A 123,725-nucleotide genomic window follows, 5' to 3' on the forward strand; every position below is an offset into this window, starting at 1 on the left:
CTAGGACAGGGCGCCCGCCCTCCAGTCCCCCCCGCAGAGCCGCCACCCCCAGGCCCCCAACTCCCCTAGGACAGGGCGCCAGCCCTCCAGTCCCCCCGCAGAGCCGCCACCCCCAGGCCCCCAACTCCCCTAGGACAGGGCGCCAGCCCTCCAGTCCCCCCGCAGAGCCGCCACCCCAGGCCCCCAACTCCCCTAGGACAGGGCACCAGCCCTCGGGTCCCCCTGCAGAGCCGCCACCCCCAGGCTCCCAACTCCCCTAGGGCAGGGCACCACCCCTCCTCTCCTCCTGCAGAGCCGCCACCCCAGGCCCCCAACTCCCCTAGGGCAGGGCGCCAGCCCTCCGGTCCCCCCGCAGAGCCGCCACCCCCAGGCTCCCAACTCCCCTAGGACAGGGCGCCAGCCCTCCAGTCCCCCCGCAGAGCCGCCACCCCCAGGCTCCCAACTCCCCTAGGGCGGCCCCGGCGCATCCGCCGCTCACCGGGGCCGGGCGGGCCCAGCTCCACCACCTCGATGATCTCCTCGTCGCCGTGGAAGAGCACCGCGCCCGCGGCGCCGCCCTCCCCCGTGCCGGGCTCCATGCCGGGCTGGCTGCGGGCTGCGCTCGGCCTCGGGGCGCCCCGTCCGTCCGCGCCGCCTCCACGCCTGGCCCACGGGACAGGGGCGGTGCCCGGCTCCGCCAATCGCCGAGCAGGCCTGGGGCGCCCGAGCCAATCACCGCTCTCAGCGCTATAAGCCCCGCCCTTCGGCGGGGGTAGCGGGAACCCGCCGGGCATTCTGGGAGTTGTAGTCAGCCCGGCTCGGGGCTGGGGGCCGCTGGGAGTCCCGGCTCCGCCTCGCGCTGAGCATTCTGGGAGTCGTCGTCGTCGCGCCCCAGGGAATTCTGGGGGCTGTAGTTCCTGTCCTCACCTTCCCCTCCCGCCTCCGGCACTGCCGTTCCCAGCGTGCACCGCGGCAGGGCGCGCTGCCTGCCGGGAGCCGAGCGTCACTTCTCGAGATGGCGGCGGCGGTCAGCGGGTCGTTCGGTAACTGAGCGGCCGGAGCCAGGCCCGGCCCCTCCCCCCAGCCAGGGCCCCTCCCCCCCCAGAGCCAGGCCCCGGCCCCTCTCCCCCTCCACCTCCCCCTGCCCGGCCCCACCCCCGGCCCTTCCCCTTCCCCTCCCCCCCCCCGCCTCCCCCCCAGCCGGGGCCCGGCCCCTCCCTTCCTCCACCTCCCCCTGCCCAGCCCCACCCCCGGCCCTTCCCCTGCACAGAGCCACGGCCCAGTCCCTCCTCCCTCCCCCCGAGCCAGGCCCCTCCCTTCCTCCACTTCCCCCTGCCCGGCCCCCCCCCCCCCGGCCCTTCCCCTCCCCAGGAGCCAGGATCCGGCCCCCTCCCCCCAGCCAGGGCCCCTCCCCCGCCTCCCCCCAGAGCCAGGCCCCGGCCCCTCCACCTCCCCCTGCCCGGCCCCACCCCTCCCCCGCCTCCCCCCCAGCCGGGGCCCGGCCCCTCCCTTCCTCCCCCTGCCCAGCCCCACCCCCGGCCCTTCCCCTCCCCAGGAGCCAGGGCCCGGCCCCTCCCCCTGCACAGAGCCACGGCCCAGTCCCTCCTCCCCTCCCCCCAGAGCCAGGCCCCTCCCTTCCTCCACTTCCCCCGGCCCGGCCCCTCCCCTCTCCCGCCTCCCCCCCCCAGCCAGGGCCCCTCCCCCTCCCCCCAGAGCCAGGGCCTGGCCCCTCCCTTCCTCCACCTCCCCCTGCCCGGCCCCACCCCCGGCCCTTCCCTTCCCCTCCCCAGGAGCCAGGGTCCGGCTCCTTCCCCCCCAGCCAGGGTCCGGCCCCTCCCTTCCTCCGCCTCCCCCTGCCCGGGCCTGGCCCCTCCCCTCCCCCGGAGCCGGGGCCCATTGCCTGGCATCCCCAGAACCCGCCCGCCGTGCAGTGCAGCACCCAGGGCTGGCAAAGCCCCCGCTGCAGTAACTGCGGGGCCCCTGGGACAGGGCGTCAGGTGGGCTGCCCCTGTCTAAAGCCCTATTGTAGGGGCAGCGTGGGCTCACGCGCCCCTGGTTCTCGTCTTACAGCACAAGGCGAGGGGAAATTAGCGGCAGAGGTGTTGGGATATGAAATACCAGCCGGGCCCCTTCGTATGTGCGTGCCACACCTGGCACAATGGGCCCCGATCCTGAGCTGGGGTCTCTGAGTGCAGGTGTGAGACCAATGCAAAATCAGGCTAAAACATGCGTCTGATCTGACTGCCACAGAGATTCCCCCGCCCACTCAGGAACCCAGCCTCCCACCCTCTCCGGGCAGGGATCTTTGTGGCTGATCTGAGGTCTTTAGGTGCTCTGGTAATCTGGCTTTGTCTTTGGCAGGATTTTTCTCTGCTGCTGTGAGCCGGGCAGTATGTTTAGCTGGGACCCATAGACTCCTTGCCCGGCTCAATGTCAGACTCATCCATGGCAGCTGCCGAACCCCATTGGACTTAAGAGCCAAGCCAGAACCTGGCAGGCAAGTCCATGAAATCCCAGAGTATATCCCTACACGGAAAGCCAAAAACCCCATGAAGATGGTTGGTGTGGCCTGGTGAGTCTTGTAAATTGCCGATCATCCTAGTCTCATTCCAGGGTTGGGAGCGTCATCAGCATCAGTGTCCCCTGCTTAGAAATACCCTCAGACCCGTTCTGTTGGGTGAGCGCTCTAATCTAAGATTGAATTCCTAGTCCAGGGCGCGTGTTGTCTGCCTGCGACCCTCTGGAGGCAGCTTGTTCAGGCCCTGGCATACCATGGGAGTGTGTGGCATCCTCTGTGTTAGGAGCAGCCTGGGTACATAGAACTGGAAGGGACGTCGAGAGGTCGTCTAGTCCAGTCCCCTGCTCTCAAGGCAGGACTAGGTATTATCTAGACCATCCATGACAGGTGTGTGTGTCTAACCTGCTCTTAAAAATCCCCGGTGATGGAGATTCCACAACCTCCCTAGGCATCTCAAAGGGGATCTCATAGAATCATAGAATCATAGAATATCAGGGTTGGAAGGGACCCCAGAAGGTCATCTAGTCCAACCCCCTGCTCAAAGCAGGACCAAGTCCCAGTTAAATCATCCCAGCCAGGGCTTTGTCAAGCCTGACCTTAAAAACCTCTAAGGAAGGAGATTCTACCACCTCCCTAGGTAACGCATTCCAGTGTTTCACCACCCTCTTAGTGAAAAAGTTTTTCCTAATATCCAATCTAAACCTCCCCCATTGCAACTTGAGACCATTACTCCTCGTTCTGTCATCTGCTACCATTGAGAACAGTCTAGAGCCATCCTCTTTGAAACCCCCTTTCAGGTAGTTGAAAGCAGCTATCAAATCCCCCCTCATTCTTCTCTTCTGCAGACTAAACAATCCCAGCTCCCTCAGCCTCTCCTCATAACTCATGTGCTCTAGACCCCTAATCATTTTCGTTGCCCTTCGTTGTACTCTTTCCAATTTATCCACATCCTTCCTGTAGTGTGGGGCCCAAAACTGGACACAGTACTCCAGATGAGGCCTCACCAGTGTCGAATAGAGGGGAACGATCACGTCCCTCGATCTGCTCGCTATTGCCCCTACTTATACATCCCAAAATGCCATTGGCCTTCTTGGCAACAAGGGCACACTGCTGACTCATATCCAGCTTCTCGTCCACTGTCACCCCTAGGTCCTTTTCCGCAGAACTGCTGCCGAGCCATTCGGTCCCTAGTCTGTAGCGGTGCATTGGATTCTTCCATCCTAAGTGCAGGACCCTGCATTTATCCTTATTGAACCTCATTAGATTTCTTTTGGCCCAATCTTCCAATTTGTCTAGGTCCTTCTGTATCCTATCCCTCCCCTCCAGCGTATCTACCACTCCTCCCAGTTTAGTATCATCCGCAAATTTGCTGAGAGTGCAATCCACACCATCCTCCAGATCATTTATGAAGATATTGAACAAAACGGGCCCCAGGACCGACCCCTGGGGCACTCCACTTGACACCGGCTGCCAACTAGACATGGAGCCATTGATCACTACCCGTTGAGCCCGACAATCTAGCCAGCTTTCTACCCACCTTATAGTGCATTCATCCAGCCCATACTTCCTTAACTTGCTGACAAGAATGCTGTGGGAGACCGTGTCAAAAGCTTTGCTAAAGTCAAGAAACAATACATCCACTGCTTTCCCTTCATCCACAGAACCAGTAATCTCATCATAAAAGGCGATTAGATTAGTCAGACATGACCTTCCCTTGGTGAATCCATGCTGACTGTTCCTGATCACTTTCCTCTCCTCTAAGTGCTTCAGGATTGATTCTTTGAGGACCTGCTCCATGATTTTTCCAGGGACTGAGGTGAGGCTGACCGGCCTGTAGTTCCCAGGATCCTCCTTCTTCCCTTTTTTAAAGATGGGCACTACATTAGCCTTTTTCCAGTCATCCGGGACTTCCCCCGTTCGCCACGAGATTTCAAAGATAATGGCCAAGGGCTCTGCAATCACAGCCGCCAATTCCTTCAGCACTCTCGGATGCAATTCGTCCGGCCCCATGGACTTGTGCACGTCCAGCTTTTCTAAATAGTCCCTAACCACCTCTATCTCTACAGAGGGCTGGCCATCTCTTCCCCATTTTGTGATGCCCAGCACAGCAGTCTGGGAGCTGACCTTGTTAGTGAAAACAGAGGCAAAAAAAGCATTGAGTACATTAGCTTTTTCCACATCCTCTGTCACTAGCTTGCCTCCCTCATTCAGTAAGGGGCCCACACCTTCCTTGGCTTTCTTCTTGTTGCCAACATACCTGAAGAAACCCTTCTTGTTACTCTTAACATCTCTTGCTAGCTGCAGCTCCAGGTGCGATTTGGCCCTCCTGATATCTTTCCTACATGCCCGAGCAATATTTTTATACTCTTCCCTGGTCATATGTCCAAGCTTCCACTTCTTGTAAGCTTCTTTTTTATGTTTAAGATCCGCTAGGATTTCACCATTAAGCCAAGCTGGTCGCCTGCCATATTTACTATTCTTTCGACTCATCGGGATGGTTTGTCCCTGTAACCTCAACAGGGATTCCTTGAAATACAGCCAGCACTCCTGGACTCCCTTCCCTTTCATGTTAGTCCCCCAGGGGATCCTGGCCATCTGTTCCCTGAGGGAGTCAAATGACTCTGATCTGCCCCAGCCTGGAGCATGGTGGTGGCAAGGGGAGTCCTCCGAGGCATTGGCAGAGCTGTGTGACAGGAGCCCAGGACTAGAATAACAAGGGGGGCTGCAGGTTGGGATTGAAGCGCATCCGCAGAACTGGGAGAAGCCTGGACAGTTTCTGCCCTGAGGCCGTGCAAGCCTTTCACTTTGACTCGCCCTCCTGCCTGATGGATGCTGAACGTCCTGCAGTTTAACCATAGTTCTGGTTTCCCGCAGGGCCATCGGCTTCCCCTCTGGCATCATCCTCTTCCTCCTGACCAAGCGCGAAGTGGACAAAAACCGCCTGAAGCAGCTAAAGGCTCGCCAGAAGATGAAGGCGTCCAACGTGGGAGAGTACGAGACACAGCGGTACAGGAGGACCTCACTGGGACCAGAGGGTGTGGCCGACACCAAGGCCTAGTCTTGAAACACAGAGCCAAGGCAACAGAGACTTCCTTCCCGCTCAGAGCTCGGGGACTTGGAGGAAAATCTGCTTGATGCTGCCAAATGAGGAACACTATCCCAGTGATTAGTCTCAGGTGCCAACAGCCCTTCTGTTTGAGAGTCAGGCCCCTGGGAGGTCATGCTGTTTCTGCCCAAATCACTCTACCCTACTCTAATTTCTCACATTGCCTCTGTACCTTGCACACAGCTGTGGGACAGAAGTAAGATCCTAAATAAACCCTTCACCTCAGAGAAATCTGTCCCTGTGCAGCTGTAACCCCAAGGGGCACCACAGGAAGGGGACGTTACACCAAGTGTCCTTAGCCATCAGCAGCACTGCATGGAGATCTGGGGCCCAGAGCTTTTCCTCACCAAGTCCGGGGAAGAGCCAGTTACCACTTCTGAAAGGCTGGTGGTGGGGGATGGTTAGTGCTGGCTCAAGGCCCTGAAGTATCCCCACAGGGGTGTGGGTAATGCTGCTGCACTGAGAATCTGGCTTGGATGGGGCGGGGAATTCAGGAGCTGCTTTAAACAGGGTCCAGCTCCATGGTACCTGAATATTACTGCTGGGGCTGTGTGAAGTGAGACGGTGAGGCTCAGTCCTGGTCCAGTTTGGGAGGTAGCTACGTTCCCTCTCCCCCAGTCCTTGATGACAGCCTCGGCTGAGAGGCGGGGACTGCGTGTGCCACAGGGACTGAGCTCCCATCTCATTTCCAGAGATGGTCTCTGCAGGGTAGGGGATGTGGCAGTAGTTTTGGGGGGTGGGGTATGCTTACTCTACCTCCAGCATCCCTGGCCTGGGAGATTCAGGTCCCAGGGGTCACCTCTTTCCCCTGCACCACTGTCACTTTCACAAGTGTGAATAAAAATCAAAAGATGCTGGATGCTTGAAAAAGTGCACAGTATTTTGCTTTATTGAGTGCAAGTTGTTTGTGTTCTTTGGTGCTAGGAGCCAACTGCGCTGCTCCCACTAGCTGCAGCATTAGAATACAATACAGCTTATGCTATACGGCCATCCCCTCATGGCCCCTGGGAAGGGGTCTCTCGGGTCTGTCCTGCACAGAGGGCCGTTGAGCCAATCCACTAACCTCTGCAGCGCACCCAGCAGCCCTTTGCATAGCAAAGCTAACCCCAGCTGGCCAATGCCCCCGCCCTCAGCCAGGACAGAGCTGGGCTCTGCTCACCAGCAGCTCTCTCTCCAAGCTGGCAGCCAGAATGGGCAGATCTCCCTTCCTAGACAGGCATAGCACAGATCTGAGGAGGGCTGCCCGTGAAAGGGGCAACTCCCAGCCATGTGCTGTGCTGAACTCAAATCATCTGCCAGGGACATCGGGATTTAAGGCACTGAGTGAACAAGGCTGGCCCAAGCTGCTAGTGTTGTGGGAGGAACACAAAGGGTTAACGCTGGCTGCACCCACAGTTCCCCTGTCCACACCCTGCCCTTTTGGCCATTCACCTGGGGATTCTGATCCAGCCGCCCTGCTCTGAGCCTGCTCTTCCCAGGAGGCGCTGGGAGCCGGCTCTGGGTTCAGCTGCTGCCCCCCCTTCACCAGCACTGCCCTGGGGGAGCCAGAGTGCTCCAACGCAGCGTTCTGCCCCATCCCACCCCCACTTACAGCACCTCTACCAGCCTCTAGAATTAGGGGTGGTGACTTACAATGCTGCCTGAGGCCCCTTCCTGCAGCCCCAGTTCTGTTTCCTCCTGCAATAAGCGACTCTCTTACTAGAGAGCATGAGCAACATACACAGCACGCTTCTGTGCCATTCGCCTCCCCCCATCAAACAATGTTATCTCAAGGCCCTTTGGCTTTCCAGCCGTGTCAAATATACAATGTGGCAGCTTGATACAAAAACCTTTGCTTACCAAGGATAAAATACATTGAATTAGAAACAACAAAAATCTGGGGGCTAGCATGGGTCATGCCTCTGTACGTTTCTCCTCCCCAGCCTGGGGCTAAGTAGATTTTTTTTTTTTTATACTTAACATAAGGCCAGCCTAAGACATGTAACTGCCCCCAAAGCACTAGTGTTAGCCCTGAAGTCTGGGCTGATCTGTATTCTGTGAAACAGACACAGAGAGGGTGAAAACCCTGCTGGAATTGAAAAGCACTGATTTATAGACGACAAGTCCCCCCTTCCCTTTAAAATCATCTCAGTGCATTGATTACATCCCCCGCTGCTCCTCCCCACCGGAGGGTGCTCTGCAGGGCGGAGGGGGAACGTACACACCTTGGTTCAGAGCAGAGCGAGGATTATGCCCCTGTCTTTCTGCTCTCCTTTGAGTGGATTTGGATTTGATGACGTGAAAGAACGTTCCTCCCCGTAGGCACGCGGCAAGAGAAGGGGAGGGAGCTGAAATGGAGGAAGCCCATTGGCAAAGAACACGATCATGGGCCCGGGGGATCCGCACAGCCAGGCAGGGGCTGCCCTTGGATTTCAGACTTCCCAGGGAGCTATGCCTAGAGGATCTGGGATCGGAACACACCTCTGCAAGAGAGGATACTACGGGGATGAACTTGGTGCATTGACACATCCCTGGGGGCAGCATGGGGAGAAAAGAAAGACAGGAGGTCACATGGGAGCACAGAGGGCAGCGGAACAATTAACAGGGCAGGCAGAAATCGGCTGACACTGGCTTCATTTCTGGGCAAAGCCTTGTTATTCTGCAGGACAGATGGGCCAGTCTTGCCTGCCACCCCTCTATGAGCAGCCATGCTGGGCTCCCCAGGTGAGAAGGGAAACCAGAGGCCATTGGCCTGGGAGAGACACGCTGGGGCAGGGAGTGGGAAAGGACAAGGGAAAGGAAGGCGGCAAGGTGTTCTTGGACTGCTCCTGGGCCCGGGGCAATTCCCGCCGGGAGCTCCGTGGAGGCTCTAGCTCCGGCCCACGATCTGCAGTAGGAAGATGAAGATCTGGACGATGTTCATGTAGATCTCCAGGGCTCCGTAGACGTACTCCTCGGGGCTGATCGAGTTCTTCCTGTTCCCCAGCACGAGCTGGGTGTTGTAAGCTAGGAACTGGGGAGACCAGAGACAGAGCGTTGGGTCAGCCATGCTGCTAGAGATTGTCAGCCCCATGTGTTGGAGCCAGGAGCTGCCTCCATCCTCCCCCTGCCACCTGCCCCAGGAACACGGGAGGCTCCCAGCTCAGCAGGGACAGAGAGTGAACGAGGTTACTCACCAGGGTAAAGACGATCGCGCCAATGGCCGCGTACAGCATGTGGAGCCACACAATCTGCAAAGACAGGGGCAACCCGGGGCGGTCAGAGGACAGAGGGCTGCAGCGGCTGCCCCGGGGCACAGACCAGTAATGCAACCCACCAGCCCAGGGCTGGAGAAAAACGATTCGGATCCCACCGTGTATGTGTCAGGGATTGCTTTACCTGACTCTAGGATGCAGCCACCTCTGGGGAGGAGCACGACGCCTGTTGGCTAACACCCTCCCTTTGGAAGGATGTCGGTACTCTTGGATTTGCTTTTCTTCTTTCTTCCTGCAGTACAGCTCATCCCCAACTCACGGGGAGGGGAGCATGCCCCCAACTGCGTCACCCACACCTCACCCAGCTGTATCTGGGCTTCCCTTAGAGGTCTCCCATCCAAGCAACCAGGCCTGATCCTGCTCAGTCAATGCAGTTTGGCACGTTGCTAGGTATATTCACACTCAAGTCGGTATGGCTGCAGGATGGAGTGAAGGGAGATGGTCTGGTTTCAGCCACCCCCCAACATACCATAGCTGCCTTTTAAAGTGAACGTAGGAGACCAAATCTCCCAGGCAACTCCCTTCTGTCAACAAAACATGCTCGGACGTCCCTGGCCAAGTGCGAGCTGTTGCCAAGTGCAGCTGGCTCAGGAACAGAGGTTTGCTTTCGTGCAAGATACTGAAGTGGAGTCAGTTTGGAGGACGAAGTTATGGTAACTCCATTCACCTCCTGCCCACCGTCTCAGAGCAGCTGGATGCATCCGCTGAAGTGATCAGGGATGAAAGCACCCTGCTGCTGACATTCCGATTTGCCATAATTAGGTTTCAGAGTCAACATCTCTGCTGTGTAAATGGGGCAGTTCACCCACCCCTGGGGGCTGTTGCTTCAGGCTCTCGGCAAACTCTGGCAGGTCACGCTTGCCGTGCTGGCAACTGCAGATACGGATGGGGCCAGCCTAGGGCAGCGCTGGTGTCATGCCCCAGCCTGTCCTCGAACGGGCCACCCCCAGCCACTACTCACATATTTGAAGGAGAGGACGATGGCGGTGATTATTCCCGTCACCATGACGACAATCCCCAGCACACAGAACAGCCCGGTACACGAGGTGAAATCCACCTGCCAGCGGGATGGTGACAAGTTAGAGAGGGACCCACAGACCATAGTGGGAACGCAGCCATCCCGCAGCACTGGGCTTCCCCCAGCAATGGCCACCCGGCCGGAAGGGCCACCCTGAAGCACTGGCCCTGGAGGGTCACTGACCCAGCTCTCTCTGGGCTGCCGCACGAGATCCAGGTTCGATTCCTGCTCTGTCACTCCCAGAGCTGGGTGCAGGCAGCATGGATCCCCCAGGGGAAGGGGCTCTCTGCTCCAGCACCCCACTCTGCATGATGCAGTGTCTGCCTCGTACCCTATCCCAACCTATGCCACGGGGGCCCTCAGGAGGGGAAATCCCCTGACTCCTGCCCTCCCCGCTGCCCCGGACAGCAGGGAGCCCATCGAGCCTTACCTTGGTCTGGAAGCAGAAGACAGTGACAATTATGGCCACTATAGCAGTGATTACCATGGTAATCAGGACAGCCCGGGTGCTATATATGCTGCACACAAAAGATTAAAAGGGGAAGGGCGGGGGGTAGGTTTAAAAGCCATTCAATTATTTCCCACTTCACCCTCCGCATGCAAATGGGAGCTAAGAACTGGGGCTCGCTCCCCAGCAGTGCGATCCCGTGGGCTCGGCGGGTGATCCGACCCGGCATCCATGGCCCTATAGAAAAGCCATCACAGGCAGCCGGCAGTTCTGCGACTCGCCCCCAGGAGGCGCCTGTTTGAGTCCAGGCTCCAGGGCGACTCCTTCAACCTGAGCTAAGCCAGGAGGATCCCTTAAGTTAGAACCATGGCGGGGGCTGGCTTTCCTCTCTGTCCGAGCCCACTTCCCCCGCAGCTAGCGGCTAGCGACCCCGACATGGAGGCACGTGGCCCAGTGGACACATTCTTTACCACCTCCCCCCTGCTGGCGACAGGCAAACTCGGGGAAGGTGAAGGAGGGAAGGGGCTCAGAGGGGGTTTCCCCTGCTCCGCAGTACCTGGCGATGGTTCCTGTCATGAAGCCCATGGCCAGCGTCTGCAGCAAACGAAAGGAAAGAGGGCGATTAGCTGTGGAGCAAGCCCCAGCGCAGGATCAAAGCATCGTGTCGGCTTCCCGGGTCCCCGCCGAGACGTGGGGATTCACAGCAGGAGGCACTGAGGGGCACATGGCCTGAGGGGTGTGTTTCAGGCACAGGTGTGACCCTGAGGTGGGAGGGGGCCCATGACATCACCCCCCCCAGCTATTTCTATTCCCATGCACTTGACCCCAGGCCCAATCCTAACCAGTGTTCAGCCATCAAAGCCTTCCCTTCGTTCCATCCCACTCCTCCCCCCAGGACCCGCTCCTACCCTGGGGCTGGCCCCCCCCCACCACTATACAACCCCCACAGCCCCACTTACAAAGATGGCCAGCAGGATGAGATTCCAGGGGAAGCGTCTCCTGGGGGAAGTCAGAGAACACACAGGTCAGGGTGCAGGTAGGCAGAGCCCAGGGCGCTGCAGGCTGGAGGGGGACGCGGGGGGTCGGGGTTTCTGGGGTGAGCGCAGTGTGATGTCACCTAGGGCGAGGGCACCACTTTGGCCCAATGAGACTGCAGGGCACAGGGGAGTCCCCGTGAAAACCTACCCCTGCGTCAGGGCAGGCTGCGGCCCGGATGGATGGGAATCGACCCTGGGGGGCAGCCTCGTCTCATCGCCCCTTGGGGATGGAGCCAGAGCCCATTTTGGCCTTTGCCCCCTGCCTCAGTCACTCCCCTGCAACCCGCTTCCTAGTGCCCAGGGGACTTGGAGCCGGGGCGCAGGCTCGGAGGGAGGGGCCACCCTCTCTAATCCCCAGTGATTCAGATACTCACCGGGGGCCCGGGCAGCAGGCCAGCACCAGGTAGCTGACCAGGAACACAGCGCTGGGGAGGGAGAGAGACAGAGCTTGGAACCCTTCCCAGCCCTGCTGCCCACCCGGAGCCGGGGCCGGTCGGAGCCACATGCAGGGCAGCAGAAGGGCCGAGATTCATTCATTATGTTTCACATCATGCCTTGGCAGTAGGGAAGTATTACCCCCATTGCACAGAGGGGAAACTGAGACACAGAGCCGGGAAACAGCTCCTCTGAGGTCAGATGATGTGGTAGAGCCAGTATGAGCAGACAGCTCCAACAGGCTCATGCTCCAACCATTAGACAATGCTCCCTCTGTAAACCCTAACCTTTGTGCTTTAACTGATACAGTGACATGACCAGTCATTATTGCTCGAAGAGCCAGAGTTCCCACCCGAGACCAGATCTCAGCTGGAACGTGGCTGTCACAGAGTTTTATGCACGTGGTTTCCTTGTATTTTGTCTTAAAGAAAGCGAGCTGTGATTAACTGCCCCTCTCCCTCCCAGTGCCACCAGGGGCTGGAGGCGGTGCCCACACAGGACCTTCTGCCTCTGGCATGGGGCACCAGTGCCTCGTGGCACTCAGCAGAGAGCGCACTGACCGAGCGGTGGGGACTCTGCCAGGTCTCACACGGCAGTACAGGAACCCAGCCAAAGGGCAGGTGGGCCCGGGATGAGCAGGGAGGGGAGTTGGCAAGAGCAGAATGATACTTACTAAGAGGAGTAATACACAGCAATGTTCCTCTGCACAAAGGCATGGACGGGGGAGCTGCGAAGAGGGAGAAGAGCGTGAGATCGGTTCCTGGCTCCACTCGGCACCACGTGGCCCCTACTCTGCTCCCCCGTGGTCTCCACCCCCCCGGTGTTCACAGCGCGGGCCCTAGCGAGCAGCAGACTGACCTAAGAGAAAGCTTGGAAGTGAGATGCTCCCTGCTCATCATCACCCCCAAGCCATTGCCTGCCCCCCACATAGCGCAGACCCACTGTGGGGTCCCCAGCCCAGGAGCAAGGACAGGGCTTTAACCTTGCCCCTCTCTGTGCTCAGCTCCCCAGACAGACCTGCCGGGATCTATCCGGACTCCTGCTAGGGCAGGGCAGGGTCACCCCACACAGCCCATCCCGCAGGGCTGCACCCAGCCTGGCTTTAAACAGCTCCAGGGTGGGGCTCCCCATCCCTTGTGAGACAGTGCCCATCTCCTCCATCCCCGAGGTGAGGCTCTGGCTCCTCCCTTCAGAGGGGGAATGGGGCATTGGGGGCAGACGTCTTCATTCCTCTGGAGAGTCCTTCATCCAGCTCCTGGGGCCCTGTGGAGCAGGGACCAGCTCCTGGGACAGCAGCAGCTGGCGGCTGGCGGTAAGGGCTGGGCTCAGGACAAGGTGAGACTCACACGAAGGTGAACACGGCAATGATGCCCACGGTCACCAGCAGCTGGACTGAGATGATGGTGTAGACCTGAAAGAGGGAAGCACAGAGGGGTCACCCACGGGCACCGGCCCTGCTCCCCTGCAGGGCACAGACAGGCAGAGAGGGGTCACCCGCAGGCACCGGCCCGGCTCCCTGTACAGACACGCCAAACCGGCCCCGAGGTGTCACTGCCCCCAGCTGCCCAGCACCCCAGGTGGGATGGCTCTCAGTCCCGCTCCTGATGGACTTGGAGACAGGCAGGGCACCAGGGACCGGGCGGGCCGTGGAGATCGAGCCCCACATAGCCCTAGAACTGGTCCCCCCGGGGCAGGCAGCGGGGGGGAAGCTGGCCCGGCCACTGACCCTGCTGGGGGCTCCCACAGAGGCACAGGCTCCGGGTTTCCTGTTAGCCCAGAGAGCGTGGGGGGGAGGGGCTCTGTAGCCGAGGCCACTCCAATCCCAGCCCCCTCCTCAGCCCAGGGCTGTGCCCCCAGCCCCTGCCAGCACTGGGGGGACCCTGCAGCCATGGAAGCATGACGCTGCCTCTAGCCGCTGGCCTCGCCACGCAGACGCACCAGCCACAGGCCCCCGGCCCCGCAGTGGTAGCCAGGCGCCGCAGCCTGTTCCTGGGGGCCAGAGTCTGGAGGGGGGACACCCACTCCCCACCCATCCCCCCGGCTCCCCCACCCTGCACCTCCAGGGGCTGGGCAGCCCAGCTTCTTCCGGAGTTACCTTGCGGATGAAGGCATGTCGCACTCTCTTGTCATCCATGGTCCCTGCTCTCAGCCCATCCTCCTCCCCCGAGCCACCACTGCCATAGCTGTCTCCTGGGGAGGGCACAAAAGGGGGAGAGTCAGTGCCCAAACGCTGGCACAGCTGGGGGGGCATGAGCTCTCCACGTGCCCCTGCTGACCTGGCACGTGTCCAGGGTCTGCCCTGCCCGAGTGTCAGATCCCTTCTTGGCTGCCTCTCCCCACAAGCCAGAAGGGGGCTGCCCCGTGGGATGTCCCAGCCCAGTGGCCCCTCGGCACCAGCTGGGGTCTCGCCGACAGCATGGCCGAGAGGGCCGGGCCCAGACAGGAGATGCCGGCCTGGTACCCGGCAGGGTGAGGCCGGGGATGCATCTGGCATGAGGCACAGGGAAGTAATCGTCCCCCCTCTATAGCGGCGCCGTCTTGTCCCCCCCCTCCCCCGGGCTCAGCCCGTTGGTCAAGTGTTTCAGGGTGTCCTCCCCACTCCCATCAGATCCCACCTCCTTCTGGGTGGGACCACCGGGCCATGGCTGCCCCTGTCACAACAGGGCACTGCCCGATGGGACTGACTATCGGGTGCCGGGAACAGAACAGACCAGCCAACCTCAGCCCAGCTTTGACATGATGAGACTGGGGACTGGAATATTTTGCCTCTTACCGGGACGTCTCCTCTTTATCAGATCTGGGTGAGCGACAAATCGGAGCCGATCCGTCCCAGGGGTTCTAGGAACCCCCTCCCCCGCCCCGAGGTTCATACCAGGTCTTGCAGAGCCCAAGTCACCCGTATCCATTACTCTGCCCTTCCAGAGACCCCTTCCCCGCATCCCACCATCTCCTCTGCCTTGCACTCCTCACTCCTCTGGTCCCACATGGGCACTGTCACCCTGACGGCCCATCTGGCCCTGTCCCCTGAAAGCAGAATCCAGCCCGTTGTTACTCTCTTTGACCCAGTCCTTGGAGTGACCTGCTTCTGTGCAGAACAGGACCAAGAACAACTGGAACCAGGGGTGGACCCTTCTCTTTTTCAGCACCTTGATGGCCCAGTGGGTTTACTCTGATCTCAGAAGCAGTAAGCTGGTCTCTGGGGATGGGGTCAGATGGCCCATCAGTGGATTTCTGCACCGTGCCCCCTATTGTGAATGCTCAGCTTACCTAGGTTCATCGGGAGTGTTGACATGGGGGGTAACGGGACTCCTGGTTGGGTATATCCTCCTGGCTGAGGGTAGCCCCCAGGATACCCTCCGGGCTGTGGGTAGCTCCCAGGATAGGGTGCAGGTTGTGGGTAGCCCCCGGGATAGGCTCCGGGCTGCGGGTGGCCCCCAGGCTGCGGGGGGTAGAGAGGATTCTTGTCATCGTAGGGCGGGGGAGCACTGGGGTACGACATGGGGACTTCCAAATGCTCAGACTAGCTCTCAAGCACCTGGAGACAGATGGAAAGAAAAATCTGCCATTATTGTCTGCGCAATTCATGGACCCTTAGCCAAAACTCACGACTTTGGGCCATGGCGGCTCTGTACACCGGAGTCCAGCTCAGCGCAGACCCACCGGCCAGAGCCCTCCTCTCAAGATGGCCCGGGTGATATTTCTGCATGGTTAATAAAGACTATTACTGACCTCAAAAAAGACCCGGCGCAAGGCAGATCCTGGTAACCAAAGACACAGTTCAGTGGATGGGTCTTAAATGCCAACAATCATCTAAGTAATTTTTGCCCCGGGGCCCCAGACAGCAAATTGCTCTCCCCAAGTCCTTCCGGGGTTCAGATCAAGTGATCTCTGCATGCAGCGCCAGGGCAGCAATTCTGTAACATCCCAGCCAGCGAGCCAGGGTTGGGAGAGACAGGGCCATGGAGACAGCTAACAGGAACCCTGCTACGAATAGCCCCAAATCCCTCCCACTGGCTTCGTGTCACAAGAGGCCAGGAGCCCTTTAAACCCTCCTCACTGCAGCCGGACACAGACAGGAGCCTGACAACAGAGACGGCATTTTGGACAGGGGCCCAATCCTGCTGCCATTAAAATCCAGGGGAGTCGGGCCAGAGATCAAACAGGAGCCAGATTGGGCTAAGCCCTAAGCTGGAATCCCAGCTGGTACATTTCAGCACCGTCAGACAACGGCGGTGTCATGTTACTGCATTCAAGGGGAATTTCACCTGCCCAGAGATCACGCTACGGTTCTTCGTATATTTCATCGCACTTTGTTCCAAAGGGGGTCACACCATGACAAGAGTCAGGTCAGGCCAGAAAGAGGCAACAGCCCCTGATCAGTCACTGAATAGCCAAATGGTGGCCAGTGACAGAGCCACAGGTTTTTGGGTAACAGATTCTGGCCACGTTTGATAGGAAGGTTCTATGTATACAGGGCTGGTAAACGATCGGTCACATGTTATAGACTCCAGAGGGTCAATAGGTTGCTTATCCCCCATCTGCAGCACCTTCTACTGCTGTGCTTTAAACTTCTGCAGCCGATGCCACTCACCATGGTAGCATCTGTTCCTTATATACTAACCCTTTATATGGAAAGCAGGACCCAGATTCCACCTCATGACAGTCCTGGCTTCGGACACCCCCCAATCATCCAGTGCACAGATGCTCTAAGGACGGTCGGACAATCCGGGTGTTGGATCGTCCAGGGAGTTTGCAGCGTGAAGCCTGGACGCTAGCAGACATGGCCCCATGTGGGACCTCATGGGGTCTGGGATAATCCAGCCAGTGGCTCTACAGTCATTAATTGCCCAACAAGGATCCTTGATCTGACACAAGGGCACCGATCTGTGGCCGTTATGCAGGCAGCACCCCCACTTTGACCTCCCAACTGCAGGGTGTGTCCACAGGACGGGGACAGTCACTCTCCTCATTACTCCTGATCCAGCCACTCGCGATCTGGGGGAATGTTACTTCTCCCCTGTGCCCTTGTGCAAACTGCAGCCAAAGCAGCACCAGCTAGCGGGAGGTGAGTGAGAGGAGTCATGGTGCCTCCAAGGAGCTGGCCTCTCTCCAGAAGCTGGGAGTTCACTGAGTGGAGCAATGCAGTGCAGGGATCCCAGACTCATTCGAGGCCAGGAGTGAAAGTCTAGCCTCGACGTCAATTGCAAAACTCCCACTGACTTCAGTAGAGCCAGGATGGCTCCCGGCGCACTTAGCACCATAGAAGCACGTGGCATGGTCCCTGCCCTTGAGAGCTCAGAGTCCAGGACAGGAGCTCAGTGAAGGAAGGAAGGAAGACCAAGCTAGGGAGGACACAGGGTTTAAAGGGGAAAGAGGCACATAGTGAATAGACAGGAACCAGCCATCCCAAGGGCACGGCATGAGAGAAGGCATGGAGCAGGAGAAAGACGCAAGGAAGCAGAAAGGGAGAGAGGCCTGTGTGTGTAACGCAATAGCTGTGTCGTGTGTGATCATGTGGTGCAATAGGGGCAGCGCCTGCAGAGAGGACAATGGATCTACTCCTTATGCCACCTAAGTGAGCTTGCCTTTACCCCAAGTGGCAGAGAGAAAGTTTTCCAAGCAAAGGAGCAGGGTTCTAGTCCCAGCTCTGGGCGCATGAGACTTATCTAGTCGCTGTGCCCAGACTGGTTACAAGCAGGAGGCAAGGAGAGCCCAGAGGCACAAGGGCAGGAGCAGGAATCTAATGCAGTAACAGGCTTGCGAAGCATGTCCCAGTCTCGCTCTCACAAATGTAACAGGTTAATTATCCCCCTATTACCATACTTTCAGTTACACTAAGGGGAAAGAGACCTGGTGCAGGGCATCGGGGCTACACCATGCTTCGTGCACAGCTTGTCATTAGAGACGGCCACCTTAGCTTCTTCCTTTGCATTCGGGGCCACGCGACACACCCAGAGCCCTCTCCCAGCAGTTGTCACACACGAGAAGCATAGAATCATAGAACTGGAAGAGATCTCGAGAGGCCATCTAGTCCAGTCCCCTGCACTCATGGCAAGACTAAGTATTATCTAAACCATCCCTGACAGGTGTTTGTCCAACCTGCTCTTAAAAATTCCCAATGACGGAGATCCCACAACCTCCCTGGGCAATTTATTGCAGTGCTTCACCACCCTGACGGTTAGGACGTTTTTCTTAATGTCCAACCTAAACCTCCCTGGCTGCAGTTTAAGCCCTTTGCTGCTTGTCCTGTCCTCAGAGGTTCAGAAGAACAATTTTTCTCCCTCCTCCTTATAACAACCTTTTATGTGCTTGAAAACTGTTGTCATGTCCCCTGTCAGTCTTCTCTTCTCCAGACTAAACAAACCCAATTTTTTCAATCTTCCCTCATAGCTCGTGTTTTCTAGACCTTTCATCATTTTTGTTGCTCTTCTCTGGACTTTCTCCAATTTGTCCATGTCTTTCCTGAAATGTGGTGCCCAGAACTGGACACAATACTCCACTTGAGGCCTAATCAGCATGGAGCAGAGCAGAAGAATTACTGCCCATGTCTTGCTTACAACACTCCTGCTAATACAGCCCAGAATGATGTTCACCTTTTTTGCAACAGTGTTACACTGTTGCCTCATATTTAGCTTCTGATCCACTCTGATCCTCAGATCCCTTTCCACAGAGCTCCTTCTTAGGCAGTCATTGCCCATAGTGTGTGTGCGCAACGGATTGTTCCTTCCTAAGTAGAGTACCTTGCATTTGTCCTTATTGAATTTCATCTTATTTACTTCAGACCATTTCTCCAGTTTGGCCAGATCATTATGAATTTTAATCCTATCCTCCAAAGCATTTGCAACCCCTCCCAGCTTGGTATTGTCTGCAAACTTTATAAGTGTACTCTCCATGCCATTATCTAAATCATTGATGAAGATATTGAATAGAACCGGTCCCCGCAGGACCCCACTCGTTATGCCCTTCCAGCATGACTGTGAACCACTGATAACTACTCTCTGGGTACCTAAAAACAGGCCCGTCCCTCAGCATGGAGAGCAGGTTGTCTAGTGGCCCCGAGGAGTTGGAAGCCCAGGGCCTGATCCAGAGCTTCCTTTTCCCCCTTTTTACGCTGGCACAACCCCACCAGCTTCGCTGCCCTCTCTCCTGACTCAGCTGGTGTGAGAGGAGACACAGGCCCCAGGTCACGGATGAACCTGATCCAGCCTGCAGTTTAATTTTCAGGTCTGTCACATCAGATAGTAGGGCTGTGGGGAAGGCACCCAGAGTATTTAACATCTGCAAACATCTTAGGCCTCAAGGGGTCCCCTTGAAGTCCCAGAGCTGCACCGGGATGGCTTGATTTTTTCCTATGTCTTACAAATCCTCCTTTGGATCCTCCACCTAATCCCATGTGCACAGAGCCTAGGACACTCACTAGCCAACTCACTGGCCTGCTGGAGGATCTTGGGCCAGTCAATCCCCCTCTCTGTGCCTCAGTTCCCCCACCTGTGCAGTGGGAAGGATGATCCTTTGTAAAGCACTCTGAGGTCTACCAAGGAAAAGCGCTGTACCAGAGCTAGAGATCATCGTCACCATCTCCAGAGGGTCCTTGGCACAAAGGGGAAGGTTTTTTGCGGGGACGGTTTCCTTGTAACACATTCCACATAAGTCTCACCTTTTTAGTTTTAAAGAGGTTAACAGTGTCCCTCCCGAAGGGCCGAGGGCCTCTCCCATCCCTCCCGCAATCCCATGTCTTGAATGTTCCTATCTGATGAGCTAAAAATTAGAATGCTGATAGGAAATGGGGTGACAATTTAGTGGTTGAAGGACTGGGACTCCATCCTGGACCGGGAGTTTCCTGTGTGGCTCCTGGAGGGAGATCAGTCTAGTGGTTAGAGCAGGAGACTGGGTGTGAACACCCCCAGATTCTATTTTTAACTCACCAACAGACTCGCTGCCTGATCTTGCACAAGTCACTTCCGCTTCAGTTTCCCCATCTAGAAAGCGGGGATAATAATACCTCCCTGCCATGTGGCTGGGGTTAAGTAATGTTTGAGACCTGCTCCCAACCCTCAGGTGTGCGGCACATGAGGTGAGGAAAATACCATAGCCAATTCTGGACCATCTAAGAGCGTCCACTCAAATTCCCAGCAGCAGCAGTGGGGCCAGAACTAGGCCCTTCCAGGCAGAGAAACAGAAGTCACTCCAACAGGAGCACAGGAGAATCCCGCTTTGCCACGAGCAGTACAAGGTCTATGACACAGTTTGGCAATTCTGATTCCAGCCAGCAGAGGGTAAGGCTGACTGATACCCACCGCTGGGGTGTCATTAAGCCCATGTAAATTATCTCAGTAACTCAGTTCTACTCACACGCTTCCGGGAGGAAAGAGCTGCTCAGATTAGCTGCCTCTGACACGGAGGCAAGGGGGAGCCGGCTGCCCCAGCAGGGTGTAAGCAAACAGCAGTCTAATCTGCTCCTATCAGTGACCACATCAAATCACCACCGGTCAGAGTGAATCTGAGCCAAAACCTTCCGCTCCTAAGGCAGAGGCTGGGGTGAAGCTGCAGGGTAGAACAATGTGGGGTGGCGAGCTGATCATACAGGAAAGGAAGGCAGCAATCCTTCTCAGGGAGATCATGCCAGATGTCTTGGCTTTGTTTTAGGGTCCCTGAAAGGGGCACATGCAGCAGCTAGAGAGACCCACAAACCTCTAGGCCAAGCTTTCCAGCACTAGTGCTGATGGGTTGTAGGACTGCTTGAAAGCCGCTGGGGTGATGGTGAAAGGATCAGAAGCTCATTCCAAGGGGCACAATCACCCTCCTTAGCAGGTATCAGCTGAGGCTCCCTATTGGGGATCAGGCCCCATTAGTCACTAACCCCTCCCCGTGCCTAGGGAGCAGAGAGGCTCCACAGGGTAGAATTCCCTGCAGAGTCCCAACTCAATTCATCTGACTTGCCCCAAGCAAACTCACCCACCTAGATCCAGTAAAAGCAAAACGCAAGATATCCTGGGGAGCGCTCAACTGCAAGCATCGGGGTTATAACAGGGTAGGCCCCACCCAGCTGCTGCCGCTCTGCTCCCTGCGACACACGAGGTTCAGCCTGTGGTTCTCTCATTAGCTAGCCCATGATTTCTTCATATAGAGAAGCACCCACAATCCACAGAGAAAACTGCTGGGGATTCAATAGGTGCCCAGATGTCGCAGCAATTGGGCCATATAAGTACCTAACTAGATCCTATGCAGGAAGCTCTTCAGACCTATTCTAGGCACTCGCATTGCTTGTTTGAGCTTTTGTTCAGGTGGTGATCCTGCAAACACTGACATGGACACTTATTTCATCCCGCTGGACTCAGCGACAGGGCAGATAAGCAGAAACACTGCAGGGTTTGGACAGTGAAAACGGTCTGGTCAGTTTCACTGGGCCCACTCCCTCCCCAGCCAAACCCTGTAGGGGTTGGGCTGCAAACTGGGCAGGGCAGAGAGGAGCTCTTTCCTCAGATGATCTGGCCGGGAATTGAAAAACACTCTGGAAAGGTATCAGCGGGCCTTGGCTTTTAGAAACCTAAATGCAGGGCACAGAGGTAAAGTGTCTCTTTCAAGCTGAATCAGGCCTGCTCTCTAAAGTGGGGTGGAGTGTGTGTATGGTGGGGGTGTTTGCTATGTAGGCCTGTCCTCTGTATTGTTTTGTTAATTTTATGACTGTGCCGCCAAAAATAAACTGCCCCGCTGGTAACCGGAAACTCTGCCATCTCGAGTCCCCAGAAGGCAGGGATGACCTACCACCAGTTGCCACCCTCCTGCCTAGGACAAAATAATTGCCCTGATGCTGCCATCAGCACATGGTGCCCTCTCTTTACAGCATGGCATTGGGATAGCCGGGGGGGGCTCCGCACCCAGGATGCAGGGCTGACCCAGGAACTTGGAGCTGGCTTGGGTGAGTTGCTGCGGAAAGGAAACAAACAGCATCCCAGCAGACAAAGGAGAGGACAGATGGGTATGTGGGCAGCTCAGGGCCTGACTCCTGGCTTTGCTCTCCAGGAAGGAGCATCGGTCACAGGGCAGAAGCTGGGATTGCTCTTTGTCCCAGGTCACCGTGACAGAGCCTGAGCACAGGTGAGGGGGTCGGGTGACAACCCAGAATGGGCAGGTTGGTCCAGCCCTTCAGGAATTAAAACACAACAGAACCTGCCATGGTGCACGAACACAGCCAGATAATCTCATGGCCATTTGCCTATGTCTCCAGTTCCCCCTCCGCCTGGCCGGATGGCAGGCCAGCCAAAGGCCACAAGTTCCTTGGGGCAGTCCCCACCGCTTGCCTTTTGTCTCCCCTCTGTTCAATTGGGTAAAAAGGGGAATTTCACTCTGTAACCAGAGGCTGCGCACCATGGAGCCAGAGCGATGGCCCTCAGGAGGTGTGGCTTGGCTGAGCTGTGACAGGGCAGATGTGATCGCAGTGCGTCACTGTCTGAAGGGAGCCAGTGTGCGGCAAAGGGACTAGCGTGAGCAGAACGAAATCAGGATGGAAAATCAGGCTCGGGAAGAGCCAGATCCCAGGGGAAGGGCTGGGAGCCCCAGGGCCTGGGGCTTTTACAATACGTCTAAAGAAAACCCTAGGAAATGTACAATCAGGAACAATCCTGCGCTGGGTGGGACCAGTCTGCGTGAGAGAGCCTGTAGCAGAGGCAGGAACAGACCCCAGATCTGATGCCGGCTCCAGGGTTTAGCCACTAAGCTGGGCTGCTTCCTCCCTAAGGACTTAATAGGCCTGTTTTGCTCTTTATCTTCTCGAGACCCAGGTGAAAAGGGAAAGAAACCCAGCGGTGGCCTTGGCAGACTGAACAACTCCAAAGCTGAAAGGGAAAGCAGAAGATACACAGCCTTTGCTGGGCCCCACTGCATGGGGGGTTGTTGATCAGATTGTGAGAAACATCCACGGTTCCTGGGCCATGAGACAGTTTGTGACAGAGACCCTGGGGAGGGGAGGGCTGGGTTAACACGCCATGCTCTGGCCTGGGAGACCTGGCAGTGGGGAGTGAAAATGAGGGAGCTGCTGACCCACAGGCTGCAAAGAGTTGAGTCACTGGTGACCTGGGTTTGCCTCTATCCCCCGCAAACCTGCAGCTCCCCCCATCTTCCCAATCTCAAACACTCTGTCATGACCCAGGGTGCTCTGGGTGAGGATCACAAAGGAACGGAGGCGTCTACATCTGAGTTTAGGTGCTTAAGTCCCAGTTTTAGGCTCTGCTGCCATCCACAAAACTCCTGTCTAAAGCCACATGGTGCCTAAGTTTTTAGGGTAAAAGTTCCCTAGGCGCTTGAGTTTCTGCCTCCGGGCACGTGCCCTGCTGCCCCCCTCTAGGCATCCAGCCACTAGTGTCTGGCCTACACCCAGGAGCAAACCACAGGCCGGAGGAAGAGAGGTGTTTGCCCTCCTCTCTTGCATGCCGGCACAAGAGAGTGCTTGGCCCCATGTGTTCCCAATGATGCTCCCTTCTCTGGGGTTGCTCAGAAAGCTGGGTGAGGGGAGCCGGAGAATAACCTAGGCAGGGCCCGATGCTGTGTCTGGGAGGATCCGCGTGCCACGTTACCAAGCACAGGTGCAACTAAACCAGCTTGACTGACCTGGTGCTAGGAACGCCCTCTCCCCACTGCCAGCGGGCCGCACGCCTCACATCTGTGGCGCAATTGCCTGGCACTCCCAGGGAAACCCAAGCCCTGGCCCAGCTCTCTGTGCTCCACGGTTGGATGACTCCAGCCACGCCTCCCTCCTGGCAACTGGCCAGCCTGGGGCGCAGGTGCGGCCCCCTTTCTTGCCCGGCTAGTTCTATTCCTGGCTCCTCTTCCCTGTCGGAGGCTTCCAGGAATGTAGCTCCCAATGCACCTCCTGGTCCTTCCCCGCCCCCTCTCCGCAACACGCACTCAGCATGGCCAGATGCCCCGTGCAGCTGCTCCCCGCCCATCACGCCCAGCCAGCGCCCTTCCCAGGGGGCAGCCCGGCCCACGAGTCCCCCAGTGGCTCTAGGGACCATGCGTGAGCAGGCGCTGATAGAGAGGAGAGGGCTGCAGGGTAAATGTGGCAAGGCACCAAGGGGTTGGCATTCAGTGGGGCGGCTGGCAGAGACAGATTCCCCCCGCCCCCTCTTCCAGCTCAGTCTTTAACTGATTGTCTCACCAGGCTTTCCCCCGTCTCTAGCCATCCCCAGCCGAGCCTCAGTGCAGGCTCCCTCCTCCCTCCCGGGCCAGTGGCCCTGCAGCTCATCCCCGGCACCTGCCTTAGGACAGTCTTAGCCACCATGGCCGGGTGGCCCTCGTTCCTGGCCTTTATCGATGTGCTCCTTATCCCTCTCAAGCCACCCATACACTCCCCTGCCTGCCCCCTGAGTGCCCCAGACTTGCTCTGGTCCCCTCATGGATCCTCCAGGCACCTCTGCCCCTCTGTCTCCACATGCCCTGGCAGACTTTGCTCTTCTACCCGGGGTCTCTGGTTTCCCCAGCCTCTTCCTGCCTTTCTCCCTCCTCCGCTCTCCCCTGCTCATCAGACTGCCCCATTCCTTTCTGACAAGAGACGGTCCCATCCCCATCAGCTTCTTGTGACCTCTTCCATCACTCCATGACCAATACAGGGGTAGCACATGGAACAGCCCCCCGATCATGCCAATCTAACCAGTGCTTTCTCCTACGCCAGCTCCATGAACGTCCAGAATTATCCCAGCCCCACCCTAACCCTCCAGCGGGTACCTCCCTCTAACCCTGCCTAGGAACCTCCTATGCCTGGTGGAATAGCTTCGCCACAATCTGACCGGGCACAGGTGCCAGCCCTGACTGCTCAGCAGGGCCCGCCTGGCACAGGAGCTGGGGGATTTGATCTCGCAACCCGCTGGCCCGGAGGAAGCTGTACCCAGGGGCAGCAACAGCCAGAGACACAAGCCCTGAGAGCTCAGACGACCTCTTTGCCCACAGCTGGAACACATCTGCCCACCGGCGGCTCGTCCGGGGAGGACATGGATTCAGTACCTGAGCTCTTGGGTCTCTGGGCAACAGTCAGACGTGACTCTCAGCCAGCCAGTAAAACAGAAGGTTTACTAGCCGACAGGAACATGGTCTAACACAGAGCTTGTAGGTGCAGAGAACAGGACCCCTCAGCTGGGTCCATTTTGGGGGGCAGTGAGCCAGACAACCACGTCTGCCCTTCACTCCATGTCCCCAGCCAGCCCCAAACTGAAACTTTCTCCAGCCCCCCCTCCTCTGGGCTTTGTCCCTTTCCTGGGCCAGGAGGGCACCGGATTCCTTTGTTCTCCAACCCTTTAGCTCTCACCTTGCAGGGGGGAAGGATCCAGGCCATCAGGGGCCAGGAAACAGGGTGTCGGCCATTCTCTGTGTCCAGACCCCTGCACACACCTGCCCTCTAGGGCTCTGCAATGATCATACACCCCCATCCCCCCACCTAGAGACTTAAGAACTGCATAGGAGAAACTGAGGCATCCCCACACTATTCAGAGGAAACATTAAGAACAGTCCCGCTTCGTAACACTCCCTCATCGCCTCGCAGAGTCTCGCTCCTTGGGAGCTAGTTGCTCAGTGCGGGTTCTGCTAGGCAAGAATTGCGCTCACAGGCACGCAGCCTCTACTGCTCTTTACACAGCCAAAAACCCCAGGGAGCACCCAGACACAGCTGCTCCAAACCAGCAGCTCTGCACAAACCCACCAGAGCCAGCTGCACCCGCTGCAGCTTCTGTGACACAGAACACGGTGAGCGCCACTAGCGGGCTCACCAAGCATTTAAAGGGGCGCTGCCCTCCGCCCCACACAGCCCTGTCACAGCCCTCTGTGCCGCCCAGCTTGCCCTGCCCGCTGCTCTTGTTGCATACACAAGATTTCCCTCCTCGGCTTGCCCTCTGGCTCTGACGCAAGCTGGTGGGATGGCCATCACTGGGCCGCACTGATAACACAAGGCAGGAGTAGACAAGGAACTGGAGAGCCCCCAGCCTGAGACTGGACCTTGGGGCCACCTTCCCCCAAGCAGCCGCTGAGCGCGGGGAGCTGAAGTTAACCCCCGGCCCACCAAGGCGCAGGCAGATCTCTGCTCCCTGTCATAGCTGGGTCTATCAGCCAGTGAAGCACCAGCCCGGGTGCCTGCCCCGGTTAATTTCCCTGGCCACGTTGCTGGGTTTCTTTGGAGCTGATTTGCACACACTGTCATGCAGTGGGCCATCAGGAAGATGCCAGCACCCTATGGGTTAATAGTTACGTCCCATCCCATGGCGACCTGGAGTAATGACTTTTCTCCCTGACCAAGGGGGCTCCGCGGGGCCCATCTCCCACTGAGGCCATCAGCCTGCTGGGGAACGCCCTCACGCTCAGGAGCTGGGACACTGCCAGGGCCAGGCCTGGGAGCCGCTGGGCAGGGTCAGGATCTGCCTGTGGAGGGACAGCGTTTGGGTCACAGCTCTAGGCTTCGTCTTCACGCTGGCTCTTAGCCGGCAGCTCCTGCCCCCAGCTGCCCTTGGCCTCTACGCTGATGCCCACTTGCTTGGTCTGATCTAGCCGGTGAAGGGCCGATCCCTGGACAACCCACCCTACTGCTTCCCCACCTCCGCCCTTTGGGTGCTGGGCATCCCGTCCGCTGAGATCGGGGGAGTCAGGTACCGAGATGCCTTCGAGGCTCTGGTTTTGTGAGCAGTTGTGGGTCCCCCTGCCATCCCCTGGAGCGTCCCTGGGTGATCTCAGGCAGAGCTGGGTGTCCCTGCATGACATGAGTTTGGTGGGTCTCAGCCCAGTGCTCAGCAGATGGGCATCCCCACCACAAAACCCCCTGGGCCAATTGGCCCCTGCCCGACTGCCGCAGGCCAAGGGGTGAGCAGGTCATGGAGATAGAGCTAGTGTCCCAAGGGGGGGGCAGAGAGGGTCATTCCAAATTTCTGGCGCCCCCTACGCAATCTCTCAGGGTCACCTGCCTGGAAGAACAGATCCATTCAAATAGCCCCATCCTGGCTGGCTCCGATTGCTGCCCAGATGCCGACGGTCCCAGAAAGCAGAACCCCTCCCCCTTGGCCCCCAGGGACTCAGCCCCATCACCGCCGGGTCACACGCGTGAAGCAACAGCCTGCAATTCCGGCAGAACTGGCCCGGGGACGGGTCACGGCCCCGCTCAGCCACACGCAGCCAATACAGGGATCCCGAGAGAACTCAAGGCAGTCCCTAGACCCAGCCCGGCCTTGGGTGCCCCCCACCCTCTGCTCTTTGCTGCCCAGGACGGCCCACGCAGCATTCACAGACGGTTTATCCAATGGCTGTTGGGTTTGGCTATCGACAGGGGCTGTGATGTGTGGGGCAGCTTGGCCTGGTCTCCAGTGTAGACGCCCCGACTTTGCTCTCCCTGTAATATCCTTGTGGCCTGGAGAGACTCAGTGGGGGGCAGGATCAGGAGGGACCCCGGTGTTCAGGAGCTGGGGGTGGGGGTCTCAGAGAGAGGAGCTAGTTTAGGGGAAAAATGGAATATGTGCGTGTGGGAGGTAGATGAGTGAAGGGGAACCCCAGGGATCAGTGCGTAGCCCGACCCGTTTGACATCGCCCTTGATGGCCAGGAAGAGGGAGAGAGCCGGACGTGAATGACACTCGCAGGCGTGACCACGCAGGGGGAGCAGCACTCAGCGAGGAGGAGCAGAGAGCCAGTGACGCTTGCCCGGGGACCCTGAGCCAGAGCGGAAACCCTCCGCTGGGCGAGTTCGCGGGGAAAAGGGAGCTGATCTCTCCAGGTGGGGGTGGGGGGCAGGCCGAAGCACAGACAACAGGAAGCAGCAATGCTGGGAGCGACCCGGGGCTGAGCGCGGAGAGGAAATCTGACAGGGGAGACAGAGCTGGGAAAGTCGACGTCTACATGGCAGTAAAAGACCCACGGCTGGCCCGGGCCAGCTGACCCGGGCTTGCACGGCTAAAAACTGCCGTGTAGACCCAAACCATGGGAGCGGGGTGGATTTCAAAGCCTGGGCTCCAGCCCCAGCTTGAATGTCTACACTGCCATTTCTATTCCCAGAGCCCAAGCCTGAGCCAACTGACCGGGCTCTGAGACTTGGGGTTTTCGCTGCAGTGTAGACGGACCCGCAGAGACCTCCCATCCCATCCCTCTCGACGGACAACCCTCAGCAGCAGTCACACGGTGGGGAGCTGCGTGGGTATCACGGTGATGGGCCAGCTGGCAGAAGGCGATGGAGACTGACACCCCGCTCGGTTGCTCAGAGACCGGCACAGGAGCTGATCGGGGGCTGCTGGGGCTACATGAAGAGTTTGCTAGAGGCGGCTGTAGCAAACTCAGCTATGCACGGTGTAAGCGGGGGTCTGCACAGCAAACCCAGTGGGGGAGAGGAGATCAGCCTGTTACCTGCAGGATTCAGGGAGGAGGGGACCTCTCAGCTTAAGGGCCATGGGGCTAGGAGGCTGTTTCCTAGGAGAAGCAGGGACAGCAGGGGCCCCAGAGAGGGCTGGGAGAAGGGGATCATGTGCTTTGCTGGATTGGGGCCAGCCCCCAATGCCGTGTCTCACTGCGGTGGGAATCCAGCTGCAGTTCCGTCCTCCCTCTCTCAGTCCGGCCGAGGTCTCCCGTGGGAATCCCCTCGCAAGCAGTGGTGGGGCTTGTGAATCATGGCCTCACGCTGCTCTGCCGTGGGCGGGCGTAGCTGGCAGGCTGGGCCGGAGCTGACCTTTCCATGCGGGGTAAGGCAGGGGAAAGGAGCGCCGGGCTCTGCCTCCCAGGACATCCGGCCGGAGCCCTATGCAGGTGGGCGAGGCCAGGTAGCCCAGGCCAAGGGAGTGACAGAACAGGCAGTCAGGGAGAGGCGGGACACAGATGCCAAAGGGCCCTCTTGGGACACTAATGCAACAGCTGATGCCAGGACATTCACAAGAGTCCTGCCATGAGATTACCCCAGCATCCCGCCCTGGGGCTCAACAAGGGCTGTAGCTGCCGGCTTTCCCGGGCTCTGATCCAAACCCCACTGCAGCCCAGGGTCTGCCCACAATGGGCATTCGGCCACTGACCAGCCACTGACCGGCGCGTGGGACGAGAGCAGGTCTCCGGGGCCTGGAAGGAAACCGGTCCACGGACCTGCTTCCTTTGCAATGTGCCCTGCTGGGGAGGGGGCCTGGCGGCTGACGGCAAACAGGACCGTAGCCTCGGGACATCTTGGGCCACTTCCACTCCACGGGACACCAAAAGAGCCATGAGGTGGCAACCCGGGCCCACTTCCACTTATTGCTCTTCCTGTCTGGGGGCAGGCGGGGAGGGGAAGGGGAGTGAAAACAGCAGCAAGCCCCAGGGAGGAAGGATCCCAGCGTTCCCGCCAGCCAGGAGGAGCAAGAGCAGGTGGGCATAGGTGGCAGGAGAAGCCACCAAAGGCCCCGGCTGGGGGCAGCACACAGCGCTGCTGCTGCGGGTCCTGGTGCCGTGGGCTGTGCTCCCCGCTGTACGTTAATTCGTTGTGTGGGTGGGCAGCCAGAGCATGTAACAGCCTGGGGATCCTTCTGCCTGGGCAGAGGGGGAACAAAAACCAGCCACGGCAGCCCCTTCTGGCCTCCAGAAAGGGGAGTGGCGGCTCCCAAGCACAAGACCAACCAAGCCCTGCTACAACCTCGATCGCCGAGAGTCACCAGCATGGTCACACCCCCAGTGCCAGGACATCCCTGCCCCCACCCACTCTCTCTCTGAACGCTAATCCTCCCCATGCGGCCGACGGAAGATACCCCTTTGACAAGCCCCCTCTGTGCCTCAGTTTCCCTGTCACGGCAGGGAGATAATGATCCTGCTCCCACTCGAAGGATTAATTAATTAATTAGAGGGCCCTCATCAGGTTAATGACGGAGGGGCTTGATTCTGGCAGCAGCGGCGTCATCGCTGATTCAAACCAGAGTCAAGAGATCAGAGTAGAAACAAGTGAAGGTCCCAACCTCTGTCCCCAAGAACGCCACCAGCTATGTGCAATGAACGGGCCAGATCCTCAGCTGGCATCAATCAGCGCAGCACCACATGGGCGCCATCCCACCGGGACGTCCGCCACAGAGCGACGCTGATTCCTGCCGGCTGAGTATCTGTTCCCGTCATCAGCCTGCCTCTTCTCCAGGGCGGCTCGCTCCCTGCAGCTCCCGCCGCTTGAGTGTCCCAGTCTACCCCTTGCACCCAGCGATACCGGGCCCAATCCGGCCCTGCCCTGCTATTCACCCCCTTTGCAAAGCTGCTGCCAAGCAGAGCCCTGCTCCTCTGGACTTTGCACTGGTGTCAACAGCCACCTGAGTTGCCAGGCAGGGGAGGGAGATTGTCACTGGGGCATGAGTCAAGCCAAGCGCTTCACTGGTTCAATGTGGGAAACGTGCCTGTTAACTGGGACAAGATCCGCTGGGCTATAGATCACACACCCCGAGGCCTAAAGTTAGCGCTTGATCCTGAAAATATTTGGGCTTGGGAGTCACTTAAGAAGAGCCAGATTGGATGAGAGCCGAGGCCCCTCTCACCTGCCTCAGTGACTGGTGCCAGATGCTGCACCGAAAGGTGCAAGAACCCCGTAGCAGCAGATGTGGGTTAATCTGCCCCTCACATTAGGCCTGTCCTGATCTCTAATGGTTGGAGGTCGGCTCAAGCCCTGAAGCAGGAGGTTTAATATCCTGCCACAATCTACGTTGGCGTTAGTTATTATAAGTGTCCATATAAAGGCCCAATCCCTTTTGAAAGCTTGCGAAGCATTTGACCTCAACAGCTTCCTGTGGCGGAGAGTTCCACCAGCTAATTCCATGCCGTGTGTAAAACTGTTGCCTTTTATCAGTTTTCAATTCCCTGCCTTTTAATTTCATTGCATGTCCCTAGTTCCTGTGTTATGATACAGGGGGAACCGAAGTCCCCCAGCTGCCTCTCTCAGTCACTATTGGATCGGGCTTCTCCTTTCTAAGGCAACAGTCCCGGGCTTTTCAATCGCTCTTCACACCCAAGTTTTTCCAGGCCTGGATCTTTCTTTTCGCCATCCCGAGCCCCTCTCATTCTGCAATAGCCAGTGCTGCCCACACGACCCAGATGAGACCACAGCCTCAATTTATTCAGCATTAGAATATTCTCCATATGAGTCACCAGGCCAGTCCCTATGCAGCCTAGCAATGGCATGCAATGAGCCCCCCCGTGGAGTTCAAATGAATAACAACTATTAATAATCTACGCTCTCCATTGTAGTCTGCAGTGGGGTGGGTCCCAGGACCTTAGAGAGAGAATAAAAAATATCACCCCACCCACCGCGCCTCTCTAATAAACTCTCTGACGGTGTCCATTTAACAGCTGGGCAGTGCTTTTAAATCCTGGCATGGCACCATAGAGAAGTGATTTTTTATTGTTATTATTAATTTACAAACATACAAATGGTCAGACTGGGACAGAGCAATGGTCCAGCTAGTCCAGGATCCTGTCTCTGACAGCGGCCGATGCCAGGTGCTTCAGAGGGAATGAACAGAACAGGGCAATTATCGAGTGACCCATCCCCTGTCATGCAGTTCCAGCTTCTGGCAGTCAGAGGTTTAGGGACACCCAGAGCATGGGGTTGCATCCCTGACCATCTTCTCTCATAGCCACTGATGGGCCTATCCTCCATGACTTATCTCATTCTTTTTCGAACCCAGTTATAGTCTTGGCCTTCACAACATCTCCTGGCAATGAGTTCCACAGATTGACAGCATGTTGTGTGAAATACTTCCTTATGTTTGTTTTAAACCTGCTGCCCATTAATTTCATGGCATGACTACTGGTGCTTGTGCTGCGTGAAGAGGTGAATAACCCTCCCCCAGTCACGTTCTCCGCACCCGTCACAATTGTATAGACCTCTGTCACGTCCCCCCTTCCTTGTCTCTTTTCTAGGGTGAACAGTCCCAATCTCTCCTCCTAAAGAAGCTGTCACAGGGTGCTGGCCCTTAAAGTGGAGAGCCCCCCCCCACAACCTCCCAGCTGAGACTGATCAGCTGGGGATCAGGGGAGTATAAAAGCCAGCCAGGGGGCCAGGTGTGGGGGGAGTTGCCAGGAGCAGGGGGCTTTTATGAGGAGAAGGCTGGGAAGCAGGTGAGACCAGACTAACAGCCTCAGGCAAGTGGCTGGTAGAATGGGAACCTGTGGGGAACGGATGGGCCCCTGCAGATACCCTGGCTTAGTTGGCGAAGGGATGATTATGCTGAACTGGTTACAAGTTGGAAGAAATAAAGCTGAAGCCCGTAAAAAGGGCCTGAAACAGATGTGGGTGTGAAACAGACACTGGGCTGTAATTTCCAGCTCAGACAGGCGTATCCGCGCTAACTCTGATGGAGCTAGTGCACTAAAAACAACTGCGTAGCCATGGCAGGATGGGCTGTCTGCCCTAACACATGCCGAGGGTTTCGACTGGGATCCTACTCGGCGCCGCAAGCTCGTCCTGCTAGCCCCATCAGAGCTAGCGTGGGTATGTCTCCTGGAGCTGGTAATTACCCTTCTCTTGCAATAGGCAGGACTGGCTGGGGGAGCAGGATATAAAAGCAGCATGAACAGCATGCTGCAAATGTCATATCAGTTCACAGGAAAACCCTGTGTATGTTTAAAATTAATCCCCACTAGTAGCAGTGTTAATTATTGCCAATTACTACTGACTCTCAGATTTTACAGAGCAGAAGCCGCCCTGGATTGCGGGGTGAGTTGGAAGAGTGCAGAAATCCCATCGCTGGGCCCCTGGATCCACTCGCCCCAGGGCAGTTACGCACCCAGGCTAAAAAAATAAAACAGGGAAGGAGTGAGTCATGTCTTAGGTGGGTCTGTTCCAGTGGGGCCAGGGGCCTGCTGGAGTGCCTAATACTGCAACGAGCAGTGTATGATCAAGGCACAACCCAGCTAACCTCCACATGAGCTGACCCCTCCCCCCCCCGCCACTCACAGTGGAGTGACTCCATTGCACTCAGTGTTTACACACCAGCGTAAGGGACAGGAGAAACAGACACAGGAAGTAGGAGCAGCTGAAGCTAGGAGACTATGGTTAACCGACTGCCACTCCTAATGCCTGTATCCGGCTCTAGGGGCAATGGGTGCCCTCCCTGGGAAAGCCTTGAAGGAGAGGAGAGCTCAGCAGGGGCAGGGATAGCTCAGTGGTTTGAGCATTAGCTTGCTAAACCCAGAGTTGTGAGTTCAATCCTTGAGGGGGCCATTTAGGGATTTGGGGCAAAAATTGGGGATTGGTCCTGCTTTGAGCAGGGGGTTGGACTAGATGATCTCCTGAGGTCCCTTCCAACCCTGATATTCTATGATTCTATGATTCTATGTGAAACGAGCAGGAGATGAAAGACTGGGAACAAGTGCTGGAAAGAGAGGGTGACATGAGCACAGGGGTGGTTGGCCTGGCCCCTTCCCCATGCGGCTAATGCTGCACCTGGGAGCAGGGAAACCTCTCTCATGGGGAAAGGAGCAGGAGCTTCCTCCAGATCAGGTGCGCCCCACCCTTCTCCCAGGCCTCTTATTCCTCTGTGCACATGCTGTGATAAGCTCCCCTCAGCACCGGCGTGGACTATGTAATTTTCATATTGCTATCCGGGGGAGCAGGAGAGCCCCATGCTGGCTGCCAGGGGGCGGCGGGGTGGGAGTGAGGGGCACCGGCAGAGCTGGGGGGGACAGGGCCGGGCTAGCAGGGGGCTGCGGGTCGGGAGTGAGGGGCACCGGCAGAGCTGGGGGGAGCCCAGGGCCGGGCTAGCAGGAGGCTGTGGGTCGGGAGTGGGGGCACCGGCGGAGCTGGGGGGGGAGGGCCGGGCTAGCAGGGGGCTGCGGGTCGGGAGTGGGGGCACCGGCGGAGCTGGGGGGGGCAGGGCCGGGCTAGCAGGGGGCTGCGGGTCGGGAGTGGGGGCACCGGCGGAGCTGGGGGGAGGGGGGCTTGCCCAGCACTTGCCTGTTCTCTGCCAGGCTGTTACAGCTCATGAGCCCCAGGTCCTCCCTGGCAGCACAAACGGATCCAAGTCCCTGACGCCCACTGCCAGCACTTTCTGGGCCCTCCCTGCTCAGCTCCCGCCGCCTGAGCCTTTCCGTCCAGGAGCCCGACCCCACCCAAAGCGAAAGCACCCAGGGGCCCGGCCAGGAAGGGCCCCCAGCCCCTGCATCACACCCCCGGCCGAGGCAGGGTCTTACCCAGGCCCGGGGTTCCAGCACGTGCCCCGCGGGGAGCTTCCCCCGCCCGAGGCACTACCCCACCCAGCAACTGCGCACCCAGCAGCGGCCCCGGGTCGCCCCCGCGCCGGTTCCGCAGCCGGGAAAGGGGCGCCCGGCCGGTGCCTCGCCACGCGGCGCGAAGGGAGCCGATCCCGAGGCCCGTGCGCCGGGGAGGATCCGATGGGGATCCGGAGCAGGGCTCTGCCCGGGCTCTTGGCACCCGTAGCCGGTCCTGGCTCCCAGCTGCGCCCTGCCTCGGCCAGCTGCTGCCATCCGGACCAGCCCCCGGCTCGTCGCAAGGGGCCCGGGCACTTTCCAGCCCTGGGCTACAGGTGGGAAGGCCAGCTCCTTACCTGGGTCTGAGCCTCTCCAGCTGGTCTCTCTCTCCCGGCTTCCCAGCAGCGAGTTTGTTTGTCGACTGGGCTCTTCCCTGGGCGTTCAGCCGCTCTGGGCCCCGGGTGCAACCCGAGAAGGAAGGGCCCTAGCAGGCAACTCCTCCCCCAGCCGGCCATGTAACCCGCTGCTCTCCGGAGGGGGCGAAGGGCGAGTGCGCAGCACAGCCAGGAGCTGGGCAGCTGGTATTGCACCTGCTTCCTTCGCCCCAGGGCAGCTAGGGGCCCCCGAGGCAGGGCCAGGGAGCGAAGCAGGGCTCCGGAGAAGACCCTGGCAAAAGGTGTCCTTGGGAGGGGGCACTGTCTGGTGAATGCCGTACTGAGCCCCAGCTGCATGAGCCCCACGCTTCCCCAGCCTTTTGCTCCCGGAGAGGATAGTGCCCTGAATGGCCCTGGGTCGGTCAGACGCCCAGAGCAGGGGGTTGGATCCCTGCTGTGTAACAGGCCCCTCCAGGGGGTGATGGGAGAAAACCCCAGCAGGGCCGAGCTTGGGGGGGGTTCCAAAGCAGCCGGGGTCTGCTGCTCGAGCGGGGGCCGGCTGTGGTGGGGGGCGGATGCTCTTCAGGATGCCTCCCCGCACCTGCACCCTCATGAGGATTCCCTGCCTTAGCCCGTGTGGCCTCTGTTACCGTAACCCACCTGCACTCTACTGCCAGGACTGGGCCACAAGCAGAGGCTGATGAGCCAGCGGAGGTGGGTCTCTGCGCTCCAGCAGCCGGGCTCATGCCGTGCCATCTGGAGGCGGCAGGTTCAATCCCTGCTGCTGACACCTTGGCCGGGGGCATAGCGTTGGGTTAGCAGGGCTCATTCCCACTCCATGGTAGGGCACCACCTGTGCCCCAAGGTGACAGGGAGGCCAGTGGCCCTCAAGATCAGTGTGTTTTGGGGGTTCCCTCCATGACAGGAATGAACCTACCTCCCCCCTGTTCCTCCAGAACAATCAGGTGACATTCTGCCAGGGGACCTTGGTGAGGATTTGAAACCTATGTGGGTTTCTCCGCTCACAGGATCTGGCCCTTCCTTGCTGCCCAGACAGAGGCCTGTTGTAACACTGACAGGGGTGGTGGCGATTGTTTTTTCCTCCCACTTTGCCCCCCAGCTCAGGGCAGAGTATGCAGGGGCAGAAGATGGATCTGTTGATGGTGCTCAGGTGTCTGGAGCTGACGATGCCAGAGCACGGGGCATAAGAAGGCAAAGAATCACTTTGGGCTTCCCTCCCTCTGGGGGCCCAGGCTGGCCTGGAAACAAGGTGGGGCTCAGGGGACCCGCTGAGCTAAAGCTTTGGAGGAGGCAATTTCTCTGGGGTCTGTGCGGCGGCACTTACTGCAGGGACAGATTTACAGCCCGATCTGACTGGAGATGCCCTGCCCCTCTTTTAGGCAGGGTTGGCTGAAGAGCACCAGCAAAGTTACACCAGCTGCTGCTGAATCAGCTGGCCCAGCCCAATGGAGTCAGATCAGTCTGAGTTGGGACGGACAGCAGTGTGCAACTGAAATTGTGTGTGTGTGCAAAAAGTGTCACTCTCTAGTGGTTTGGCTTGTAGGATAAGAAACCTACTACTGCTGCTGTCGGGTAGGACATTCCCTTCCAATCAAGTGGTCAGATGCCAGTGGTTTTCATAGATTCCAAGATCAGAAGGGACCATCAGATCATAGAATCATAGACTATCAGGGTTGGAAGGGACCTCAGGAGGTCATCTAGTCCAAACTCCTGCTCAAAGCAGGACCAATCCCCAATTTTTGGCCCAGATCCCTAAATGGCCCCCTCAAGGATTGAACTCACAACCCTGGGTTTAGCAGGCCAATGCTCAAACCACTGAGCCAATCCTCCCACCCCAGATCATCTGGTCTGACTCCTGTTTATCACAGGCTGTTACATTTCACCCCGTTAGCCCTGTGCAGAGCCCAGTAACTCATGTTTGGCTAAAGCAGGGATCTCAAACTCAAATCACCACGAGGGCCACCTGAGGACTAGTACCGTGGCCTGAGGGTTGCATCACTGACACCTTTTCATACAAAGATACAAAAGCCCCCGCATCTGCCCCTGGCCCTGCCCACACTTTACCCCTTCCATGAGGCCCCGCCCCTGCCCTGCTGCTTCTTAAACTAGTTTTAAACACACACACGGACACACCGTTTACAAGCAGGATTTCACAAACTTACTTTCCACCACGTGATAAAGACACGCTGGAACCGGTTTCTCTGTTTTCCTGCCACTATTATTGCAGACTTTGGCTAAATGAGTAAGACACATTTTAGTTAGCAACCCCTTAACTACTTCCTTGACTATGTTTACACAAATACAAATAGGGACTGTTTAAAGACAGGGTTTTTCAAACCAGTATTAAACCCAGGTGGAGTTAAAATGAATATTTACTTTACCCTGGAGAATTACAGCTTGAAGTTGCTGTTTTGAAATGCCTTAACTCTGCATTTCCCAATTTCAGAAGTTTGTTTTATTGAACTTGGGGTCCTGCAAAGGCATGATATACCACCGGGCAACCTTAAGTCTGTGCTAACAAAGTTCTTTGTCAGTGAATTTCCTAGTCTTTTGAACAGAAAGAGAAATGTTGTGGTAGGAGTTAGTGGTCATTTAAGTCATTTAAGCAGTTATAATTATCATGTGTCTTGACATATCATGTCGTGACACAAAAAGAATCAGCTTAGCCACTACAGTATTTGGGAAAACTCTGCAAGATCTGGAAGGCTAAAGAAAGGTAGATAACCATGGAAATCAGCCTATATGAGACAACAGTCGGGCTGCTACTGCTGTATGGTTTGGAGTGTTGGCGGAGCAGGTGGGGCGAGAAATGACCCTGTTGCAAAAGATTCAAGAAAGACAACTGCAGTGGTTTGGACATGTGCTCAGGATGGACCCAGAAAGGATACCTTACCTGGCAATACGTACCAGAGAGCAAGGAACTAGAGGAAGGCCAACGCCGTTGTCATAAATATAAAGGGAAGGGTAAACACCTTTAAAATCCCTCCTGGCCAGAAGAAAAACCCTTTCACCTGTAAAGGGTTAAGAAGCTAGGATAACCTCGCTGGCACCTGACCACAATGACCAATGAGGAGACAAGATACTTTCAAAGCTGGAGGGGGGAGAAACAAAGGGTCTGGGTCTGTCTGTGTGATGCTTTTGCCAGGGACAGAACAGGAATGGACTCTTCGAACTTAGTAAGTATCTAGCTAGAGATGCATTAGATTCTGTTTTGTTTAAATGGCTGAGAAAATAAGCTGTGCTGAATGGAATAGATATTCCTGTTTTTGTGTCTTTTTATAACTTAAGATTTTGCCTAGAGGGATTCTCTATGTTTTGAATCTAATTACCCTGTAAGATATTTACCATCCTGATTTTACAGAGGTGATTCTTTTACTTTTTCTTCAATTAAAATTCTTCTTTTAAGAACCTGATTGCTTTTTTCATTGTTCTTAAGATCCAAGGGTTTGGGTCTGTGTTCACCTATGCAAATTGGTGAGGATTTTTATCAAGCCTTCCCCAGGAAAGGGGGTGTAGGGTTTGGGAGGATTTTGGGGGGAAAGACGTTTCCAAGCGGGCTCTTTCCCTGTTATATATTTGTTAGATGCTTGGTGGTGGCAGCAATAAAGTCCAAGGGCAAAAGGTAAAATAGTTTGTACCTTGGGGAAGTTTTAACCTAAGCTGGTAAAAATAAGCTTAGGGGGGTTTTCCTGTAGGTCCCCACATCTGTACCCTAGAGTTCAGAGTAGGGAAGGAACCTTGACAGATGTGTTGGAGAGACATGGTGGAGAATGACACAGAACAAAAAGGTTTAAAGATCAATGATGCTGGTACAAGACAGGAAGCGATGGAAAGACCTCAGTCCACCCCCTTGTAGCTGCTGGGAACCGAAGATGACTTATCGCATAGGTGTGCAGTTCAGGTGCTCCGATGGGCAGGTGGTGATAATACCTAGCTCAGCAGATCTCAAGGAAGGAAACATGATTACCCCCTTGTACAGATGGGGAACCTTTTGGAACAGAGATGCCATCACTTGGCCAAGGTTAGCCAGCCGGCAGGTAGCAGACTAGGGGATAGAACCCAGGTTTTCTGAGTCTCAGGCTATTGTTCTTTCCACTAGGCCACATGGTTGCTATGTGATGCTTAAGTGCCCCCTCCCACCCGCCCTGGTGATGTGTCGGGATAATGGTCGTGCTAGGAAACGGTCGCACTAGTTGCTAACAGGGCTGGTGAGAGAAGTCTCAGGCATGGGCCGTATCCCAAGAAATTGCCCATTTTCTGACCTAGTGATCACACAGCAACTTTACGCATGTGAGAGAAGACTGGTGCATCTCTCTCCTCCCCCACTTCCTGGCCAATGGTTTTAGCTCCCCCTCCCATTAAGCCATTAAAACGCTGGAAGCCAGGTGTGAACGTTAAGAACAGCTGTGGGCGTAGGGGGCTGTATCTCAGGAACCTCTTGCCCAAATGACCCCAAATTTTGAGCACAAAACCTACCCCCGCCTCCCATGAGGCTAAGCAAATGTCAGGATAGTCCGGCTACACCTGCCGATTTTAGAGCACTGAGAAGAATCGTCCTTTAAACAGAAGAGTCTAAGTGGGGGTGTGGGCAGTTTGTTATTGGTCTCTTTGCAGGGGGAACTGGGTGACATGTGGTATGCGACAGGTCAAATGAGATGATGTAATGGCCCCTTCTGCCTTAAACTGTGTGAAACTGAGACTCCTGCCAGATTGTGTTACCAGCTATTTGCGGTGCTCCATCCACCCGACATAGTGGCCCTCTGCTACCGGGGTGTCACGCCGCTCTGAGCAGCAGCTTTGGTGATCACACATGACTCTTGATAGAGCAAAATCATTAGCCGAACAGCTATGCAAACCTGCCGCATCCCTGGGCTGGTTACTGGGCAGGCCGGCTACCGCGGCGGGGGTCCCTAAGGAGAACGGGACTTCCTCCATTTTCTGATCATGACAGACCACGTTGCAGTCCCCCAGGCCAGCGCTGGGCTGTCGTCTTGGTATCTTTCAGCCTGGGGGTAGCTTGACAGCTGAAGGCAGTAAAATTTGGGGCAAAACTTTGCAAAAATAGCTCATCTAATCAATGATGCAGAAAAAGGACGCTGAAGGCTGCGTTGTGTAATCCTGTTTTAGGTTCTTGTACAGCCCCATTCTGAGGTGTCTGAGCACCCCACAATCTTTAATGTGTTTACACTCACAACTCCCTGTGCAGCAGGGCGATTATCCCCATTGTACAGATGGAAAAGTGAGGGACGGAGGCTGTGTCTACGCGGCATCATAAAGCCAGGCCTGGGGCACATGGGCTTGTGGTCTGTGTTTCCAATGCTGTGCTTGAGCATTGTAAACCTGGATCTCACAGCTGTGCTAACACGTCTGTACTGTGCTTCTCAGGCCTTCCGATTAGGGGCTGAGGCTTGAGCTCTGTCCACACTGCAACAGGACAGGGCTTGTACCCAAGTCACAGCGAGACTGGGCTCTGATCTACCTCCCTAACAGGACCCTGGGATCCAGGCCCTGAGCGCTCGCTGATCCAAGTCAGGCTGACTTGTGTGTGGACAGAAGCGGGGAGAGGGTTTAAACCTGAATCAGAGCTGGGGATTAGTGTGCAGTTTAGACATACCCACCAGGGCTAAGTGACTTGACCAGGAACATAAGTAGATTGTGGTGGAGCGTAAGGATAAGGCCTTTGTCTATAGCCATATTGCAAGGTCTAAAGCAGGGGTGGGCAAACTTTTTGGCCGGAGGGCCACATCGGGTTTCGGAAATTGTATGGAGGACCGGTTAGAGGAGGGGGTCGTGGCCCGGCCCCCACCTCCTATCCGCCCCCCCCCGGACTCCTGCCCCATCCAACCCACACTGTTCCCTGATGGCCCCCCCCAGGACCCCTGCCCCATCCACACCCCCCTGCTCCCTGTCCCCTGACCATCCCCGGACCCCCGCCCCTAACTGCCCCCTGCCGCCCCATCCAACACCTCCTCTCATTCATGACTGCCCCCCTTGGACCCTTGCCCCATCCAACCACCCCTTCTCCCTGTCCCCGACTGCCCCCGGAACCTCTGCCCCTGACTGCCCCCTGCCGCCCCATCCAAGCCCCCTCCTTCCTGACTGCCCCCCAAGATCCCTGCCCCCATTCAACCCCCTGTTCCCGCCTTGACCCCTATCCACACCCCTGCCCCCTGACCACCACCCCGAACTCCCCTGCCCTCTATCCAACCCCCCCCACTCCCTTCCCCCTTACTGTACTGCCTGGGGCACTGGTGGCTGGCGGCGCTAGAGCCATGCCGCCCGGCTGGAGCCAGGCCATGCTGCTGCTGCCACCGTGCAGCCCAGAGCACCGGGTCAACCAGCTGCGCTGGGCGGCCCAGAGCACCGGGTCAGGCTGGGCTCTGCCCCAGGAGTTCACAGCCCCCCGCCCAGAGGAGTGAGCTGAGGCTTCTGGGGAGGGGGGACAGGGGCTAGCCTCCCGGGGCAGGAGCTCAGGGGCCGGGCAGGAGGGTCCCATGGGCCGGATGTGGCCCGCGGGTCGTAGTTTGCCCACCTCTGGTCTAAAGCCTAAAGGCTTCGTCTGCAGCCAGGTTAAAAGAGCAGCCGAGCAGCAGTCATTAGCAGAGAAGCGGGAAATCACATCCTCGCATTCCATCTAAATTACATTAAAACATGTAATATGCGACTGTTAAGAAGGAGACCCCGTCCTAATAGCACCCACTGTCACCAGATAAAGAAACAGATCTTCAGATGGTTAAAGGAAACTTAGTTTGATGGCATCTGTCTGGCAAGAAACCACTTCTCAATAGTTGAGGTTGTGAAATCCTCATTTCTTCATTGTTCTGTCATTATGGTCCCCTCTTCCCTATCTCCTAGAATTATAGAATATCAGGGTTGGAAGGGACCTCAGGAGGTATCTAGTCCAACCCCCTGCTCAAAGCAGGACCAATCTCTGATTTTTGCTCCAGATGGCCCCCTCAATGATTGAACTCTCAACCCTGGGTTTAGCAGGCCAATGCTCAAACCACTGAGCTTTCCATCCCTCCCCCTGTCTGGTTCTTTGATTGTTTCTGTCTGTTAGATATTAATTTTGCTAGGTGTAAATTAATTAAGGTGGTGGGGTAGGATTGGTTAGAGAATTTTGTTACATTATGTTAGGATTGGTTAGTAAAATTTTAGTATACTGATTGGTTATGGTGTAAGTTCACCCCACTGAATGCATCCGATGAAGTGAGCTGTAGCTCACGAAAGCTTATGCTCAAATAAATTTGTTAGTCTCTAAGGTGCCACAAGTACTCCTTTTCTTTTTACTGTATAAACTGGGATACAAAAAGCAGTTCTTTGGGAACCAGCTCTAGGACAAAGCCCCAAGAAAAAAGGGGCCAGACCTCAACACCCTACCAATGACACCATGCAGAAACTGGAGTCCCCCAGATGGACCTGATCCTGACTGGCCATCAAGAAAAGTTCATCTGTCTTATTGGGAGTGGTGAGCACTGTATTTGTAGTGTGTGTGGTCTGTTTTTGGTGATTGTTAATACATAGAGGATAAGGATATTACCGTATAAGGCTCTTTCACTGGTAAAAGGTCCTGCAAACCCGTAGAAAATTACACGCTGAGCCCTAGGAATTGGGTAGGGGTGGGGGGGTGTTTAAATTGACAGGGCTGGGTGAAGGTGGGTGCCCCTAGAGTGTGTGAGTGACAGAGAATTTTGTGCGGGTAACAGGTGGAAGAACTTGAAGTGAGCTCTCCCAAGTCCTAACCCAGTGCCCTGACCACTAAGCCATCCTTCCTCTTCCTCAGTCTTCACATTGCTATGAGGATTACAGTCTGGGGAAACACATTGGTTACTACTTGTTCCTTGGGATTTAAGCTGGGGCATGAGCTCTTAGTAGTCATCACCCAGGGGGTTATTTGCTTCGCTAAACACGCACTATACCCCGGCCAAACAAAACCATTCCAGGGCAGCTATTTATTCTGCTAAGGAAACAACGAAAGAGGGCAAGTTATAGAACGGTTTCAGAGTAACAGCTGTGTTAGTCTGTATTCGCAAAAAGAAAAGGAGGACTTGTGGCACCTTAGAGACTAACAAATTTATTTGAGCATAAGCTTTCGTGAGCTACAGCTCACTTCATCGGATGCATTTGGTGGAAAATACAGAGGGGAAATTTATATACACACACAGAGAACATGAAACAATGGGTTTATCATACACACTGTAAGGAGAGTGATCACTTAAGATGACCCATCACCAGCAGCAGGGGGGGAGGGAGGAAAACCTTTCATGGTGACAAGCAAGGTAGGCTATTTCCAGCAGTTAACAAGAACATCTGAGGAACAGTGGCGGGTGGGGTTGGGGGGGAGAAATAACATGGGGAAATAATTTTACTTTGTGTAATGACTCATCCATTCCCAGTCTCTATTCAAGCCTAAGTTAATTGTATCCAGTTTGCAAATTAATTCCAATTCCGCGGTCTTTCGTTGGAGTTTGTTTTTGAAGTTTTTTTGTTGAAGAATGCATCCGATGAAGTGAGCTGTAGCTCATGAAAGCTTATGCTCAAATAAATTTGTTAGTCTCTAAGGTGCCACAAGTACTCCTTTTCTTTTTGCAAACCCATTGAGTGTTAGCATCAGCCGAACTTCATGCCACATGACACTGCTTCTCTCTGTATTGTCCACCTATGACTTCAGTCTTCATTCCCGGCCTGGCCTGAAAAGCGCTGATGTCCTGTGTTAGGAATGTAAGGTGGGAAACTGAGTCATAAATCCACGCAATTTAGGCTTAATCAATTTTCACCTTTATTTATAAGTGTTCGGGAGAATTATTGTCACTTATTATGTCTGAACATATATTTATGCCAGACCATAAACAGATAAGATGGAACAGGCAGGGGCCCAAGTTACTGAATTTCAGAGTACCAAGAAGTTCTCCTGTACTTCATGATGTTCATTGCAGCTTTTGATCCCTGGTCTGGTCCTTCAGTCTCATTCCTTCAGTTTCTGGTCTGGTGTTTCTCCAATTTGAGCCTCTCCATCACTTAGATTCTTATACATTTCCACGTCACACATTCATTAACTTTTTCTCCAATCAGCATTAAGCATTTGTCTTTATATAACCCTTGCAATATGCATGTGCAAGCTTCAATTTACATAACGTTTGCTGTTTGTACAATTTTCATGTCATCTTGTCCTTATTTCTCCCTATAGACGGAGCAGTAACATTTCAGCAAATCAGTGTAAGAGAAAAAAATTGGCAAAACAACACTCCCACCAGCCAAAGTTGGGCTAAGGCCCGGGCCTAAATGTCACCTCATCTAAACTCATTCACTATCCATAATGATCAATTATTCAAGTGTAACTAACAAAGCCCTTAAGTTACCATTTAGCAATTCTTCATCTTTATATTTGTGTCACCATTCAGTATATCTGTATCATCAAAACCTTTAATCTTATGGGGGGGGGGTTAAAGAGCACCGTGACAGTAAAATGTCACTATTTCTTAATTTTCTTCAAAAATGGGTTTTCAAGAAACTTCCAAACAACTCAAAGTCCCCCATTGTGCTTGTGAATCATTTTTTTTAAAAAGCTTCATCTGTAGTTTTGCGCATTGCATTTTGAGGGATGCTCTATACTTTAGGATCTTAATGATTATTGGTCTCCAACATCTGTCTTGATGCCCTCCACCAGGACAGGACCCATGTACCCGACTCCTGGAGGACTATTCCTGCACCGGGGCTAAAGGCTATGTGCCATCCACGGGATCCAACAAACAGCTGTCAACCCAGAGAGGGTGGTGGACCACCTGGGAGCCCCTCCAGAAGCGATCTTCACCTCCTATGCCTGCTTCACCAATTCGGATGTGACTTCTCTACCACAGCAGAACAAATTAGAACATACAGACCTCAGTTTAAGGTATTTAATTTCTGCCCTGGAGAAGGGAAGGCTAGAGTTATCGGAGAAGTCTTCCCAGCTAGATGCACCTCTGTGCTTATGGAAATGGAGTAAACTTACCTAAAGAAGCAACTTGTTGCATCACGTAAGTCAGGGGTCCCTGGCCCTGAAGAAAGTTAGTGCTCCCTGATCAGTTTAGGAAGATTCCTTTTTCCCATGACGACATGGGGACTCCTGGGAGAAGACAAGACACGTGACTTAGGGAACTCCAGATTCTATTGGCCTCATGTGGCACATGGTGTAGAGAAGCATTGCAAAGCTTGCTCATGGTGCATACCGAGGAAAACATTGCCCAAAACATCTGCCCTTGGTCAACATTATCAGCTGTGGAACCACTGGATCTTGTCTGTATGGACTTTCTGAGCTTGGCGAATGATGGTGACAATACTGGACATGTACTAATGGTGACAGATCTCAAACTTTTCCCACCAAGGACCAGAGAGCAACCACCATTGCAAAGGGATTGTGGGAAAAGGACTTTGTTCACTATGGCTTACTCTGTAGCATCCACCCAGCTCCAGGGAGAGATTAAGAGCCACCTTGTCAAGGAGCTACTGCAGATGGCCAGTGGAGAGGAAATCCCAAACCACTTCCTACTGCTCCCCAGGAGAATGTCAGCCAGAGAGGTTTAATTGGGCCTTGTTAAACAGGGCACTTCGCACCCTGATTAAAACATCCAAATGGAGCTAGCATGTCAGATTCATAGTACATGCCTCCACTTGCACAAGGAACGAATCCACGGGACAGTCCCCTTGCAATGTGATGTTTGGGGGAGAGGCTAGACAGGCTGTGGATGTGTGTTTTGGAGCATTTGCTGATGGCGCTTGCCCTGAAACCGACCTCCAGTGTGTCACCCAGCTGAGAGCACAATTGAGAGAAGCAACAGAAGCCGTAAGAAAAAGCAGAGTCTAACTAAGCTGGATACGACACCTGCCTGAGAGATCCAGCCCGGTGCCCGGAGACTGAACCTTGATACAGAACACTGGACTCCAGGGACAGCATAAGACTGCTGACCCCTTGGAAAGCTAAACCGTACGTCATAGATGTTGCCAGGCCTTCCTGTCTACAAAGCTCAGCCTGGGGGGGGCCTTGCAAGGTTCTCCAGACACCAGCTATTGCCTGTTGGACAGCTTGTCCCCGGCACTATGACTGTGGTAACGGCACCTCTCCCAAGACCTCCCACAGGCACGAGTGCCGTCTCCTGATACAGCTCACCCCAGTTATGCCAGAGGAAGAACCTGGCACTGCTGGCAATGACTGCGAGCACGGTTTCCCCATGCAGAAGATTAGTCTATGAATGCATCGCTCTTCTGGTGTTCTGGTAGGATGAGCTCTGAGGGGCAGCTGAAACCGCAGATCCGGGAAGTCCCCCCCCAATACCTGACCAGTCCATCCTGGATGCCCTGAACGCTTCATTCCACCAAGGAATCCAGAGGCAATAGCAGTGGACAGAGAGAAGGGAGAAGTTGTGGACCAAGGCCTGGAGCCTGGGGTGGGGAGCACATGCCCTGCTGCTACAGAAGAGCCATCAACACCCGGGCTCTCTGGTCCAGAGATGAAGCCCATCATCTGTGTAACCCTCCACCCTGTTGGTGTCTTCTCTGATGTGCCTCTTTGTGTGATCGACAGGTGGGCGCCCGGAGCAGGCTGCCCAGTACCGGTTAGCCTCACCTTGTCCTCAGGTTTGAGCAGGATGCTGGACTTGTGTGTGTTCATTCCCTTTGTTATTAGATTGCCTGTCGTACAGCCCTCATAGGCAGAGAGCGGTGTTTGTAATCAGTTAGCAGGCGCATGGGCTCAGGGGCGTAGCTTGGTTGTATTCTGTAGCACTTTGTGTTCATCCTGAAGTGTGCGATGGGGATACCAAGTTTCCTAGCCAGGGGCAGGGTGCAACCTCCCCCCCCACACACACACTCCGCCTAGCCCAGCTCCTTGGCGTCAGCTCTCAGGGGCGATGGCAACCCCAACCGCAGCGGTGCTGGCCCCCCAGGCTCTGTGCCCTGCCCCCATACCACCGTTCTCGCCAAGTCAGGGCTGAGGACACAAACTCACAACGCTGCTGGGGGCTAATAGGGCGACTGCGGCACCGTTTGATCCGGACGAGCAGCGACCTGGGCCAATGACAAACCGGAGCAGCGCATCCTCGGCCAGTGAAGGGGGCGGGGGCACCGTCTGAAACGAAAGCGATTCTGTTTAGGAGTCCGGGGAGCGAGCGAGTGTACATAGCGCTCGGGGCTCTCTGCTGCGTCCCCACCTTTCTTGGGAAGGGAGATTGCCAAGGGCCCCAACACCCTGCTGCGTGGGTCAGGCAGCGAGCGGAATCCGGAGTGAGACCGGACCAGCACCGAATCTGCCGGGAGCCCCCGCGCTTTCCAGACCGGGGAGCCAGCCAGCCCCCTCGGAGTCAGGGTCCCTGCCGCCCCCAGGGGGAGAACAAGTAAGAGACTTACACAGCGGGGTGGAATTGGCTCGGGGAAGGGGTTAATGATTAACCCTTTCCTTCCTGCTCCCAATCAAGTCTTCCCCCCCCACACACACACTTCTTTCTCTGTTAGTGTTTCCTCCCTTTTGCTTTTATGTCTCTGATTGTTCCCTCTGTGCTGGGCTGTGCGCTGCTATATGGCCCGGTCGGAGTATGATAGATTTCTTGGGGATTGCCCCCCCCCGACCCTTGGACTGGCAGGAAAGGCACATGGGCACCCCCCCCAAAAAAAACCCAGGGCACCTCCTATGCAGGATGGAGGCCACTTCCGGTAGTAATGAGGGCAAGCCCAGATAGAGGTTTTGCCCAGTCTTGGGGATCCTGCTGGCGGAGTTAGATTGCCCGCATGGGGAGCTGGCAGGGGAGAGCCAGGCAGCACTAGCCATCCCCCCACGCGAGTTGTGCCAGGCTTCGTTATGCAAGTTCTCACAACAGGTCCCATCCTGTGCCACATCCTGCCCTTGGGCTGTCAGTGTGAGTGCTGCCCGAGTAACGGCTGATGGAACAATGCACTTGTGTCTTTGGGGAAACAGATCAGAGATACCCGCTCAGCATTTCACACCTGCAGAGCCCCTGGCTGCATTATCCCAGACCCCCTGACATCATACATGGGGTCGTGTCTGACAGCATCCAGGCATCACACTGCAAACTCCCTGGACGATCCAACACCCGGCTTGTCCGACCGTCCTTAGAGCATCTGTGCACTGGATGATTGGGGGGTGTCCAAAGCCAGGACTGTCATGAGGTGGAATCTGGGTCCTGCTTTCCATATAAAGGGTTAGTATATAAGGAACAGATGCTACCATGGTGAGTGGCATCGGCTGCAGAAGTTTAAAGCACAGCAGTAGAAGGTGCTGCAGATGGGGGATAAGCAACCTATTGACCCTCTGGAGTCTATAACATGTGACCGATCGTTTACCAGCCCTGTATACATAGAACCTTCCTATCAAACGTGGCCAGAATCTGTTACCCAAAAACCTGTGGCTCTGTCACTGGCCACCATTTGGCTATTCAGTGACTGATCAGGGGCTGTTGCCTCTTTCTGGCCTGACCTGACTCTTGTCATGGTGTGACCCCCTTTGGAACAAAGTGCGATGAAATATACGAAGAACCGTAGCGTGATCTCTGGGCAGGTGAAATTCCCCTTGAATGCAGTAACATGACACCGCCGTTGTCTGACGGTGCTGAAATGTACCAGCTGGGATTCCAGCTTAGGGCTTAGCCCAATCTGGCTCCTGTTTGATCTCTGGCCCGACTCCCCTGGATTTTAATGGCAGCAGGATTGGGCCCCTGTCCAAAATGCCGTCTCTGTTGTCAGGCTCCTGTCTGTGTCCGGCTGCAGTGAGGAGGGTTTAAAGGGCTCCTGGCCTCTTGTGACACGAAGCCAGTGGGAGGGATTTGGGGCTATTCGTAGCAGGGTTCCTGTTAGCTGTCTCCATGGCCCTGTCTCTCCCAACCCTGGCTCGCTGGCTGGGATGTTACAGAATTGCTGCCCTGGCGCTGCATGCAGAGATCACTTGATCTGAACCCCGGAAGGACTTGGGGAGAGCATTTTGCTGTCTGGGGCCCCGGGGCAAAAATTACTTAGATGATTGTTGGCATTTAAGACCCATCCACTGAACTGTGTCTTTGGTTACCAGGATCTGCCTTGCGCCGGGTCTTTTTTGAGGTCAGTAATAGTCTTTATTAACCATGCAGAAATATCACCCGGGCCATCTTGAGAGGAGGGCTCTGGCCGGTGGGTCTGCGCTTAGCTGGACTCCGGTGTACAGAGCCGCCATGGCCCAAAGTCGTGAGTTTTGGCTAAGGGTCCATGAATTGCGCAGACAATAATGGCAGATTTTTCTTTCCCTCTGTCTCCAGGTGCTTGAGAGCTAGTCTGAGCATTTGGGAGTCCCCATGTCATACCCCAGTGCTCCCCCGCCCTACGATGACAAGAATCCCCTCTACCCTCCACAGCCTGGAGGCCACCCGCAGCCCGGAGCCTATCCCGGGGGCTACCCGCAACCTATACCCTATCCCGGGAGCTACCGGCAGCCTGGAGGGTATCCTGGGGGTTACCCTCAGCCAGGAGGATATACCCAACCAGGAGTCCCGTTACCCCCCATGTCAACACTCCCGATGAACCTAGGTAAGCTGAGCATTCACAATAGGGGGCACGGTGCAGAAATCCACTGATGGGCCATCTGGCCCTATCCCCAAAGACCAGCTTACTGCTTCTGAGATCAGAGTAAACCCACTGGGCCATCAAGGTGCTGAAAGAGAGAAGGGTCCACCCCTGGTTCCAGTTGTTCTCGGTCCCGTTCTGCACAGAAGCAGGTCACCCCAAGGACCGGAGCAAAGAGAGTAACAACGGGCTAGATTCTGCTCTCAGTAGACAGGGCCAGATGTGCCATCAGGGTGGCAGTGCCCATGTGGGACCAGAGAAGTGAGGAGTGCAAGGCAGAGGAGATGGTGGGGTGAGGGGAAGGGGTCACTGGAAGGGCAGGGTAATGGATATGGTGACTCAGGCTCTGCAGGACCTGGCATGAGTGGGGGGGTAGGAAGGGATTTCTTTGACCCCCTGGGACGGATAGGCTCCGATATGTCACTCCCCCCAGATCTGATAGAGGGGAGATGTCCCGGTAAAAGGCAAAACATTCCAGTCTTCAGTCCTGTCACATCAAAGCTCACTCCTGGGGGAATTCTGAGCCAAAATATTAAAAATTCTGTGCCCAATATTTTAAAATTCTGTATATTTTATTTGTTAATATAACACAGTACAATCCATGCCAATTTCAATTATTTTGGTAATTTATTTCAAAATACCTTTCCACAAGTATGTGTGTAACAATACAGATGACAAAAAAGATTCAAGATGTGTTTTTTGACAAATAGATTCTTTCCTAGGCTTAGTAATACAGAATTCTGAGTAATAATTCATTTAAACTATAATACAGAACCATATTTCCTGCTCCCCTCAGAAACAGTGCAAAGGCTTGGGGGAGTCAGGGGTAATGGAGGGGCTGAGAGAGAGGGAAGGAGCCTGGGAGTGAGCTTGGAGGGTTGTTGGGTGTGGGTTGGAAAAGTATAGGCAGGTTTTTTTTGGGGTGGGGGTGGGGATTGTTAGAGAATTGGGGAACCTCCCCCATGCAGACCCTGCCTGACCCTAACCTCTCTTCAGTCAGATGCATCTACCCAGTCCCCATGTGTTCCTGCACCCCCACTTCCATTGAGCCCCTGCCCGAGTCTGTCCCCCTCGACTAGCTCTTCTGAACCCCAGTCTATGTGATCCCCCAGCAGCCCTGTGTGCCCCGCTCTGTCTGTGTCCCACCCACATCCTGTGCCTATTCACCTGGCCCTACGGGCAGGGCGCTGTAAGGAACGCATCCTCTCCTCCCTATTGGCTGTTGACTGCTCCAGCCGGTGAGCCGGCTGCCCTCTGTTCTGCTGCCACAGCAGCCCATAGTGGGCGAAAGGCATAATTGCAGTGCCTCTCTGGCAGTATTTTCTGGGGAGGAAAAAGAAATCTGTAGGGGACATGAATGCTGCGCATGAGCAGTGGCGCAGAATTCCTCCCGCTGTAAAGGCTGGGCTGAGCTTGGCACCAGCCAGGCCCAACAGCCAGCCGCAGTGGGATCAGATCACCTCAACCTGCAGATTTGGGAGCTGTTAAGACCATGGGGCAGCCTATGAAACTGCAGGGTTTGGGAGAGGGAATTGGGAAAACACCCCCAAACTGCTGGGGGATAATCTAGGGGACAATGGCCGCTGTGCAGAGAACAATCTATTCCATTCCTCTTCCCCACTCGAGGGTCCCGGCTTTGCCCTGTGGTGACAGGGGCAGCCACAGCCTGGCCCCTTACGTGGCTGCACAGAAATGGTCCTGGCCAGAAGGAGGTGGGGTCTGATGGAGGAGGGGAGGACACCCGGAAACACTCAACTGATGGGCCGAGCCTGGGGGCGGGAGAGGGGAAGGAGACGGTGCCACTAGAGTGTGGGGACAGTGACTTCCCTGCGCCTTGTGCCCTATGCACCCCTGGCATCACCCTACCAGGTACCAGCCCAGCATCTCCTGTCTGGGCCCAGCCCTCTCGGCCATGCTGCCAGTGAGACACTTGCTGGTGCCGAGGGGCTGTTGGGCTGGGATGTCCCGCGGGGCAGCTCGCTCGTGGGGAGAGATGGTTGGGGAGGGACCTGACGCTCAGGCGGGGCAGCCCCTGGATGCATGACAAGTCAGCAGGGGCCCAGGAGAGCCGATGCCCCCAAGCCATGCCAGTGTTAAGGCACTGAAGGCTCTCTGCTCCCCTTCTATTCTTCAGGGGACACCGGTCTCCCCACAGGGAACAGCTACATCACCAGCTTGGGGGATGATGTCATCAGGACTATTGACTGGGATGACAAGAGAGTGCGACACGCCTTCATCCGCAAGGTAACTCTAGAGGGAGCTGGGTTGCCCAGCCCCCAGGGGTGCAGGGTGGAGGAGCCAGGGGGGATGGGTGGGTAGGGGGTGTCTCCCTCCAGACTCTGGCCCCCAGGAACAGGCTGTGGCTGGCAGGACGAGCCTGGGTACCAGTGCGGGGCCGGGGGCCTGTGTCTGAGTGGCGAGGCCAGCGGCTAGGGGCAGCGTCAGGCTCCCGTGGCTGCAGGGCCCCCCTAGTGCTGGTGGGGACTGGAGTGGATTGGGTTACAGAGCCCCTCCCCACGCTGTCCGGGCTAACAGGACACCTGGAGCCCGTTGGATGGGAACCTTGGTATGTGCTGCCCACCCTGGGGACTACGAGGGGCTCGATGTCCCTGGCCCATCCAGTCCCTGGCGCCCTGCCCAGCTGCTGTATGGGGCATGGCAGGGGCTGGCTCCGAGTACATCAGGAGCGGGACTGAGAGCCAGTGACTCTATCGCACCTGGGGTGCTGGGCAGCTGGGGGGCAGTGATGCCTCGGGGCAGCCTTGGCGTGTCTGTGCAGGGAGCTGGGCTGGTGCCCCGTGGGTGATCCCTCTGTGCCTGTCTGTGCCCTGTATGGGAGCAGGGCTGGTGCCCATGGGTGACCCCTCTGTGCCTGTCTGTGCCCCACAGGGGAGCAGGACCGGTGCCCATGGGTGACCCTTCTGTGCTTGCCTCTTTCAGGTCTACACCATCATCTCAGTCCAGCTGCTGGTGACCGTGGGCATCATTGCCGTGTTCACCTTCGTGTGAGTCTCACCTTGTCCTGAGCCCAGCCCTTACCGCCAGCTGCTGCTGTCCCAGGAGGGGTCCCTGCTCCACGGGGCCCCAGGAACTGGGACATCCCAGGGACTCTCCGGAGGAACGAAGACGTCTGCCCCCAATGCCCTGTCCCCCCACTGAAGGGAGGAGCCAGAACCTTGCCTCGGGGATGGAGGAGATGAGCTCTGACTCACAAGGGATGGGGAGCCCCACCCTGGGGCTGTTTAAAGCCGGGCTGGGTGTAGCCCTGCAGGATGGGCTGTGTGGGGTGACCCTGCCCTGCCCTGACAGGATTCCGGATAGATCCTGGTGGTTCTGTCTGGGGATCTGAGCACAGAACGGGACAAGGTTAAAGCCCTGTCCTTGCTCCTGGGCTGGGGACCCCACAGTGGGTCTGTGCTATGTGGGGGGCAGGCAACGGCTTGGGGGTGATGATGAGCAGGAAGCATCAAGCTTCCCAGCCTTCTCTTAGGTCAGTCTGCTGCTCGCTAGGGCCCACGCTGTGAACACTGGGGCGGGGTGGAGACCACAGGGGAGCAGAGCAGGGGCCACGTGGTGCCGGGTGGAGCCAGGAACTGATCTCACGCTCTTCTCCCTCTTCGCAGCTCCCCCGTCCGCGCCTTTGTGCAGGGGAACATTATTGTGTACTACTCCTCTTAGTAAGTATCACTCTGCCCGGGCCCACCTGCCCTTTGGCTGGGTTTCTGTACTGCTGTATGAGACCTGGCAGAGTCACCACCGCTCGGTCAGTGCGCTCTCTGCTGAGTGCCAAGAGATGCTGGTGCCCCATGCCAGAGGCAGAGGGTCCTGTGTGGGCACCGCCTCCAGCCCCTGGTGGCCTGGGGAGGGACAAGGGTAGTTAATCACTTTCTCTATGAAAAAAAACAAGGAAATCAAATGCAAAAAACTCTGCTAATACAGCTGAGAACATCACTATATCAAGGAAGGTTATGAAATTGCAGGTCCACCCTCAAGGATTTGTAATTAATATGTCAAATTGGGGGTGTAGCATATGATTGGAGAATAAGAGAGGGGGAAAAAGTGATTCAGACAACCATGGACCCATGAGTCTGAGCTCAACTGTAGACAAGGCTTGAGAACAAATTTTGAAGGAAAGACTTATCAGAGGTAAATGGGATAAAGTGCAGTGGGCTCACCACAGGTAGATCGTGCCAGGTGAACCTGGTCTCTTAACTGATTCTCTAGACAGGGAAATGTGGTAGATCTGTCTATCTGGATTTCAGTGAAGCATTCGGTACAGGACCATGTGGGAAATCATCAGTGGAGATGAGACCGTGAGGACTAGTGCAGGAATTGGAAGGCAGCTAAGGAACTGGCTACATAGCAGCTGATAATGGGTTATGCGGAAAGGCCAGAGGGAGGTGACTAGTGGTATTCCTCAGTGATCAGTCTTGGAATCTGTCTAACTTAATATTTTCATTGGAGGCTTTGGCAGAAAAAGTAGGTGTGCTAATGAAATTTGCTGGGGATACAACGTTGGGAGGCATCGTCAGTATGGAGGAGGATCGGAATATCATCCAAGAAGCACTGGGTGGCCAACAGACTGGAGAATAGAAACAGGTCATGCGTTTAGAGAATAATAAGAATTTCTGCTATAAACTGTGGGCTCCTCAGTTGGGAACGTCAGAGGAGGAGAAAGACCTGGGGTATTCGTTGATTGGAATGACTATGAGTTACCGTGTGAGCTCAGCCGCTGCTTTGTGCCTCGATTTCCCCTCTGTGCCATGGGGGTAACGCATCCCTACTCCCGAAGCGCGAAGGGAAATGTGAGGAATGTTTGTCAGGTGCTTTGAGATCCCGAAGTGGAGGTAAAGAGCAACACACGGCACAAGGCCAGCAGGGCAGAGATAGTTGCTGGAGGCGCCGGGAATTGGAAAGGCCTGACTCTGTGGGCGTGAAACCTCGGCCCTTCTGCTGCCCTGCATGCAGCTCCGACCGGCCCCGGCTCCGGGTGGGCAGCAGGGCTGGGAAGGGTTCCAAGCTCTGTCTCTCTCTCTCCCCAGCGCTGTGTTCCTGGTCAGCTACCTGGTGCTGGCCTGCTGCCCGGGCCCCAGGTGAGTGTCTCAATCACTGGGGATCAGAGAGGGCGGCCCCTCCCTCCAAGCCCGCACCCTGGCTCCGAGTTCCCTGGGCACTAGGAAGCGGGTCGCGGGGGAATGACTGAGGCAGGGGGCCGAGGCCAGAACGGGCTCTGGCTCCATCCCCAAGGGGCGATGAGGCTGCCCCCCGGGTCGATTCCCGTCCATCTAGGCCGCGGCCTGCCCTGACGCGGGGGTCGGTTTTAACAGGGACCCCCCTGTGCCCTGCAGTCTCATTGGGCCAAAGTGGTGCCCTCGCCCCAGGTGACATCACACTGCGCTCACCCCAGAAACCCCGACCCCCCGCGTCCCCCTCCAGCCTGCAGCGCCCTGGGCTCTGCCTACCTGCACCCTGACCTGTGTGTTCTCTGACTTCCCCAAGGAGATGCTTCCCCTGGAATCTCATCCTGCTGGCCATCTTTGTAAGTGGGGCTGTGGGGCTGGGTTGTATAGCGGTGGGGGGGGGCTCAGCCCCAGGGTGGGAGGGGGCCCTGGGGAGAGGAGTGGGATGGAACGAAGGGAAGGCTTTGATGGCTGAACACTGGTTAGGATTGGGCCTGGGGTCACGTGTGGGGGCGTAATGGTGGTGTCTGTGTGTTTCATGGGCCCCCTCCCACCTCAGGGTCACACCTGTGCCTGAAACACACCCCTCAGGCCATGTGCCCCTCAGTGCCTCCTGCTGTGAATCCCCACGTCTCGGCGGGGACCCGGGAAGCCGACACGATGCTTTGATCCCGCGCTGGGGCTTGCTCCACAGCTAATCGCCCTCTTTCCTTTCGTTTGCTGCAGACGCTGGCCATGGGCTTCATGACAGGAACCATCGCCAGGTACTGCGGAGCAGGGGAAACCTCCTCTGAGCCCTTTCCCTCCTTCGCCTTCCCCGAGTTTGCCTATCGCCCACTGGTGTGAGGTGTGAAGCACACCGCCCAGCAGGCTACTAACATCTCTGTGAATAGAGACAACCCCCCTCGCTTAAAAATGAACAGAGGCTTTTTTGGTAGTAAATTAGTCTCAGAAAGGCTCTTGGATTCCAATCCCAGAACAGCCCCATCTGCAGCCTTGACATTGATCACAAGATCCAGATCAAATCAAGTTTTTCCTCTGTTACTTGCCAAGACCCCAGCTAAGTGTCTCCCCTTGAAAACCTCCGACTTATCTTCCTACCGGGTGACCTGGATAAAAGGCTAGAATCTGGGGGTGGATATGAGAAGTTGCAAGAGGGCCATCGGAGAAGCAAGAGGGAAAACAGTGGGATAATCTGCCACACATCTTAGCTGTCTGTACACTAATGCAAAAGATATGGCAAATCAAGAGGCAGACCTGAAAGTCTGTGCACACATACAGAATTAGGAGTGAATGGGACTCTGGGATAAATCATATGGTGGAAATATTAGTAGAAGGGACCTCTTGTTCAGGAAGGCCAGCAGGGAAAAAAGGACAGAGGTGTTTCTTTGTATATTAAGAATGTATACACCAGTTCTGAGGTCCAGAAGGAGGAGGTGAGAGGCATTCCCGTTGAAAGTCTTTGGGGGAAGCTGCCAGGGGAAAAAACAAGGGTGATGTCAAAGGAGGGGTCTACTACAGGCTCCCAAATCAGAAGGAGGAGGTGGATGTCTTTTACAACAAATTTCAGAGTAGCAGCCATGTTAGTCTGTATTCGCAAAAAAGAAAAGGAGGACTTGTGGCACCTTAGAGACTAACAAATTTATTTGAGCATAAGCTTGTGTGTTTCATGGGCCCCCTCCCACCTCATCCGATGAAGTGAGCTGTAGCTCACGAAAGCTTATGCTCAAATAAATTTGTTAGTCTCTAAGGTGCCAAAAGTACTCCTTTTCTTTTTCACAACGAAGACATATCCCAAGCCCAGGCCATAGTGATAACATGGGACTTTACCTATCCAGACATCTGTTGGAACAACAATACGGCAGGACCGTTGACTGTCCAGATGGTTCTTAGAATAGGCTGTGAGCAACTTTTTGTTCCAGGGGAATAACGGCTAGACGGTCGTGTTGCTGAAAAGGATCTGAGGGTTCTAGTGGATCACAAATTGAAAGAGTCATTAAGACGTGAAAAAGGAAATACTCGTTCTGGGGCCTATTAACAGGGGTGTCGTATGTAAGACATGGGAGGTCATTGCCCTGCTCTGCTCAGCACTTAGTAGGCTCAGCTGGAGTACTGCGTCCAGGTCTGGGCACCGCACTTTAAGAAAGGTGTGAACAAACAGGAGACAGTCCAGAGAAGAGCAACAAAAACAAGAGGTTTAGAAAACCTGACTTGGGAGGAAAAGTTGAAAGAATTGGGCATGTTTAGTCTAGAGAAGAGAAGGCTGCAGCAGGGCATAATAAGTCTTTGCCTATGTTAAGGGCTGTTATAAAGAGAACAGTGATCAATTCTTCATGTCCACTGAGAGTAGGACAAGAAGGAATCTATTTAATCTGCAGCAAGGGAGATTTAGGGGAGATATTAGGAAAAGCTTTCTAACTGGAAGGATAGTTAAGCCCTGCAACAGGTGGCCTAAGGAGGCAGTGAGATCCCCATCGTTGGAGATTTTTAAGAACAGGTCGGACAAATGCCTATCAGGGATACTCTGGGTTTACTTGGCCCTGCCTCAGTGCAGGGATAGACTAGATGACCTCTCACGGTCCCTTCCAGGCTGATGTTTCTCTAATGGAAGCAGCAGTGCTTCCTGCCTTCCCCACCACCAAATGTCCCCTGTCCTGTAGTAGCTACATCGCTGACTCTCGGCAGCAGATCCTCTCACGCAGAGCTTGGCAGATAACAGGGAAAGATTTTGTGTGAAGCGACCGATCACGTCTTTGTTGGCACATGGAGCCAAGTTTGGATTTGGAATCGTTTTAAAGGAGGGGGAGGGGAAAGCTTTTTAATTCCCCTTTGACAATCAGCAACTCACCCTGGTCATCTCGGATCTTGGGTGGGTCCCTAGAATAGCGGAAGGGTCTGTCCCTGGAACGGGGTATAGTCGGGCTGAGCCATCACTACCAATCTGTTTGGCCATGTCATTGCCGACGCCTAGGGCTGCTGAAACTGGGGCAAACTGAATACGTCTCCTGGCCCTGTCCCCCTTCTGCTGACTCTATCTGGTAATTAGAGCGACAAGGTGGATGTATTTGGTAATGTCTTTTGCAGCGCAGACAGGGAGAATAGAGACATCTGGTGTCGGCTGCAGGTCTCCATGCACCATCCCGGCCCTGTCATGTCGGGGTCGCTAGCCCTGCGGAGGAAGTGGGCTCGGATGGAGAGGAAAGCCAGCCCCCGCCATGGTTCTAACTTAAGGGATCCTCCTGGCTTAGCTCAGGTTGAAGGAGTCGCCCTGGAGCCTGGACTCAAACAGGCGCCTCCTGGGGGCGAGGCTTTTCTATAGGGCCATGGGTGCCGGGTCGGATCACCCGCCGAGCCCACGGGATCGCACTGCTGGGGAGCGAGCCCCAGTTCTTAGCTCCCATTTGCATGTGGAGGGTGAAGTGGGAAATAATTGAATGGCTTTTAAACCTACCCCCCCTTCCCCTTTTAACCTTTTGTGTGCAGCATGTATGAAACCATGGCAGTCCTGATCGCCATGGTAATCACTGCTATAGTGGCCATAATTGTCACCATCTTCTGCTTCCAGACCAAGGTAAGGCTCAATGGGATTTCTGCCCGTCCAGGGCAGTGGGGACGGTGGGAGTTTGGGGATTTCCCCTCCTGAGGGCCCCCGTGGCATAGGCTGGAACTGGGCATGAGGCAGGCGCTGCATCATGCAAAGTGGGGTGCTGGAGCAGAGAGCCTGTTCCCCTGGGGGATCCATGCTGCCTGCACCCAGCTCTGGGAGTGACAGAGCAGGAATCTAACCTGGATCTCGTGTGGCAGCACAGAGAGAGCTGGGTCAGTGACTCTCCAGGGTCAGCGCTTTGGTGTGTCCCTTCCGGCCGGATGGCCATTTCCCAGCGCGGCTCCCAGTGGCTGCATCCCAGCTGGGCAGTGTGTTGCCGTGCGTGCTGCTGACCCTCGCTACCCAGGCTGCCACGCAACATCCGTCCCGTGCCACCCACCCTCGGAGAAGAGCCGATGCAGCTGATCCGTGCTGACATGGGGAGCAGATGTGCCTCAGGCTGCTCCAGGTTATGGTGCCTTCTGCAGGGGAAGCCCAGTGCGGTGCAGGGAAGATAAAAAATCTATGGTGTGGGGAGTGGTTTAACTTTTAAAAAAATCAATTTTTTAAATTTTAAATTAAATCACAGGTTTATTTTTTAAAAATAAACATGTATTTAAAATTAAATTTGAAATTGGCAATTTAAGACCTAAATTTATTCTAATCTATTAAAACCATTTAAATTAAATGCAAAAAAGTAATATTAAGCAGCCCCTGCTTCAAAGAACGTCACACCACTGAGCTGGTGGAAGTCACTGGCTAAACACCTGGAACTAGAGTTTGTTGAAGGGCTAACCCAGCTTTTGACAGCAGTAGACTCTTCTGCAGGTGTAGACAGATCATTTTCTCCATTTTAGTTTATTCAACTAGTTTGGTTCATTCAAAGTTAAGAAACCAGTTGGGAACAGTGAAAAAGCAGGAAAGTTCGTTTTCCTCTTCCAATCTCTGAATAAAAACCAGTATGAGGTGAGAGGATGAGATCTACTAGTTCTAAAATCTTGAAGGATACTGTGACTAGAAACAATAAGTTCAGTTCACTAACTACAGACAGTACTTCCTTTGTTTAATAAATCAGTTAGTTTTGAATGCAAAACATGTTTTGATCAACTTTTTTTTTTTTAATGTATCTAGCACCTTTAAGGTATTTTTCTTTAATGATAAAAAAATCGCTGTTTTTCTATATTTTTATTGTTTGAATTTCCATCCAAACAGAGCTTGATGCAAATCACAACGTAATCATCATCTGGTAAAAAGTTAATCTACGTAACTGCTTAAATAGATGTGTATAGATCTAGTGTCTCCTCCTGGTTAGCAAAGAGAAGCACCAAATTTAGTGTAAAAGCTCTATTTAGTTGCAAGTTTACCTGTTTTAATGGTTGCCAACCAATGATCTATTGTCTTTAGGACAGTAACTACAACGTACAAATACGAATCACAATTACAATCAATGATTTAAATCAAGGTTTCCCGTTTGCTGATTTAAATCATGATTAAAATCGGTGATGGACATGGCTTTGATTTAAGTCAGTCCATCCTGGTGCAGCGGGATGGCTGTGTTCCACTGTGCTCTGTGGGTCTCGCAGTGACTTATCTCCCTCCCGCCGGCAGGTGGATTTCACATCGTGTACCGGGCTGTTCTGTGTGCTGGGGATCGTCGTCCTTCTGACCTCGACAGTCTCTGCCATCGTCCTTTACTACAAATGTGTGAGTAGTGGCTGCTTCTTGTAACATGGGGACTTGGGGAGACCTATTCAGGGACAGACGGACATGCTACCAATGCTGCTCTCTGCAGGCCCCATCCATATCTGCAGAACTTAAGCACAATGTTTCCAGCGTGGCACATGTGACCTACCTGAGTATGCAGAGAGCCTGAAGCAATAGCTCTGACAGATGGATGACCTGTCTCATTTACACAGGGGAGATGTTAATTCTGAAACCTAATTATGGCAAATCGGAATGTCATCAGCAGAGAGATTTCATCCCTGATCACATCAAGTTCTGGGCAGTGGGTGAATGAAGTTACCAAAACTTTATCTCTCAAACGGATCCCACTTCAGCAACTTACCCAAAAGCAAATCTCTGTCCCTGAGCCAACTGCAGTCAGCAACAGCTTGTGCTCAGCCAGGGATTTTAGTTGGTGTTTTGTTGACAGCGGATGTATTGCCTGGGAGACTTGGTCAACCTTAAAAGGCAGCTGTGGTGCAGACATGGTATTTGGAAGGGGTGGGTAGCTAAAATCAGATCATTGTTCTTCACTCCACACTGCAGCTGTACCTCCTTGAGCTCAACAAGAGAGAGCAACTTGCCACCTTTCATGTGCTGAGCAGGATTATGCCTGGTTGATGCTTGGATGGGAGACTTCTAAGAAAACCCCGGGTGCATCTGATTGAAGTGTGGGTGACTCAGTAGAGGGTGCTCTCCCTTCTGCGTTGGTGTTGACCCTAGAGCCCCCGAGTTGTGCTAGGGGATGCTGTGTTGCTGGAGTTGCTCTTTCAGACAATATGCAAACCCAAGAGTCCTGACACCCTGTAGTCTCTTTCTGCAGATTCAGTGGGTCCACATGCTGTTTGCGGCCGTGGTCGCGATCGCCTTCACCCTGGTGAGTATCATCGCTTGGCCTGTCCCAACTGAGCCGGGAGCCTCCTATGTGGGCTGCTGCATCGGATGCATTCCTGGGGCGGGTGGGGGAGGATGGAGGCAGCTCCTGGCTCAGGTACGTGGGGCTGAGGATCTGTAGTGGCGTGGCTGACACATCTCCCTGTCTGTGGTCTCCCCAGTTCCTAGCCTATGACACCCAGGTGCTGGTAGGGACCAAGGAGTATGACCTCAGCCCGGAGGAGTACGTCTTCGGCGCCCTGGAGATCTACGTGGACATCGTCTACATCTTCTTGTTCCTGCTGCAGTTCCTGGGCTGTAAATAAAGCCTCTAGGGGGGCTCCCGGCTGGCATGGCCCGGGGCCGAGAAGCGCTCTGGGAACACCTTGCTTCCTTCCTGCTTCTGTGCCTTTCTCCCTCCTTGCCCCCCGGCATGTCTCCCAGCCGATGGCCTCTGGTTTCCCTCCTTCCCTGGAGAGCCCAGCGTGTGATTCCCACAGTCTGCGCCTAGAGGGGTAACAGGCAAGACTGTGCCCTGGAGAAGCCCAGTAACGAGGCTTTGCCCAGCAATGACGCCAGCGTTGGCAGATTTCTGCCTGCCCTGTTAATTGCTCGGCTGCCCTCTGTGCTCCCATGCGGCCTCCCGTCTTTCTTCGCTCCCCACGCTGCCCCTGGGGATGTGTCAATGCACCAAGTTCATCCCCATAGCAGCCCTGGGAACTCGGTGCCAGGCAAGGCACCTGCCCCCAGACCCACACACACAGCCCCTCTGCCAGCACTACCTGCTAAGACAAGGGGGCACCTCATATTCCCCAGAAATAGCTGAGAGAGGGCATTTCTGGACATCACGCTCCACATGCTGAGCAGTGAGATCAGATCCTGCACCCTAAGGAGAAGTGAATTCACTTCTCTTGTGGTAGAGAGCAGGCGGGTTGAGGCTTCTGTCTCTCACCTTAACGTAAGCCTGACCTATCCCGCCCTGTGCCTGGCAAGCAGCGTTACTCCGAAATAACTTGCTGGATGATTTGAGTTGCCTGGAGCTGCCTGAGGTCAAGCTTGAGACATGTCAGCCCCAGCTGCTGTTTGGACCCAGGGGAGATGTCACAGGGGAGGGGCAAGCTCGGCAGAGGGGCAGCACCTTCATCAAATCCAAACCCACTCAAAGGAGAGCAGAAAGACAGGGGCTCGGTCCTCGCTCCGATCCAAGACCCGGTGTGCAAGTTCCTTCTGTCCTGCAGAGCGCCCTCCAGTGGGGAGAAGCAGAGGGGGCTGCGATCAGTGCAAGATCTGATTTTTTTTTTTTTTTTTTTTTTTTTTAAAGACTGGGAGGGGAAATTTTTTATACATGTCCGAGACATCAGTATTTTCCCAGCACAGTTATTACCTGGTGTCTGAGAGTAGGGTTTTTTTAATAGTACAACAAAAATCTTTGGGGTTAACAATACTGCTTTGGTCTCTGGTTTGTTATGTGCCTTAAACTAGCCTTATGTTAAGTTTTTATTTTTTTTTTTAAATCTCCTTAGCTACACCCTGTGAAGTGTACATAGGAGAGACCCAGGCTGGCTTTTGACAGGTTTCTGTTCTTTCTAATTCAATGTATTTTATCCTTGGTAAGCAAAGATTTTTGTATCAAGCTGCCATATTGTATATTTGACTAGGCTGGAAAGCCAAAGGGCCTTGAAATAACATTGTTTGATGGGGGGAGGCGAATGGCACAAGGGGAATTGCAAAGAACCGTGCTGTGTATATTGCTCATGCTCTCTAGTAAGAGAGTCGCTTATTGCAGGAGGAAACAGAACTGGGGCTGCAGGAAGGGGCCTCAGGCAGCATTGTTAGTCACCACCCCTAATTCTAGAGGCTGGAAGAGGTGCTGTAAGTGTGGGTGGGATGGGGCAGAACGCTGCGTTGGAGCACTCTGGCTCCCCCAGGGCAGTGCTGGTGAAGGGGGGGCAGCAGCTGAACCCAGAGCCGGCTCCCAGCGCCTCCTGGGAAGAGCAGGCTCAGAGCAGGGCGGCTGGATCAGAATCCCCAGGTGAATGGCCAAAAGGGCAGGGTGTGGGCAGGGGAACTGGGGGTGCAGCCAGCGTTAACCCTTTGTGCTCCTCCCATGACACTAGCAGCTTGGGCCAGCCTTGTTCACTCAGTGCCTTAAATCCCGATGTCCCTGGCAGATGATTTGAGGTCAGCACAGCACATGGCTGGGAGTTGCCCCTTTCACAGGCAGCCCTCCTCAGATCTGTGCTACGCTCGTCTAGGCAGGGAGACCTGCCTGTTCTGGGTGCCGGCTTGGAGGCAGAGCTGCTGGTGAGCAGAGCCCAGCTCTGTCCTGGCTGAGGGCGGGGACATAGACCAGCTGGGGTTAGCTTTGCTATGCAAAGGGCTGCTGGGTGCACTGCAGAGGTTAGTGGATTGGCTCAACGGCCCCCCTTGCAGGACAGACCGAGAGACTCCTTCCCTAGGAGTGCTCCGCTAGCCAGGTTCGGAGTGGTCTCCAGTCCATGCAGCAGGGGCCATGAGGGGATGGCCGTATAGTATAAGCTGTATTATATTCTAATGCTGCAGCTAGTGGGAGCAGTGCGGTCGGCTCCTGACACCAAAGAACAGGGTGCGGTCAATAAAGCCACGCTATGGCATAAAGACCTAATGTGATCCTGGGATGTACAGCGAGGGGAGTGGTGAATAGGATCAGAGAGGTGATTGTAGCGGATCTACATGCAGCACTGGTGAGACAGATACTGGAATATTGCATACGGTTCTGGTGCCCACTGTGGCCTTACGCCCCATATTCTTCACAGTAATAATATATGATTATGGCATAACTATGGGTTATTTTGTGCAAGATAAGGCATGTGAGATCTCACTGAAAAGGTTGTGATTTACTGAATGGGATTATCCTATTTGTAAGCATGTATCATTTTGGTATCTGAAGTTAGGAACATTGTTTATGCATCTATTACAAATGTGTTTACATCTGGGGAACACCCACTAGGCAAAATGCAATCAGTCTAGACAGCTGGCTGGGAAGGGCCATTAGGGAAAACAATCAGTCTTAGAAGATGCTAATCTCCCACTGGAGAGCCTTCCTGGGGACATTACAAACACCCTCTGTCTCATGGCTGCTATGGCCCTACAGAGGCATCATAGAATACCAGTGTTTTTCCACTGAAAGGCATGGGAACTAAAGTTGGAGACAAAGGATTCCCGCCATATGCAAAAGCTATATAAGGCAGGGGAGTGACATCATCGTGGTTCTTCACTGACTCCCCGCCCAAAGGAGACTCCTGGAAACACCTGAGAAACAAGGACTGAACAGGGTGTGGGGGGAAGGGCTGAACCCTGGCTAGATGGGTTTCTAGCCTGTGAAAGGAATATTTGGGGTTTTAAGCTGCAAGCAAGTGCAGCTGGCCCTCAAGAACTTCTGCAAACTGCCTAAACCAACAGTTAGGGTGAGAATTTTCTACTCCAACTTCTTTAGTATATTAAGCTTAGATTGTGTTTTTGTTTATTTGCTAGGTAATCTGCTTTGATCTGTTTGCTGTCCCTTAGAATCACTTAACATCTATCTTTTGTAGTTAATAAATTTATTTTTGCTTTCTCTAAAACCAGTTATGTGTAGGAGTCATAACTTGGGGTAGAAAGCTGTGTATACTCCTCTCCACATTGAGGGAGAGGGGCCCATTTCATGAACTTACAGTTCCAGGTGGCACCCAGGGGGAACCCGTCACACCCACATTTTTAAAAGGATGTTAGAAAATGAGTGGGTATAGGAAAGAGCCAAAAAAATGGTTCAATGGTTGGAAAAAATGCCTCACAATTAAACTTCCAGAGCTGAATGGATTTCGTTTAACACAAAGATGATAGAGGGGTGACTTGATTACAGATAAGCGGTGGAGGGTTATATTTTTATCATTATACCTTGCTAAATGTCAGTTTCACCAGAAACACCAACTGACACAAAAGATTTCCATTAATAATAATTGAAATTTACAGATCGGCAAAGTAAGAAAAATGCTACTTGGGACTTTTGAAATAGGCTTGTTACAAATGGACTAGCGCAGTGACTCTCAACCTTTCCAGATGACTGTCCCCCTTTGAGGACTCTCATATGTCTTACGTACCCCAGGTTTCACCTCATTTAAAAAACTACTTGCTTACAAAATCAGACATACCAATACAAAAGTGTCACCGCACACTATCACTCACAAATTGCTGACTTTCTAATTTTTATCATATAATTATAAAATTTTGCCCAGGATTGATATCAGGCTAATGAGCCTATAATTACTTGGGTCATCCTCCTTGCCCTTTTTTAATATTGGCACAACATTTGCATTCATTCTAGTCCTCTGGAATTTCCCCAGGATTCCAAGATTTATTAAAAATTAACGTCAACGGGCCAGAGTTCTCCTCCGCCACCTCTTTTAAGACTCTTGGGTGTAAGTTACCTGGGTCTGCTCATTTAAAAATGCTTACCCTAGTAGAGACTGTTTAACATCCTCTTTAGTTACAGAAAGACTGCAAAATACTTTATCCTCCTCCCGATTCAAGCACACAATCCTGCTTCTTTCCAAACACAGAGAGGAAATATTTATTGAACACTTCTGCCTTTTCTGCATCATTGGTAATGGTTTTACCACCTCCATCGAGTAATGGACCTGTGCCATTGCTAGGATGTCTTTTCTTCAGACTCTAAAAAAAACTTCTTTCAATTGTCCTCAGCCCTGCCAGCCAGGGATTTTTCCCTGATGTCTTGAGCTTTCCATAGACATTTTCTCCTGTCAACGCAACTGCCGAAACTCAGCCTGAGAGCCCAGGTAGCCTAGTAAGATCCCTGTGTCTATACACTAAACAGAGGTGATGTCCTGCCACGGGGATTGGAGAAAGAGAGTTGACCCGTAGAAATGACAAAGGGAATGTCTCAGGCTGGCTGGCCCTTGGAGGCAAGCTGGGTTCAACCCTACCCCTGGCTTAGCAGCCATCCCTAAGCCTCATTGATGAGCTGGCAACATAAGGGCTAATTAGTGATCCCAGCTGGATGGAATGGAGTTTAATTAGAAAGACAGCCCCCAGCTGTGGTGGTGAAGCAGGGAGAGGGTTATGTAAACAGAGCTGGGACCTCAGGAGCAGGGAGAGGGTTATGTAAGCAGAGCTGGGATCTCAGCAGCGGAGGGAAGACAAGGGAAGTCGTCCTCTGGGAGGAGCTCAAGGAAGCCCAATTGAGTCCTGCAGGGAGCGAGAGGATTTCCTCCCAGAGGTAAACTGCTGGAGTCCCTGGCAAAGGGAAGGCTGGGGAATCCTGCCCGGGAAGAAGCAAGATAAGAGACACTCTGCATGGGCTAGAGGAAGGAGCCAAGAAGCAAAGGACTTCAGAGAAGCCCAGGAGGGGCTGGAAGACCAGCCTGTGTGGTATTTGGACTTCCAGCAGGGAAAAGCCTGCGGAATCAGCACTCTGAGCAGGATGAGGAAAGCAAAGAAGCCCAGAAGGGGTGAAAGACCTTTTGTGTATGTCAGCTTGGACTTTGCTACCCCGGAAGCAGGGGGTGAACTGTTATGTGACTTGGCCAGAGGGCCAAGCCATAGAAAACTCAGAGCAGGGGTCAGGAGAAGACATCGGCTAGGACTGGTCATCGGGACTGAGGAAGAGGCCAATGGGGAGCAGGGGTGCGTGTTGGGTCATGAGAAGTAAAATCCTCTGCAATGCCCTCGCCTGGCATGAGGGGGTACCCTAGAGGTGAGGGGTCCATGAATGGAGTGTTCCTAATCCTATGTTGTTGGGACACTGCTAGTCTGTTTGTGTCCCAAAATGGACATGTCTGTCTGTCTGTCTATCCCATAAAAAGAAAAGGAGTACTTGTGGCACCTTAGAGACTAACAAATTTATGAGAGCATAAGCTTTCGTGAGCTACAGCTCACTTCATCGGATGCATCCATGAAGTGAGCTGTAGCTCACGAAAGCTTATGCTCTCATAAATTTGTTAGTCTCTAAGGTGCCACAAGTACTCCTTTTCTTTTTGCGAATACAGACTAACACGGCTGCTACTCTGAAACCTGTCTATCCCATGCCCATCACAATGGTATGTGAACCCTCTGCCCACCCCGATATAAACTTTTTGGCCTAGGGCCACATCGGGGTTCCAAAACTGTATGGAGGGCTGGGTAGGGAAGGCTGTGCCCTCCCAAACAGCCTGGCCCCCACCCCATCCATCCCCTCCCACTTCCCACCCCTGACTGCCCTTCTCAGAACCCCCGAGCCATCCAACTCCCCTTGCTCCTTGTCTCCTGACAGCCCCCTCCTGGGACAACCACCCCCTCTCGGGACCCCACCCCCATCCAAACCCCTCTGTCCCCTGACTCCCCGACCCCTATCCACACCCCCACTCCCTGACAGGCCCCCTGGGACTCCCATGCCTATCCAACCACCCTATGTCCCCTGACTGCCCCCTGGAGCCCCCTGCCCCTTATCCAACTCCCTGCCCCCTTACCACGCCACTCAGAGCACCAGGACTGGCAGCTGCGCCACCCGGCCGGAGCCAGCCACGCCACCGCGCAGTCTGGCGCACCGAGGCAGGCCGGCAGCTCTCGCAGCCTTGCTGCCTGGCAGGAGATCGCAGCCCCAGGGCACTGGTGGCATGGGGAGCTGAGGCTGCGGGAGTGGGGGGACAGCAGGGGAGGGGCTGGGGGCGAGCCTCCCTGCCCGGGAGCTCAAGGGCCGGGCAGGACGGTCCCGCAGGCCGGATGTGGCTTGTGGGCCGTAGTTTGTCCACCTCTGCTCTACATCCCTGGGAAAACAGCAGAGAAAGGTCAGCATTTCACAAACCCGATCGGTCTCAACCCACCACGTAAAGTGCGGGTTTATTTCTCTCCACCCCACGTGGAGTCGCCTCAACGTTCCCGTCCCTGCAACATCATTGTTTCCATAGTAACGAATGGGGAACGGCCGAGAGACTTTTGTTTTAAACAAACGAATTGAAATGGATCAAAACCAGTGAGGAAATGGTGACGGGGCCGAATGGAAACGGGGTCACCCCCTGCGCTAAAGCCGCTGCTGCCCCACGACTGGGGAGGTTGGGGGCTTGTCCCTCAAGGCCACCAATCTCCCCAGCTCCCCAGGCTGTGGCATGGTCTCTGCGCCGCACAAAGGACCATGTCCCCAGGTGCGCTGGCCCTTTGAGCGGCGGGGAGCTGCTGCAGGGTGGCGCAAGGTGGAAGTTTTGCCTAGGGCATGAAACCTCCTTGCACCTCAGGACCATTATGAGAACACTGCTCCTACAGGTGCTGGGGAGGGGAGATGTGGCAGCATGCACATGCTTCCACATGGATTTCCTTGGTCTCTGGTGGGTCTCAGAGGAAGGAACCTCACACCTTTCTCTTGGGAGTGGGTGCAAACCCCTCCTCTCTCAGGGAATGATCAGGCTAAGATAGAGAGTCTGAACTCACCGGGTTCCATGTCCCATAAAGGAATATACTAATTGACCCATCAGAATATTTTATTGACAGATAGAGGAACTCACAAGTGTATTACATTTCTTAGCTCCAAACATACTAGATAATGATTAGGGGACAGGATGGCTCAGAGGATGGCTAATGGAGCCATTTGGAATTGGTTATTGGTATGATACTGAATGAAATGTCTCCTGCTCAGTGGCCTGTGTGAAATGAGATGATGGTCTTATCAAGGTCCAGGTAATTGTCATCAAAACCACAGTAGGTGGAGACAGTTAGAGGGCTGGTGGCTGAGCTGAGTGGGCTGTACAGGGTGGCTACCCTGCCTGGGTTTGAAAGAGGCCTCTTTCCTGGCTGCATCAATTAATTAAATTATGACAATGCTAATGCAAAATACAGGGTCTGCATTCATTAACAACTGGCCATGATATTGCTAATTAGTAACTGAAGCTAACTCAGCAGGTTGCTCCAATTAAAGACAAGTCCCTGGAGGCTAGGCTGTGCTGATAGGGGCTTATCCAGCAGGGACAGGAAAGTTATCCTGGTCTGGCGGCTCTTGCAGTGACTGTGGACTGAAGACGGCCGAGGGGGATGACCTGGGCCCCTGGACCTGTTATCAGTGGATCCCAGCTGGCCTGCGCTCATGGGGTGCGGAAGAAGGCTGGAAGAGTCGCTGACCCGGAAGGGGCCAAGAGGAAGGGGAATGAATCCTTTGCAATGGGCAACTTGTCACCCATCCGCCCTTAATTCGGAGCAGGCCGAGCCCCGCCAAGGCTCAGCCCCGCAGCCGCCCCGAGCCCGGCGAGCCCGCGGCCCCCTTTCCCTCGGGCGGTGACAGCCACCGCCCACAAGGGGGCGCTGCAGCGTGGCGTGTCCCCGCGGTCGGTGGGCGGGGCCGGGCGCTGGATACCCGGCGTTCGAAGGGGGCGTGGCTGGAAGGCTGAGGCCGGCGGCGTTCGCCGGTCGCCCGGGCGGCGGAGGCGGGGCCGGCTCGAGGGGCGGGGCCTCCGCGGAGCATGGCGTGGCCGGGCTGCCTGTCCCGGCTGCGGGTGCTGGTGGCCGCCTGCTGCGGGCTGGGGGCCGCCTCCCTCGCCCGCTGCCGGCCGGCGCGCCGCCTCCGCCGCTGCCTCGCCAAGGTGCTCATGGCCCTGGCCGGGCCCCTGGTCTTCCGCCTCGGGTGAGTGCGGCGGGGGGATCCCGCTCCGGGCTCTCTCCCGCCGCCGCGGGGCGCTCGGGGGGTTAGACTGAGGCTGGAGGGGGGGCTGAGGCTGGGGCGGGGGGAATGGGGCTGAGGCTGGAGGGGGAGTTGGGAGGATGAGGCTCAGGCTGGGGGGGGCTGGAAGGGGGGTTAGGCTGGGGCTGGGGGATTTGGCTGGGGCTGGACTGTGCAGGGCTTGGGGGGCTGCCGGGGAGCTGGGGGGTTTGGCTGGGGCTGGACTGTGCAGGGTTTGGGGGAGGCTGCTGGGGAGCTAGAGGAGTTAGGCTGGGTCAGGAGGATGCGGGGGGGGGCTGTGTGGGTTATGGGGATCTGTGGCAAGAGGTCTGCATGCATCCAGGAAGGCTGGCTGGGATGAGGGGGAGTCTCGCTGGGGCACTAAGGGGCAGGCTGGTGGCTGAGCTGAGTGGGCTGTGCAGGGTTTGAAGGAGGTCTCTTTCCTGGTTGCATTGGGAGTCCCACAAGCTGCTCTCCTCTTCCCCCATAGGGTGCTCCTGGGGACCCCAAAGGGTTTGCACCGCACTGATTGGTGCCCGAACCACTTTGCGTGGGGGGATGCTTGTGCCACCCTCTGGGGTAGGTGCCGTACACAGGTGCTCCCCCGCCCCACACAGCAGCCACAGAAGGTCGGCTCTCGCTGGGGAGCCCTGTGCCCCTTGCAGCCTTGGGCTTGGTGCAGCACTGTGCTAACACATACGCAGGCTTCTCTGGAAAGCTCCAGCTGCCTGGGTTAGACTGTGTTGGGGGTTAGAGAGAGAAAACGCCGCTTTCAGATCCCACACAAAGCTTGGCATTATCCATCCCTGCCAGCATTTGCCCACGTGACCCAGATCCCCAGACCCAGGGGTGCTGCAGCTTCCATTCAGCATCTGCTCCTGGGGCCCCAGCTGAACGATCTGACTCTAGCCTGCTGTCCGTCAGGAGCCTGCGGAGAGTCTTCCACGCACACTGCATCCCAAAAGCTTTTAGAGTGCTGGGTAATAGAGGGCAGGCGTCAGTTACCAGAAGCAGCAGTGCGGGGTTTGCACTATGGAGGATAGATGAAAATCGCTCCATTGTGGAGGAGGGCGGAGAGCTAGAGTAACGGGGGAGAGGAGAGGCAGTGGCCCGGTTTTGCATTGTGCTGATGCTGCAGAGAGGCAGAAAGGTGGCTTGGAGCTGTGGAGGAGAAGGCTCAGGCCGGAGGTAGATTCCCCTTCTTCTCCCCTCTCTTACAGTGGGATCTGCAGTGTGAAGGATCTTAGCATAGCCCAGCCGGTGTGGCTGGTGTGTGTGCATGTGATGCACTGTGTATTCGGGGCTTGAAACACTTGCTGGGTGCCTCGGATGCAGTGAGCTGTAGCTCACGAAAGCTTATGCTCAAATAAATTTGTTAGTCTCTAAGGTGCCACAAGTACTCCTTTTCTTTTTGCGAATACAGACTAACACGGCTGCTTCTCTGAAACCTGTGACAGTCCTGTGAGCTGTCCAGGGGTGCATGAGCTTGAGCCGAGCAGCTGCCTGATCTTGTTGTTGAGCCTCGATCTTTCCTCGCCCCATCCCTCCCTTGTTCATGTCTGAAACTGCCTGGGACCACCTCGGGGCAGGCACCGGGACGTACAGCAGGTTCTGTGACATGCCTGAGCTGCCGTGGCTGCTGGGCTTCCTGCCCTACTGGGGCGCTGTGCTGTGAAGGGTTTCTTTCACCTCCGCCTCTGGCTGGTAGGTGTCAGGTAAATCTCAAATTCCAGCCTCTCCTGGCTACTGTCATCTGTGATCCCTCTTGAGACCTCAGGCTGCGATCAGGGAGCTGGGGACCGGGTTGTCTGCTTATTTTCCCCCTAGCTTTGGTCTCTGGGGGTCCTCCTGCCTAGTGAACTACTCCAGCATATGCTGCCAGGAGCTTTGCCGGGCAGTGTGAAACTGACATAATACTCGACTGTTTCGCGGCAGCTCACAGCATTCTGAACAGCGTCTTTAAAACGGGCCACGCTCATTCAATGCAATCATTCTGCAGCGTGGGGAAGCTCTGAAGCAACTGTGGAAGGGTAGGGCAAGGTGCAGTGGCTGGCTCAGCAAGGTGAGATTGCACCGGTTTACATTCAGGACAGTTCTCGGCACGACAGGGCTAGGAGGTTGATTTACCAAATGGACAGCTTTGATTCCGGAGACGCTGATGGGATTCATTGCCAGGGTGCTTGCGTTGTGGTAGCATCTATCTCAGCTGGGGCCTCCCTGTGTTTGAGCAGGGCATATTAAGAGAGAGCCCTGTTAGCTATGTGGATTGTCTGGCCCTGTGACCTTAACTTCCCTAGAAAAAAGGTCAGGCTGTGTGTGTGTGTGTGTGTGTTACCTAAAGTGTTTAATCCTTGTGTAGACAGGGCAAGTTGTAGTTCTAACTCGTGTTAGCTGGTGAAGGAGAATGTGACAGGGGAGCTGTGGGTTTGCCTCGACTGGCTAATGCATGCCAAAACTACAACTGTCCCGCCTGCGCTCGGATTCGAACACGTTAACTTGCACGCTTCATTACTTTTCATTAGTGTAGACGTGGCCTGTGTGTATTAAACTGGATTTTCTTTCATCTTTGCAGAGCTCTAATGCTCTGGTAGGCAGAATGTCAGCCATCAAAGGCTGAGGCACGTTGAAAAGGGAGTATGACCTGGTTGTGTCGTGTCTTGGGAACCTACTTTGGGGAAAATGGATCATCTAGGAGGTGGTAGTTGTTACTCAGCGATTTAAAGAGCTGTTGTCACCTAGTTTTAGAGTCAAGCCTTAACTTTTGCTTCCAAAGGCGTTTTATAAAACCCACCAATCAGAAATGTTTGAGCAGATCTTTCTGTTAACCCCAAATCAGCAGCTGCACCAGTGTCTAGTGCAGGAAAGGTGGAAACCAGCTAGAAATAAACAGTGAAACTGTTTTCCTCAGCTGAGCTAAGAGAGGTGCAAATAGAAAAAGGAACAGCAAATCTTCCTTTGTCTTTTGTATAGATCTGTCTGCTAAGCTGGTCGTAGACTACTAAAAACAGAGGAATTTCAGAGTCTGCAGTCCCTTTACACAGATTGAGGACCGCTTGAAGAAAGCGGTGGTTCTTTTAACTGTATGCCGCCTTAGTTATCAGAGTAGCATCAATCTCAGTTGGGGCCCCATTCTGTGTGTGTGCTGTGTAGCGCAGAGAAGGCGTTTGCAGTCTAAACATCCAAGATAAAGGGGAGGCAGCATTGCCTGTATTTCTCAGAGAGGGATCTGTGGTGCAGAGAGATGAAGTGAGTTAACCATATACTGAAGGTATCCATAGCACAGTGGGAACTGATGGAGTTCTAGTTCAGTCCGTCAGCTGCAAGACCAGCCTTCCCCTGTAATGCAAGATGGAAAAAATCGGAGGTATCACTGCAAATGATCAGGGCTCCATCGCCTAGCTGCTGGACAAATAACTAGCATGGAAGAATCCTGTGTCCCTTGCATCTTAATGGAGTCTGGGATTAACAGAGGGAATTGCTTTATTACCTCTGATCCCATCCCCTGGAGAAGGAATCAAGTTCTCAATCAGCAGCTTGGTGTTTGGACAATGCTTTGGAGATGTGAATGACAACATAACGCTTAGCGTTTGCCCAAACTCTTCCGAACCTGATGGGCTGGTTGTAGAAGTGTTTGGAAACTTTACCAGATCTGAATGGTAATGAGACTGTAAATCTTCCCTTTCACTAAAGCACAATGTGGATTATTCCCTGGGTGTAATAATTAACCTGCAGTGCCCTGAGTCCATTCTCCCAATTGGAGTTTTTGAGCAGTGTTATCGAAGGCTGGGGCAGGCTGTGTCACTTTGATCTCTTGCACTGCATTGTGTGTCACTCACCAGCAGTAAATTGTTGGGCTTTGGCAGGCAGCACTGAGCCAAATATTCCCGTTTCAGGGTCACTGCACCTGCCTTCTCCCCCCACCCCCCGGTGGTCCCTCAGGGGCACCCACAGCAGGTCTTGGGCTTCCGGTCGTTGCCTCTCTTGGCTGGAGATGCATATCTCTCCCCCTCCTGACTGGAGTTTGAAGGCTGCGTAGTCCACTGTGATATCCCCTGCAAGCCTGCCTGCCTGCCCGCCCCAGAGCTTTGCCTTCTCTCCGCTGGCTGTGCAACCAGCAGGTACAAGTCAGCGTACCGCTCTTGCTAAGCCACCACCTTTTACTTCTAGGGTAAAAGCGTCACCGGGACAATGTATAGAACAAGAAAGAAATTCCTCTGTATATGCTAAAAGCTTAGTCAAGATCCCCCATCAGTCTCATGGGTCTCTTCCATGAGATTTGGGGCCCTTGGACAGAAGGGCCTGTCCAGTCGCTGGGTCAGAAAGAAGGCCCTGAGGCAGTTTAAATGCAGCCGTTCTATGCCAGAAGCCCTTTCTTGGTTGATGGCTGGACGATCCTGGTTTGAACCCGCGTGTGCAAACCTCCCTGTGGGGCTGGTACCTCTCTGGAGTTGGTACAACCTGGGTGCTTTCCCTTAATCTCTCTCTCTCGCACGCGTGTACACACACACACACACCTGGTTCCTGGCGCAGCTGTGACAGCCCCCCACCCCCACGGAGTTGCATACAATCACTATCCCACAGTGGACACCTTGAGGAAGAGGTGATCCCCAAAAGAGATGCCTTTAGTTCTTTCCCAGGCGCCCGACCCACTAGGTAAATGCATCATTAACTCTTGAGAATTCAAGCATGTTCTGAGCCATGGTGAATGGCTATGCAGTGTTATGTCTCTCATCATGAAATACTCTGAGGTTCTCTGGGAGGCGTGGTTGAAAGGCAAAGCGCTTCCCCAGAAACTAATGAGGAAGGTCACTTAATATAATTTCTGCTGCCTGTATGAAGGATCATGCTGTAGGACAGTGTCAGCTGAAATCACACTTCTGTTTGGAAAGATGTTTTACAGTTGTTCTGCAATTACTATAACTTAAGGGGGCTGTGGAACTCTCTCCCACAAGGCATTGGAGTAGAAGAATAGAATTGGTTACAGAAAAGGATTTGTGTATGGATGAAACCATCCTGAGTTCCATTAGATAGGCCAGAGCGTTATTTCTAAGGGGATATTTACTCTGTCCTGCTGCCCATAAGCCAACCACAAATAGGCAGAAATTTGGACGAAATTCACAGGTAAAGCCAGAAGGGACCACTGTGATTGTCCACCCTGACCTCCTGTAGAACACAGGCCCTAGGATGTCCCTGAATTAGCTCCTGTTTGCACTAGAGGAGAACTTTTACAGAAGCGCCCAGTCTTGATTAAAACTAGGGCTGTCAAGAGATTAAAAAAAAATTAATACCAATTAATTGTGGTGTTCAACAATAATAGAATACCATTTATTTAAATATTTTTGAGTGTTTTCTACATTTTCAAATATTGATTTCAATTACAACACCGAATACAAAGTGTAGAGTGCTCACTTTATATTGTTTTTATTACAAATATTTGCACCGTAAAAAACAAAAGAAAATAGTATTTTTCAATTCACCTCATACAAGTACTGTCGTGCAATCTCTTTATCGTGAAAGTTGAACTTACAAATGTAGAATTATGTACAAAAAATAACTGCATTCAAAAATAAAACAATGTTCAACTTTAGAGCCTGCAAGTGCACTCAGTCCTACTTCAGCTAATCGCTCAGACAAACAAGTTTGTTTATATTTGCAGATAATGCTGCCTGCTTCTTGTATACAGTATCACCCGAAAGTGAGAACAGGTGTTCGCATGGCACTGTTGTAGCCGGTATAGCAAGATATTTACGTGCCAGATGCACTAAAGATTCATGTGTCCCTTCATGCTTCAAACACCATTCCAGAGGACATACGTCCATGCTGATAACAGGTTCTGCTCGATAATGATCCAAAGAAGAAGGGGCCGACGCATATTCATTTTCATCATCTGAGTCAGATGCCACCAGCTGAATTGTTTGTTTTTTTTTTGTGTGGTTTGGGTTCTGTAGTTTCCACATTGAAGTGTTGCTCTTTTAAGACTTCTGAAAGCATGCTCCACACCTCATCCCTCTCAGATTTTGGACAGCACTTCAGATTCTTAAACCTTGGGTTGAGTGCTGTAGCTATCTTTAGAAATCTCACATCGGTACCTTCTTTGCATTTTGTCAGATCTGCAGTGAAAGTGTCCTTAAAACAAACAACATGTGCTGGGTCATCATCCGAGATGGCTATAACATGAGATATATGGCAGAATGCGGGTAAAACAGAGCAGGAGACATACAATTCTCCCCCAAGGATTTCAGTCACAAAGTTAATTAATGTATTACTTTGCTAATGAGCATCATCACCATGGAAGCAAGTCCTCTGGAATGGTGGCTGAAAAAATGAAGGGGCATACAAATGTTTAGCATGTCTGACATGTAAATATCTTGCAATGCTGGCCATAAAAGTGCCATGCGAATGCCTGTTCTCGCTTTCAGGTGACATGGTAAACAAGAAGCAGGCAGCATTATCTCCCGTAAATGTAAACAAACTTGTTTGTCAGAGCGATTGGCTGAACAAGAAGTAGGACTGAGTGGACTTATAGGCTCTGAAGTTTTATGTAACAAAAAAAATCTACATTTGTAAGTTACACTTTCATAATAGAGGTTGCGCTACAGTGCTTGTATGAGGTGAATAGAAAAATACTATTTTATCATTTTTACAGTGTAAATATTTGTAATAAAAATATTAAGTGATCCCTGTACACTTTGTATTCTGTACTACAATAGAAATGTAGAAAAATATCAAATATTTAATAAATATAAATTGGGATTCTATTGTTTAAGAGTGCGATTAATAGTGATTTAATTTTTTTGAGTTAATTGCGTGAGTTAACTGTGATTTAATCAACAGCCCTAACTGAAACATTTCCAGTGATGCTGAATGCAAATGCACCACAACCCCTGGTAAATTGTTCCAACGGTTAATGATCCTCCCTGCTAAAAATGTCTCATTTCTAGTCTGACTTTGCCTAGCAAATATTTTGTAACTGTCAGTTACGGGGGTTTTGTTGCGTTTCCTCCCACACTTCTATCCTGGCTACTGGTGGAGGCTGGGCTGATACTCCTACGGTCAAGTATTCACATTTCCCTTCCCTGGCAGTTTGTTTATTATGTGTATGTGTGTCTGGCTGTATAATCTGTTAATTTTTTTTACCACTTTCAGACAGCAATGGGGTTGGGGAAGGGAGGGAGAAATGTTTTTTAAAAAGACAGGAAAACATTCTGCAACCACTAACACTGCATGCGGATTCAGGTAAGTGTGGAGCATGCATGAAACTACCTTTTAAGTAGTTATTGACTGTCCCGTTTACCCATAATCCAGCCATTCTCCATTTTCACGTTTTTCCCCACTTGGATCTCACAGTGAGGGGCTGTTGGAGTGCAACGCTGTGAATTTAACTGTATTGGAAACCAACCTCCTGACTTACCTTATCGACGCCATAAGTAATTAGAGACAGGGTGTTTTTTGTTTTTTGTGTTTTTTGTTTTTTTTAAATCGAGTTTCTCGTCCCCTGCTGATTTTTGGCTGTCTTACTGATTGCTGGCTTGGCCAGTGGTAACCTGTGAAGTCAGTTTCATTTCCTTGTTCTCAGGGCCATGGTGTTTGGGTTGCTTATGGAAGCATCTTTGAAGTGAGCTGTAGCTCACGAAAGCTTATGCTCTAATAAATTTGTTAGTCTCTAAGGTGCCACAAGTACTCCTCATCTTTGAGAAGCAGCTGTTCCCTCTAGTATCTGCCTCGAGCTGGCCTGGGGGGGAAGAGGGAGGGGGATTGTAAGCAAGCTTTAAACCTCAAAGTAAGCTTTTATTTGTTGTTCGGCAGCTTTTTTCCTGCTGTGGCAGCTGTTTGTTGTTGCTGGAAAAATACCCACGTGGGGGAAAACTTCAACCTAACAAAAACAGTGTTTTGTTTTGTTTTTAATGGCTGCGTAGTGAACCCTCATAACTGCTGTGGAGATCAAGGGCTTAAGTCCAATCCTTCTTGGAATTACCCTTTCTCCAGATAATCAGAACATCCGCTGTTAGGCAGGATAAAATCTTCTGTGCTTTGCTGCGAGGGTCAGCCCGTAACTGCCCCAGGTCCTAGCAGATGCTTCCAATAATTGTCCATGGTGGTGATTTTAGCTGCTTCCTGTGGAACGTTTTGCACAGGCTGATCCCGGGGGCAAGAAACCAAGCTCGCGGGACCTGGGCTCTGAGCTGGTCGCTGCCGGCAGAGATGTTGTCACTTCCACACACCCACGCCCCACATGCTCGCCCCACTGCCCAGCAGTGTCCACGTGACAGCCATGTACTTATCAGCTGGGGCTGTCTGGATCAGAGCCTGCCCCAGAGTCATGGGGTCAGCGGGGGAGAATGGGCTCCCAGTTCACTCCAGCCTCAGCCATTGCTGCTGTTTGTTTCACTGTGGCCGTTCTCTGTGTGTGCCCCCCCGCCCCCTCTTGAGAGGTGCTGTGTGCCCACATGCACCCTGTAGGGGTGGGAGCAGGGGGCCTGGCATGGGCCCAATTTTAATTGAAGGGCTCTGGTGGGGTTTCATTATCTCCTTTTGAAGGTGGGGTGTGTGGCCGGTGGGGTTCCCCACAGTCTGCTCCTCCCCAGGCCCAGCATCTTTTGGGGTTTCTCATCTGTCCGGCCTCATGTGATCCCACCCCGAGGCCCAGTAGGGTCCCATCTCTGGCGTGAGGCTCTCGGAAGCCGCCCGCCCACCCTGCCTGGGGGGGCCACCGGGCAAATCCCTCTTGGTGATTCCCTAAGTCCAGTGGTAGAGCTGGGGATGGAACCCAGGAGTCCTGATTCTAGTCCCTGCTCTAAAGGCTTTCCTTCTCAGAGCAAAGGGATGGAACCCAGGAGTCCTGCCACACCTGCAAGGCCTCTTTCCCCGTAGACCCGGCTCTGCGGTGGGGCAAAGGGGAGGGGCTTGCAACTGCTTAGAGAATCCAGCTGGCACTGAATACTTCCCTGCTGAGCTAGGAATCCCCTGGGGTTGTTGCCTGAGGGGCAGGGTGCTGGCGGGGGAGGGTTCTGCTTTGTCACCTCCCCTTCTCCCCCAGGTACCAATGCTACTGTGGGGCTCCTTTTGAGCTCCTTGTTGGGAGCTGATGTGGAGGCCACATGGCTCAGGGATATGGAGGCAGGGAAGCTGCTGCCTTGGATCTCCTTTAGTGGGAGTGGGGGGTGACTAGTGGTTAGAGCAGAGGGGTCTGAGTTAGGACCCCGGCTACCAGCCCCTGCACATTCCATATGCAACCCTGAGTGTCGCTTCCCTGCCTTGTGCCTCAGTTTCCCCAAACGCCTTCAGAACCGCATCTAGGAAGGGTACTAGAGAAATGTAAACTCTTGTTGTTGTAATGTGTGCAAATTAGGTGCTGCCTCTGGGCTCCTGGCAGGTGTCAAAGCACCCTGCTGCACCACACAAATTGTCACCCTTCCCCCCTGCCACCCCCGTCCCCTCCCACACACACAAACACAGTATAGCAAGGCAAATATATAAGTTAAAGACAAAAAAGCCACCAGCCCTTGCTTGTGTGTCTGAATGGGTTAATGCTACTCCAGTCAAGTTTCCTCTTTTAAAACCACAGGGCTGGGGGCCTGGCAGAGGGAACTGGATGTTTCATGATCACTAGGATGGCTGGTGCAATTGGTGGAGAGAAACCAGAACAGAAGCCTGACTGGGGGTGGGGAGCAGGCTGGAAAATTACTGGCAGCCCTGATAAATGCTCAGACAGCTTCCTCCTCTTCCCCTCCTGCAGACAGCTCTGTGAGGGACTGCTCTGCCTACACTCCTCAAGGAGCAGCTGAAAGCTCTCATGCTAAAGCCCTCAAAGCCCCTGGCCCGCTGATCTCCATCCCCTGCTCCGGTGCCCACCCCCGGCTGGCGGTTTTGCCACCCGGAATGCCCGGTTTCAGTGGTTGCCACTGCCAGCAGTGTGGTGATGGGGCACGGGCCTGCTTTCCCCGCTCATGGGCCTTGTCTCTCTGCCAGAGGTGTGCCGGGGTTCGGCTGAGCCACACTCAATGCTATGGCCCAGGCAGGTCGCTGCTCGAATGACTGACACGCCAGCGCCTCCTCCTGGAGTGTCTCAAAGCGCTCTGCGGCCGTGAGCGACCTGTGCCTGGCACATCCGCCCTGTGATGTGGCTTGGAGGGATCCCAGTTGTACAGACAGGACCCCCCCCCCCCCCCCCCGAGCGAAAGAAGTGATGTTGGGGACAGTGTGTGGCTTGCTTAAGGTCAAAGAGTAGGAGAGCTAGGGATAGAACCCAGGAGTCCTGACTCCCAGACCCCCCCCCCCCGCTCTGACCCATTAGACCCCACTCCCCGCCCAGAATGGGGAATGGAACCAGTCCCTGCTGTAACCCACTACGCCTAACTCCTTCCCCCCACGCTGCCAGGATATTTGCTGGCTCTTGTATCTTTCGAGAGAAACCAATAGAAATGCCTGGTTGGGTGAGTCCAAGAGCAGTGAAAGCAACCCCACTTCCCATACATGCACCCCATTCCTCCTCCAGGGCCATTAACCAGCAGCTGCCCACTGAAGCTTCCCTGCAGGCCCGTTTTCCAGATGCTGGGGGCTTGCGTGCTGTGAAATCCAAGCCCATGAGTTCACCCTGCTTGCAAGGGGCTGGAGGAGCATGATCTCCACAACTTAACCCCCTCTCCCCCCCCCGCCGGGCGCTGAGCTCACTTCCTGAACCTGGCCATGCATGCTGTGTCCTGGGCGGACCACATCTGCCAGCTCCCCACCCCTGCTTGGGAAGCCCGTCCTGGGGGGGGGGGGGGCAGCTCTGCCCTTTCTCCTGGGGGAGGGGGCAGGTCAGCACTCCAGCGGCTGGGACTTTGATGCCCCGAGGGACTAGGGAAATTTCAGATCTCCCCGATGAGGGTTATTTTGGACGGTGCGGGAAGGGCAGAGCTCCTTTCTCACAAACGTGGCCAGCGTGCCAAGGAGCCCTGGCCTTGTCTCACATCTGGCGCGGTGCCTTCAGGGGCAGGGGAGAGCCAGCTTGGGGCAGCTGGGCGCCGTTCCGACTTCTCCATGCCTGGCTCTGCCAGATCCCTCACTCCTGCCCCCTCTGCCACATTGCAAGGGGCACCTGAAAGCCAGATTGGCATTTGTCATCCCAGGGCGTTCTCAGTAACGCAGATCAGCGGCCCCCACCCCCAGTCAGCCCTGCCATGTGCCTCTCCAGCGACATGCAGGGAGATTCAGCTCCCCCCTCCTCCTCTGGCTCCTACCCAGCCTGTCCCCCTGAACTGTCCCCCAGTAACAGGACCATCTGCCCCCACTTGGGAGCAGCCCCCTGTGGAGGCACCTGGAGGTGTCTTGTTCCCCTGTTTGCTTAGTTCATGCTGTTCCATTGACTTGGAAATCCTTCTGTAAGCGGTGGCGGTGGCCCTGCCCCTGCCCCGAGCACCTCTCTGGGGAAACTGGCCCCACTCGTGAGATCATCTCTGTGTGGAGCTTGGACGCTGAATGGCTCAGCCCCATGGGTGTCTGGCCGTGCACCGGCTGAGTCAGGCAAAGGGCTCTGGCTAGTATGACTTCGGGAAGGGGTAGGAGGGGGGCTTCTTTTTGATGCCCCTGCTGCAGCTGCTGCCTTCCCTCCCACGCAGAGCTGGTGTGATCGTGGGAGCCAGGCGGACGGGCTGGGTCTGCGCCAATCCCAGGGCACTGATAGCGCTGGCGGTCAAAGCCGTGCTTAGCAGGCATGGGCAGAGAGGCAAGGGTGGGTGAAGCTGCATTAGTCCCATTTTGCAGAGCGGGAAACTGAGGTTAACAGCCTGGGGCCAGGGTCCCCAGTTGGCGCAAATGGTCAGAGCTCCATTGATGTTAAGGAGATTACGCTGATTTATGCCCTCCCAGGAGCTGACCTCCTGATTCTCAAGGCGCCCGCAGCTGCTATTGATGGTCCGGCTGTTGGGAGTTTGGCCCAGGGCTGTGGAGGGAATCTGTGCCCCGGTGTACGCTAGGAGAGGGTCGCCCTTGGGGGATGGACAGGGACAGCTATGCTGGCCTGCACTGTGACTGCAGGGATCGCTGTAGCAGGGAACCTGCCGCGCAGAGACACGGCTCGTGCTGGCAACGGTGCTGGTTTTGCCGGTGTATTTTGTGCTGGTTCGGCGAACGAATTAAGCTCTGCTGGCAGAAGCGTTGTGGGGCAGTATCACTGTCTCTACGCTGGGGCTTTAGCTGGGCTGGAGAGGTCTCAAAAATCCCCTCCCTAACTGACGTCAAGCCGCTGGTAAAAAGAAAAGGAGTACTTGTGGCACCTTAGAGACTAACAAATTTATTAGAGCATAAGCTTTCTGTAGCTCACGAAAGCTTATGCTCTAATAAATTTGTTAGTCTCTAAGGTGCCACAAGTCCTCCTTTTCTTTTTGCGAATACAGACTAACACGGCTGCTACTCTGAAGCCACTGGTAGTAGTTTCTAGCGTCCAACCTGGCCTGTCAGAGCCGTGACGTAACCCGCGTGTCCTGGCTTCCCGGTCCTTGGGCTCCCATCCCCACCTCTTGTCTGGCCACCGCTCGGCCGCAGCCTGGCCACCTCCCCACGGTCCTGCCTGTGACAGTATGAAGAGTTTAGTCTAAAAGCTTTTGCTGCCCCTCTTGGAAAGGGGGGAAATCCAGACCCAGATGCTTTCCTGTCTCTCCCCCTTTTCTCGGGGGGGATGCTACCTAATGGCACCCTAGGTTGCTCTGCAGCACGTCTGCCCCTGACCCCAAAGAGGGCAGGGAGAGCAGCTGAGTTGCTGGGCCCCGGTGGGAGTGGGAGGGAGACCCGTCTCGCTCTATCCCTCTCCCTATCCCCTCCCCAGGTACAGCCTGTACGCCCGCACCAGGCTGGGCTACCTGTTCTACAGGCGGCAGATGAAGAAAGCCCGGGAGCGGTATCCACATGGCCACTCGATTCCCCAGCCTGTGATGTTCAGCGGTGAGTCCTAGCTGCTTCTGGGGCTCCTTCCCTTTCCCCTCTTCTGGAGCTTGTTCTCACTCATCCCACAAGTCTGGGGCCAGGGCTAGGGTGCCAGGGTAGCACACCCTGTGAGAGGGTGGGTCTCTAACCCCCTCTAGCAGCTGATTCACGAGAGGGTAACAGTCTACTACAGCTGCCAGCTAGTGGAGTTCCTCCTTTAGCTCAGGCGGCAGAGCCTCGTGATTTTAGCACTGAAGGTGCCAGGTTTCGTTGCAGGGGGAATGAGGGGTGGTTACGCTAACATGTGGATCCAGGTTCGGGTTGGGCCAGGGTCTGGGGGTCTAACTAGGCACGAGGAGCTGACAGCCCCTGAATCTCATGAGCTGCTCCAGCAGTAACTTGGGCCTCGTCTGATCAAACTCTCCAATTCCACTGCCTTGGCCCTTGGGCCAGATCAGGACAAACATTGAGGGCTCAGAGTCTGAGCTGACCCTCCAGGCTGCCTGGGGTTTGGGGCTGTGGCTCAGAGCCCCTTTCTCAGCTGCTTGTCTGTCTGCCCTGTTACCCCAGGGGTAAAGATCCTGCCGATCCCTGTGTTATCCAACAACTACAGCTACCTGGTCATCGACACCCGCTCCAACACTGCTGCTGCCATCGACCCCTCAGACCCACTGGCCGTGCAGGTGAGAACTCCTCCCCTGCCCCGGCGGGGGTGCTCTCCCGCCCCACTGGGACCAGCGCCCCGCCCTCCGGGGTGTGAAATTGACCAGGGGATTGATCCACTGAGACGCGCAGGGTGTCCCTGACGCTGAGGGACGGGGAGATGGGACCCGCCCCCTTTCACCATCCCATGGCCATGGGGGAGAGAAGGGGGCTAGTTCCTGAGCCTCTCTCGGTGCCCCCTCTTCCCGCCCACTCCCAACTCTCTTCCCTATATTCTGCGGATCTGCTGGATTTTGCCAGCAGCACCGACCTTTCCCTGCTGGGCTGCCTGTCCCACCCTCCCTGGCATGGGGGGGCAGCAGTTGGGGGTGGGCATCAGACAAAGAAGATCAGGCATCCAGCTGCAAGGGGCAAACCAGCCCTGGCCCCCCTGCTGCCCTGCTCTTCAAAGGCCCCTGCGGCCAAGGGCCCAGCCCTCTCCTTCCTGCTGCCCGAAGCACTAGCCCTTTGTTGCCTGTTTGTTCCGCGGCCCGGGGGTGCCAGAGACTCCAGGGAGCCCGCTAGGCACTTGGCTGTTGCTATTGATTTTGCAGGGAAGGTGGTGCCAGATACCATGGTGACGGGTGAAAGGCTAAACCGCTGAGAGAGAGCGTGAGCTGCGTGTGTGTGGCTGGTAGAAGGGGGAGGAGAGGAAGAGAGAATGAACAGGGAGATATGCAGCACGGGGGGGGCGGGCGGGGAGGCCACAGAAAGGAAATGCAGCAGTCCCTTGTTTGGGGGAGTGGGGGTGGGGAATCCCAGCTCCTAAAATACCCCTCCATCAATGGAACTGCCCTCAATGACTGTGTGCGAATCCAGCCGCACCCTGTCACTCTTCTGTGCTTGGGCATTGCCCCCGCCAAGTTGCAGTGGGAGGCAGGAAGCATAGGACAACAGGGCTGGGGTAGGACCAAGGCTCCATGCCTGTCTCAAAGCCCCACGCTGTGGCCATGCAGAACTTCGCAAGTGGGGCGGAACGCTGCTCCCCCAGCTGCACAGAGCGAATCCCCTTAAGATAGCTATAGCGCTATAGGGCCCATGACACAGGTGAGCAGTTCTGAATCCAGTCAGCAGGGGGCAGCGGTGCGTGCACTGTCTCATTACAACCCGCTTTACAGAGAACTTGGCTTCCCCTTTTAACCTCATCATGGCCAGTCCTAGCGACAGGAGATAGCAGCAGCTGGTGCGTCAGCCTCTCGGTGGCCCCGTCTCGGACATAGGGGATGCTTTGCCCGATGGGCAGCGAGGTGGCACCCAGGGTGGTCAATACAAACCAACTGCTGCCTCCACTCTGGTGTGCCTGGCTGGTTGGCTCTGCACCCACCAGTGGTGCCTGCCGCACCCTCCCTGAGAGCAGCTGCCCCCTGTACACGCTGCCAGGACATGCCACGCTCCAAACCTGTTACCACCTGGGAGCAGGGCTGAGTCACTTGGGGATCTCCTGGGCGGGGGCTCTGGAATCTTGTTCAAACTTGCAGAGCCTGAGCTGCTACTTGCCCTCCCTCCCTCCCGGCAAGCATGTGGGAGGAGATCAGCCACCATGCATGCAGATCGCTACTACGTTGTCCTGGGTTCTTTTTAACCCCTTGGTGCCTGGAGCTCACTTAGCGGCAAGAGCAATGAATCTCAGGCCGGGGAATGAACTTGGAGGGGGGGCCTGCCCTGGGGGCTGGCAGGAAGCAGTGCGGGGAGCGGGGGAAACACGGCAGAGACAGAGGAAGAGCAGCTGCTGTGTGGAAATAATTGCTTCTCCCAGTGGGGGGCTTGTGCTGGGCATGGGGGGAGCCTGCCCAGAATTCCCCAGCTGCGCATGGGCCACCAGCAGGACAGGACTGACTCTAGGGGAGCCCTCCCCACCTGCCCAGCTGGGGAAGGAGCCACTGCTTCCCTGCAACATCTCCCCCCCCACCCCAATAAAAAGAGTGTCTGCACCTCGCTGCTGGTGAAACTGTGTGCATAGTAAAACCTCCTGGGGCAGGAAATGGCTCCGCTGAGCTAAAGATGAAAGTGAGGTGGCAAAATTCTATTTACAGACAATACAAAACTATTCAAGATCGTGAAGCCCAGAGCAGCCTGCCAGCATGGAGTTCCAAAGGGATCTCCCCAAAGTGGGCGACGCAAGGGAAGATGAAATTCAGCGTTGCAAAAGGCGAAGTCATGCACGTTAGAAAGCAGAATCCCAGCTATCTGTACAAAATGATGGGGTCTAAAGTAGCTGTTACCGCTCAAGAAAGAGATCGGGGGGGAGGCGGGTCAGTGCGGAGAGTTCTCTGAGAACGCCCACTCCATGTGCAGCGGCCGTCACAAGAGCAAACAATGTTACGAACCATTAGGAAAGGGGATAGATGATACGACAGAAAATATCATGATGCCTCTGTATAAATCCACGGGACGCCCACGCCTTGAATACTGCATGCAGATCTGTTTGCCTGATCTCGAAAAAGATGCACTGGAATTGGGAATAGATCAGAGAGAGGCCACAGAAACGAGTAGGGGGGTGGAACGGCTTCCATACAAGGAGAGAGTAAAAAGTCTGCCGCTGTTCAATTTAGGAAAAAGACAATTAAGTGGGGATATGAGGGAGGTCTTTGAAATCATGACGGGTGCGGAGAAAGTTACCCCTTCGCAGAACACGAGAACCAAGGGTCACCCAATGAAATTAGCCGGCAGCAGGTTTAAAACAAACGTAAGGAAATTCTTTCGCACAACGCCCAGTCAGCCTGTGGGACTCCTTGCCGGGGGATGTTGTGAAGGCCAAGGCTATAACAGGGTTAAAAAAAGAACTAGATAAGTTTCTGGAGGACAGGTCCAGCAGTGGCTATTAGCCAAGATGGTCAAGGACGCAACCATAGGCCCCGACTTCACCTGGCGCCGGTGGGTGCTCAACCCCCCCTCCGCCTTGCCCTGCCCTGACTCCACCCCACCCCCTCCTGCCCCCATTCCACCCTCTTCCCCAAAGTCTGCCCCCTCCCTGCCCCATTCCGACTCCTTCCCCAAATCCCCGACCCGACCTCGCCTTCTCCCCTGAGCTCGATGCGTTCCCACTCCTCCCCACTCCCTCCCGGAGCTGGCTACAGCTGTTTAGTGGCGGCAAGTGCTGGGAGGTAGGCGGAGGAGTGGGGACGCGGTGCGCTCAGGGGAGGAGGTGAGGCGGGGTGGGGCGGGGCAGGGAGCTTAGCTGCCGGTGGGTGCAGAGCAAGCACTAATTTTTCCCCATGGGTGCTCCAGCCCCAGAGCCACGGAGTTGGCGCCTATGGACGCAATCCCCTGCTCTAGGTGTCCCTAAGCCTCTGACTGTCAAAAGCTGGGAGTGGATGACGGGATGGCTCACGATTGCCTGTTCTGGTCACTCCCTCTGGAGCACCTGGCACCGGCCGCGGTCGGAGGCAGGATCCTGGGTTAGATGGACCATTGCTCTGCCCCAGTACAGCCATTCTGATATTGTGGAGCTAGCGCTTCCCTGGGGATTACTGGGGCAGGCCGTGTGTGCTGGAGAATTGGGGTCCTGACCCCTGCCAGGGGCTGGGAGGGATCTGTGCTGCTGTGAGGAGCCCTGGGTTTGCATCCTGCCCCCTGCCTGCCAGGCTGGCCGGGCATGGGATACTTAGCCCTAGGGCTGTCCTGGGTTCGAGTATCACCCATCATTCCGGGGGGCAGCTGTGGGATCTGGGGGCAGTTCCTTCGCACCGTGGAGGGGCAGGGATAGGTCAGAGCGACTGGAGGGTGCAGCAGTGGGGAGCCCAGGCCCCCCATTATCAACAGCTTCCCAGCCAATTCTAGGCCTGAATCAAATCACATGGCTGCCAGATTTGGGGAGGTGCTGGCTGGCTGGTCACCTCCTCTCCCATGCCTGCCCCCAGTTGATTGGTGCAGCCCACCCCACCAGACAGCTCCCTGTTTCTTTAGCCCCTGGAGTGGGCTGGGGGCAGAGCCTGTGGTCAGGCTGGGGCTGCTGCTTATGCTTTCTCTTCTTCCAGGCAGCCATTGAGAAGGAGGGGGTGACGCTGGAGGCCATCCTGTGCACCCACAAACACTGGTGAGGGAGCTGCTCTGGGAGATGGGTGGGGGCCAACTTTCTGTCTAGGAAAAAGAAAAGGAGGACTTGTGGCACCTTAGAGACTAACAAATTTATTAGAGCGTAAGCTTTCGTGAGCTACAGCTCACTTCATTGTTAGTCTCTAAGGTGCCACAAGTCCTCCTTTTCTTTTTGCGAATACAGACTAACACGGCTGCTACTCTGATTCCTGTCTAGGGCAGGTCATTGCCCTTCGGGGGTGGGGCTGTGCTGGGAGGGAGGCAAAGGATGTGGGGAGCCCAGGGCTGCGGCTGCGGGTGGGATTGAGAGGAAGGGCCCTGCCCTGGCGTGTCCGGCTGCCATGTGGAAGTGATGGGCAGTGCTGGAACGGGGAGGGGCTGGGGGGGTCGATGGAGCTGAGGGGAGCCCATCATGAAAGTCCCTTGTTAGCAGGGTGAGGAGGGAATCCGGGGCTTGCTCTGGCCTTCGGGCTCCCATCTTCCCTGGCCCAGGCCCCTGGGGAGCCCCTTCCTTTCCTGGCCTTGGACTGCTGCCTACATCTGGGGAGGGGGCTCACGGGGCCGGCGGTGCCCTTAAAATCTGCCCCCCGGTCCTGGCCGCTGATGTGGGGCCTCCCTGGACTGTGGGTTTGGTAGGTCTCTGGCCAGTTCCCAGGGGACAATGGTCCATCTCTGAACCCCACAACCCTGTTGTTAACCGTACTCAAGAGGCCAAGGCTGGGGCTCCCCGGAGGGTCTGTGGCCCACGGGCAGGAGCTGGCATGAGGGCTAAAGAGACGTGGTCCCCGAACCGTGTAGCTTGGCTGCAGTATCGGCTCTGGCCTGGCCGATCCTGCCCCCGCGCCAGCCCTGGGGGAAGACGGGTCTCTCACCAGCTGCTTCTTTCCTTCCTTTTGCCCCCTCCAACACCGGCCCCTTTCCCTGCCCCCTTCCATGGCGGTGAGCCGTGCAGCTGGGTTAACCCAGCCTAGGCCAGGGACCCTGGAACGCCCCTGCCCCCTTCCATCCTCGCTGGCTCTGGCCAAATGCCACAGCCGGTTCATTTCAACCACCCGCTCCCGTTGTCCCAGCCACCACAAGGGCACCCCTCACCCCCTCCTCTCACCCCCCTGCCACCTCAGTGAACTCGGCTCTGTTCTGGATTGGCGTGGGGGTGCCCTGACCTAGCCCCTGCCCCCAGCGCTGTCCCCAGGGACCGTGGTGGCTTTGATCTCGGGGAAGGGGGGCTGTAGCAAAAGCCACGTTCGCTTCCTGAAAGGCAGTGGTTTAGCGTGGGCTGTGCCCTGCCTTATCTCTCCCCGGCACATGTGGCTGGGCCGGATAAGGGGCGGGGGCCGGGAATGTGGGGGGAAGGGGCGATGCGAGGGGATGGCCACAAGCCAGAGCAGCCAGGACAAAGCGGATATGTGTGTGCAGAGGAGAGCGTGATCGCCCAGGGGACAGCCCCTGAGTTTGGGGCGGTGGCAGATGGGCGTAGGGGAGTCTGGGACGGGTGCCCTGCAGGGAATGATCGTGCCCTGGAAGAGGGGGCTGGATGGGCCCCAACAGGCCTGCTCGTCCGCCCCTTTCTCCCCCCCCACCCCCAGCGGCCCCCCACCCCACCCACACACACGCCAGGGCTAGACCCTGCTGGGGATGCCTGGAGTCTGGCCTCCGAATGAGAAGCCGCACAGATTGGAGCGAGCAGGGATTGTCTGGGTGTGGGGAGGTGCCCCCCCCAAAGCATGGAGCACCCTGTTCTCCTGGGATTTGGGGCGGCTGACCCTCCCCCCGAGTTTTCTGCTCCCTCTGCATGTGTGGAGAGGGGCAGCGGGATACCGATGGGGAGCGGGCAGGGATATGAAGCAGTGGAGGGGATAGACACTAAAGGCCCCCCACAGCCCCTTGAGGAAATGGTGGAACAGGGGTGGGCTGTTAAAGGAGGGGGGCAGGGCCCTGTGCCTGGTTGGGGGGCCCTGAGTAGATGTCTGCAGCTCAGGTAGCACGGATGGGGGGATTGGTCAGCAGTGGGAGAAAGTTGGGGTGCCAACGGAAGCCAGGGAGGGTTTTAGCATCTGGTGGGGAAGGGAAGACACAAAACCTACCCCCCTTGCCCCACCCCTCCTCTGAGGCCCCGCCCCCATTCACTCCATCCCCCCCTTCCTCTGTCACTCACTTTTCCCACCTTCACTCACTCATTGGGCTGGATGAGGGGGGTGGGGTGAGGGCTCCAGCTGGGGGTGTGGGCAGGGATGAGGGATTTGGAGTGCAAGAGGGGGCTCCGTGCTGGGGCTGAGGGGTTCAGAGAGTGGGAGGGGGCTCTGCACTGGGTTGTGGGGGGTGTGAGGGCTCTGGCTGGTGGTGCAGCGTCTGGGGTGGGGCTGGGGATGAGGGGTTTGGGCTGCAGGAGGGGGCTCCAGGCTGAGGCAGTGGGTTGGGGTGCAAGAGGGGTGCAGGCTCTGGGGTGGCGCCAGGGATGAGGGGCTTGGGGTGCAGGAGGAAGCTCCGGGCTGGGGGGTGGAGCTGAGGGGTTTGGAGTATGGGAGGGGGCTCCAGGCTGGGGCAGGAGGTTGGGGTGTGGGAGGAGGTACAAGCTCTGGGCTGGAGGTGCGGGTTCTGGGGTGGGGCCAGAAATGAGGAGTTCAGGGTGTGGGAGGGGACTCCAGGCAGGGTGGTGGGGGGAGCTGACAGTGTCTCTCGTGCAGGGATCACAGCGGGGTGGGGAGCTAGGCTGGGGGGAGGGGCGTCTGGCGGGGGGAGCTGACAGTCTCTCTCATGGAGGGATCACAGTGGGGGGCTCGCCTGGTGGGGGGAGGTGAAAGTCTCTCGTGCAGGGATCACAGCGGGGGGGCGGGGGGGCTCGTTGGCGGGGGGAGGTGACAGTCTCTCTTGTGCAGGGATCACAGTGGGGGGGCGGGGGGGCTCGCCTGCCGGGGGGAGGTGACAGTCTCTCTCATGCAGGGATCACAGTCGGGGCGGGGGGGCTAGGCTGGCGGGGGGGAGATGACAGTCTCTCATGCAGGGATCACAGCAGGGGGGCGGGGGGGCTCAGCTGGCAGGGGGAGGTGACAGTCTCTCTCATGCAGGGATCACAGCGGGGGGGCGGGGGGGCTCGGCTGGCAGGGGGAGGTGACAGTCTCTCTCATGCAGGGATCACAGTGGGGGGGCGGGGGGGCTCGGCTGGCGGGGGGAGGTGACAGTCTCTCTCATGCAGGGATCACGGTGGGGGGGCGGGGGTCTCGGCTGGCAGGGGGAGATGACAGTCTCTCTCATGGAGGGATCACAGTGGGGGGGGCAGTGGGGGGCTCGCCTGGTGGGGGGAGGTGAAAGTCTCTCTCGTGCAGGGATCACAGTGGGGGCGAGGTGGCTCGCCTGCTGGGGGGAGGTGACAGTCTCTCGTGCAGGGATCACAGTGGGGGCCAGGGGGGGCTCAGCTGGCGGGGGGAGCTGACAGTCTCTCTCGTGCAGGGATCACAGCGGGGGGAACATGGCGCTGAGACGGCGTTACGGCTCCTGCAGGGTGTACGGCAGTGCCTGCGATGCCATCCCTGAGCTCACCAAGTAAGCGGTGCTGGGTCCCTGGCCGGGGACTGGAGGGGGCGCACGCCCACAGGGTCTGGGACTCCACCCCAGGCCTCCCCTACCCTCCGGGGTGAACAGGCAGCACGGTCTCCGTAGCCTTGCTCCGTCACCGCCTTCTCTCCTGCGTCTGCCCCTCAGGATGGTGACGGGGGCACGCATCCCCTGGGAGCTGGGCTGAGCCCTGCCAAACTCATGTCACGTGTGGGCCAATCTGCAGCCAGTGCATGGATGGTCACTGCTGGCCTAGCCTTCGCGGCTGAGGCCTGTCCGCAGGGCGGGCCGGGGGCACCCCCAGTCAGGGGATCAGCCTGGCCCCAGCGTCCAGAGAAATCCATCCGGCTCCCACACCCTGGCAGAGCATCCTCCCAGGGCCCTAACGGCCTCCTGTCCTGCCCCCGTGCAGCCCCCTCTCGGATAAGGAGACCGTCACCGTGGGACAGCTGCGCTTCAAGGCTCTCTTAACCCCGGGGCACACCGTGGGGCACATGGTCTACGTGCTGGACGGGAAGCCCTTCGAGGGGCCGGCCTGCCTCTTCTCTGGAGACCTCCTCTTCCTCTCGGGCTGCGGTGAGCTGGGCTCCTTTGGTTCTGTCTATGGTATCTGCCCCACGGGGGCAGACACAGCTCATTGGGGGGGTTGGGCCCACCTGCTTCCTCCCTTCACTCTTCAGGATGAACAAGATGTGGCTGGCACGAGGTCGGGCTTTCCTAAGCTGCCCTGTTCCTCCCCAGAGGGGGCTGCATTTTAGTGTTGGGGGAAAGGAGGGGCTGGGGCATTGTTTTTGTCAGGGACTAACAGCCCCACTAACCAGCCCTCAGTTGCTCTTTGGTTCCTTCCCCCGACCTCCCTCTGCCCCACGCCACTCTGGGGACAGTGGGGTTTGCGCCCCGTTGGCAGCATCGGGGGCAGAACTCAGGTCCTCTGGCTCTAGAAGCTCCTCTCTCTGCCCCTGGATCTCAGGGGGCGCTGCCCCTCCGCAGCAGTAGTGAGTCCATTATCCTCTGGGGGCTGGGGCCGCTCACAGATGCTTTGCGGAGCAAGGTGTGAGAGGGGGTGTGGCGGCCTGTGGTAGTTCGGGCACTGCTGGCATGGTGGTGGGTGTGGGCTGCAAGACCCTGCCGTGGGGCATGGGTTGTAAACACCCCACGTGGGGGAGGGGCAAGCGAAACAGCTCCTCATTGGGGGGAGGGGGTTGACCCTTTGTCTGCGACCTAGGGAGGCCGGCGCCCATAGGGGCTCCCGGTGTGTGGGGACCGCGATCCCCTCCCCGGTAACGTGTTCCCCGCCCAAACCCCACCCCCGCCGGTCTTGCAGGGCGGATATTCGAGGGGACGCCGGAAACCATGCTGACCTCTCTGGACACAGCTGTGGACCTGGCAGAGGACACGCTGCTCTGGCCAGGTGAGCGCCCCCTGCCAGGCAGCAGGCTCGAGGGTGGGGTTTGTGGGGCAGGGAAATGGGGGGGAGCACAGGCCGGGGAAATCCCCCTATCTCCGGGTCCCGCTGCACAGGGGCCGCGCTGCAGGGGCAGGAGCACAGCCTGGCCGCGGTGGGAGAGGAGGGTGAGGGGTCGCTGCACCCGGTGAGGTTCCCCGCTCGGCTGCGTCAGCAAAGCGCCGGGGAGGGGGGCGCAAGGCAGCCTGCGGCGCTGACCTAGATCTGCGAGGAGGGGAAGGAGCCCCCCGCTCCTGGGCATGGGCCGTTGGCACCAAAGCACGGCCGGGGTCTCATCCGTGAGCCTGGTATCCGTCCATGGCCGAGGGGCAGGTTGGGGGTGAGGCTGGGGTAGAACCGGGCGGGTTGCTGCTGGGTGGGATGGAGGGCAGCGTTTCCGCGCGTGTCCTACGTCCATGTGCCGAGTGAATGTGACGCATCACCTCCATATCAGTGCACATAACAAAAGTCATGGGGTGGGGGTGGGGCTGAGGTGGGGGGGCTCAGGGCTGGGCCAGAGGGTTAGGGTGCAGGGGGGGATGCAGGCTCTGAGGTGGGACTGGGGATGAGGGGTTTGGGGTGTGGGAGGGAGCTCAGGGCGGGGGCAGAGGGTTGGGGTGCAGGGGGGGATGCGGGCTCTGCAGTGGGACTGGGGATGAGGGGTTTGGGGTGTGGGAGGGAGCTCAGGGCGGGGGCAGAGGGTGGGGATGCGGGCTCTGCAGTGGGACTGGGGATGAGGGGTTTGGGGTGTGGGAGGGGGCTCAGGGCTGGGGCAGAGGGTTGGGATGCAGGGGGGGATGCGGGCTCTGGGGTGTGACTGGAGATGAGGGGTTTGGGGTGTGGGGTATGGGAGGGGGCTCAGGGCGGGGACAGAGGGTTAGGGTGCAGGGGGGGATGCGGGCTCTGAGGTGGGACTGGGGATGAGGGGTTTGGGGTGTGGGAGGGAGCTCAGGGCTGGGGCAGAGGGTTGGGATGCAGGGGGGGATGTGGGCTCTGGGGTGTGACTGGGGATGAGGGGTTTGGGGTGTGGGGTGTAGGAGGGGGCTCAGGGCTGAGGCAGAGGGTTGGGGCATGGGGGGGATGCAGGCTCTGGGGTGGGACTGGAGATGAGGGGTTTGGGGTGTGGGGGGGGCAGAGGGTTGGGGTGCGCGGGGTGAGGGCTCCAGCTGGGGCAAAGGCTCTGGGATGGGGGTTTGGGGTGCGGGTGGGGGCTCAAGGCTGGGGTGCGGGCTCTGGGGTGGGGCCAGGGATGACGGGTTTGGGGTGTGGGCTGCCCTGGGCTGTGGTGGGAAGAGAAGACTCCCCCCAGCCCTCTCTTGCAGCAGCAGCTTGGGGCTGGGGGAGAGGCACCTCCCCCTGAGCGCGGCAACTCCAGCAGGCCTGGCCCGAGCCCAGGGTGGGGCTCCTCTCCCCTGGTCGTGGCAAATCCGGGGCAGGACCATGGCGGGGCAGGACCGGTGGGGAGAGGCGCCTCTCCCTGTCGCTGACCTGAGCCCTTGCGCGGGGCTTAATAGGCCGCTGCCCGGCCCCACAGCTTAGAGGGAACTTAGGTTGAGGGGCATCACTGCCAACGCTGCCGCTTCTGACCTTCCTGCTCTGTCCAGAGATCTGGTTTCCTTGGCTCCGTGCACCTCACCCGTCTCTAGCTGATCTGCTGGCCCCTTGCCTGCCCCTCCCAGTCACCCTGGAGGGCAGCAGGTGATGGGCCCCATATGGCAGAAGCCCGGCGAGGGGCTGGCACAGACGGGAATAGAACCCAGGCCGCCTGGCTCCCTACTGGGCGCTTGGCTCGCCAGTCCGTGCTTTTAACCGGAGCCCCAGTCCGTGCCAGCCCCCTCTCCTCTGTTCACTGCCCTCTCTGCTCCCCAAGGACACGAATATGCCCTGGACTGCCTGATGTTTGCCAGCCTGCTGGAGCTGGAGAACCCCGTGCTGGAGCAGAAGTTGCAGTGGGTGAATCAGCAGCGGCTGGAGAAGAGGAGCACGGTGAGTGTCGGTGTGGGAGTGCTCCCGGGCCTTGGCATCCGGTGCAGGTGCCAGTCCCGCGGGGCCCAGTTCCGCTTTCCTGGCTCTTCCCCTCTCTCTTTCTCCCGGCGCCGGGGCTGGGAAACGTCTGGCCGGAAGCTGGTGCCACTTCCCCTGCTGCTCGGATCCAGCTGCTTCCTCGCCTGGCAGCAGGGGGCGGGGGGCACAGGCTGGTTTGAATTCACACCCGCCCCGCAGGAACCCAAAGGGAATCGGGTGCTGGGGCAAGGCCAGGAGAATGGCTGTCTGGGGTCAGCTGTATGTTGCACTATATTAATCTGTCACCATGTGGCTGGCAGCCTGGAAAATCCAGCATTTGAAGGGTTATGCTTGGCAAGCAGGGGCCAGGTCCCTTTGCCCCCAGTCTGGGTCCCTGCCTCATTCACTGAAGGCCCCCCACCCGCAAGCTGCTCCCCATGCAGCTGCAGCTCGCTGGATAGTCATAACCTGTGGGGCCCAGGCCACAGCAGCGTCCACTCCCTCTGCACCCCTAAACACCCTCCCTGTACCGCATTAATGTCTTGACCCTGCCTTACTGGGGCCACTGTTGAGGGCAGATAGTCTCTGCACTGGGTCCCCGAGTAATTCCATTCCACCTTCCTAAATTCACCCCGCAGGGTTTCATCTGGACTTGGGATCTGTCTTGGCTTCCCACCCTAACCCTGCTGGAGCATGCTGCTGCTGCTATATATGGCTGCCATACCCACCCCAGAGGCAGCCATATATAGCAGCAAATCTCTTGTGGGATTGATACAGCACTGGGCACAATGAAGTGCTGGGGTTACCACAATCCAAATAGTAAAGGAAAATAGCTTTGAAACTGCTTTATAGAAGCTGGTCTCCAGGTAAAAGGAGCTGGAGAAGTTATGGATTTTGAATGCAAACAGGCTGGGCTAAATGCAGGCTCAGTGCCCCTTCTGGGGATTATACCATGCAATATGCGTTGCCTCTTTCATGCTGGGATCTGGGATCTCAATGGGCTGCAGCTCTGTGTGGGGTGGCCAGTGGCCACGGTCTGCTATACGCGTGCTGACCTGGCCCCGTCTCTCCCCACCCCAGTGCCCCTCCACCATCGGCGAGGAGAAGGAATACAACCCGTTCCTGCGGACCCACTGCCGAGAGCTGCACCGGGCCCTGGGGCTGCAACGGCTGAGTGGCGAGGACTGGGACAGCTTCCGGGCACGGGTGCTGAAGGAGGTGCGGCGCCGCAAGGACCTCTACAAAGCCAACTAGCCCCCTGGCAGGGCGCGGGAGGGCTCTGCCCCATGAGCAGCCTCCCAAAGGCGGGTGACCTTCCCTGTTGGGGTGGGGAGTGTCTGGCTGGGGAAGGGTCTCACCCCCTCATGGCGATGGGGTGGATTAGTGAGCTGGGAACACCTCTTCCCTGTGGATGCAGACGGGTTCAGCTGGCATCCCCTCCACCCTGGTCCGCCCTGCTGTCTCAAGAGGGGTCGTCTCCAGACAAAGTGGATCCTTGCCGGTGGAAAGAAGAATGGGGGGCGGGTGGTAAAATCCAGGATGACACCCCCCCCCCACAAATCCATCCCCAGGAGACGTCTGACTCCACATGGCGCCAGCGTGCTGCTGACCTTTGATTGCCGCTGGCTGCTGGGGATGAATAGCTAGGGGGCAGGAGTGGGGCGTTGGCAAGGGTGCCTGGGAAAGCTTTTCCAGGGAGCAGGGCTGTGACTTTGTTTCTCTGGGGGACTGGGCGTTAGCTGGTGGAAGTGCAGGCCCAGGGGTTAGCCTGTGAAGTGCACGTTGTCTCTTCCGTACAGGCTCGCAGCCTGTAGGAAATGCAGATCCCTTTCGCAATGCCCGGTCCTGAGCCAAGCTGGGCACCCCAGCCTGTGGGGAGCGGTGCTGCCCGAGGCGGCATCGGGGACAGCGCCGCGACTGGTCTGTCGGTTATTTCCTCTGTGTCCTATCCCAGCCGGCCTATTTTTGGGGCACTGCTGACTCCTCCGTGAGCACACACCCGCCCACCGCTCGCTGGCTGGGAGAGACCAGGATGAACCATGACAAAAGCACCAGCCAGGGGCGCCACTGCACGGACTCCAACTCTGATATTGGACAGAAACTGCCCCCCCGGCGCTGAACATTCCTGGCAGCCACCTTCTCCCTGCAGCACGGGGTCGGGCGCAGCTGCGCTGGCAGGGATCAAGGATGAAGCGGTGCCAGTGGCCTGTCCCCCGGCCGGCTGGTGGCTTCCCTTCAGGTCTCTGTGTTAACTTTGGTGGTGGTGGTGGTGGTTGTTCCCCGATTGAAGCAAGACCTGCTCCTTGCAACTGGGGTGCAGGGGGAGTGTGTGTGTGTGGAGCGGGGGGAGTGTGTGTGTGGAGGGGGGTGGAGTGTGTCTGTGTTTTGGGGGTTACGTCCTAAAGGATTTTCTGCTCCCCAGTCCAAGCACAAGGATCCTGTGAGTTTATTGCACAGGTCGCTAGCCTGGTGATGGTTGTACACCTGCCCCCTTTGCTCTGGAGGTCGTTGGGGGCTGGGAGAAACACCCCCCCTTCAGAGCCATGCCAAACCCCTGGAGTGGAGCAGCCTGCCTCCTTAGCAGGCCCAGCTGAGGGAGCAAGAGACCTGCCTTGCATTCGAACCCAACTTGCAGAGCGGGGTGTAGGCTGAGGGGAGCCCCAGTGGCTTTAAACCAGGGTCGGGTGTGAAACGTTCCCTGGGAAACTTCAAACCCTCGCCCATTGAGGGTTTTGCATTTTGATCGAACTTGTGATGGTCAATCCATTTAGGGCCATGAGACCCGGCCTGCTTCTTCCCCCTGACTGCGCCCGTTTGCCTTTCTCGGAAGACGAGAATGCAGGGGTGTCCAGCGAATTTTAAAACCCCTGTAAGGAAAAGGGGAGTTTAAGGTGGATTTAGTGCATTGAACTGACCTGGTTACTTTGAAAAGCTTCTTCTGTGTCCACACTCCTGTGCTGTGTGTGTGTACACGTGAAATCTCTTCAGCCACGGAATTGGGACACTGGTGTGTGCGTGATGCACGATCCCTAGGAGAAGTGGCTGCCCCATGGGTGGGGCCGGGGAAGCTGCAGCAGAAGGGCTAGGAAATGTGTCCCGAGCCTTGTCCTGAACATAGGAGTTCCTGGGTCTCTGTCCCGCTGCTGCTGCAGTCCCAGACCTCCCCTTAGGACGTCACGTCTAGCCAAGCAAGGATGCTGTTAAGGCCCATGGGGGCAGGGAGTGAAACAGCCTAGCTGGGGCTGCTCCCACTGGCTGGATGGGAGTGGGGCATTTCCGGCCTCTGCTCTGCGCTACAGGGAGGGCCACATCTCGAGTGGCTCTGGGTTCGAGGAGGAGCTGGCTAAGTGGCAGCCCAGCCTCAGATCGGACGGCCCTAGATACACTCCACGGCACAGTAGGGGCTGGAGAGGCAACGCCAGTGGGTCAGGGGACAGGACGTTTTGGGGCCTGGAGGTTCTTGTTAATGTCAGATGTTACCAATAGCTCACTCTCCCTGTCTGCAAGAGGGGAGGTAGCTAAGTCAGGTGAGTAGAGGACAGAGAGCCAGGAGGGGGGGAGGGATAGCTCAGTGGTTTGAGCATTGGCCTGCTAAACCCAGGGTTGTGAGTTCAATCCTTGAGGGGGCCATTTAGGGATCGGGGGCAAAAATTGGGGATTGGTCCTGCTTTGAGCAGGGGGTTGGACTAGGTGACCTCCTGAGATCCCTTCTAACCCTGATATTCTATGACTTCTGGGTTCTATTCCTGGCTCTGGGAGCAGAGTGGGGTCTAGTAGTTAGAGGAGAGGGGTTCAGGGACTGGGAGTCAGGACTCCTGGGCTCTATTCCTGGCTTTACCATTGATTCCCTGTGGGGCTTGTCACTTCCCACTTCGGTACCTCAGTTTTCCCCACCGCTGAAATCACGATCCTACTTCCCAGTCTCCCAGGGAAGTCACGAGTTTGTGACTCTGTGTGAAGGGTTTTGGAGACATAAAAGCCCTACACTCTGTAAGCACTAAGTGGAGCTGGGTCAGGATGTGGGTTTCTCTATTGGCTTCTGGTGACTCTACCTTTGATCTCAGGGTTTATATTCACAAAAAGAAAAGGAGTACTAGTGGCACCTTAGAGACTAACACATTTATTTGAGCATAATGCATTGATGCATCTGATGAAGTGAGCTGTAGCTCACGAAAGCTTATGCTCAAATAAATGTGTTAGTCTCTAAGGTGCCATAAGTCCTCCTTTTCTTTTTGCAAATACAGACTAACACGGCTGCTACTCTGAAACCTGTCAGGGTTTATATTGTTGTCGAAACTCCCTTGATAAAAATGCAGCCACATCAGGGAGGGAAACGTGGTCTAGTGGCCAGAGGACAGGACAGCTGGGTGACCTTGCTGGGTGACCTTGGACAGGTCGCAACACTTTGTGCCTCAGTTTCCCCATCCATAAAATAGGGCAAATACCTCCTGATAGTGGTGTGGGGCTCCCTGTTGTCTCTACAGCGCCCAGAGGCTGCTGGCTGGGCAGCACCGCAGAAACACAGTGTTAGAGATGATATACTAGGTTGGGATTTATTCAGTCTGTTTTTTTTCCCCCTCCCTTTCTCTTACCCTTGTAAATAGATCGCCACTAATGATTCCAAACTGTGAGGCTTAGCTGAGCCAGGCAGCACTGGAGGCAGTGGGTGTGGAGTAGGTCAGGAGGCAGGTTTCAGCTGACCACCTTTTCTCCTGGCGCTCGGAGATGGGCTGGGATCATGAAGCCTCTTGTGTTCGCTGTGGATTGTAAAAATGCCAATAAATCAACCCTTCAGTTTTACTGTTGTTTAGTGCGATTGGCCTGTCAAGACACAGAGAACTTTGTGCTCATGACAGCGAGGGAGTAATAGCGCTGGCGTAAAGCAGGCACAGACTGGGAAACCCCCCAGCACCGCTGTGCCAATGCATCTCAGTGCCAGCCCCCAGCCTGTGCCTGCTATTAGTGTCACAAATCCTTGATCCTGGTCTGCAGACCCACTCAGTCCTAACCTGGGGCATCCCCGTTACTCTCATCTGCCTCTCCTGATGATGTGAGGCTGCCAGTCATGCTGAAGTGGAGAGTGTGTGTGTGTGGGGAGGGGGTGTCATATGGACAGACTCCCCGTTGGGATGATCCCATCAAGTTGAACAGAGGAAGAGTTACTTTTAGGTTACTGAACCAGCCTCGGAACTGAACAGAGAATTGCAGCCCATGCTCTCGAATTCTGTAGAGTGGCTCAAGCCATGATCTGAGCTAAGCTATGGGATGCAGAGTATCATCTAGACCCCTCTGGGCTTCATCCCCATCGAATCCCATCTGGTTTTCCTTGTGCCCAGTCTGAGGCCAGCAAATTCGCTTCACTAGTGACTTGCAGCAGGGGCCGATCCCTGGGCTCCACAGAGAAAAGGTGAACTTAAGCCTTTACACTCCGTTCCCCACTTCCCTCCCTCTGCCCCAGAAGCTGCATTTGTTGATGGAATGAGAAATAGGAGAAACACGGGCAAAGCCGATTCTCCAGGGTCCTTTAACGAGGCCCCTGCTCCTGCAATCCTGTAACCAACGGGTTGCTCATCTTCCAGCTTGGGGTCGGTATTGCAATGTCCTGCTTGCTCTTCCCAACCTTCATGCAACTTCTCTAGCCTTGACTGGCCTCTGGCCTGACCGTGGGGATAAGTCAAGCCCGTTTTCTGAGTGGCAGTGAAATGGGCTGTCTCTCTACAGGGAGCTGATATCCAGGGGAAGGGGATCCTTCACCCCCGCAGCCCCCTGCCAATGCCCAGGGGGAAAACTCCTTCCTGGTGCCTGTCATTGATGTTCTCAATGGATGGGCTCCTTCATGATCTAACCAAGCCAGCTGTGCCACAGGGCAGGGGTTAGCATGGGGTCTTCAGCATTCTCTCTCCCTCTGGTGTGGGGCTGGGCGGGATCTCAGTGTAAGGGGGGCAGACCCCCAGGGACTGAGGGTGCAAGGTGGGAGGGGATGAGGAGAGGTGGGAGGGATCTCCAGATGGCAGATCACAGGGGGGGCAGAGCGGAGGGGCACAAAGCCCAGAGGTAAACCACAGGCCAGGGCAGATTTGTGCAGGACGGTGAGGAGGCTACACGAGCCATGGGGGCAGCCAGTGACAGGGTGGGACATTGGGGTGGGGGAGATGGTTGTGGTGGGCTGGTGATTCTTGGTGGCATCCAGTGCCCCTTGGTCCCCCAGGCTGGAAGGGGGGGTGGACTCCAGCTGGCCCCTTTGGTCTGTGTACCGGCAGGGTGAGCACCTGCAGCACCCGTTAGCATCAATGGGACTTGGGGGGTGGACGGCTAGTGCTCTGCTCAGTGGAGAGAGCCAGGGCCATGACTGAGCCAGGCAGACTGACCTCCCCCGGGGGCTGAGGGAAACTGACCCTACTGCCGGCCTCGCTGGATCTGTGCTGTGGACCTGTGACCTTCGCCTTCCAGCCCCTTTAACTGGCGTGAAATTCCATCGGCAGGGAAACTTGGCCCCCCGGATCCTGTCCACACAACTCCCTGCCAGGCGCCAGTGGGGCTAGAGATACGGGGTTAACTGTCCCCGCCTCCACTCCCAGGGGTCAGTCTCTGGGCTTCTGCCCTTTGTCCTGTAGCCACCTGCACAGAGCTGCGGAGCGCGTATCGTCAATGCCAAGTGTGTCTGGGGGCCCCATCCCCACAAAACCGGCAGATCTGACCCCGCAAAGCTGCCTCTCCCGGTTAACCCAGTGTAGGGGATCCAGCTTTTGGCCCAACCTTTGTTGTGGTGTTGTTTAAACGCCAGCAGGTAGAGCCTGTGCCTGCACAGGCCTTGGTAGTGACCACACAACGGGGATGATGCAAAGGAGGAAATGGGAGGGATGGGACTAGGTGTGTGTAGACTGGACAACGGAGATCACCTGCCTCGCCAGGACCAGCTGCCGAGGCTCGGGGGGCATCGTGGCCTTTGGCGGAGACGGCTGTGGCTGGGAGGGATCGGGGCCTTTGGTGGAGACGGCTGTGGCTGTCTGACTTGGGGGGTGGAGTTTGTGCCATGGACAAGGGGCAGCTTGGGAGAGCTCCTGGGAGAAGAGGACAGGGGGGCACTCAAGGCTGGCGTGGGTGGCCCAGCAGAAGCACAAGGGTAATGTAGCTGATGGGTGTGGCAGGGGACCATCATGCAGGGCCTCGGAGAGGCAGCAAGTTGTAGCTGCTGCGATGGAGAAGGGGGAGCAGCGAGAAAGGGATGGGGGTGAGGGTGGGGCCGAGGGTGTCGGAGGCTCTCGGAAGTCGCAAGGCTGCCGTTCCTCGGCTCTGGGCGAGGTGGGGATCTCGGAGAAGAGCGGAGACAGAGGCCTCCAAATTGGCTCTGCCTGGCATCATCACAGCTGGGTGGTGAACAATCGACCTGGCCGCGTGCCGCGCCTCTGGGGGAGGAGGCGTTGGGTTCGTCTCAGCCAAAAGCGGCCCAAGTCCCTCAGCCGCGTCGCCCTCACGGTTCGTGTCAGTTGTTTACAGCATTGCTGCGGAATCATGGAAATGTGGTTTTGTTTTTAATAGTGCTGAGGAAGCAACTCCCCTCTGTTAAGCTCCCCACCTGACTGGCTCTCTCTCATTGCCCTGCGAGCTGGGGAAGGAATCTAGGTCTCCCAGTGGATTCTCCCTAAGGGTAAGGCCCTTGCAGGGGGCTAGATCATGCTTGGCATAAGGGGGCTGAAAGGATCCAGAGCACTGTGCAGTGGAAGAAAGGTGGCTGGTGGGCGGGATTGATGCAATGTATCCATTGAGGAACAAAGGATGCAGCCAGACGTACAGAATGGGGGCTCGATCCTGGGAAGCAGAGACTGAAGAGGCGTTGCGGGGTGGGGGTGTCATGGTGGATCATCAGCTGAACACGAGCGCCCAATGCAATGCTGTTGCCAAGTGGCCGAACGTGAGCTTGGGATGGATAACTGGGAAGCGTGAGTAGGAGAAAGGTTAATTTTACCTCTGGATTTGGCACTGGTGCAACTGCTGCTGGAATCCTGTGTCCAGTTCTGGGGTCCGCAGTTCAAGAAGGATGTCGATAAATACGAGAGGGGTCAGAGAAGAGCCACGAGAATCATTTAAAGGACTAGTTTCAGAGTAGCAGCCATGTTAGTCTGTATCCACAAAAAGAACAGGAGGACTTGTGGCATGTTAGAGACTAACAAATTTATTAGAGCATAAGCTTTTGTGGGCTACAGCCCACTTCATCGGATGCATAGAATGGAACATATAGTAAGAAGATATTTATATACATACAGAGAAGGTGGCAGTTGCCATACAAACTGTAAGAGGCTAATTAATTAAGATGAGCTATTATCAGCAGGAAAAAAAAACTTTTGTAGTGATAATCAAGATGGTCCATATAGACAGTTGACAAGAAGGTGTGAGGATACTTAACATGGGGAAATAGATTTAAAGGACTGGAAAACCTCCTTTAGAATGAGAGACTCCAAGGAGCAATCTGTGTAGCTGAACAAAGGGAAGGTTAAGGGGTGCCTTGATCACAGTCTAAAAGTACCTATAGGGGGAACAAATATTTGACAGTGGGCTCTCCCATTTAGTAGAGGAAGGTCTAACACAGTGGTTCTTAATCTGGGATGCACGCACTCCCTGGGGGTGCGAGATGCCCTTTTTGGGGGTGCGAGACAGGCCAGATTTTTTTAGAAGGTAAATCATCGAAAACACAAATTAAGTACAGGCATGTAAGTACAACTACTTTGGTTCATCAGACCTATGTCTTTATTAACATGATACATGATTACTGTAATATACAAACAAAATATATCTAGGTTTAAAGAACTGACCTACTGCAACGATTTTTGATAAGGGGTGCAAGAACTATTTTGAAAATCAAAGGGGTGCAGGCTGCAGTAAAGGTTAAGAACCACTGGCTAACACGATCCAATGGCTGGAAGTTGAAGCTAGACAAATTCAGACTGAAAATAAGGTGTAAATTTTTAACTGTGAGCGTAATTAACCATTGGAACAATTCACTAAGGGGCATGGCAGATTCTCCATCACTGGCAGTTTTAAAATCAAGATGGGATGTTTTTTCAAACATGTTCTAGTTCTGAAGGAATAATCTGGGGGCAGGTCTCTGACCTGTGCTATACAGGAGATCAGACGAGAGGATCCCAATGGTTCCTGCTGGCCTGGAATCTCTGAATCTGTTATGTGGGTCCCTCCCTACAATTCCTGGGGAGCGGCTTCCCCCTTGTGACGCTTCCCTCTCCCTGCAGCCTCTTTAGCACCGGCTCTGCCAGGATGACTGAGGCCGCTCTCTGTCTCCCTAGTGTGTCCCACAGGCTGAAGCTGGTCCCAGTGCTTTATCCACAGGTACCCGTTCTTTATTCAAAGGCCAACAATCTTTTTTTATTTTTTCATGTCCTCCATGTAAGATTAAATTTGTAGTTATTTCACCAAAATGAACATGATTGTTATAAAATTCAATCAAATTAGTAATTATTTGTTAATTAACTAGCTGAATAAAGAGCTGGAGAATAAGTGACAAAATATTTGTCAGGTTCTCCCTCCTCCCCTCCCACCCCAATGACACATCTCTGCCACCATTAGGCTGTTCTAAAGTAGCTGGGCCAAGGCAAGGCAAGGCAACAAATTGGCTGCCTGGTGCTTTATACGTGTCTGTTGTAGGGTTACTGACAAAGAAAATGCCCAGTAGAAATGGGGGTATGAGACTCAGCAGAGTTTGGGCCAGAAATGAAGCTTCAGTGTTGGGAGGAGCAGGTCCTTGTCTCTGGGTAATGGTGTCATGGAGGCAGAGATGTGTCAGTCAGGAGCCCCTGGAAGTGCTTCGTCACACAGAGCCGTCAAAGCCCAGGGCCTTATTGGAATTTTTTAAAAAGATTTTGGCCTTTGAATAAGGAATTGGGAACCACAAATAACTGGGCCTAAGATTATAAGAATGGCCAGACTGGGTCAGACAAATGGTCAGTCTAGCCCCGTATCCTGTCTTCGGACAGTGGCTAGTGCCAGGTGCCCCAGAGGGAGTGAACAGAACAGGGAATCATCAAGTGATCCATCCATGTCACTCATTCCCAGCATCTGGCAAACAGAGACTAGGGACACCATCCCTGCCCATCCTGGCTAATATCCATTGATGGACCTAGCCTCCAGGAACTTATCTAATTCTTTTTTGAACCCTGTTATGGTCTTGGCCTTCACAACATCCTCTGGCAAGGAGTTCTACAGGTTGACTGTGCATTGTGTGAAGAAATATTTCCTTTTGTTTGTTTTAAACCTGCTGCCCATTAATTTCATTTGGTGACCCCTAGTTCTTGTGTTATGAGAAGGAGTGAATAACACGTCCTTATCTACTTTCTCTACCCCAGCCATGATTTTATAGACCTCAGTCATATCTCCCCTTAGTCATCTCCTTTCCAAGCTGAAAAGTCCCACTCTTATTACTCTCTCCTCATACGGCAGTCGTTCTATACCCCTCATCATTTTTGTTGACCTTTTTTGAACCTTTTCCAATTCCAGTACCTCTTTTTTTGAGATGGGGTGACCACAACTGCACACAGTATTCAAGATGTGGGCGTACTATGGATTTATATAGAGGCAACATAATATTTTCGGTCTTATCTATCCCTTTAATGATTCCTAACATTGTTCACTTTTTTGACGGCCGCTGCACATTGAGTGGATGTTTTCAGGAAACTATCCACGATGGCTCCAAGATCTTTCTCTCTCAAGTGGTAACAGCTAATTTAGACCCCATCATTTTATTGACATCAACTCCTGCTTCAACATCAGCCCTGAGCAAAGTGAGGTCTTAGTTTTTGCAAACACACCTTGAGTCATCTCCTCCGATTCCGCTGACTTCTGAGCTGGGAAGGAGTGGAGCACTCTGGGCCTGTGAAATAAATGCCACCAAACACAGTATAAAGGGAGGGAGAAATTTAACCTTCTGCATCTTAATCTCCCTTCTCCCCCCCCCCCAAGCCCAGCGGTTCTCCCACATTCCTCATTTAGGCCTGGCTGCTAGTTTATGGATCAGGGAAGCCGAGGGGCACGGGGTATTCACCAAGGAACTCTGGGCTGATTTGGGGAGCTTCAGGGTGCTATGCACAGTTGGCATAAGAACGACCATAGTGGGTCAGACTAATGGTCCATCCAACCTATCCTGTCTTCCGACAGTGGCCGGTGCCCAATGCGAATGAACAGAACAGGCCATCATGGAGTGGTTAATGAACCGTGGAGGCACTTAAAGGGGAGACCTCAACCTGTATGCATGACACCTTATCTTCCTCCTCCCCGGATCCTATGTGGTAGTGATGGGAAAAGCCTCTTAGATCGCTCAGTCTGCATCTGAGCTAGATCCAGTGTCTGTCGCCACAGATCCAGGGGAGTGGGGGAACAGCCTGCTGGAAGCCGTAGGCTGCAGGGTCTCCCTGCTCAGAATTCGAAGGGAGGGTGGCTGTGACCTGTTCTGTTGTGGGGGCAGCCCCGAGGTTCCTGGGGGCCTGGCAAGGCAGAAGGTTGCCCCTCCCATCACGGAGAGCCCAGGTCTCATCCCTGGTGAGTTGATCTGGAGCTCGCGGCAGGGAGGGGGCAATAGCAGGGCGCCAGGGAATGCAGTGGGATTGCTGAGCAAGCACAAGGGGGCTCCTAATCCGAGGGACAAGGGAGGGAATGGCCAGGTGCTCTCCTACGATCGAGTAGCCCCTGGCTACTGGGGCGAGAGCTGGGCTGTCCCTGGGGCTAGCCACCCACTCTGCCAGACGTAGCACCCTGATAGCAGGGGCTGAGCCTTGCTGAGCTACCTCAGTCTGTGAGTATCTGGGCCTGCCTGGTTCTCTTCTGAACAGCAGGGGCAGTCAGAGCTTCGTGAGTGTCCACGGGACAGAACTCCCGCCCTAAAAGCACAGGAGGCCCCTGCCAGCTGAGCTGAAAGAGAATCTCCCTTAGCTGCCAGCAGTAGGGGGCATATGACACACAGTTGGCCAGTTCTGATACCCACTAGCACAGGGTAGGGAACACACCACGCACATGGCACACCCATTAGTTTATGCAAAGCGATCCCAGTCACTAACAGAGGACTGTGTCATGCACAAGCCAGGCCGGAGGTCGCAGGCAGGCTGGGAATCCGGCCAGACCCCCCCGTGAACAGAAGAGGGGGGCTCTGTAGGCCATGGGAGCCCAGCGAAAACCAGGAGGCTGCAGAGGGGTGTTTTGTGTCTGTCTGACCTGGGTGACTCCCCTGAGGTGAGATGCTTGAGGGAGGGGGCAGCTGCTGCTGCTGGGGGCGGGGGGCCCGATCGACGGTGCATACCCTGCCCCACTGCAAACCCCAGAGGGTCCCCAGCAAGGCACAGAGGGGGCTGCCGGGGGAGCAGTGAATCCGTCCCAGGGCTCTCTGCAGCGCCCCTCACCGCAGCCTCAGCCCCTCTCCAGCTGCCCCCTGCCTTAGGCTCTGGGCCAGCCCTGCTCGCAGTCCCCCCTGCCCTGCGAACCGCACCTCTCCCCACTGCGGGGTCCCCTCCAAACCCCACCCCGCGAACACGAGTGGGGGGCCGCCTCCCCCACGGGACCGTGACCCGCTCCTGGCTGTCCTGCCCCTTTAAGAGGCGGGGCGGGCCCGGTTGCCGCGGAGACCGTTGGATACATTGCAGGCGAGCGTCGCGCGTGGGGTGGGGGAGGCTCCTAAAGCCACGTGGGGTTTCCTCCTGGCCAGGGGTTTCGGGGTCACTCCGGGCTCTGCGTGCCGCCCTGGGGGGCGGGCTCCTTGTGAGCCCTGAATGGAGGGTTAGGGGCACTCCCCTGGGGTGGGGCTGGGGGAAGGGCCCGATCTGGGGCTTGCATGAAAAAGGGGGTCCTCTGGGGTCATGCACATAGGGCGGGGGTGCTCCCTCGGGGGGCTGGGTGGTTGGGAGGAGGGTTCCATCTGGGGCTTGCATGGAGGGCTGAGGAGGTGGAGGCCTGGATGGGGGTGTCCCTCCCCCCACCCTCCTGGTGCCGTGCACAGAGGGGTAGGGGCGATTCCCCTGCGGCCATGCACAGGGGTCTCACTGGATCTCCCGCACAGGGCCTCCAGCCGTGGGGGGTTTGATCTGACTCCTCTGACTTTGAAAGTGTCCCCTGGCTCTTCGCCAAGGGATGGATGACGCCGACTCGCCAGCGCTGGTGCAGAGGGTCCTAGCAGCCAGCGAGGGGGCCACTGAATTCCTCTCGCTCATCGGTGGGTGCTGCTCGGGTTTCCGTTATCCGGCGGGGTGAGGGGTTCGCTGCTCAGCCGCGGTCGTCCCCCGTGATGGAGGGGAGCCTGTGAACGGCAGCGGTCGTGACGCGCTTCCAACCGCTCACCTGGCCCCCTGTGGCCCCGTGCAGAGCCACGTATGCCGCTGGATGGGTGCGGGAGGTATTATGGACCAGCTGCTGTTGGTGAAAGAGACACGCTTTCGAACGCCACGGCGCTCATCCTCAGGGCTGGGTATGTGGACGTGTGACTTTGCTGGCAGAGCCATGTCTGGCCGTGAACATCTGATGGCAGGCAGAACCTGCACGGTGCTGGTGCGCCAGGGGTCTCAGGCCCCGGCGTGTTTACTGGCACCCGTGTCAGTGATTCTGGGATGACGTGGGAGTCTGGCGCATGCAATGTGCTTAGCGTGTGTGCGAGACCGTGTCGTTCTCTAGTGGCTGGGCCCAGGGACTGGAACAGCCTGTGATTTACAGCTAACGCAGCTACTCCATGGCACAAAGGGTAGAGGCCTGTCTATGGTGCAGACCGTCCCAAGCTGCACCAGAGTGTCACCGTCTGACAAGCGAAACTATTACTGCGTTTCTTTAAAAGATCATTAGGTGACACACTGAAGAGTCAGTCTCCTATCTGGCCTCCCATCTGTAAGGGATCTTTACTGTGCTCCCCAGCCTGCCTTGACCCCCACCCCCACCCCCGCAGCCCCGGTCCCCGCTGCTCCTCTCGCTGTGCTCTGCAGAATAATAACAATAATTTGCACTTATGTTGGAGGATCGCAGAGCCCTTCCCAGCAATAATTAACCCTCAACAGCCCTATGAGTGAGGGGTTTGGGAGGCAGGAGACTTGGATTCTGTTCCCACAGACTCACTGGGTGATCTTGGGCAAATCACGCCCCCCTGCTGTGCCTCGGTTTCCCCCATCTGTGAAATGGGAGTAATGAGACTTCTCCCCGGCACCAAGGGATTGTGGGGAGGGTTGGTCACAAAATGTTTTTTTTCCCTCTCCCTATGGAAAATAACTGTCAAGTTTTTGGTGAAAAATTGGAATCCAAACTGCTGCTGCTTTGGCTCTTGGTTATTGTAGTTCCGATGCGTCCCGCTCCTATTGTCCTCTATTGTCTGGGCTCTCTGGTCAAACTACATCTCCCATGATGCACTATGGTCTCCCCTCTCAGGGAGGGGTGCATCAAGGAGAATAGGAGCATGAGTATCCCAAACTACAACTCCCAGGAGGCACCTCAGGAAAGGAACTATTTCAGTTTTCGGGAATTCAGTTTTTTGATAAAGAATCAAAAGGTGGAAAGCAGGCACTTTCCGTGAAAAGTCAAACGCTGAATTTTCAGTTTCCATGAAAGATTTTCAACTTGCCCTAGTTGTGAAACTGTGCTATTTCCAGTTTGCCGTGTAAACTCAGATTATTATTATTTTATTACTGTTCTGTTAGGGGAATGCTGTCATCCCATTTTATGGCGGGGTAAACTGAGGCAGAGAGAGAGGTCAGGTGGCAAGACAGTGATAGATACTAAGAACAGATCCCAGGACTCCTAGCTCTCAGAGCCCCCTCTCTCGCCTCAACCTCACACTCCCCAGCAAGAGTCAGAAACAGAACCCAAGAGTCGTGACTCCTGACTCCTCCTCCAGTTGCCGCAGGTGCTGGAGTTGATCACATTGTTCAGCATCCCACTGTGTATTCTTCTGGTTTCACTTCTGCTGTTGTGGCTGATACCCCATCTCATGAGGTTGCTGTGGTTTCGATTTCAATGGCGCATTTGTTGTGGCTTTCGCTAAATGCCAACTTCCCTCCGGTTGCAGCAAGGGATGCCCACTCGCACCTGCGCGATTTGTAGATGTCAAAGATAGGGGAAGGCTGGGTTGGGACCATCCCCAGGGGTCAAGGCAGGGTTGTCCTTCACAGAAATCTGTGTTAGCAAATGTTTCCTGCTAGCCTACCTGTCCCTTTGCTCTGCCCCATCCCAATTGATTTACAATCACCGTGAAGATAATAAGGTGATAAGTAATAGCATGGATTTGTCAAGAACAAATCGCATCAAACCAACCTAGTAGCTTTCGCTGACAGGTAACAAGCCTTGTGGATGGGGGGCAAGCGGTACACATAGTATATCTCGACTTTAGTAAGGCTGACCTTCTCATAAACAAACTAGGGAAATACAACCTAGGTGGAGCTACTTTAAGGTAGGTGCATAACTGATTGGAAACTGTTTCCAGAGAGTAGTTATCAGTGGTTCACAGTCAAGCTGGAAGGGCATAATGAGTGGGATCCCGCAGGGATCAGTTCTGGGTCCGGTTCTGTTCAATACCTTCATCAATGATTTAGATAATGGCATAGAGAGTACACTTACAAAGTTTGCGGATAATACCAAGCAGGGCGGGGTTGCAAGTGCTTTGGAGGATAGGATTAAAATTCAAAACGATCTGGACAAACTGGAGAAATGGTCTGAAGTCAACAGGATAAAATTCAATAAGGAAAAATGCAAAGTCCTCCACTCAGGAAGGAACAATGAGTTGCACGCTTACAAAATGGGAAATGACTGCCTAGGGATCTGGGGGCCCTGGTGGACCACAAGCTAAATATGAGTCAACAGTGTCAAACTGCTGCAAAAAAAGCAAACATCATTCTGGGCTGTATTAGCAGAAGTGTTGTAAGCAAGACACGAGCAGTAATTCTTCTGCTCTACTCCATGCTGATTAGGCCTCAACTGGAGTATTGTGTCCAGTTCTGGGCGCCACATTCAGGAAAGATGTGGACAAACTGGAGAAGAGCAAGAAAAATGATTAAAAGGTCTAGAACTGTGGTCTCCAAACTGGGGTGCACAAGATGATCCCAAGGGGTGCGTGGCAGCAGGAGCACCGCTGGACGGCACTCCACCATTTTTTTTTCTTCGGCGGCAGCTCTGCACGTCCATGGCTGGTGTTCCCCTCCGGTGGCCCTCCTGCGGTAAGTCTTCTGTTCTTCCGTCAGCGGTATGCATGCGGCAGATCTTCCGCTCTTCACCCTGGGGGTGCGCGAGCCAAAATGTTTGGAGTCCACTGGTCTAGAAAACATGAGCTATGAAGGAAGATTGAAAAAATTGGGTTTGTTTAATCTGGAGAAGAGACGACTGAGAGGGGACATAAGAGTTTTCAAGTACATAAAAGGGTGTTAGAATGAGAGAGAAAACTTGTCCTCCTTAATCTCTGAGGACAGGACAAGAAGCAATGGGCTTAAATTGCAGCAAGGGAGGTTTCAGTTGAAGGAAAAACTTCCCAGCTGTCAGGGGAGTGAAACACTGGAACAAATTGCTTAGGGAGGTTGTGGAATCTCTGTCATTGGAGGATTTTAAGAACAGGTTAGACAAACCTCAGTCAGGGATAGTCCTGCCATGAGTGCAGGGGACTGGACTAGACTTCTTGAGGTCCCCTCCAGTCCAGTCCTACATTTCTATGATTCTGTGATCATTCTGACTGCGGTACTGCGTTCCCCCTGGAGTATGTCAGAGAATCCATCTCACCCCTTGGCATTTACATCCTTGAGATATTTGCCGTCCCTTCCCCACAACCCCTTGGCCAAGTGAGACAGAGCTTGTTAAATCTCTCCCCCTGGCTTGATCCCTCCAGCCCGCTGATCAGCCCCCTCACTCTTTTCTGAACTCCCTTTCATGTGTTTACTGAGGAACCCACAACAAACACACTGTTGTCAATGTGGGTGCACTGGAAAGACTTCCATCTCCATGGCGTGCTTAGGAGATAGGTGGTCTTGTGGCCAACGGACAGGACTGAGAATCAGGACTCCTGGGCTCTCTTCCTGACTCTTGAGGGGAGCTGGGCCTAGTGGTCATAGAATCATAGAATCATAGAATATCAGGGTTGGAAGGGACCCCAGAAGGTCATCTAGTCCAACCCCCTGCTCAAAGCAGGACCAAGTCCCAGTTAAATCATCCCAGCCAGGGCTTTGTCAAGCCTGACCTTAAAAACCTCTAAGGAAGGAGATTCTACCACCTCCCTAGGTAACGCATTCCAGTGTTTCACCACCCTCTTAGTGAAAAAGTTTTTCCTAATATCCAATCTAAACCTCCCCCATTGCAACTTGAGACCATTACTCCTCGTTCTGTCATCTGCTACCATTGAGAACAGTCTAGAGCCATCCTCTTTGAAACCCCCTTTCAGGTAGTTGAAAGCAGCTATCAAATCCCCCCTCATTCTTCTCTTCTGCAGACTAAACAATCCCAGCTCCCTCAGCCTCTCCTCATAAGTCATGTGCTCTAGACCCCTAATCATTTTTGTTGCCCTTCGCTGTACTCTTTCCAATTTATCCACATCCTTCTTGTAGTGTGGGGCCCAAAACTGGACACAGTACTCCAGATGAGGCCTCACCAGTGTCGAATAGAGGGGAACGATCACGTCCCTCGATCTGCTCGCTGTGCCCCTACTTATACATCCCAAAATGCCATTGGCCTTCTTGGCAACAAGGGCACACTGCTGACTCATATCCAGCTTCTCGTCCACTGTCACCCCTAGGTCCTTTTCCGCAGAACTGCTGCCGAGCCATTCGGTCCCTAGTCTGTAGCGGTGCATTGGATTCTTCCATCCTAAGTGCAGGACCCTGCACTTATCCTTATTGAACCTCATTAGATTTCTTTTGGCCCAATCCTCCAATTTGTCTAGGTCCTTCTGTATCCTATCCCTCCCCTCCAGCGTATCTACCACTCCTCCCAGTTTAGTATCATCCGCAAATTTGCTGAGAGTGCAATCCACACCATCCTCCAGATCATTTATGAAGATATTGAACAAAACGGGCCCCAGGACCGACCCCTGGGGCACTCCACTTGACACCGGCTGCCAACTAGACATGGAGCCATTGATCACTACCCGTTGAGCCCGACAATCTAGCCAGCTTTCTACCCACCTTATAGTGCATTCATCCGGCCCATACTTCCTTAACTTGCTGACAAGAATGCTGTGGGAGACCGTGTCAAAAGCTTTGCTAAAGTCAAGAAACAATACATCCACTGCTTTCCCTTCATCCACAGAACCAGTAATCTCATCTTAAAAGGCGATTAGATTAGTCAGGCATGACCTTCCCTTGGTGAATCCATGCTGACTGTTCCTGATCACTTTCCTCTCCTCTAAGTGCTTCAGGATTGATTCTTTGAGGACCTGCTCCATGATTTTTCCAGGGACTGAGGTGAGGCTGACTGGCCTGTAGTTCCCAGGATCCTCCTTCTTCCCTTTTTTAAAGATGGGCACTACATTAGCCTTTTTCCAGTCATCCGGGACTTCCCCCGTTCGCCACGAGTTTTCAAAGATAATGGCCAAGGGCTCTGCAATCACAGCCGCCAATTCCTTCAGCACTCTCGGATGCAATTCGTCCGGCCCCATGGACTTGTGCACGTCCAGCTTTTCTAAATAGTCCCTAACCACCTCTATCTCTACAGAGGGCTGGTCATCTCTTCCCCATTTTGTGATGCCCAGCACAGCAGTCTGGGAGCTGACCTTGTTAGTGAAAACAGAGGCAAAAAAAGCATTGAGTACATTAGCTTTTTCCACATCCTCTGTCACTAGCTTGCCTCCCTCATTCAGTAAGGGGCCCACACTTTCCTTGGCTTTCTTCTTGTTGCCAACATACCTGAAGAAACCCTTCTTGTTACTCTTGACATCTCTTGCTAGCTGCAGCTCCAGGTGCGATTTGGCCCTCCTGATATCTTTCCTACATGCCCGAGCAATATTTTTATACTCTTCCCTGGTCATATGTCCAACCTTCCACTTCTTGTAAGCTTCTTTTTTATGTTTAATAAAAACACAGCAGGCACTGGGATTCAGACCCTCTGCTCTACTGCAGCCTTCCTGTGTGACTTTAGGGCAAGTCCCTGCCTCCTTCTGTGCCTCAGTTTCCCCATGTGTTCCATAGCACCATAACACCAACCCTGCCTTGTGGGTCTCTGAGGCTTTACTAATGGATGTTTGAGACCCTTGGTCAGGCAGAAGGAGGGTTGACTTTTTGCCGGGGGGGGCATCTAGCCGTACTAGGGACTTTGGGAGGAATGGATGGAGCCCCTGGAGGTCTGGGTATGGCAGTGACTTGGTGACCTGGGCTGTCGTCGTGTCCTGTCTCCCAGGTGAGGAGGAGTTGAGCCCCTGTCTCTTCGCGGAATCGCTGGTCATGGTCTCGGAGAGCGGCCAGCCGCTCGGGCAGTTCTCGGTTTCGGTGCAGCCAGCCTGCTATGAGGAGCAGGGCGGGCAGGAAGAGGACTGCTATCTGGTCCGCGCCACCAGCCAGAGCACCATCGATGAAGTGCCCTGCGGCTCCTCCATCACAGGTAGGCCGAGGAGGTGCCGCTGAGTTGGTGTCTGCAAGGGGGAGCGGGCTGGGGGAGAGAGACACCCGCTAATGAGATGCCAGATGGACCCCGATTTCTCTCCCTTCCTTCCTAGCCCCTCTTGCTCTGGTGAGGTCCCTCATCCCAATCCTCTTAGCCCCACGTGCCGAGACGAGATGCAAGTGCTGCCCAGCCTTGGCCCATTGGTGCCTGCGATCTGGCTCCGGCAAGAGGCAGGAGTGGCCATAAGCGCCTGCGGGGGGCAGGAGAGCGGGGTCGCTCCTGGGGGTCGCTGTCAGCCTCAGCACCTCCAGGCCTGACCCTCACCAGCTGGCCCACACCTCCTTCCAGCCCTGCGACCTGGATCACCAGGCGACGGGCATCTCTCACGAGCGAGATGAGGTCTTGCACCTGCCAGCGCTCCCAGTCCCTGCTTGCCTGTGGCCAAGGGACTGGGGGACCATGCCCTTGCCCCCTCCAGCACGGAGCATGCAACCATTAGGACATCCCAGGAAACTCCCTGCATTAACCGCCAAGAAGGAACTACAGTGATTTTTCCCCTGTCCCCAGAAGTGAAAATGGGCCGGTCCGTGGCATGGAGATCCGGACACGCGGTTCTGGGCCTGAATGTAATTGGCTCCCACCAGTGCTGCTGAAGGTGCCAAGAGGCAACGGCGCAAACAGGTCCCGGGTGCTTCTACCACCAGCTGGAGCACGTGGACAAATAGTCCCACCCTGGTGGTCCTGTTACTTTAGCAGGGACATCTCTCCGCTGGGATCCGCCCTGGAGCACCCATGTGCAGGGGCTGGGCAGCGGCAGGCAGATGGGGCGCCAGGACTCCCTGAAATACTGGGCAAGCCCTGGGCTCCCGGTACATTTCCAAGGCGCCTGCAGTCAAGGCCAGAGGGACCAGGCCGGGCCAGCAGGCGGGATGGTGGGGAACTCTGGGGCTGAGCGTAGTTTTTGTTTCCACTCCATCAGCTTATATATCAAAGCGGCTGGAAACCCTGGAGCAGCATCAGCATGAATATGTGAAGGTAACTGCCCAGTTGCTGGCAGAGGACAAGATAAATCTGCTGTTATCTGGCTCCTTTGCAGCCTTGCCTTCCCCGAGATAGATCTCCGGACAGGTCCCTGGCCCCCTCAGCTGTCCTCTCTGGGCTGGAAGGAGCTGTCTTGGGACTTACCCAGCGAGTCAGGGTTCAGCTGGAATTAGAACCTGGATCCTGCCTGCTCCTCGCCCCGGTGCTCCAACCTCTACACGGCACATCCACCTCAGCATCCTGCTGCTGCCCCCTCCTTGGTGATTGTAGGCAGCGCTGCCAGTGGGGGGGTGTTTCTCTCTCCCTCTTCTCTACGGGGTTGGTGGCTCCGTGCCCCTCCAGGGGTCACTGGCCCCTGTGGCAAGCGTCCCGTCTCAGGGCAGAATCGCAGTGTTCACAGTGGTTCCTGCACTGCGGATGATTGGCAGGAGAGACAGCTGGGCCGCTGCTGTTCTGGGTCAGATCGCCCGTCCGTCCTGCCCCCAGACACCCTGGATTTGGCCATCGCTCCAGCTTCTCTGCCAGCACCCCTCCTGGATCAAACCATTGGTCTCCATGGCCTGGCACCATGCCTCGGGCAATGGCCAATACCTGTGTCTTCAGAAGGTGGAATCTGCCACGATGCACCGGGCCAGTCATACAGTGCTGCCCATGGAAGCATCCTTCCTGATCCCTGCAGCACTGAAGCATGATTGGTCCCCTTTGCGCTGAGAGTCTGAGTGGGGCACAAGCAGGTGAGCCTCTCTGGATCCAGACTTTACTGAAACAATGAGATGAGACCCCGGGAGGCCGGATTGTCCCCAGAGGGGATATGCCCCCCACACCCCTGGCCATAGCAGCCTACACCCTGCCAGGTCCTGCACCCCTGCCCTGCATGCCTCGCTTTGCTGTATTTGCTCCCTCTTGCAGTTCAGAGCCCACCCCCTGGACAGAAAGACCCATGTAGTGAAGCGCGGAGGCAGGCTGGTCGTCACGAAAATCATTGAGGAAGGAGAGGTGAGGGGGGGACGGGCTGTGTCTGCAGGGATCTGAAAGCCTGGCTGGCCCCCTGCACAGCGCTGGGGTGGGGAGCTCCTTATAGGGCTTCCCTCCCCATCCCACACACCCGTTTGTCCTGAAAAATGCTCTCAGCCCTACTAAGCCTGTTCCACGGGCTGCGGCCGTCCCATGGCCATACAGCAGGGGGCGCGATCGCCTGCGCCGGTCCCTGGCTCCCACTGCTGGTGCTGGCAGAGGTGGGGGGCAGAGGTGGGGGGCCGGTCTGGTTGCACTAACAGGGCAGCCTCAGGGTCTTGCGGGGGGTGCTCTGAGTCAGCAGCCAGGGGCGGGTTCATGGCCCCCAGCCTCGGAGTGTGGATGGCAAGTCTCACTAGGGGCGCAGGTTTCTGTGGGGAGAAATAGAGGGAAAACCCCAAAGCACAGGGCCCCAATCATCCTAGGGCTCCCTGCTTGGGGTTCCTTAGTAGGAGGGGGCTCTACCTCCCAGCAGCAGCTCAGCCTGTGTCATGAGCAGGGCCAGCCTAGGGTCTCAGGAGCTGAGCTGCCCCCTCCCTGGGGTACCGTTGTTGCCAGTGAATTTCTTCCTCTCTCTTGTTCCGGTGGCTGGGGGTGCAGGCCGGTTGCAGAGCCAGCCTGGGATGCTGGGTCCTGGGGATCCCATGTGCCAGGCTGGGTCCCTGTCAGTCCCCTTTTCCTCCCATCTCTCTGCAGCATGAGGTCCAGACCCAGAGCTTCTCCTACAACTGCGCCTCCCTGCACGGCCTCGTCTCAGAAGCTGCCAACTTGCTGGTGCTGCGGGTGCTGGCCAAGCGAAGGGCTGTGCCCCAGAACACCACCTTCCTGGCCTTCGACTCCGAGGCTCACATCTGCACCTCCATCTACGTGAGTGCTGCTGAAGTTGCTCTCCACCTGGGACCAGCTGCACCCGAAAGGGTCTGCACCGGGGTGGGCGGTTGCCCCGCCCTGAGGTCAGGGACTAGGGGATCCTGTACCCTGATGGTGGGATCTGGATGGGGAAGGGGCCCCTAGACAGTGGGGTGCAGGGTGGATGGGAGGGTTTAGGGAGATCCACTGGGGAGGGGGCCTGGGTGTGGGAGGAGAATTGGTTTCGTGATGGGTAATCAGCAGAACACAAGCTCCCAGTATGACCCTGTGGCCTAAAGGACTAACGCGGATCCTGGGCCGTATAAACGGGAGTCCCAAGGAGGAGCAGAGACGTTCTCTCACCTCTGGATTGGGCTCTGGTGCGGCCGCTGCTGGAATCCTGGGTCCAGCTCTGGTGGCCACCGTTCAGGCAGGCTGGGGATAAATTGGAGAGGGGGCAGAGAAGACTCACGAGAAGGATGAAGGGGTTAGAGAACCCGCTTCGTGGTGGCAGACTGAAGGAGCCCCAGCCGTTTAGCTTAAGGAAGACGAGGTTAAGGCTGACATGAGCGCAGTCTATAAGTATGTGCGTGGGGAACCCGAATTTTATAATGGGCCCTTCGGGCTGGCAGAGACAGGTCAAGACGATCCAATGGCTGGAAGTTGACGCCAGACACGTTCAGACTGGCAATGAGGTGTCCATTTGTAGCAGTGAGAGGAATTCACCACTGGAGCAATTTCCCAACCATCGTGGTGGATAATCCCTCTCCGACAGTTTCTGAATTAAGAGGGGCCTGCGCAGGAATAAAGATTTGGCCGCTTTTGGAGGGGCACTTTCTGTGTCCCCCGCAGCCAGAGGAGCTGGTCTTGGAATCTACGAATCTGTGACCTCCCTCCATGCCTTCCCCCGTAGCTCCTGGCCTGTAGCAGCTGGGGGGGGTGGGGGCACTGTCCAGCCTGAAGGCTAAAAGGGCTTGTCCTGCTCCCTGCTTCTCTCACCCGTCTCTCCCTCTGCAGACCGCCATGGGCTTCCAGAAGCAGCTGGTGGGCATGACGGAGGTGGAGGTGTTTGGGATTGAGAGGGCCGTGTGCCCAGACGAGGGCATCCCCATGACCTGGCAGTTCTACTTCCTCTCCGACGGGTAGGAGAACCCAGCGGCCCGTCACTCGCCCGAGCCCTGCTCGGCTCTCTTGCTCCCGGGGCCCCTCCTTAGCTCTCGCTCTGCACTGGCAGTACCTGGCCCGTCCGCCTCTGCCCTCTCTGGGGCCTGGGAACCGCCTGCCTATGTCCCTCGAGCACTGGGCCATCCTGGCACCTCCTTCCCAGGGGTTCGGCGGGGGGAGCCTTGCTCCAGGGGTTTCCAGAAGTTGGGCTTGCTTCCTGTCACTTATCTCCCAGAGCAGCAGAGTCAGATTTAGTCTATGGGGGTGGGTGGGGGGGGTTCCAGATCCTGTCCTCCAGCCCCTGAGCCAGTCACCCACTTTGTTTCTAAAAGGACATTGGTTATTAAACCTCCCTGGATCCACGCTAGGGGAAGTGCAATTCCCTGGGCCTCTCGCCCCACTCCCGCTGCCAGCTCCCCTGCAGCCTTTCCGGGCCTGTGCAGACGACAGTGGGAATCAAAGCCGGGACCTTGTCGCCCCGCAGCAGGAGGGGAAGCTCCGTTCGCTATAGGGCTGCCATCTGCCGTGGGAGCCTGTCCACTAGAGGGCAGCCGAGCCCATCCCTCCCTTGCCTGCTCTGATGGCCCGGGAAGGGTCACGCCAGGAGAGCGCCCCTGCCATGCTGCTGAGCTGGAGGGCACCCCGGGCTGTGCAAGGCGTCCTGGCGCTTCCTACCTGTCCGTCGACACGAAGGGGTGACAGCGGCACAGCCGGGAGCCAGCCACACTCAGCCCCTTGGCCAGGGAAGCGACCCCATGGCAGAGAAACGTCTGGCTGCACAACTCCAACTGCCCCCGGAGCGGTGGCGCCCGCCCGCATCCATGCACGTACGAGGAAATAACGAATCCACGGCACCCATCTCTGCGCCAGGTGCGGGGGCTCCCAGGTCCCCGTGGCGGGCAGTCCCACAGCCAGGCATGGGGAGGTGGAAGGTAACGGTGTATGGCCAGGTCCTTCACCCACTCCTTTCCATCACCCAGACATTTGGCCCGTCGTGTCCAGGTTGGTTCCCCGGCCACCGTGCTGCTCCAGCAGCTGCCCGTTCTCATCGATGTAGGTAAGGAGCCTGGAGGAGTCCGGAGGTGGGGGTAGCGTCATGGTCCAGGGAAGGGGGTTCTATGGTACAAAGGATACCCGGATTTGTGCCGGAGCTCTCTGAAACAAGACTCCTTCTGATCTGGTTCCAGGAGCAGCTAGTCCCGCCCCAGGCTGCGGACGTGCTGTCAGACCTGGCGTGCGGGGGGGGGGGGTCACAGAGTGTTGGACACATGTGTGTCCCCATGGTGTTGGAAATTGCAGACCATCACCCTCTTCTGCCGTCGCTGACCCAGGCACCAGTGGAACCGCCTTGTGGCAGCACTAAGAGAGCTGGCCAGCATGCATCCCCGCTGCCCTCTGTGGCGTTGAATTGGAATCACCCTGCTGTGTGTCAGAGGCCCCATACTGCTGACAGCTAATGGGGACTCGTTGAGCTCACATCTTGGAGCAGGAGGCTCTGGGGCCCAGACCCTCAAAGGTAGATAGGCTGCTTACGCCCGCTGATTTCAATGGGGATCTGGGCCTGAGCTCTCTTCCTGCTGCTACCATGAGATGGCGCAGGATGTGCGGAATAACGGCAAAGCTGGGGTGGGCCATGGGATTGGTACAACGGACAGAGCCAGGTTAGCCCCTCCGGGTGCTGCTGGGCACAAGAGACACGCTGGGCTCCTGCCCTAAACCTGTTTTCTGAATCCCATGTCATGAGACCTGCCCGCTCTCCCCACTCTCCCCAGATGAAGTGGAGCCCCGGCCCGTCTTCGAGAAGAAGTCCCTGGACTGGGAGGAAGACGTGCAGCTTTATTCCCAGTTCCTGGACAGGAAGGTGAGTTGGGGGAGCACGGGGCTGTTCTGAGGTTGGACCAGCCGCCCCCAGGCTGCAGCTCCTGGCATGTGGAGGGAGGCCGAGGGGATGTCACTGGTCCAGCCTGCAATGGAGATGCTTGAACGGCGGGACCTGATAGTGCTGCAGCATGGGAGAGGGAAGAGCAGGGGACAGTGGGGGGAAGCAGGGGTCAAAGCAGAACCAGGCTGGGTGAGGGTGCCGCAGAGGGTTTGCCCCAGCACCAGGAGCTTTGGCGGGGCAACCGGAGGCTGGATTGCGCGTCTCGTCTCCCGGCCCTACCATTGGCTCACTGTGTGGGCGGCTGTCTGCCAGTTCTGGAGCCGGGCGCAGGACGCCAGGCCTGCCTGATCGCTGGTCTGCCTGGAGATTGTGGCTTCTCTTCCTGCCCCCCTCACCCCCAGTGCGTTACCCCGAAGCCGCCTGCGTGAGGCTGATGGAGGCGGGGCCTCTTTCCCGTTGCAGGAGGAGCTACAGGCCGGCCATGCCTCCTACGCCCGGCGCCACCCGGAGCTGCGCGCCCTGCTGGCCGACTTCCTGCAGCTCCTGCTGCTGCGTAAGCCCGACGACGTCTTCACCTTCGCCGCCGAGTTCTTCGCCCCGTTCGCCACCCAGCGCCCACCGGGCAGCACCTTCCAGGCCTCTGACAAGCCCAGCCCCTTCCGCGGCCGCGTCTGAAGGGCCGGCTGCCTATGGGCATTAAACCGGCGGGTAGCTGCTTCCAAGCATTGAGCTCTGTTCATTAAACCCGGGGTGGAAAAGGAGTCAGTGTGGGGCTGGGGCATCCTCCAGTCGATTATGTGGGAGGGCCGCAGACCCTCCAGCCTTGGACCACGGTGTAACGATGCTGGTTCTGGCGGGACCCAACTGAGAGTGCCAAGTCAGGACAAATTGCTTAAAGCAGGGCACTTACAGCCCAAGGCTGGGGTTCCTTTGCATACCAAGGCAAACCAAACCAGCCAAACAGAGAAGACCTTGGTTTTACCCCACTGGCTAACCACAAGTCACACAAGCAATTCCCTTAGACACTCCAATTTTCCAGTATCACCACCAGTGCCACTCGGTATGGGGACAAATGGTTAAGAAAACCAAAACCCCAGTAAAAGAAAAAAGGTTCTCTCGATCCCAAAGGACCAAGCCCCAGACGCAGGTCAATATACAAATCAGATCTTACCCACAAATCACACTGTTGCCAGTCCTTTAGCATCTAAAATCTAAAGGCTTATTCATAAAAGGAAAAGATATTAATGAGAGCTAGAATCGGTTAAATGGAATCAATCACATACAGTAATGGCCAAGTTCTTGGTTCAAGCTTGGAACAGTGATGGAATAAACTGCAGGTTGAAATCAAGTCTCTGGAGAACATCCCCAGCTGGGATGGGTCCTTCAGTCCTTGGTTCAAAGCTTCAGTGTAGCCAAGTCCCTCCAGAGGTCAGAAGCAGGACTGAAGACAAGATGGAGGAGCTGCAGCAGCTTTTCATAGTCTCTTGCCATGTGTTCTCTTTCTTTGTCCCTAAGACGAGCTGCCCATCCCATGGCCTGGACAAACCTCAGAGTTCTGTCCATAGGCAGGTCCCTGCACACCTTGCTGAGTCCCCAGGTGTGTCTGCCTTCTCTTAATGGGTCAGTTGTGTAGCTGATGGTCCTTAATGGGCCATCCAGCAGGCTAGGCAGAGCTGACACCAACTTGTCTGGGGTGTCCCCCAGAAGCATAGCATAAGTTTGAAATACAGAAAGTACAGAGCCAATATTCATAACTTCAATTACAAAAATGATACACATAGATAGACAGCATAATCATAACCAGCAAATCATAACCTTGTCTTAGACACCTTATTTGACCCCCTTTATACAAGATTTGGTGCCACAGGACCTTGGTTGCAACAATGATCTTTACAGTCCCAATTCAAGTCAATAACGTGACACACGGTCTGCCATGTTCGGACTAAGTTGCCGTGATGGGGAGAACTTTCAACAGCGCTGCTACGCCCTGGCCCCTTGGCTAGCGGAAGCCCGTTGAGCGTATCCACACCCAGCACTGCCTCTGTTCATTGCAGCACTGGTGCAGCGTGGGTAACCATCCGCCAGGCCCCCAAAGCAGGGGTTGGTGGGTGCAGTGCTCCCCAGCGGGGCCGTGCACCATGCTGTTTACAGATGTGAGCTGGATAAATGAGGGAATTTTGGTAACATGTAAAAGAACAGATGAAATTAAACGCCCGGTATTCGTCCATTGGAACGAGACAGGCCCTGAGATCGGTAGATTGGCCCATCCCCTCACCCCTGGCTTTATAACACACGGCAAGGCTGGGCGGGAAACCACAGGTCAGCAGTGCTGTGCAATTTCAGGCAGGGGCAGCTGGGTCCCTTCTCTTGACTGGCCACCAGCCTGCGGGAGTCAGGTGAAGATGGGAGCCAGAGGTCTCTGACTCTGGCTGCGTGGGCTGGTTAGGAGCCTGGTGTAGACTCAGCACAGAAAGATCAGGAAATTGACCTTTCCTCTTGTAACGCGGGGCCAGCTGCTGCCTTTGACACGAGTTTGGGCTGCCCAAACTTCTGCCCCTGCAGTGTTTTGCAGGATGTGGAATTGCAGCGGCAGACGTCTACCCAGGCCAGGCCCCTTTTGTTCCTCAATCCCCCTCCCCCTTCCCAGGGTCTGAGACAGGGTGAGGATAAGGGGGCTGCGGGCCTGTAAATGTCCCCCTTCCCCTGCCCCCACTGTCACCACCGCCTGGATAAACTGAGGGAGGCCAAGAGCCCGTCTCATAATACCCGTCCCTTCCAGCCCAGCTCTCAGGCCACTGGAACAAAGGTAAGTTGTATTCTCCCCAAGGGGTGGGGAGAAACTGAGACACAGAGCGATTCTGACCTGTCCCGCGTCACCCTGCAAGTCTGCGGCAGAGGGTGCAATAGAACCCAGGCCTCCTGACTCCCAGCCCAGCCCCTGAATCACATCTCTCCCCCGCAGAGCTAGAAACAGACCCCTGGTGCTGAGAGTCCCTCTTCCTCTGCTCTAACCTCTAGACCGTGCTGCTGTTGCAATGCCAGTGGGGCTCTCATGGGCTGGAGCAGAGGAAAGACCTCCTATCTGTGTACAGGGAGGACAGAGCAATGGGCTGGGTCCAGCCCGCTATCCGTGTTTGGCCTTGGTTTTCCATGCCTGGAGGGTGATTCACCAGCGCCAGACAGGAACCCAGCTCCCCGGGGCGAGCAACTCCCAGTTACTGCAAAATGTTGCAATCACAGACTTCCCCACAAAGCTCACGTGTCTGGGGGGGAGGCTGGGCTGGTGATTCCCAGCAGAAGACACCCCCCCTGCTCTGTACAAGCTTGCACAGGGTGCCTTTACAACACCCCAGCAGGATTAATACAGCCCTGGTGTCCATGATCCCTGCAAACCCTGGGGCTTTGGGAGATGCTGCCGGTTGGGGTACGTGGAGGGGCACTGCACCAGAAGCAGCTGCTGGAGCTGTTGGCTGCAGGGGGACAAGCATGCTCAGGAGCAGCTCTGCCTCTCCACACTGGCACTGGGCAGCCAGCCTGGGGGGTGCCCCTTTGGAGGGGTGTAGCACTGCACTCAGCAGGAAGGTCTGTCCTCCTCCCCACCCCACGCAGTTGTGTCCCTGCATGGATGCAGCCCCCCACACCCCCCAGCAGATCCTGAATGATCCCTTCTGCAGGCTGGATAGTGGGGGGAGGAAAGAAATTCAGCACATTTCTCCTCCCCCCACCTCCCGTTCCCTTCCCATCTCTGCAGCCCCCAAGCTCTCAAGCCATTCGAGGCTGGGTGGGAGGGGGGTGTTTTTGGCTGAGGCCTGGTGCTGGGATTCCCTGCCCTAGCCCTGCCACATGGTGATGGGTGAGGTGAGCCGGTGTGTGTGTCATACCCTCCATAAGCCCCCACACTCCGCGAGTCAGCCAGAGGCAGCAGGTCACCCGGGCAGAAATGCTGTCGTGTCCCGATGCCGGTGCAATCCAGGGAAGGGCAAGGGGGGGTGACACGGAGCCAGTGATTAGCAGCTCAGCATCCTGACAAGAGGGACACAGTTAGGCAGGAAACTGGCCCTCGCCCCCATATCATGCTGCCTTTTTCGCTGCTTGGGGCAGGAGCGGGAGAACAGATGGGGGGCCCAGGCTGCTAGATCCAGTGAGCAATAGCAACAGCGGCTGTAAAGTCCTGATCCGGAAAGGTGCCAAGTGCCCACCAGTGTCAGCATGTCTCAGGGCCAGGCCCCATAGGCGCTGACTGACTCTGCAGTGCCTTTCCTGACTGCTCACCCAGGCCAGGAAACAGGGAGACACTTCGGCCTGGTCTGCACTACGAAGTTAGGTTGACGTAAGGCAGCTGACGTCACCCTCACCCTGTCAGTGTCTACACTGCAACGTCGCTCCTGCCAGCGTAAGTCACACGCAACATCGACTTCATAACTCCACCCCCGTGAGAGGCACCACGCTTAAGTCGATGTGGTTCGGGCGATGTGGTGTCAGTAGACACCGTGACTTACATCACCTGTTGGTTGTCAGCCCAGTGTGGGGCTCACAGCTGGGGCGCCCCCACCCCCTGTCCTGGGGCTGAAAGCCTGAGCTGTCAGCCTCGTGCAGGGCTCACAGCTGATGACCCTGCCACGTGCCTCAGTTTCCCCACCTGTAGATCAGGGATAATCTCAATGCCCCACTTCA

At 55.7% G+C, this 123,725-nt stretch overlaps 6 protein-coding genes and 1 long non-coding RNA gene across 16 annotated transcripts in view; 4 read left to right on the forward strand and 3 right to left on the reverse strand.

The window, feature by feature from the left end:
* The window catches only part of LOC122458040 (angio associated migratory cell protein), a 27,163-nt gene extending 26,306 nt beyond the window's left edge, over nt 1-857 (reverse strand). The window contains exon 1 of the mRNA XM_043504847.1: nt 479-857. Coding sequence (XP_043360782.1) covers nt 479-773 — 295 coding nt within the window. The 5' untranslated portion in view covers nt 774-857. The remainder of the gene's footprint in view (nt 1-478) is intronic.
* Nucleotides 1-4,765, reverse strand: part of GPBAR1 (G protein-coupled bile acid receptor 1) — a 16,604-nt gene extending 11,839 nt beyond the window's left edge. The window contains 1 exon segment of the mRNA XM_038422850.2: nt 4,755-4,765. The gene's annotated coding sequence lies outside the window, so the exon portion shown is untranslated.
* Nucleotides 4,766-6,462: 1,697 nt separating this feature from the next.
* Nucleotides 6,463-34,444, reverse strand: TMBIM1 (transmembrane BAX inhibitor motif containing 1). 2 transcript variants are annotated; one of them, XM_043504811.1, is made up of 12 exons: nt 34,290-34,444; nt 15,042-15,313; nt 13,870-13,964; nt 13,121-13,185; nt 12,448-12,501; nt 11,720-11,764; nt 11,262-11,307; nt 10,859-10,896; nt 10,285-10,372; nt 9,798-9,893; nt 8,759-8,812; nt 6,463-8,595 (listed from the first exon to the last, which is right to left on the reverse strand). In XM_043504811.1, the coding sequence occupies exons 2-12, from the start codon at nt 15,271-15,273 to the stop codon at nt 8,452-8,454; spliced, it is 957 nt and encodes a 318-aa protein (XP_043360746.1). In that variant the 5' UTR covers nt 15,274-15,313; nt 34,290-34,444; the 3' UTR covers nt 6,463-8,451. The 2 variants fall into 2 exon arrangements, with proteins under 2 accessions (XP_043360746.1, XP_038278097.1); XM_038422169.2 differs by having other exon boundaries at nt 11,262-11,301; nt 11,714-11,764; nt 34,290-34,443.
* An 11,966-nt stretch (nt 34,445-46,410) lies between these two features.
* Nucleotides 46,411-60,648, forward strand: LOC119863409 (protein lifeguard 3-like). 5 transcript variants are annotated; one of them, XM_038421829.2, is made up of 13 exons: nt 46,432-46,693; nt 47,272-47,515; nt 48,602-48,869; nt 51,040-51,149; nt 51,846-51,910; nt 52,529-52,582; nt 53,948-53,998; nt 54,405-54,444; nt 54,812-54,849; nt 57,569-57,656; nt 59,280-59,375; nt 60,217-60,270; nt 60,449-60,648. In XM_038421829.2, the coding sequence occupies exons 3-13, from the start codon at nt 48,638-48,640 to the stop codon at nt 60,590-60,592; spliced, it is 972 nt and encodes a 323-aa protein (XP_038277757.1). In that variant the 5' UTR covers nt 46,432-46,693; nt 47,272-47,515; nt 48,602-48,637; the 3' UTR covers nt 60,593-60,648. The 5 variants fall into 5 exon arrangements, with proteins under 5 accessions (XP_043360747.1, XP_038277758.1, XP_043360748.1 ...); XM_043504812.1 differs by lacking the exon at nt 47,272-47,515 and having other exon boundaries at nt 46,411-46,693; nt 51,061-51,149; XM_038421830.2 differs by lacking the exon at nt 47,272-47,515 and having other exon boundaries at nt 46,430-46,693; nt 60,204-60,270.
* Nucleotides 60,649-68,700: 8,052 nt separating this feature from the next.
* Nucleotides 68,701-95,540, forward strand: LOC119863603 (probable hydrolase PNKD). The gene is made up of 9 exons (XM_038422280.2): nt 68,701-68,886; nt 81,728-81,843; nt 82,396-82,508; nt 86,505-86,563; nt 90,010-90,102; nt 90,527-90,690; nt 91,439-91,525; nt 93,429-93,544; nt 94,643-95,540. Exons 1-9 carry the CDS (start codon nt 68,726-68,728, stop codon nt 94,814-94,816), a joined length of 1,083 nt encoding a protein of 360 aa, XP_038278208.1. The 5' UTR covers nt 68,701-68,725; the 3' UTR covers nt 94,817-95,540.
* A 1,413-nt stretch (nt 95,541-96,953) lies between these two features.
* On the forward strand, nt 96,954-98,362 carry LOC122458002. Its single transcript, XR_006277817.1, has 2 exons — nt 96,954-97,627; nt 97,839-98,362. It is a non-coding gene; the product is annotated as an uncharacterized LOC122458002 (long non-coding RNA).
* Nucleotides 98,363-106,184: 7,822 nt separating this feature from the next.
* On the forward strand, nt 106,185-119,991 carry LOC119863500 (ciliogenesis associated TTC17 interacting protein). Of its 5 annotated transcripts, XM_043504814.1 has the most exons (11): nt 106,185-106,218; nt 106,554-106,557; nt 106,614-106,766; nt 112,898-113,098; nt 114,081-114,136; nt 115,052-115,138; nt 115,853-116,023; nt 117,023-117,147; nt 118,150-118,226; nt 118,942-119,030; nt 119,514-119,989. In XM_043504814.1, the coding sequence occupies exons 3-11, from the start codon at nt 106,685-106,687 to the stop codon at nt 119,724-119,726; spliced, it is 1,101 nt and encodes a 366-aa protein (XP_043360749.1). In that variant the 5' UTR covers nt 106,185-106,218; nt 106,554-106,557; nt 106,614-106,684; the 3' UTR covers nt 119,727-119,989. The 5 variants fall into 5 exon arrangements, with proteins under 5 accessions (XP_043360749.1, XP_038277961.1, XP_043360750.1 ...); XM_038422033.2 differs by lacking the exons at nt 106,185-106,218; nt 106,554-106,557 and adding an exon at nt 106,229-106,333; XM_038422034.2 differs by lacking the exon at nt 106,185-106,218 and having other exon boundaries at nt 106,498-106,766.
* The last annotated feature ends 3,734 nt before the right edge of the window (nt 119,992-123,725 follow it).

The sequence above is a fragment of the Dermochelys coriacea genome, chromosome 11 (assembly GCF_009764565.3).
Source record: "Dermochelys coriacea isolate rDerCor1 chromosome 11, rDerCor1.pri.v4, whole genome shotgun sequence".
Taxonomy (NCBI): Eukaryota; Metazoa; Chordata; order Testudines; family Dermochelyidae; genus Dermochelys; species Dermochelys coriacea.

What these genes read in the sequence shown, in the direction of transcription:
- TMBIM1 (XM_043504811.1), bottom strand. Translation starts at nt 15,273, where the DNA reads ATGTCGTACCCCAGTGCTCCCCCGCCCTACGATGACAAGAATCCTCTC. An exon ending in ATTGCCGTGTTCACCTTCGT is followed by an intron (nt 12,502 to 13,120) that starts GTGAGTCTCACC and finishes CCCTCTTCGCAG; the next exon opens with CTCCCCCGTCCATGCCTTTG. An exon ending in GCGCGATCGTCTTTACCCTG is followed by an intron (nt 8,596 to 8,758) that starts GTGAGTAACCTC and finishes TGGTCTCCCCAG; the next exon opens with TTCCTAGCTTACAACACCCA.
- LOC119863409 (XM_038421829.2), top strand. Translation starts at nt 48,638, where the DNA reads ATGTCATACCCCAGTGCTCCCCCGCCCTACGATGACAAGAATCCCCTC. An exon ending in GACACGCCTTCATCCGCAAG is followed by an intron (nt 51,150 to 51,845) that starts GTAACTCTAGAG and finishes TGCCTCTTTCAG; the next exon opens with GTCTACACCATCATCTCAGT. An exon ending in TCGCGATCGCCTTCACCCTG is followed by an intron (nt 60,271 to 60,448) that starts GTGAGTATCATC and finishes TGGTCTCCCCAG; the next exon opens with TTCCTAGCCTATGACACCCA.
- LOC119863603 (XM_038422280.2), top strand. Translation starts at nt 68,726, where the DNA reads ATGGCGTGGCCGGGCTGCCTGTCCCGGCTGCGGGTGCTGGTGGCCGCC. An exon ending in CTGTGCACCCACAAACACTG is followed by an intron (nt 86,564 to 90,009) that starts GTGAGGGAGCTG and finishes TCTCTCGTGCAG; the next exon opens with GGATCACAGCGGGGGGAACA. An exon ending in CCTCTTCCTCTCGGGCTGCG is followed by an intron (nt 90,691 to 91,438) that starts GTGAGCTGGGCT and finishes CCGGTCTTGCAG; the next exon opens with GGCGGATATTCGAGGGGACG.
- LOC119863500 (XM_043504814.1), top strand. Translation starts at nt 106,685, where the DNA reads ATGGATGACGCCGACTCGCCAGCGCTGGTGCAGAGGGTCCTAGCAGCC. An exon ending in ATCAGCATGAATATGTGAAG is followed by an intron (nt 114,137 to 115,051) that starts GTAACTGCCCAG and finishes TCCCTCTTGCAG; the next exon opens with TTCAGAGCCCACCCCCTGGA. An exon ending in GCCCGTTCTCATCGATGTAG is followed by an intron (nt 118,227 to 118,941) that starts GTAAGGAGCCTG and finishes CACTCTCCCCAG; the next exon opens with ATGAAGTGGAGCCCCGGCCC.